The sequence below is a fragment of the Sturnus vulgaris genome, chromosome 3 (genome assembly GCF_052056855.1).
Source record: "Sturnus vulgaris isolate bStuVul1 chromosome 3, bStuVul1.hap1, whole genome shotgun sequence".
NCBI classification, from domain to species: Eukaryota; Metazoa; Chordata; class Aves; order Passeriformes; family Sturnidae; genus Sturnus; species Sturnus vulgaris.
Genome location: NC_142245.1, coordinates 16,088,364 through 16,232,542, shown reverse-complemented (window position 1 = coordinate 16,232,542; position 144,179 = coordinate 16,088,364). Strand labels below are relative to the sequence as shown.

Below are 144,179 nucleotides of genomic sequence, written 5' to 3'. Positions count from 1 at the left end.
AGCACCCTCTCCCTTCAAACACTACTTTTTGAAATTAGTTTTCTGAAGGATATAATTTCTGTATGTTTGCTGCCTAGCCTGGCCCTGGAAAGGCAATTCTTTCCTGGGGAGCAGAGACAGACTCCACTATCAGTGGACTCAGAACAGCATGGGTCATTCCATTTCACTGTTTTGGGGTTTTTCCTAATGGTATATAAAATAAAGATTGAAAAGTATTGAACATTTCTCTAAATACTGTCATTTTCAGGGAGCATTTGGACTTTTTATTTACCTGAGTGATAAAATACCAGCACAGGTAACTATCTTTTGCATCGACTACAAATAAATTGTCCTGTCCTTTGTTACTGTCACCAGCTATATATCCTCTCCTTCTTCATGTGTTGTTATTTTTTTTTTCCAAAAAGAAGAAATAGCACTTTAGGGACACTCAGTTTTCAAACCTCAGTTCTGATTTATGAGGGGTTGTACAAAACTGGTGCTGATTGCTTCAGAGAGATGCTTTATCACCAGGAGTTCAGACTAGTTACTCGTCCTTGCAGCTGATGAAGAAATTTCACTCAGGTGTAAACTGGCAAGGAGGAAGATGCAGACCATGGGTTTGTGGGTGAGTACAAAACAAGCTGCTAGAGAATTAAAATAATTGCAGGGTAAAAGCCTCCGGAGAAGAGTGTAAGAGCAACTTTTTACTACAGCTCTGCCCAAATACCCTTACCTGCTCTTTCCTCTCTCATTCATCAGCAAGTTCATGGTCCTTCTGTGCATGGGCTGGTATTGGCTGAGGAGAATGAGAAGGTCAGACTTGTAGTATGTATTTTAGGGGACTATGCACCTACAGTTGAGCTTGATATTAGCAGGATAAGACAGTTTCATAGGCTTTTCCTAAATTTTATTTAAATACGCTGGAAAATCCAGTTGACCCTGTGGGTGCCACTGAATAGATTTACTACATCTTGAAGCTAACTTTCTGGAACGTTTAAATTTGGAAAAGTGGAGACTGAGACAAATACATAGCAAGGCCTGACTATATTTAATCCTAGAGCCTCGGGAAAATGTCGAAGATGGCATTGCAGTAGGAAATCCTATTTTTCTCAAGAACTGCATGTGGCCTAGGCAGACACATTGTTTTCTTCTGGAACAGCAGATGTTGTGGAAAATGTCAATTGAGAAGACAGACCTTTCAGGCTGCTAATACAGCACTTACATAGATTCACAAGCTTGTAGAATGGATCATTACATATTGTACAAAAATCCATACCATCTTCTTGGCTTAATATAGTACTGAGAGAAATATTTCCAAGATTTCACTGGAGAAACAGATTGGAGATCATGACAAAGAATGAGCATGTAGTGTAATTTATAGCTTGCCTGAATTAGACTTCTCATGTCTGATCTGCAGTTAAAACTGGATACAGTAGACTTAAGTTGGCTTCGTCAGCTAATGAAAACTTATATCAGGAGAGTGGCTGTTCATTTAGCCTGGCTGTGTGCTGCGATCCGGTCCCTGCAGCTGTCTCCTGATCTTGTTGATGTGTTTAAAGAACACACATTTGGTGCTACATGCTTCTGGAGGTGGTGTATCTTCACACTTCCTGCGAAGACTTAGCACTATACTTTGCAGAATAGTAGAAACAAAAGCCTGGAACATAAACAATCAAAATTCCTCTGGGAGAGGGATCTTAATGGAAAGCAAAGTCTCAAAGTTCAGCCCCACAAAGGGGCTCATAGCCAGTTCTGCTGTAGCCCAAAATTAAGATCTGAAGAATGTATGCAAGTTGTTGCTCTACCTTAAGGTAGTTTATCAGGGTAAGTAATTTTGAAATACAAAATAGATAAGAATCATAGTAATAGACAAAACAATGCAATAGGTAGCATTTATATGCAAGATTTACATATGGATGTGGAATTTTATGTAGGACACCAAGACAGACACCCCCCTCCCCCACTATCATTAGTAGTACAATAAGGTATTGGACATTTGACTTGAATGGCAGATTAACACCACACATATTTATGCAAGACCTATTTATTAATTGAAATTACCCTAAAACAGAATGCTCACCTGTTTCTCCATTAGAAATAGTCTTGCTTCTTTAACTCGAGAGCCTCATGGGGCTTCCACAAGCTGCAAGCCTCTGGGAGCCCTTGAAGGATACTTTGGTTTGCAGATATCCTTATGCCCTGTGCTGATGGAGCTGAAGAGCTGTGTGTTCCTGGAGCAGCCTCCTTGGGCTGCAAATGCCCCTCTGGCTCTGAGGGCATTTAATGCTCAGAGTCAAGTGTGACAGGGATGCAAGGGACACATGAGTGTGTAGGAAACAACAGCTACAAGGAGCCAAAAAAAACCCACAAAAACCCCCAATAAAACAGAAACAGCAAAATCCAGTCTGGAAAGATGTATGAGGACATATGGAATGGCAGAGATGTAGTCTACAACAGGAGGATAGTGCAAATCCAGCCAGTGTGGTGTAGAGGCAGATGGGGGACAGAAGTGTGTGCACAGGAAGCTTGGAGAGGGATGTGACTTGGGCAGCAGCTTCTCCCATCTCAAGTGAAACTCACAGGGAAGGAGAGAGCAATGGAGTGGCACCTTGCCTAGGTTTTTTCTGAAAGGCATTGCCAACAGTACATGGGAAAACAATTATGAATTTGCAATAAAGAAAAAAGGAAGTTTGGAAGTCACTAGCTGAAGTGGCTTAAACTTGTGGGGTTAGTAAAGCTCTAACACCATTCCAAGGGTCTCGTGTATGTAAAGGAAAACTCAGCTCTGCACACGGGCTGTGTCTTTGAAGTGGTTGCAGCAGCTCTGAAATGACTGCATTTCAACACCCAGCAAGAAGAGCTGTAAGGAAGAAACAGGGCAAGCTTTCATTTTGCAGAGGATTAGATTGATTCTACCTAGCACTAACCTTCAGATTCTCAACATTCAATCAGTATTCGAAACACAATGGCATCTCTCTTGTTCCTGACAGCAGTTGCAGAAGTGGAACTTTTAAGCTCTCTAATTGTAAAAGTAATTTGCAGTTGCATCAGTACAGGGGGAGGATATGAGTAAAGAAGCTAAAGAGTTTGCTAAATTGAGACATGTCAGTTAAAAATTCTATCTTTGAAAGAGGCTTTTACAAAATTCTGTTACTATCACATTGCTGAACTTGCCTTATTGCTGACCCATTACATTGAAAGGGTAAGGCTTCTTTTCTTGTTTTGGGTGTGTGCTGCACCAGTTTTTTCTGCACTGTTAAATCCACAGCCTTCAGGTTCTCTAGAAACCCTTTGGTCTTCTGGATGCCCATGCAGAATGGTGACTCTTTCAACAATTTTTTTTGTCAACCTGCCTGCAACTTCCTTTCACAGAGCATTCAGAAATTATTTCTATATTTGTGCAATGAGGACCATGCAGAAAGTTAAGTGCAAAATGTAATGAGCACGAGGGTACAGTGGAGGCAACATCTGTGCCTGCTCTTGCCACACTGCACTTATGTGTGAGAATTATGTCAAAAAAAGATGCAAATTGAAGAGCCTGCCAGATAAAGGGATGATTTATGCCTGGTATATAATGGGAAGAAATGCAGACATGGAAATCTTATCCACCAGGACTCATCTTGCTGGGGATCTAGCCAGCAAAAATTCTTCCAATAAAAGGGCAATCTAATGGACAATCTGGACATAAGATCAATTGATATGACATGAGCAAAACAGTATTGTCAGTGCCTGGGATTGCTGGACTGCTCATCATGGAGAAGACTAAACATGGTGTAGAGCAAGGATGTCAGAAGAAACAAAAATTCTGTGAAATTTTGGTCCAAAATGGACAGCAATTAGTCTTGTTCTCCTGCAACTTAAAGATCACCAACATTGCAAATTTAATTTTTCTGACCAACAGATCCTATTTCTTACCATGCTTATTAAATCCTTTCTTCACTTGTTTCTGTGAAGAATGAAGGAAATGATTGGTGACTCTTCCATGCTGCTGGGGCATTTTCATGATACAGGAAAACATGGAAACACCTGCTAGGAAAACAAGATATTTCCACGTGAAGTTTTCTTTTACAATCTGTTTTTTTTTTTTTTTTTTAGCAAATCTGGGGTTCACAGCCTGCACCCATGAAGGGAATAAATATTTTTTGCAAGTCTTTCAAAAACCTCTGTCTAGTTGACAGTGCAGCAGCTATTGCTTTAAAAGCTGGTGGCCAAGGCAGTGCCACCCAAATGCCACAGAAATTCCCTCGGAGTAGGGTTGAGATCAGCATCTGCATTCATGTGCTGGAACTACTCTTGCAACTTTCTAGAAGGCAACATGCTTTTGTGGCCATGGCTGCCTGGGAAAATCAGCTCCTGCTAAAATAATGAACTGTCTACGCAAGGGAGGGAGCAAAAGTGCAGGGGATAGAACTGCCCTGGGAAATAAATTTGGATTTTGCCATTTATTTAAAAATATATCAAAGTGATCCCAGTTCTCATAATTTTCAAACCTCATTTGAATTAGCATTTCCTTAAAAATGCATCCTCATTCTCAGCCTTATGCATTGGTATAACTTTTTTTAAAGTGCACAAGCAGTTCCTTCCCTGCAGGTTGGGGGATTGGATTGGATTGGATTGGATTGGAGATGTGGGATTGGAGAGTCTCAGTGACTTGGCTACCTTTAGCTACTTAAAGTAGCCTAATCCTACAACTCTGAGGTGACAAAGAAGCTCTTGATACTTACATAATTTCTTGTAATCTTTATTATATGAAGACAAATTGCCTTTTCTGTGGAGCCTTGCCTTTAGATTAATAACAAATGTAAAAGAATTGGTAGAATTGTACTTCTGCAAGAGAAATTGATCTTTTAACATTTAAATTCTTTGCCATGGGCTTTAGTAAATCTTTCAGTTGAAGGTAAGATTAACTTCTTCCCTACAGTTCCAACATCTTGGCTTGCAGTGCTTTTAAAAGATGCATGAAGGATAGATATCTTTGCCTTTCAGCATTTTGATCAGATCACTTTCATTTTGCCAGATCCTATCAAGGCTGTAAATTTCAAAGCTAAAAATAGACTTGGCTTTTTTTCCCCCCTTATCTCTTAATTCTTTCAGATAATGATTCAGTGCTGCTTTGTGACCTTTCAAGTCTAGCTCACTGCATGTTAAGTGAGTACAGTGATTTGGAGAGCAGAAGTCTTGTAGCTTAAGGTTTTTACGAAAGGAGTTAGGATTTCTGATCTTTTATTTAAAGCAGTAGGTAAGAGCAGGATGATTTTATTCCCTCACTGCAGGACATACGTGTGCCAACTCTGGAGCCTAAAAGACTGATTCTGGCTTTTCACTTTGAATAATTCTATCACAAAATCTTTACTTTTTACGAGACTACTTCATAACATGTAATACTAATATTTAAAACATTAGGTCCTGCTTTCACTTGTACTACCTTGCATCCTGAGTAATTGATCAAGGCAAACTGACACCAGATTTTTGTCATCACAGAAAAGAGCAAAGTTCAATTGCCGGCTCTTGTGTGCTGTGGCTGCAAGATTTATTGCTACAAAGGGACTCAGTTATCATCTTCCTTATGCTATGACAGGAAATTGTTATGACAGGCTTTTTGGAAATAATGGACTGTAGCAGAAGATTTGCTTAAGTGTTTAAGATTAAATCCCAGTAGCATGGTGTTGGAAGATCCAGAAGGATACATAAAATAATCAAGAATTCAATCTTTGTGGAGGATGCCCGTCAGTGCCAGAGTTCCTGCTGGTTTCTTCAGCATGCCCTTGTGGATTATTTCCCAAAATTCCTTGGCAGCCCCAGTCAGCTGGTACCCCATGCACACTGATGCATCTCTACAGAAGGGGCTTTTAGGAAGCTGGGGAATTCAAGACTGTAAATCCATTTTGCTGTTTTATTTTCTGTCTATGTGCAAGAAGGAAAAAAATCATTCTAATCAAACCTGAATTTGAAAATTAGACATTGAGTAGAAAAACATATTGACATCAAACCAAGCACTGGGTAAAATCAGGGTCTGAGTGTGGGAAGGGATATAGAGGGATTCAGTTTGTGAGAGAAGGAGAGGCAACAAGGATACTGGAAAGGAACTGCACTGAAGTAAGTGCATTGAACTCTGATCTTACCTTACTCCTCTGGCAGGGTTTTGCTGTTTAAAATTTCTTCTTCTCCACTCATGGTCACAAACCAAGGAAGAATAAAAAAAAGCCAAAATCAACAGCAAAAATCTAATTTCCATCCTACAGGATGTTCGATACTTGTAGGACACCTCATCAACAGGTGTTGGATTGGAACAAACAGCTTGAGCAGATAAATTATTTATATGCCATTTGTTCCTTCTATTTTCTGTATCATCCACTTCTTTTGTTTTTAAGCTATCTATGGGAAGGAACATCTCAGCATTTGTAGTTAGCTACAGCACAGGCATGCCTCTTGCTTTGGTTTTGATGGCTCATGAATTGACCTTGCTTTTTAAATGGTAAAAGTTATAACTAAGACAAGCTATTAAAACAAGTAAGAGCGCTTGGAAATTCTATGTCAGTTCATTAATATTCACAATTCAGATAAATCAGTGAAGTCTTTCCAGCTTTGGTTTTGTTTAGCTCAATATTGGTTGGTGTGGTAAATGCAGTTCTGCTGAAACTGTTGTGTTCTCCATTTCTCAGCAGAAGTTGAGAAGCACCCCTTTCTGAGTGCATGCTGCTCTCAGCAAAGTCACAATGTGTTGTGTGTAGTAGAAACCACCTCAAAATAATGCCTAAGGAACCCAGAGATGAACTGTCTGGGCAATACCTGCAGGGGGATCAGTAACCTTTTTCTTTTAAGACTGTGACAGTCTTTTTTTACCACATCACACAGAATTTCTGTTACAAAACAAGATCATGAAGCTGTGTCAGGAAACTGTTCTCAGGAGTTCAGAAAATGCCAAATTCATAAGCAGATCTAAAAAAATAAACCAAGGACTCTATTTCTATTACCACTTGACCTGGGACTACATATACATGTTTTATTTTGTCCATAAAATGAAATTACCAGCTTCTTTGGTGTGTTGAAAACACAGTCACTACAATGTGTGTTACTGGATGAAAATTATTTATTTGCACTTGTCCTGGTTGCCTTCCTTGTATGTCTCCACCTTTCAGCTGTAGAGAGAACAATGGGACTGTTACAGGGAAAATACTCTTAATTCTATTGACTGTCAGGAACCCAGAAAATTTTCAATATTCCTTTTGACAAGGGTAGGACTCAATTGGGGGCAAAGGGAGGGAAACAGAGAAAAAATGACAGTCTGGCACGTGAACTGAGAAGGGACAGAGCACGGTGTCACCAGGGTAGGACTCTTCAAAGAGTCCTGTCATGACATGAGGACCTTTCCCCTCAACTCAACCAGGAGGCACCGTGGCATCCTCAAGGAGAGGCATCCTCAGGGATGGAGACACAGAGGCTTTGTGGCTCTGCAGCTTCCTCTGGTTCCAGTAAGTGCCTCAGAAGGATCTGCATCCACCCATCAACATTTCTATGTTTAATCTTCAGCCATGGGGTGTTCAAACAGTACTCAGGGTCAAATATCTGTCATTCAGCAGCCTGCTCATGGATGTGAGTCTGGATCCAGATTTTTATATATGGAAATCTGTTGCAGATGCCAAACTGTGTTAATTTCTCCTCTTTCCCCTCCTCTTTTTGGGAGTTTAATTTTATGATCTTTGTGTGTCTCTTCCAGCTTGAGGCATTCTAGGATTCCATGATTTCATGAACTATTTTGTTTAACATTTTAGGTGACTTGAACTTCCACCATTACCACCTGAAGTTTTCTGGAGATCTGCTGGTTCTCTTTGATTTGCCTGCTCCTCCATATGTGACAACAGTCTGTGGAACAGGTGAGATTACAGCAGTCAAAGTGAGAGCTGGGAAAGGAAGCAAACTCCACAAAAGCTTTGGGCATAGAGAATGAAAAATTATCTGAGGGCACCTTCAGCCACCACCTATTCTGCTGGTAGCTACCATTCACAAAGGAGAGGCTGGAATAAGTGAGTGAAATGGTTTGTGAGTAACATTTCCACTCTTCCAGAGCCCATGATCAGCTCCAGTGGTTGTAGCATATGGAAGCAGAGAACACAGTTTCTCAACAATCCGTGCTCTGCAGCATTGCAGCAGGTTAGTGCTGGGAAGGGTTGCACTGCCTCTCAATAGGGCCGAGCTCAATGAAGGAGGAGTTGCAAGATCTCAATAGAGAGTTGGAATATTTGATCCTAGATAGAGACATTTTCAGTGACAGGATAAGCTTCTGTAAGCCATGGACAAGAATTCTGGAAGGGCTCTAGGTAGAGCACAAGTGCTGCTTACCACTGCATTTTGAATATGGCAGCTTCATCCTGAGGCAAGGGACATCTGGAAACCCTCCTCTGGTCTGACCTCAAGTAACCTGCTCGTGGATTTGCAGGATTTGTCATCCAGCAAAACATGACATTGTAAAATAGAAGCAAATCCAAATCTTGCAGATTGTCAGAACAGTCTTCCCAGCACAAGTGATAACAGACTGAAGGAAGAATGTAATACAGGAGGGGGTTGATGCAAGCAAGCAGAGAGCAGTGAAAAAGCAGTAAGTACTTTCCTGATAAGCTCTCAGGGAACATCTATACTGCAGGCAAAAACAACAGAGCTGGCAGCAGTGCATGATGAATGTTACAGAAAATGCAGTTAACACATATCTGTACACAGGCCAGGAGCCAGTGTCAGAGCACTAAAGCTATGGGAATCCTGACAAGGAGAGCACAAGCCACAAATATAAAGACCACGAGTTATTAGAGAGGATTCAGTGTTTTTCTCTTTGCTGCAGTAGCACAAATGCACTGAAAGCCTAGCAGAACAAAAATAGTAATGAACAAACTCTTTTGTTCAGCTGATGTTTTCTGATCCCATAACTTCCAGATGGCCAGAGTGTGAGGAAGAATATGGAGCACTTTCACATCTCTCACCTTCTTATCTTCTTCCTCTCAGTCTTTTCTCCCTTTTCCTTCCAACCTTTTTAAAAAGGTAGCCTTCCTACCTTTCCAATGCCATCCCTGCCAGCTCAGCCTGCTGCATGTCAGCAGTGGCAGCAGGAATTACAGAAGTTCTGGCATTCTTGCAGATACTCCTCACACGGGTGCAGGGTGCATATCTTTCTTCCTCTGCCCTGGGGAAAGCAGCAGGACTTCACTGCACAGGAGATGAATGCCCAGGAGAGATCTGACCCAGGGTGCAAGAAACACGTCAGATTCTCCTTGCTGGCAGGAGCAGTCTGAGCTGTCCCACTGCTGAGCTCTGTCTGGATGAGGTTCAAGAAGTGCTTGTAAAACTGTCAACCTGCCATTGAGGCAGCGGGATGCATTTCCCTGTAGTCAGGCTCCAGCAGACAAGCACAATCAGCCTGAAAGCACAAGCCATGGTCCCAGAGAATAGCCAGCACTTATAAGGATCTCAGGAAGAATGAAGCTGGCAGGCTCAGGGAAACATATTGCTAAAAATACACTTGGCAGTTGGCAGGAGAGAAGCGAGGCAGAAACCAACCTGCTTCACTCAGTGCTCTTTGGCCACATACCCTTAAAACAGCAGGAGGCTCCACAGCGGGCATTCCCTGAACATCATCCTCAGTGGGGCCGTGTAGTAAATCTGTATCAGTGAGGCCACACCTCAAATCCCGTGTCCAGTTCTGGGCCTCTCACTACAAGAAAGGCATTGGGGTGCTGGAGCATGTCCAGAGAAGGGCAGTGGAGCTGGGGAAGGCTCTGAGGCACAAGTCTGATGAGGAGCAGCTGAGGGAGCTGGGGATGTCTGGCCTGGAGAAGAGGAAGCTTGGGGTGACCTTATCCTTATAACTTCCTGAAGGGAGGTTTAAGCCAGGTGAGTATTGATCTCTTCTTTCAAGTAACAAGTCACTGGAGGAGAAGAAACAGCCTCAGGTTGTGCTAGGGAAGGTTTAGATTGGATATTGAGACAGATTTATTTACCAAAAGGGTTATAAAATATTGGAACAGACTATGCATGGAAGTGGTTGAGTCAGCATCCCTGGAAGTCTATGCAGCACTTAGGACATGGTTTAGTGATGGGCTTGGCTCAGTTCATGTTGGACTCGATGATCTTACAGGTCTTTCCCAACTACACAATTCTAAGCTCCTATTGTATCTCGTCTGCCAGCAATATCCTGATCAAGGAGTGTGGAGAAGGTATCAGGCAATTAAGTAACAAGCTGCAATCACATTTTAACTGTCAAAGTTATTTCTCCAAGCTTCCTGAAAGGTGCAATATTGTCACCATAGCTTTCCGTTTCATCGTGAAGACACTGAGGCAGGTCAGTCTTTGGGTTTTATAAGGAAAGTTTAAAAAAATCCTCGTCAATAGGAAAGCTAGAAAGGAAGAGAACTCAGGGTAGGAGAGCAGATATGGAGGAGGAGATGAGGAGGAGGTGATTTTTATTTACTGTCAGAGGTGACATTGTCTCCTAGAAGAGAAAAAGTGCGCAACTCTTGCAAGGCTTCTGCTGCTCCAAGTATTTGTATCCTGCCTTTTAGTGCCTGATACGTGTCACTCACACAGTGTGGTAAAACACTTGACCTCCTCTTGACATTCTCTTCTAGGGAATACCATCAAGGGGCAAATGGAGAGTGTCTGTGAGACAGATCAGGGCTCCTTGCAAAGATTTCTAATAAATCATTGCACCTTCTTGTCAGATTTCTGCATCCTGGATGTTCTGTGAGGGCAGAGCTCCTGTACAGCTTTGGGGAAGATGAATCACTCCATCCCAGAGGCAATAATGCTTAAGGAAGAATTTTTCTTCCTTTCTAAAACATCACTCGCTGTGTTTAACTAGCTGACTTCTGACTCCTCAGGGGGTAGGCCTGGTAAAGCAGATCCAGCTTAGGGGTATCTTATTTCTCCTGGTTATTTTAAGTCCTCCACCTTTCAGGCCTCTGCCTTGGTCTGGTAACCAGAGTGGGAAGGTAAGGAAAAGCTGCTCCTGGCAGCAGAATGGGAGGAGAGCACGTGCTGTCTCTGGTTTTGCAAGTACAACAGTTTCTGGTAAGAGTGTGAGTGTCCACAAGTGATTGCTGATGATGGTCTTTGTAGGAGTTAAAAACATTTTTCAATTCATAAAAAATAGAGAAGTGCCTGGCAATGAATGAGTCCCACACAATCTTTTGGGATAAGGTTATTGTAGTTCACAAATACAAGTGGCCAGAAAAACATGTGCAGGTATGTAGCCCTCTTCATGTGACTCGGAGCTTTAAATCTGTCCTCTTGTGTAATCCAAGAGCTGTGATTGCAGCACAACACTTTGCTGGCAAAGCACAGTTATGCTAAAAGCAAGCTGCTTCCTATGGGCTGTTCCATGCAGAGAAAATATCCTTGGAGAGCTTCTTGAAAGGTTAGTAAAAGAGATCCCCTACTAACTTCTGCTTCACAATATAAACCTATGTTACCTGCTATCCAAATAATTCCTGCCAGGCGATGTTCCACTTCAGCAAAATTTAAGCAAACTGCAGGAAACTGAAATTATTAGGTTAAATTGTATCTGATAAATAAGTTCTTCTATCTGACCAATTCTTGGTAAAAAAATTTATGACTTGTCAAAGTCTAGATTTTCTGGCATTGATTCAAAAGCAATCTGTACCTTTGTGTGTGAAGAAGTTTATACAAGGTTGGATTGGTGTATGGCATCTGGAGAAGCTGCTCAATTTAGCCCATTCAGCTATTTCTTTTTGGAAGTATGCCTCATATTTTATAAAATGTTTTCATTGTAGCCATTGTGACACCACAGATATAAAAACTCAACAAGCTGGCTGGAATACTGGAATCGGACTGAGAAAACCTCAGGACTATATACTCCTTGCTGCTTTTCATCACATATGCCAAAAATGTGTAAAATCTCAGTAGTATATTAATTCCCTTTTTCTCACTGTTCAAAAACTCTGAAGAGTCTGCTTCAAAATATTCTGTGTTTTGCCTGTGATGGTTTCAAGTCCTTGCTACAGGATGCTGATGTCCCCAGTCTGAAATGAGGAGACAGTAACCCTGCAAACAGGAGTGCTGCACTTCCTTGACTGTCATAAGAACGTGTCAACACTTCATTAAACTGCCCAGAGCTTGCAAACAAATGGACTTAATTCTGCAAAAGAAGCAGGAGCAAAACCAATCATTTTTCATCCTCTGTTTTGTGGATTAATTGGACAGACATTGAACTGATTGGGGTAAGAATCTGAAAGGACAAGAAAGGCAGCAGTTTAAAATATCATATTCCTACAGCTGGAAGTCAGGTGTCTGTGAGCTATTAGGCCTTGCAAAGGCTGAGAGATTGATGTTTCCTGGCATGGGCCATGAGATAGCCACCTCCAGACACCCTGGGAAAATCAAAAGCTATCATGAGGTCCATTAGCTGCAAACTCCAGTCTGTAAGGTCAGGGCTGAGACATAATGGATACAAGAACACATCAGACATTTAAACTGGCATTGCATCTCTTTTGTAGACAAAAATCTTCATTTTCCGGTGGTATTTCTCTTGCTGAAAGCCATTCCGTATCCCTGAGTGTTCCTGATTTCTAAATGTAAACGTTTGGAGCTGCTGAATTGCAGTGGTGCATTATCTGTGGGCAGAGAGATCAAGGCACTCTATGGAAACACACTGACCTCAGAGCCAGGGTGAGAGTAAAGGCAAGAGAAATGAAGCAGCAAAAGAGTGAACATAATTTCGAAAATGTAAAGCTAAAATAATATTTTATAAAAATTAATTTATTGGAGACATTTAATATACTTTTATCAGGTTAAGAAGCAAAGGCAAATCATGTATAGGGACTAAGCTTATTTTCAATATTCAATACAGGAGGAAGAGAATCTAGCAAAGAGGATAGAATCATGGCAAAGGGCTACCAGATAATAGCATGAGTGAACATAGAGGAGAAAAAGGATAATTATCATCCTGTAGTGGAAAATGAACCTTTTACTGTGTAGGATGGCTCAAGCTTCTTTATGCTCTTCAAATGCATGAGTGACTAAACCACAACTTTTTTAAAGTCATCCTATGTTCTCAAAGGAAATCTAAAGTACTATTTCATTAAAACTTTAGGCCAGTTTTTAATTGGCTGAAAGATGACCTATTTTTCCATGTCTGTCTTATAAAACCTATTTTTTCTCCTTATCACCCTCTTAGACCAACAATTCCATACTGGTGCTTTAAAACACTAGGTGATGAAAAAACCTGAAATCATCTTCGTGAAAATACACTCAAAACTGGGGGGAAAAACGTAGCTTAACTCCGTGACAGTTTATGGGAAAACAAAGTCTTTAGGCAAAGTTAAACCAGATTTCTCTGGAAATCATACATTTAGTGCAGGAAGACAAAAACTGTTCAGAGGAAGGGTAACAAGTACAGTCTGTGACTGTCAGATCCTAAGGAGATGCAGAACTCTTTGGTCCAGCCCTGTCTCGCCTCCACCCTATGGCACACATGGGTATCCACCATCCCACTGAGAGCAGAAAGATGGATGAAGGTGCAGGATTTGCAGATCTAAGTAGTTTTGCTGTCTCATAAAAGAGTAAAATCCTTTTATTTTATGTGCTGTGGCCAAAAGGTTTTGCTCCATCTCATACTGTATTTCAAAATCTATTTTCTCCTGCTCTGCTTGCAGAAGTCACAGCTTTAACACTGAAAATATTATAAACAAAGGCTGAGGGAGCACACTCATGGCTCTAACTCCCTGCTCAGTTTTCATAACAGACCTTGCTACTTGAGAAAATGGGAGCTTTTTTCCTAGTGCCTCTGGAAATTTATTTTTCTTAAAAAAAACCCAACAAAACCTCCTGATTCTTCTTTAAAAAAAATAAAGAAATCTTTCCTGAATCTCAGGTCTACTTACAGAATGGAAAAAGACTCAGTTGGGCAAGACAAGCAAATGTAGCACCAATAGTCACAAAATTACAGCAGGCATTCATGACCATCACACAGGTTTCAGAGAGGGAAAATATTTCTACTGCTGTAAATTATCTACCAGAATATTTTAATAAGTTTTGATACTTTTGACAAGCGTGAGACTAACTCTAATAAATTACTTATGAGCACAGACCTATCAGAAAGTATGCAGCAGCTGTCTGAGAATCTGAGAAAGAATAGCAAGCTCCTGAACAACTGATTTAATCGAATGCAATTAAGGACTAAGAGGTATCAGATGCATGTAAACATATTCTCTCAATCTAGAAATTCATATCAACAACTCTCAGAAAGCATTTTCAAATTTTCTCTTTGCTGGTGCTCACGGGTTTTTTTTGTGTGTGAGATTTATTCCTAGGATACATGTCACTGTATCTAACCAGAAAATTCTGCTTTATTGTGTTGATACTTATTAAAATTCTCTTCAGGGAACACAAGCCAGGCCTAGCAAATCCAAAGAGCAAGGGATTCTTTCTGCCCAGTGGAAGCTACCTGAAAACTAAAAATACTTGCTCCAAAATTTCCTGTTAAGATAAAATTCAACCCTTAAAAAATGTGTTTGAACTCACTGTCTAAGTAATTTTCATGTGTCAACTACATTTATTTGCTTTGTCTAACATGTATATTGGTTACCCACCCTATCTCCAAATTATTTTGGCACAAGTTGTGCAGCACCCTTATAGAAAACATAGTTTGAACCATATTATCAACTAAAATGTTCGAAGACTCAACAAGTAATTCCTTCTTAGCAAATAACAAAATAGAAACAAGCATAAAATATTTACTATAGAGGAATATTAATATTTCAAAATTTATTCTATAGTAGTAAATAGAGTATTAGACCTGTTTGGCAAGTTATTAAATCAAATTACTTTTCCCACCCATAAAATTGATATTTCTTTTTTTAGGTGATGAAGAATCTACCTTGTGTTTGACATATTACCCCTTACAATTTCTTTAACCCACATCCCAGAAATAATTAAACTGAAATTACTCTGTGCAATGCAGAGTAAAATAAAGATAATAGTTTAAGAATCTGAACATCAGTTTTGGTGAAGTCAAGCTGTCAGCACTCATTAAGAGCAGGTTGGAATCTGAAAAAACTAGAGAGTCTTTCTAAATAGAAAACAATTAAAAACCACACTTTGGTGAGTGCTTCCTTGATGGGGGGACTTCGTTTGTCAGCATCACACAAAGACAAAGGAGAGTGAATATTGGGTTCCTGGAAACCTTTCATCTCTTGCTTCACTGACCATGCCAGACAGCTTGAACTCTCCACACCGGTGGGTGTGCCCAGAATACCATCCAGGCATTCCAAGTTTCCATAGGTATGTTGCAAAGGAAGGCTTGGGCTCTCTAGAATGGCATGGCTCTTCTTTTATTCTCAATGCTGTCACAGAGTGGGAAAGGACAAAGGCCATCCAGGATCCCTAAGAAACATTCCCTGTGAAGATGGGAGCATCCCATGGCTGCCAGTCTGGGGTTCCTTGAAATACTTTAGGAGCATCTGAGCTGACACAGGGGGGTGCACACAGAAGACACTACACAGTTTTTTTCAGTCCCTGCATTGTTTAAATGACTTACAGTCCTGTTAGCTCTTGGGCTGGTAGAGCTGTTCCTCTGTAGGAACTTTTAGGGAATACTGTAAATCCTTCAGTAATTTTATGGTCAAGGCAGTATAAAGCAGTTATTTTGGGCTTCAGCTCACAGTGCCATACAATTACATCAGATTCTGCATTTTCATGAAAAAGAAATGGCAAGTTTCTTGCCCTTACAGAAAGCTTTAAGCTTTAAAATATGAAATTGATGCAATGTCATCTGCCTGAGGGCCTGAAACAAGAGCTCTAGAGAGACTGATGCAATGTGATATGCTTGAGAGCCTGTAATGTACTCCAAGGAGTGTGAACTCCTGTATGCAACTTAATTTCATATTTATTCCTGAATCCATGGTCCCAGCAAAGCTAGCGACAACCATCCCTGCAAAGAGCAGTGAAAAGGTAGGAACAGATAATTGTGGCCAGCCCTGCCTACTCACCAAATCATTGTGCCCTGCAAATGAATGTAGGCATTACAAGTTACCCTGCTACTCTTCCTTCTTCTCTTAAAAAAAAAGATGAGGCTTTTATTTCCCACTGCTACTTGCACTGGTCAAGTACGACCAGGAGCAGAAGGCTCCTGGGTACAGAGTCATGGAAGGCTCGTTGGCAATACCTATGGGCTCTGAATTGTTTTTATTCCAGCCACCACACATTGGGAATGTCATTTAATAAAAGGGTGTAATGAAAAGTAATGTTGAAAGTTCATGAATGTTGCATAGCTTGGTAAACTGTTATTTTTCTGTGTAAAGAGCCCTGGAAGTACACAAGGGGATAAGGGAAAGTTGAATCTGTCAGGGAACCATGTTGAATAATTAGGCACTTAAGGCTAGCAGCAGAAAAAAGCCAGGACTCTGCAGAAAAGGAGAATTAATGAAAGCCATTCTTCCCTTTGAGGCATAACGTTATCAGCCTGCTTTACTCCTACTTTATAGAATTGGCTTGTCTCCACTTTTTAAACTCAATTATGTGATATAACCAAAAGCATCATCTGGTCTTTTGGTACTTGTTGCTATTTTCATGTGTTAAATCATTTAAGTATTTTTGTAATTAATAAAGGCTTTTAAGTGGGTTTTTAGGCAGGGAGGGCCCTCTTTGGGCAAAGCTGCTGTAATTACTCAGCTTCTAATCAGCTAACAGTAGTTGGTTTGAATATTTGTGATCTGACAGTGTAATCTCAAGGGACTGAAAATGTGCTTATTTCTGCTTTACTAGAGGAAACCACGACATTTAACTGACTGAGGTCTCTATCCCATGGTGAACTCCATATAACCTTTGGTATACTACTGGCTTGCAAAATAAAGAAAACCTTAACAGAGAGTTAAAAGGAAATAGAACTGAAGGAGGGAGTCATAGTAAAGCATCTGGAATACAAATAGAAACAGAAATATAACTATAAAATATCACTATATGTGAATGCATTTCTACTTCTCCTTACTTCTCTCTCAGTAGCCCTATTTATCTGGCTACATTTCTGAGGAAAAGAAGCTGAAATAAAGAGATGCTCAGACTTTATTTTTTTTAGGAAATAAGAAAAATAAATTGACAAATAATAGCAGCAGAAAGAATGGAGACAGCAGCGTGGGCTACAGCCAGATTTGCTGCTCTGATACCAGTTAGGTAAGAGGTTACTCTTGGAGCTCTGCTCACCACCTCCCTCTCAGTGTTACTGCCTCTCCAGGATCTGCAGGCGTCGCTGAATATGCAGATTTGAGTTTTGTTCTCTGACTTTAGGGAGTCACTGAGTGTGTAACCCTGCCAGCAGCTCCAAAGGCAGCACTGCTGCAGGGGCAAGAGCACCCACCCAAGGATCCATCCTAGGGGTGGTAGTAAACCCAAAAACTCAGCTCAGCTGCCAGGACAGCACTTCTGACCAGCTACACTGTTGTCATGCCAAATCCACCAGATTTTTACTACTGTAATAAGAGCAGAATGCGATGCATAAAAGCTCCAAACAGAACGGGAGTGAAAGTGCATCAGTTTGGAAGAATAGGAAATGAAGGAGAAAAAGTTAAGAGGAAAAAAAATTGAAATGAGGCAGAATCTGGCTCAGATGTATAAGCCATCTGTAGTGTGTATCAGTGTAGCAACAAAGATCACAGAAGCACAGAATCACAGAATATGCTGAGTTGGAAGGGACCCATCAGGATCATTGAGTCCAACTCCTGGCACTGCACAGCTTTGTCCAAATGCTTCTTGAACTTTCTCTTGAACTCTGTCTTGGTGCTGTGACCACTGCCCTGGGGAGCCTGTTCCCGTGCTCAGCCATCCTCTGGGTGAAAACCCTCTTCCTGATATCCAACCTAGACCTCCCCTTTCCAACTTCATACCTCGGGTTCTGTCACTGGTCACCACAGAGGAGAGATGTACAGCAGTGCAAGCTTCAAGGCCACGTGGAAGATGAAGAGACCACATGATGCAGTGCTGTGTTTATAACCAAGACCTGCTCCAGGGGGTCAAAAGGTTCCAGGCTTCCACAGGAGTCTTTGGCAGTGATCTGTGCAGCACATGTTGGTAGTGAGTCTCCACGTGCAACTCAGGTTTACAGAGGCTTTTTTTGACCTTTAAAGCTATAAGAAACACTACTTTCGCCAGATAAAAATTTCCTCTCTGAGATGCAGCACAATTCTGCAAAGCAATTCTGTTTCTTTTTTCTGCCTGAGTATGGATCTCAAAATTTTGCCACAATAAACCATGAAATCTCTCAGTTCACCCTGCACAGAGGAATGTGAGTAGAGGTGCTGGGGGGAGACGCTGAGAGACCACTTGAGCATGAAGTCTTCCATCCTCTGATGGAAGTGATGCTCTCAGGATACCTGTTTCAGTGGGAAAAACAACTGCTGAGTGTTCTCTCAAGAGCCAGTTGAAATGTGGGAGGGTGCTTAGCATCAAGCTTGTCCTCAGCACAGTAATCCTAAAAATCCAAATCCAAAGAGCTGTTTTTCATGACTTGAGAGCCCCCTGTGGCTGCAGATTTGGCAGCAGCATCTGACTTCATATTCCAGAAATCTCACAAAAAATCTTTATGGTGGAAAATGAGGCATATTTGATCCCTAAGCCTTTAACATGTATTTCTCATTATAAACCCTAGAGGTTTTTGTCCTTTTTTGCGGGCTTGTGGATTAGTTTTGAATGTCTTACATAAAGACTGTAGCTGAGTACTCCATATTATTGTGCCCTCAATGCATGCTTGCTTTTCTCTCCTACAGGCAGTATCACCACCCCATAGGCAGGCAAAGCATTTGACATTGTGGGTTGGCTTTTACACCAAGAGGGAAGGAGTCTTGTGCCAGCCCAGTTCCTTTCTGCTGGAGTTACTCCTTGTTATTTATTAAGAACCAGTACTTTTCAAATTGGCTTCCACAGTTACGAGCCTTTCCAGCACAACACAGCTCTGAGATGTCATTTGGACTGGGCTAGTGACTCAGAGAGAAGTGTGTCTTTGCTAATTCACAGTTTATTCTGTATTTTAAAAAGCTCCACAGAAGGGGCTGTCACTGTCTGTGAGAAGAGACTTCTGAGAAGTGACTACTCACTGTCATTTCATGACTTTCACACGCAAGTAAAAAGCGTGTTCTCACCTCTATAAAATAAAGGTAACATGAGAAAACTTTAGACTGTGCCCAGGAAACCTGTGAAGATGAGCAACTACTATTCTCCTTACTTTTCAAATCCCTTAGTCTGGTACTGATCCCACCCAGCACTGGGGTGACATCTCTATTGAGCTACTTTTAGTGCTGTAGGGATTGGCCAGCCCAGACTTGACTGAAAATGTGGAATACAAGAACAGAAGAACATCCTGGCTGGGTCCAATTGCTGGGACCATCCAGACCAAGTGCTGTGTCTCCAGCAGGGGCAAGAGGAGAGACCCTGAGAAGAAAGTACCTGAGCTGGGGCACTTTGGGCAGCACATTCCCTCAGTACTCACAACTGTTGGACTGGGGGTTGTCCTGGTTTCAGTTTGGATAGAGTTTTCTTCTCAATGACTGGTACAGGGCTCTGTTCTGGATTCAGAAGGAGAATAAGGATGATAACACAGTGATATTTTGGTTTTTGCTAAGTCATGTTTATCCTAAGTCAAGGACGAATTTTTTTTCTTCTAATTTTTTTTTCCTTTTTTTCATGCTCTGCCAGGGAAGAGGTATGGAAAAGACAAAACCTATGAGGGGGCATAGCTGGAATAGGAGACCCAGACTGGCCAAAGAGATAGTCCACACCAAGCATCATGCCCAGAATATAAACTAGGGGAGTTACACAGTAGAGGGAATGATCTAACTTCAGGAATGGGATGTGGCATCAGTCAGTAAGCAATTTTACTGTGCAGCATTTGTTTGTTTCTTTTTTTCTTCCATTTTAAAAATCATTATTATTTGCTATTTTTATTATATTTTACTTTATTTTCAATTATTCAACTGTTCTTATCTCATCCTGAAAGTTTTACTTTTGAGTCCAGACCTTGCTATGGAGAGCAGTACATCTTTCATTTCTTTTAAACCCATCCCCTGTTAGTTTCAATCAGTGTCCCTCATCCTCTACATTGCACATTGCTGAGTAACAGCTCTCTGCCCAGCCTAGAGTGACTTTGTAAACCTCAGCTACATCCCACTCCTCCTTCTCCTCTCCACACCACACAGCCCCATTTTGGTCTTTCCACCCAAGGCAGTGGCTCCATCCTTTGGAAATCTCATTGCTGTGCCCGGTGTCTCCCTGCACACGTAGAGATGCTGGGACCAGATCTGCCAGCACTCAGCACAAGCTGTGGGTTTGCCCTGCTCCTTTGTGAAGGCACCAAGGTGCCATCTGCTCTGTTTCCAGGACCTTTTCTGATGGTGTTTTGTTGTTTCTCTGGCTGTTGCTGTGTTCTGAGCCAAGGATTTCAGTGACCTGTCCATGGTGGTTGCAGGAGGTTTTTCCCAAGGGCTCTAACTGCCTGTTTGGAGCTCAATTTTATGTAAGTGACTCAGATATACAAAATGTACTTTTATCTGCACCAAAGCATATCTGCCACCTTTTTGACCTTCATCATCTGCCACTTTTTTGACCTTCACCATCAGTGCCTTGTTTGACTGCTAATCTCCATAAACTTGGGGATATCCATTCCACCAGACTCCCTAGGTTAAGGATGAAGATGTTGAATAAAGCCTGCCTCACATCCAGTTTCTGAGAACTACTTTTGACCCTCCTCTGCCCTGAAAATAAGAGTTCTGCCTTTCCTTTTTGCTTCTTTATGCTTCTTCTCATAATTCAGACTTCAAACCATAAAAGCACGTCTCCTCAAACCCATGGAAACCAAGTTTTTTTAATACCTTTTCATGAGGAGTCTTGTCAAAGGTGCTTTGAAAACCCAAGCATATAGTGTCTACTAACAATCTTTACTGTAATTCACAAAATCCTCCTTGTCCTTGTAAGCCATCAACACACGAAGTTACCACATGAGAACTAAGCCCACTTGTCATTTGGTTTCAGAATTACAAGCACCTTGAAGTAGTATACTTTTATTTCTCAATTCCACTGTGCAAGAACTAGTCCAGGTTCCCCCATGCACATGATGCACCTGCAAGCAGAAGGTGAGTAATAGAGCTTCATTTGTATATTGGCAGCTCAGAGATTTTCTAAAATGAGACCTAAAGAAGCAATATTTAAATATTCTTTATTTAAATAAAGAAGTGGAACAAATATATGGGGTTTAAGGGGTGATTATTTAAAGTCTAATCAAAAGAAAAGGCTGGGATTTCACCCTGAGTGAAAGAGAAAGTAACAATGACTTTGGGTCAAACTAAATTGTTTTTAAAACCAAATATAATTTTTTTTTTTTAGATTTTAATAAATTTTCATGTCATCTTAAATAGTTAACTTCAAGGCTAAGCATTATTTTAAAATGAAAAAATGACACACCTCATTAAAATACATTATATTAAAAAAAACTTTTTAAAATTTTACGATGTTTCTGTATTTGTTGATAAAGCTTACTGGCCAAATTCTGGTCTGGATTTACAAATAATTCCAATTGATCCAAAAGTGAATGAATTTTTCATATGAGAAATTTCAGCAAACCTTATATACAGATCTCCCCATTTGTAATCACAAACAAAATTCTGGCTACTACAATATCATGTGTTCTGACTGAATATCAAAGTACAATGCTGTAATTCATGCACAGAGAAGTCTAGTTTGAAAGTAATTCACACCTTTTCCTCTCCAAATTGTGGAAAGTCAGACCTCAAACCACTCCTCTCACACTCACTGGTATCTTGCTCGTGTTGATCCATGCTACAAAGCTGAAGTGAGTTGGTGATTTGATGCTCATAGGGCTGGAGCCCCTCTCCTGTGGACACAGACTGAGAGCTGGGCTTGTTCAGCCTGGAGAAGCTCAGGGGAGACCTTAGAGCACCCTGCAGTACCTACAGGGCAGGAGAGCTGGAGAGGGACTTTTCACAAGGGCATGGAATGACAGGAAAAGGTTTCAATCTGAAAGAGAGTAGGTTTGGATTAGATATAGGAGAAATTCTTTACTGTGAGGGTGGTGAGGCATTGGCAGAGGTTGTCCAGGGAAGTTGTGGATGTCCCATCCCTGGAAGTGCTCAGGGCCAGGTTGGATGGGGCTCTGAGCACACTGGTGGAAGGTGTCCCTGCCCAACTGGAACTGGGTGATCTTTAAGTCCCTTCCAACCCAAACCACTCTATCATTTTATGGATTTGCAGTAACTCATTTTTAGATGCCAATCCTCTTAAAAGCAGATTTGGTTTGTGCCATTAGTGTTTTCCTGTCCTTAAATCTGAAAACCCCTGGAGTGTCACCTCTGAATATACCTCATACTACATCTAAACGTTGAAAATTTTTACTTACAACATCTTAGAAATCCAAGTAACAAGAGGTTACCATTGATACTCAAATTAAAAGGTCAATCAGAAAGAGAGATTTGCACAGGGTGTAAGTGTGGTATGGAATCACAATCAACTACGTATGAATCACTCTTTCAGAAGACAAATGCAGGTACTTAGTGATCTAACCACATGCCTAAGGGAAATTTACATTCTAGTGATGTATTCTCCAGGATTTAATAATGCATATGCATCATTAATGTGCCACTTAGTCAATCCAGGGAATAGAATTTCTCAGTCAGGCAGAATTTCTCTTAGCTTCATTTTTTCCTGTTACCTTGCACTACAACTCAAAATGAACAGTCATCTAACTTTTTAACTTAATAAAATTCATTTAAAAACATTTTTAGCCTTGGTAGGAGAGCTCTTGTTTATCACACAACAATTTGGGAATATATTGAACAGTACAGATATTAACTGGCTTACCTTTTACCAAGAGCAAAAAGACTAGGGAAAGAGGGGACAAAAAGTAAAGGGTGTCAAAACGTGTAAGCAGGGGAAAAATGACAATTTCAGCGTAGAAAAACTGAAAAACATTTAGAAGAACCCACTAATGGCTGGGCTTACTGGCAGGATTTGAAAATACCACAGGAGGGATGCTCTCCCTGCAAACTTCTTTACAGTACTATGTAAACTTGGATTTTTCCTAAAAAAGATTACAAAAATGTGCAATATTACTATTTTGGTTTGAGTTCTTTTTTTTTTTTTTTTTTTTTTTTTTTTGCAACAAAGCTCTGAGAGAGGGGGAATATTGAGCAATCAGGCTAACCAGTAGTCTAAATGTGTTATATAGGAATATGAGAAAGTACCATTTATAATATCGTGTAAAGGACCTCAATATTTTTCCTAGTTTTTAATTCTTAAATGTCTTTAGAAGCCCAGCTCTTGGACACTGAAAAAAAATAAAAAGAAAGAAAAAATATTACTGAAAGATACTGTACTTACATGATCAGTTAGGGATGGTGATGGTGTGGCTCCCTCTACTGCAGCATCCTGGATGGTGTTGCTGGTCCCTGCTGGGTTCCTGGCTTGGCTATGAGAGAAAAGAAGCAGTCCTTTTAAATAAAAACAAACCGACCAAAGATAACACCGACAGATTTTTGCTCACTCAGAAATAGCTTTATGATTCTCTGGAGTTAGTCACAAAGACGTGCCTCATTTCAGGCAGCAGGGCTGGCAGGAAGACACAGACACTCCGTTTAAAAGAGATTCAGGTGCAGCTGGAGCCTTGTAGCTCCTTTTGAGGCACCGAGGTACCTTAAGGAGAGATGGGGTATGCCTCCAGAATCATGCCTTAAGACTCCTTTCCTTCCTACTCCCACTGATTTATCTTTTTTCAACTACTTTTCTTTTTCTCTCTTACGTCCTGATGCTTCATGTCTCATTTTGTGTGTGTTTAGAGGTTTTTTCCATTTATTGTACTTCCATTTATTGTTTTGGGTTTATTATGTTTGATCTTTTTGTCTCACCACTTCTTTGTATGGCAAAATGCTTGGAAAGGAGTTGTTGTTTTTTCTGACAATAGCATTGACCATTGCCACAAAATCCTTAAAGTGGAGAAAAATGCACCAGCAGCCCCAAAAGGAACTGGTTTGGTATCCTGATGCTGCACTGCAGTGCACCAACACCATAAGCATTAACCACATTCTTCCACCCACACAACCATGAAGGAAGGATGCTGGGGCAGGTCTGTGCTTCTGCATGTGCCCCATCTCAGTGTGGTGTGACATCAGCGTGACCTGATGTCACATCCCTGTCCTACACAAAGCTGAGCTGCTCTCAATCAATCAGGCGGAAGCAAGAGACTGAGGACTGGGGGCTGCATTTAGAAGTGATGTGGGAAATGGCTGAATGAAAATTGGCACTTACTTTGTGCAGACCTGCTTGAAATCAAGCAGTAAATTTAGACCTGTTTTGCAGGCACCTGGAGTGACAGTAGTGTTCGTGCAGGAGGCCACTGCTTGGTCCCTCTGCAGCAGAGTGCTGCTGTGGAAGTGCTGTTTCTCTGATCTCAGCTCCATCAGTGAACATCTGTGATTTGAGCTCCTGTCTGACCGCGGTGGGTGTAACTGGCAGTGGAGCTGATCACCTCCATCTGAAGCAGGAGCAGAAGGAAACAACCATCCAGCTGGTGGGTGGCTGTGAGCACTGAGCTCCTGTGCCCTTCCCAGCCCTCCAGGCAGGCCCATCAGAAGATGCACAGCTCAGGTTCTCCCTGCCTGCAGGTACTTTTCACAGCTCGGTGGAGAGTCAATGGAAACAGATTCCTCTTCGTCCACTCCTGGAAAGTCGATCTCCTTTTGGGAAAGAGAACTTTCTGAATTCAACACCTCGTGTCTGTGTGTAGAGACACTAACCCATACCCATGCAAGTAGATGCAGGATTCAGAAGGATGCAGGACTGTCCTGTTGTGCACTGCCAGCTGCACAGTTGCAAGTCTCAGGGTTTTTTTCCATTAAATTCACAACAGATGACACCTTCTGTGAAACCCTGGGGTTAAAATCCCCAGGATTACATAAGAATTTATTTGAAAGGAAGGCAGGTTCTTGACTTTCATTCTTCCAGGGAAATATCTGAAAATTAGACCACTCATTGCCTTGGATCGAAATTTAAAAGTTCATTATATTTTAAAAGCTTGTTATTTTTTAATGCCCAGAGTTGGCAATGTAGCATAAGTCTGCTGTCAGCTCACAGATTTTACTTAAATTAGATACTAAAGGGCTTCAGCAGTCCTTACAAAAAAAAAAATATGAGGCCATCTGTTACCAAAGAGTTTCTTCTAAAATTACAAATCTCCGTTGCAAGTGCTGCCCAGCTGTAATTGGCTATGAGGTAAGTAAGCCACCACCTGAGGGCAGAGAAAAAGAAAATGAACAGAAACTTCACCCAGAAAATGATCAGATTTTACTGTGTCTATTTAGTCATTTTTCCAACACAAAATGCTTCAAACTAATGAAATGCATTTTCCATTCGCAGAAAAAAGACATGTAAAAATATATGCATTAAAAAGTACCAATTCAATGAGCTCATTTAAGCGTGAAGCAGGATTTTCTCTGAGACCCTGTGTTAAGATTTAAGGAAGAATGTAGGAGGAGATAGGAGGAGACAGATGCTCCAAGACAAGTGAAAATTATTTAGGTGTGCTGCTATTAATACAAAATCTGCACTGTATTATTACTATGAACACAGGATGTTCAAGGCACGTGGTAACAGACAAGTCAAGCAGTGACGTAGGAGTCTTCTGGCTGAAGTTGCCTTCCTGAAACTAGGAATAAAAGAATGTGTCAAACAGAAGACCATCCAATGTGAAGCTAAAAAAATAGTAATGAAAAGGAAGTGAGTAAAATGAGGCCTTGTTTCCTGATAACCCCGTGGAAAAGTCAAATTTAGTGATAGAGATTATACCTTAAATTATGCATGGATGAATGTCACAACTATAAGCTTTAACTTCTGAAGTTCAGGCAGCACTGACAGCAGCAGACTTGCCATGCAAGCAGTGCAACCTCCCAGCCACTCTGTCAAATTTGTGAAAAGGATAAATACTGATATTTGCTGTCTGGCATAGACACATGAACTCCCATTTCTGATGAAAATCACAGTTCACAGGTTATAAACAAGATACTTATCGTTCATGGCTACAGCAGTTCTGTTCACAGAGAGATAATTATCCCACTACAATTCAGCAAAAATATCTAAAACCCTGCAATTTTTTCAGAGCTATATACTTTGTGTATTTTTGGTACCTGTGTTATACATACAATGAACAGAAGTGGTGCCCATCATTTTTTAACACCCAGCAATGTTCTGCCATAAGGGTTAGTTGGAGTCAGTTCTGCAGAGCAATGTAGGAAGCCCATAGGAACTATGGGGACTATTCCTTGGATGAGGAAGAGTGCCAGCAGGGTCATCCAGTATCTGAGGGAGAGAGCAGCCTGTGTGGGGTCTGGATGACACCAAGGGGCTGCCTGAATGTCACCCTCAAGGTGAGCATGTGTGGACTGGCTGCACGTCCTTCTCAAGGTTTCACATAGCAGGCTACCTGCTCCGTCCTGGCAAAAAGCCTTACACGTGTCTTCCAAATTCTCCACAGGAAAACAGACCAGAAAATACTGCAGTCATCCTAAAAATGAAGCTTCAAATAATGTTTTTGCTCAGTGCAGATCACCAGGGCTGCAACTGTCAGTGCAGGACTGCAGAGTTCCATGGTAATACGATTGTCACTGGATCATGACTGGATTGTTTGCTTTAGCAGGCAGTTAAAGGAAGGGGTGGAGGAGGACACCTTTTTATATCACCTTATTTTAAATATAAATCAATCTTAGGGTTTTTAAATTAAAATAGAAACTTGCTTGAGAAAGAAAATAATTTTTAGATCTGACTTATGGGAAGGATTAGTGTATTTGGCACTGTCCCTAACTTGTCCTTACCTGAAATGAATTCAGTTTTAAATTATCTGCCTCTCCAAGGTGTGGATGCCACCTGCACAAATAGATCTAACAATTCTGTACTGTAGGCAAATGATCCTTGTGTCACTCTTTGCCTCACTGCTTCCTTAGCCTGCTTAATTGCCATATCATGAAACAACTGCCATCCAGGTACGCCTCATGCATTTTTATTTTCTATTTTCCACTAAAGTAGCAGATGATGAAACTGATTGCAGGTAGTAATATAACTTACTATGTACCAAAACAATTATGCTAGCAACTGTTTTCAATAATAATTATTAGGGACTCACTAGAAGTACCAGCTTTAGTATTTGTTGCTTTGATGCTTTTCCAAATATTAAAGCAGTATTAAAAAATAATTAACTGGATTTTATATTCAAATGTGGTGGTATTTAACTGCAGGGTTTGCTGCTGTTATTGTTCAGTTATGATGGTCAAAACTTTGTGAAAAGTAGGAGGGGAATGAGGACAGATTGATAACCACCTACAGATCAACACCTTACAGCATAACATTGTCCTCATGTCTGTGAACAGCAGCTTGGAGGAGAACATAATATTAGCACTCTGCATGGCTTCCTTCTCAATGAGAAAGAAAAGAAAAACAGCCCCAAGTGGAGCTCTTGGCAGGGACTGGAGAAGCCTGTAGAGAAAAGTAAGAGTTACAGGACAAATTAAATAGTGTGAGACCTTGTACATAGGGTGTATGCAGCAAAAAAAGGAGATAACCACAGAGAGCATCGTGTCCTTGCAAGGGGTGGCAAGAATGGCATGGACAGGAGCAAGTGAAGTGACACACAGAAGGAAGGAGAACAAATTTACATCATGGGGATGAGCAGGATGAAAGCCCTGGTGATTCCATGGTGAGCTCTCACCTTCCCTGGTTTATATTCTACCACACACACCAGGGAAGGATCCCTGCTCTACCTTGGGCCAAGCACAACTTGTTTTAAGGAGAAGTCATTAGTGCCACCTCAAGAGATCTTAAGCCCTGTCTCCCTGGAAGATTTGTGCTATGTGGCTCCCAAGCCCATCTGCTGAAAGATAATGTGATAGTGAAAACCAAGCTGCATTAACATAGCAGTGTTATAAAACTGAGGCATCTCACAGAGTGAACTGCCAGGGCAGAGAAACGAGTATTGAACCAGCTCCCTAGTGCACCTACAATCACACTGGCAGTGAATTTCATGAAAACAAACTCCTATCAAGCATTTGAAATCATGTTGTGAATACCTCTGCCCTTCTGCCCTCTGTGCTGCTTTACAAGGACTAACCTGGCCACTATGGGGAAAATTTCTAGACTCCTTTCAATCAGTGAGCTCTCGACTGTCACAAGCCCAGTGCATGCATGTTTAAAAATAAAGTTACATAAATACAGAGCTGCTAACAAAACAGAAACTTCAGGAAAGAGACCTCTCAGCACATCTGCACAAAGAAGTCTGCAAAAAAAGGGCTCAGAGTAGTAGTTCTAATGAGCTATTCATTTACAGTAGGATGACTGGTTACCATGTCCTTCTAAAAGCATGCTCATTCAGAAAAGGCTCATAGTTACACTGTCTCTCTTGCTAGGAAAACCAGTTATCACCTGAGGTCTGAGCCAGAGGATGGATCTCGTGTGGACAGGGCTCACTGGGCACAACACTCCTCCAGTGTGAAACTCAGAGCATCATGTGATAACCAAACCTCTCCCCACGTCACCTCACACTTGTCCCAGCCTGCACCCACATCAGGAAAACAACTTTTGGAAGACATTTCCCCGGATTTAGTGCCAAAGTCACTTGGCAATAGATCAGCTCCACATAAGGAACAAAGTTATAGATTTAAAAAAGAAATAAAGAAGCCTCTTGTTTTTTTGCCACATTTTAATTAGTGGGAACCAATCTTCCTTTCGCTCTCCAAGCAGTATCTGGCAGGGATGCAGGACTGAAGTATTTAATGTGACCATTCTGGTTCTTCATCACCAGGCTGCCCCCCAGTTGCCTCTCTCATGCATCACCAATGCTGACAGGTGACAACTCTGAAGCAAAAGGACATTAGGAATGCAAAACCCAAATAATTTCTTTTTGCAACACCAATTTACTGATTCAGTGCTGGCAAAAAGCTTGGAACTTGCTTAACACTGTCCCTCCAGCTCAAATTTATGTCCACTGCCCTGAGAACTGCAAATATCTCATGATACTTTATTAACAGACCATTGCCATTATCAGTCTTTGCAAGCATTTAAATCAAAACTCTTTGTTTTCCACAAGAAATCATCTGATTTAAACAGGGATTGACTCAGGGAAATTCAATGCCCGGTGCTATACAGGTCAGACTGTTTGATTGCAATTGTTTTTTCCTCTGGATTTGCTAGTTACTTTTTCTTTGCAAAATGAAATTATCAAACTGTATCAGTGAAAAATTCACAAGTGTTCATACTATCAATAGAAGCACAATAAAACAGAAGGCAGGAAACAGGATAACTGTGGGTGGCTACTACACTTTCAAATAGCAGGAGCATCTTGAACCCAACAAAATCAGCAGATGAATGTTCCTGTTCTGTGGGAGCAGGATGGAATCATGGAGAAGAGTTTGATCATCTTCAGCCCTGGCCCATTTTTATTTTGATTCCTGCCTTTTTTTTTTTTTTCCTTTCTGGTTTATTTTTTTTTAAGACATTCTATTATTATGCACAGATCTATACCATATCACACGAAAAACATCCGAATTGGAGATGCAGTCTGTCTGCAGTTCTGGCTGGGAATTAATTTCACAGGTTATGTTTAGACTCTTCTCGATTTTTGAACTCCTGTTTCTGGTAGTTCAGCTGCATGCTGTTCCAGCAGCTCTCATCTCACTTCAGATCTGCACCTAAGAGAAGGCACAATATAAGCAAAGCATCCTAAAATATCATTTATTCAGAAATCTTACAGTTCCATCTCTTCTTTTTGCTGCTTTGTCACGTAAAAAAACCAACAGTTAAAAGGTTTTAGTCATACACTGACATTAATGGGACCCTAAATAAACATGCAGTTCTTGCTTCGTTTCTCACTGCTATACAAGCTCTTCTAAAACTAGTACAAGGAATCTGCCTGTCTGCAGACATGCAAAAAAGCAAGCAAAGAGGAAATTAATCATCTTCTGCTACTAAAATAAAGGTGGCTTCTCAGCCCAATTACAGGAAAACGAGTTACTGCATGAACAGTCTCTGATTTATGTATGCTGGATGCTGAGAAGTGGTAAACTTAGTGCTGGTGGAAAAGTGCCCTTTAAATACACTTTTAAAACACCCTACATTTTTCCAGGCCTATACAACAAGAGTGTATTAGAATATGTGATTTTTACCAGCCTAGCAGATTGATGATATTTAGGTCAGAATGACCTCAGTACTCATAAACATTTTGTCATGGTTGTGTTTTCCAAAACTTAACATTTTCACTGGTTGCCTTATTTGTTCACTTCATGCTTAAGTTCTCCTTTGGGGCAACTTCAAGGAAGGCCAACATTGCCTTCAGGCCTGCCTATGTCAGCACGATGGAACTGCTGCTGTGAATTGTTCCACCTCACAGTCTAAGATGGGTCTGGCAGCCTCTGCCACTGAGCTAAGGCCTGCAAAGCACTTGGGTTACCTCTGATCACCTCAGCTCTCTGGACACCAAAATCAGCCTCAGAGAAAGGACACTCATTAATCAAATGGACTCCTCTTCCCACTTCCCAGAAGCTATTTGCATGCCAGAGTTATTTCACTTTTGTATTTTTTAATAGTTACTGGGTGTTTGCAGCAGCCCTATAAAACGAGTTAAATCCTGTGATCTTTGTCCACAGTAATTTCTTGTGCCAAAAATGAAAATAAAAGATATTAAAAATTTTTGAGAAAATGTGTTTATAATAAAGGAGGAAAGTGAAAATCGTTACATTTTTTTCCAGTGGGACAACTGCAAAATATTGGGATGATAAAATCCTAACAGTTTTGTTCAAAACGAGAAAATTCTACCTATAATAGGTAGGCCTTTGGGGGCTTTTTTCACACTTTAAGAGCTTTCTGTTAGCTCTGGAAGCAAATTTGTCACTCAGCTCAGCAGAGACACAGAGAAGGTTAGTGCACATAGCTGGTGCTTCAAACACACACCAAAGTGAAATTTCCTAGACTGCTCTTGACATTAATTCTCACAGATAACACTCTCTTAGCAAATTTTGTCTGACAATCTTTCAAAAGTTTGATATCAACAATTTTTTTTTTCCTTGAGGGCCCAGCCCCTGCCTGAGTGATGCTCCCTGCAGCTGTGCCTGCCTGCAGCTCTTCCTCCTGGATTGACCCTGGATCTGATCCACGCCCTCAGCTTGTCTGGGGCTGCTGTGGGGACCAGCACCCTGCACTGCCCACACAGCTCAATGTCCAAGTGGAAACCAGGAATGAGTGGTGCCCCTCAGACTGGGACCAGTGGCATTTAATACCTTCATCAATGACATAGACAGTGACACCAAGTGCAGCACGTTTGTAGAGGACACTAAGCCAAGTGGTGCAGCTGATGTGCCTGAGGGACAGGGTGACATCCATGGGGATCTGGACAGGCTTGAGGCCCATAAGAATCACATGAAGCTCAACAAGACCAAGTGCTGCACAGAGGTCAGGGCAAACCCCAGTACCAATACAGCCTGGGGGATGAAGGGGTTGAGAGAAGCCCTGCCATGAAGGACCTGGGGATTCTGATGGATGAAAAATTGAATGCTGTCCCTTCCAGCCCAGGCCATTCTGTGATTCAGATGCTGCATCAGCTGGGTCAGCAAAGGCTCTGCCTCTGCCAGGAGCAGCCTTGCTCCTGGTGCTCCCTGAGCCTCACCAATTTGCTCTTGACTGTACCTGGCAACTCCAAGAGCAAGATCCCTCTCCTGAGGAATGATTTTTCCTTCCTGTTAAATGTATCTTCCAAAGAATATTGAGAGATAGCAAACAGTACAGAAGATAAACAATCAGGCACCTGGCCTCAAGAGCACTTTGCTTTTCTGTTGTAGTTATTAAGTATCCTTCTTGATATACATGACTTCAATTTTTTCCAGAAATACCTCAAAATTACCTTGTTAGCCTTTTCCTTATTCCAGCAACTAACAACATAGAAATTAATTACTCTAAACTCTGGATGAAAGCCTATATATAGCAGAGGGTCACTGTAGAATCTAGAAAAGCTAGGCATAGACCAAGTTGTTTCAGCTTCAAAAAAATTGAGGTATTACCTTGAAAAAAGACAAATCCTTGCCACTTTCACTGTTTCTAGAATGGAAAATTTTCAGAACCACCTCGGGAGCTAAAAATTCAGTAACAACACCTTTTGCAGCCTCCTATCAAACAACTTCAGGCTTTCATGTTCCAATTATTCTAGAACCTACTCTGTTGAGATTGGCAGAAGAAGAAGTAGAATTATGCATTTTACTAGGGAGAAGATGGAGACCCTGTCCTAAAAACCCTCTCAGCTTGAGTTAATGTGAATGGCTCTACCAGGCATTAGTGTGGATGGAGAAATTGGCACCAGGAACAAGCAGGATGAAGAGAGAGGACGTGTGTGCCAAGCAATAGCATCCGAGTGTCTGCCAAGAACTGATAAGCTCCAGAGACTTAACAGTCCTGCTGAATCCACAAGAACTGATAAACTGAGCACAGACACTCTGCCAAATTTGTCCAAATCCACTGGCATCAGCCATGGGTTGTACAATACAGGCTACATCCATGAAGGCTGCTATATGGAAAACTACAAGATTATCTGTCTATCTATCCATCTATGGGTATGATTATATAAAACACACACACACATATAAGTGATGAAGAAAAATGATCTGGAGGGACTTCCTGAACATCCTGACACATCAACACACACCTCTGCTTTTAAGGAACCAGCTGGGATTGGTCTCCCAACTCCTGCTCCACTCGTCAGTGCAGATGTTCATGAACCACATGAGGGAATAAATGAATGCAGTATGTAATAAGTCCCTTGCTATTAATAACAGCATAACAAAAGATACCTAATAAATGCTGTTGTGGTATGTTTCCCCCAGCCTGATCCCAGACAAAAGGGGTTATACAACAACCCAATATTGCAAATTTAAATTTCTACATTTTTTGTGGATACCATCTTAGCAAGGGTGTCTGATGTTGGATCCAGACTTTCTAAATTACAGACTTAGGTATGCTTCCAGTGTGGCATTTGGCTGCCACTATAAACAGAGGCATGCCCAGACACACACACGAGGACACCCTAGACCTGGAGAATTGAACCTGGAGAACTGGTATCATGGAATGGGACAAATTAAAAAGTTGCCAGGCCCCTCACCCAAGTTTCTGGACCACGTGGTCTGTAAAGTGTAAGGATCACAGTCTCTTCTTGAGACATTCACAGTGTTGCCAAATCAGTAACCTGTCCCTCTTCTAGCAGAGCCACCAGGACTGACCCATGTTCCTCCCAGCCTGAAGAAACTCCAGAGCTACCAAACTCGACCCCAACAATAAAATGACTTCCGTGCCACTCATACCATCTTGGATCAGGAGGCCACCAAATTCAGATGACCCTCCATGTTTTCCTGTTTTCCATGTTTTCATCTCCATTCCTCATATGAACAGACAAGAGTCATATCCAGGAAGAATCTATCAGGAGTTTGTTCAAAATAGTCTTTATCTTTAAAAATGGGCCTGCTTTCAGCATTCACCCAAATTTTTCCCCTTCCTGCCTCATCCCATCTCCCTGCTTCTACCTGCCAGATGGATGATCGCTGTAATTTTCCAGAAAAATTTAAATTGTGTTGCCTATTTACAGCAAAAATTTGACGAAAATGGGCTACCCAGACACTTGTGCAGTACCGGTCCTGGTGAGTGTTTTTGATAGGAGCAGCAACAACTCTGATTGTTTCTGAATGCAATAGATGACCACCTAAATGGAAGTTATGTTTTGATGCTAAAAGGAAATAATTCTTTTGGAAGGAACAGGCTTTCAAAATCCTTCCGTATCAGCTGGATTTGCAGGACCTCTTGTGGTTAAAGCCCTAACTTGCAGTTCCACGTTTTTCCTGGCAGTGGGAGTGCACCTGTGGCTTTTTCTCCGTCAGTTGTGCAGAAGGGGAGGCTTCGGCTTGAAATGTTAAGTAGAAATGTTAGTGAAAGGAAAAGCTGTGCTAACTGGCTTCTGGTGACGGCAATTTTTTTTTTTTGGTCAATGCTCTTGTATCTCAAGCATACAAGTCAAAAACAATGAAATGCAATTGTCTTACAGAGTCACAGAACCACAGAATACTCCGAGCTGGAAGAGACCCACAAGGATCATCATAGCCCAGCTCTTGGCCCTACACAGGATAGCCCCAAGACTTGCACCATGTCTTATAATGCATCAGAAAATTGCTTTTAAAGGACATAGCCTCACCAATTAATATGAAAAAAAAACCCCAAACTGTAGGAAGAGATCCTGTTTTAGCCACCACTTCTTAGCTTTGTTGTGCATCTGTCAGTGAAACCAGCAGAGAAGTGGGGCTGGCAGCTGTACAAGCTTCTCCTTCAGCCACTTACGAGATTCTCCTCTTCCCACTGCAGTGCTGCAGGGCAGGAAGGAAGTTGTCCGATGCCAGTGCCACAATTTCTCCTTCCTGAGGATGTTTTTGTGAGGGGGCTCCACCATTAACCATAACAAGCACTGTGGCTCCATGGCAGACACACAACAGGGTTTGGAGTAGCTGTTGTCCCCAAATGGGTGCCTTGACTTGGTATGCGAGAGACCAACCCATACAGAGTTGAGGTATTTGAGTTATTCAGTTTTGCACAGAAAGGGGAGCTGGGGGGCAAAGCCACAATACCAGCACGATGACTACCAAAGCCTGTCAATAATTTATACATTTTAGTAAACAAAAGCATTAATATTAATTGACTAAATGTTAGGTGGTTCTGTTACTGATTAGTATTCTGTCTTCTGCTTATTAATGATTCTCTTGCTTCTCCTGCTAATTAGTCCCATACTCAGTCTTTCTCTTCTTTTGGGTCAGTGGCTTTCTTGGGTCCATGAGTTGGTGAGATGGTGGTCACCATCTCCCCGTGCCAGAATTACCTTTTACCCAATTGGAGCTGGTTCAGCACAGTTGCTGAGTTGTCTTTATTAGTTTCTTCCTTATCTTTGGGGTCCTGCCAAATGTCCTTGTGGCCCATAAATTCTGCATTCTTTGTGTCCACTGTCAGCAGTGCATCCTTCTCCCCAGGCTTTGTTAACCTCCCCCGAGGTCGGAGATTACACAGAGCCCTAAACCTTAGCGAGGTAACTCCACCGAGTAATTTGTCATACTAACACCTGGACGTCACTCAGGGATCGCTCGTTAGCTGCTGTTTCTAAAATCTCCTTTCCCGCTGATTAGGCTGGGAGGAAGCATACGAAGATCACACATCACAGAACATCCTTTCTTTGTGAAGTCGTTTGCAGCTCCGCGTTTTGCGCCAATCGGGCCCGCGGGGACAGACGGGCTGGGCCGGTCCGGGCCCGTCCCTCAGCGTTTCCCGCCAAGGCTGAGGCGGGGCCGGCCCGGGGCGGGGCCAGGCGCGGGTTTGGCGCGCAGGGCGGCCCGCGCTCCCCGCCGCGGCCATGTCTCGGCAGAGCACTCTCCTTCGCTTCTTCTCTAAGGCCGCCCCGCCGCCGCCGTCGCCGGCCGGTGCCGAGCCCCGCGCCGAGCCCCGCCGCGCCTCGGAGGAGCGGAATGGCCTGCAGGCCGCCGGCAGCCCCCCGGGCGGGGCGGGCCGAGCGGCGGCGCGGCGCGGGGAGAAGGGCGCGGGGGGCGGCGCGGCCGCCAAGGCCCCCAGGTACCGGCGGGGACGGACGGGGGAGGCCGCGGAGCGGGGCCCGCGGGAGGGGAGGGCGGGAAGGGCAGGCGGGACGGAGCTGCAGGCGCCGGAGGTCGCAGCGGGACCCGCGGGGTGTCCGTGTCGTCGTCCCCCCGCCGCTGCCCCGGTCCCCGCCATTCCCTGGATGTGATGCCCGGCCGGGCCCGCGGGGCTGGCCCGCAGCGGCCTGTGCTCCCGGCGGGCGGGACAACGGGACACCTTCGGGGGCGGGGGCGTGCGGTGGGGTTTGCTGTTTGGAGGTAGTGTTGCACTCGTGTTTTAAATTTGCTTTCCGTGCTGTATCAGAATGACACAGTGGGTTAGGCTGGAAGGGACAGTGGAGCATCTGGCCCAACCTCCCTGTTCGAGCAGGGTCATCCCAGAGCACATGGCACAGGATTGTATTCAGACAGCTTTGAATATCTCTAGTGATGGAGACTCCGCCTCTCTGGACAGTCGGCTCCAGTCACGCACACAGTTAAAAAGTTCTTCCTTGTGGTTTTATGGGACTTTCTGCCCTTTGTCTCCTGACCGAATACTTGGTACCACCAAGGAAAGCCTGGCTCCATCTTCTTGGTAACCCCTCATTTAGATATTTATACATATTGATGCAGTCACCTCTCAGTCGTCTCTTCTCGAGGCTTAGCAGGCCCAGCTCCCTCAGCCTTTCCTCTTAAGAGAAAAGACATTCCCATAATCATCTTTGTTGCCCTCTGCTGGACCCTCTCCAGGAGCTCCATGTCTCTTTTGTGCTGAACACCATGATAGCAAGTGTCCCACATGTCAGCAAACTGAGTGTCACTGGTTGTTGGGCCACAGCCTGCAGGAGTGTCCCAGCCATCCTCTGTGGGAGTGTGGCTGGGGTGAAATCTGTGGGAAGGAGGAGAGAGCAAGTAAAAGCTTCATCACGTGATTTGCAGTGCAAGTAGAGTTTTTTATTTGTTCATTTTTTGTAGCCTGAGGGTTTTTTAAGTCTTATTCTTTTCCTTAGGTACCTGGTTGAAAATTGGTTTCTACAGGAAAAGAGCATGTAATGACAAGACAAGGGGGAATGGCTTCAAACTGAAAGAGAGTGGGTCTAATTAGATATTAGGAAGAAATTCTTCACTGTGATGTTGGTGTGACACTGCCATAGGTTGCCTAGAGAAGCTGTGGATGCCCCACCCTTAAAAGTGTTCAAGGCCAGGTTGGATGGGGCTTTGAGCAGCCTGGTCTAGTGGAAGGTGTCCCTGAGCATGGCAAGGGATGGGGACTAGGTGATCTTTAGGGTTCCTTTGAACCCAAACCATTCTGTGATAAAGCTCTGTCTCTGTGGGGATCTGGCAGAGCTTGGAGGAGTAAATCAAAAAAGTTTGAGAAGTGGTGGTGGTAGTATGGAAGAACGGTGTAATCCAGGTTACACCCCATGGGAGGCTTCCAAAGACCATAAGAGGGCAAAATGCTCAGCACCAGTGTGCAGTAACATTTATGAAGAGAGCTGTTCCAAATGTTTGTATTCCTCTAATGACACATTCGTTGTCTCTGCAGTGTCTCCTGTGAGTATTCTCCCGGGGACTTGGTGTGGGCCAAGATGGAAGGTTATCCCTGGTGGCCGTGTCTCATATACAATCACCCCACTGAAAGAACAATAGTCAGAGGAAAAGGAAAATCCACTCGAATCCACGTGCAGTTCTTTGATGACAGCCCTACCAGGGGTTGGGTCAGTGTTAAATACCTGAAGCCATATAAAGGTAAGAGATAGAAACAAAACTGTTTGAAACTGAAATATGCCACTTCTTTTGGAATTACAGGCTCGGAATATAGGTTATATTATTCTCCATCGAGAAAGACCAGCAAAACCAAGAGTAGAATTGAGCATGTTTTGTGCTTTGTAAGTGACAAGTTTTGAGGGTTACAGGTACAGTTGTGTTTATACAGTTCTTGAAATATAAAACACTAAGCTCTTTTGTTTTTTAGATTAGAACAACTAATTAAGCAAACTTAAAACTTGCTAATGTTTTAGAGATATTTCCTTTATTTCTCCCATCAGTATAAAAATTATGTAAAGGACAAATCCAATATTTCCACTTTTATCCCTGAAATCCTTAAAATGTTAGGAGTGTCAAACCCAATTTTTAAGCAGCTATTTGAGAACTACAGTATGTCCAGAAGTAAAAGGCTAGGCCCAGGATATTGGGTAAATAAAACTAATTGTGCTGCAGTGTTTCTTCTTAGCAGTGCAGCAGTTTTGTAAATAAAATATATAACTTGAGTGTTTTTGAGGACAGTGCTTGTAGTTACAGATCAGAGTTGAAGTTCGTGATACTGAAGAAATGACATGGCTAACTAGTGATAATCAAATGTAATCAAGAGTTAACATTTTGCATAATCTCACCTTTTTAATAATCATAATCTGTTTTTCTCTTTTCATAATTTTACTGTTGCTGAAAACGAAATCATTGGCTGTAAGCTGTCTTGTTGGTCAGATAGTTCCTATGTAATACAGTATTTCTGATGCCCCATAAGATTTGCTTGTGTCACTGAAAAAAACGGAATTGAAACATTTTATCCCTTTTTACAAGTCAGAGTTCCATTTGTGATCATGTAGCCATGTTTTTGTCTCCTCTATACTTCAGTGTACTGCACTTCAGCCATAGTTTTAAATTAAAAAGGTAATATTATTGCTATGAGTGTTAGTATAATTTTTTGCAAGTAAATTGGTCCATGGTTATATATGTCTTTCCTAAAAGTATTTGAAAACATTGAAAGTATTTTAAGAGCTTGCAGTTGCATTCAAAAGCAAATACAGGTAAGGCGAATTAATCTGTTTACCAAAAGAAAATTGTGAAAAAGACGTTTAAGCACAGATAGACATCTATCACAGGAAAAGTGTTGAATGCAGAACAGAATAAAATCATTTAAAATACCTGGCTTGCTTTCAATTCAAACAAAAGCATCTTTATATACAAAGGGAGAGTGTTAGATTCTTTGGGTAAGAAAATGGAGACGTTTCTTGGGTTTGTGTCATTTTTTTGTACCTGAGTAAATGCAGACAGCACAGCACCTGTAACAGGTGGGCATGGAGAAGGTGGAGGTGCATAGCAGTTGGTTAAATGAATATGCAGGTGTTGCACAGTTGAGTGTGCAGCTCAATTACATGAGAAGATTTTTCTCCTGACATTGTTCAGTCGCATTTAATATTAATGCAAAATATTTTTAGACTGCCTCATTGCAGTTGGAGAACCATAAGGAAGGTCTGGATTGTTGCCTTTGTACTGTAGAAGCAGTTACTTGTAACTCCCTGCTTTGCTACTGCAAACTCGGAGTTGATTGTGAATAAGAATTTTGTTTGAGTTGTTTCTGGGGTCTTTGGCCTCCTCCAAGTCTGCTGCCTTTGTCTGCCACTGGTTTAGAGCTGAAGCTTCTGTCAGTAGTGGTGGATGATGGGATTCACAAGAGTGGGAAAAATGACCTGAAATCAGTCTGTAGATTGGTTGGCTTTGGGTTTGTGTCCTGTGCAGGTGGTGGCAGGAGGAGCTGTGGTGCTCGGGGGCTGTGCAGGAGGATGAGGGAATGGCGCAGTTATTAATAGCAGGCTTTGTTCACTGCCCTGCAGTGTAAGGCTGAGTGGCCAGCGTGATTGGCCACCAGCTAATCTGGCTAATGGGCTGGGCTGGGTGCCTGGCTGCACTCAGAGCAGCAGTTCGGAGGCCAGCAGAGCTTTGAGGTCTGTGCCATAGGTGGCTTGTGTCTAGAAAGTGAAGATAACTGGTTAACTTATCTGTCATTGCTGAAACAGCCCTGTGGTCTCAGTCAGGACTGTGCTGTGCTGCCAGTGTGAAGCGTTAAATTCAGTACTAACTACAGTCAGTGTGAGGGTATTCAGAGCTCAGCTTAGGAGTGCTCACATGTGCTAATGAGTTACAGAAATAGAAGCAATTCTTCAAGTGTTCATGTAGGTAGGCATTTCATTTGTGAGTGTGTACACATTCCCGGGGTAGCTTATCAGCCTGAAGAAGTGATAAGTTGCTGTATTTAAGATGTGGTGGGAATGAGTGGTAGCAGCACAGAAGTTTAGTTATCTGAATATGAATGTTTGTTGCCTGAATGCATTTAAAAGTGGACTGTGAACACTGTTCATCAGTTCCTAACAAATCTGTGGTTTTTACAGGTTCATCAGATGGTGAGACAATGAAGGGAGGTATGTTTTACAGCACAAAGCCTGAAATTAAAAGAGCCATGGTGCTGGCAGACGATGCCATGAGCAAAGATAAAACCAAGAGGCTTGAACTGGCAGTATGCAATGAACCTTCAGACACAGAGGAGGAAGAGGAAGAAATGGAGGTAAAATGTTTCTTAATTGCTGTAATTCACAGAAATATTGCTAGAACTTAGAAGCTGTGACTTTGAACTAAGCATGGAGTATCCTGCAATTCTCTGGTAACTGTAATCACAGCTTATCTCGTCGTTCATCTTGCACACATATGTATCCATGTCTTTTTTTTTGTACTGCTTCTGTGTTGTCAGGTCATATGCTGGTCTCTCATCTTTTCTAGTTGGAAAGACAAGTCTCTTTGGTGTTTTGTATGGTAAGGACTGACCTGTGAATCTATTTAACTTCTCTGACTCTCTTCACTCATCACTCCATGGTGACCTACTTTTTCACTCAGAAATGCTTTTTTCTGGTGCATGGTTTTATCTTCTCTATCTGTTATTCATAGTCCAAGTTGTCCTAAATTTGATCTGAAGTTTTAGTGTGTCTTAATGTATAAAATTTTTAACTATTCATCTAAGGCATTAAATTGAATTTTTGGAGCCCACCCTCATCTTGTGGAGTAGCACTAAAATGCCAGCTCTTGAACTGTAAACACCAGTTTTGGTGGAGTAGCTAAAAAGTAGTATTTTATTGTATTGTATTCATGTTGTGTTGATTTAGCTATTATTTCAGTAGCACCATAAAAGCACATAGTCTTGGAAGATATTTCTTTGGAGAGGAATGGTATGAGGAAACTGTCAGTGGGATGGTGGTTTCCCTTAGCTCCTCATTTACTCTGCACTGTTGACAGTGTCCTGAGGGACAGGTGCTTCTCCAGGCATTCTTATGTGCAGTGACACTTTGTACTCACTCCACTGCTGGTTTTCCATTAAAGTTTGAGGCTGAAAAGGCAAATAATGGAGTTGCTTTTCTTTTTCCTACATGTGCCATATTCTTTTTTGTGTAGTTTAAATGCTTTGTTCCTCAGCATCACGTATGCACAGTAATGAGTCTCTAAAGAACATAAATAAGAGTAATTATTCCATTGGCCAGTAGTAGTTAGTTATCCAGAAAAAACCTGATTTCTCTTAAGGTAGGTGGAATTGGCTGTGGCTCTGCTTTCTCTTGCTTGAAACATCATAGGTACTACGTTATTGTACATTTTTGCACTTCTTTATGCAGCAGTATCTTTGTAGCCAGAATTATCTACAGACAAAATAATTTATTTTTCCAGGAGATGAGTGAAAACGCATCAGGCAACAGTGAAGACTACAATAGTGAGGAGGATGTGAAAAGCAATAAGCGAGTGATGAGCAGGGAAAGAGCTGTAAAAGCCAAGAGAAGGAGAGTGTTGGATTCTGACAGTGACCACGATGGCTCTGATGTGGAGTTCAAGCCTGATGGGAAAGAAGCAGCAAGCAGTGAGGAAGCCAGTAGTGGGGTGGATGAAAATGAGTCTTCTGACACAGAGACAGAGAGCATTGCAGAGAGCCCTGTAAAAGTCCCATCTAAACGAAAGAGAGGAGAGGTGAAAAAGCCTGCTAAAAGGAGTAGCTTGGGAAGTGAATGTTCTGAAACTCCCAAAAGAGCAGCAACAGTCTCTTCAGAAGCCAAGTCTAAGCTGACATCGTTTGCAGCGCCTGAAAGTTTTGAATCTCAAGCAAATGCTTGCGGTGGAAGCAATGGTGCCTTCTCAGTGTGGGAACACGAAAAGCTTGACTGGCTGCAAGAAGGGAAGAGGAAAGATGCGCACAGGAGGCGTCAGGGTGACCCTGATTACGACCCCTGTACTCTGTATGTGCCTGAGGATTATCTCAACAAGTGCACCCCTGGCGTGCGAAGGTGGTGGCAGCTCAAAAGCCAAAACTTTGATGCTGTGATTTGCTACAAGGTTGGAAAGTTCTACGAGTTGTATCACATGGATGCAGTCACTGGCGTGAATGAGTTGGGCCTGATCTTTATGAAGGGCACCTGGGCCCACTCAGGTTTCCCAGAAACCGCGTTTGGCCGATTCTCTGATGTCCTGGTGCAGAAGGGCTACAAGGTGGCGCGCGTGGAGCAGACGGAAACGCCTGAAATGATGGAAGCGCGCTGCAAGTCAGCGCGGCACTCCAGCAGGTTTGACAAGGTGGTGCGCCGGGAGATCTGCAGGATCATCACCAAGGGAACCCAGACCTACAGTGTCATGGACTGCGATCCCTCCGAGAACCACAGCAAGTTCCTGCTGTGCGTGAAGGAGAAGGAAGACTCGGCCGGGACGCGCGTGTACGGGGTCTGCTTCGTCGACACCTCCATGGGGAAGTTCCACATTGGCCAGTTCCCAGACGACCGCCACTGCTCCAGGTTTAGGACTATGGTAGCTCATTACACCCCTGTGCAGGTGCTGTTTGAGAAGGGGAATCTGTCTGTGGACACACAGAAGATACTGAAGGGCTCCCTTGTTTCTTGCATTCAGGAAGGGCTGACCTCGGGCTCCCAGTTCTGGAATGCATCTAAAACACTAAAAGTCCTTCTTGAGGAAGGATATTTCAAGGAGAAGCAGAATTCTGAAAACGGATGTTCTCTGCCCTCTGTAATCAAATCTCTGACTTCAGAGAGTGACTCCCTGGGATTAACCCCTGGTGAAAACAGTGAATTAGCTTTGTCAGCTCTTGGGGGATGTGTCTTCTATCTCAAAAAATGTCTGATCGATCAGGAGCTGTTATCACAGGCAAACTTTGAGGAGTATGTCCCTGTGGATATTGCTACTGCAAAAACGGTGAGTTCAGGTAGTTTGTTTGCCAGAACCGGCCAGCGGATGGTGCTGGATGGAGTCACCCTGATGAACTTGGAAGTCCTGCAGAATGGAACCAACGGAACCATAGAAGGTACTTTGTTGGAAAGGATTGATTCTTGTTGTACACCGTTTGGGAAACGACTCCTGAAACAGTGGCTCTGCGCTCCACTTTGTAATCCTAAATCCATCAATGATCGTTTGGATGCTGTCGAGGACCTCCTGGCAGTGCCAGATAAAATGTCTGAAGTCAGTGAGTGCCTCAAGAAACTGCCTGACCTTGAAAGGCTGCTCAGCAAAATTCACAGCATTGGGTCACCACTCAAAAGTCAGAACCATCCTGACAGCAGGGCCGTCTTCTATGAAGAACTCAAATACAGCAAAAAAAAAATCGCTGACTTTCTGTCTGCCCTGGAGGGATTCAAAGTAATGAATGAGATTGTCGATGTCATGGAGGAGGTTGCCAGTGACTTCAAATCCAGAGTCCTGAAGCAGCTGGTCACCCGCAAAGCCAAAAATCCTGACGGCCGCTTCCCAGACCTGAGTGCAGAGCTCACAAGGTGGGACACTGCCTTTGATCACAACCAGGCTCGGAAGACAGGAGTGATTACCCCAAAGGCAGGTTTTGACCCCGATTATGATGGAGCACTCCAGGATATCAAAGCTGTCGAGGAAGATCTTCAGAAGTACCTGGATAAGCAACGCAAGCTGCTTGGGTTCAAATCCGTGCAGTACTGGGGGACAGGCAAGAACCGGTACCAGATGGAAATCCCAGAAAGTGCCGTGTCTCGTAACCTGCCCGAGGAATACGAGCTGAAGTCGAGCAGGAAGGGCTACAAGCGCTACTGGACCAAGGAGATCGAGAAGATGCTGGCTGCGATGGTGAACGCCGAGGAGCGCCGCGATGCCGCCCTCAAGGACTGCATGAGGCGCCTCTTCTACAACTTCGACAAGAACAGCAAGGACTGGCAGACAGCTGTGGAGTGCATTGCTGTGCTGGGTAAGAGCTTTGCCTCCTTCTGACACAGTGAAATTAGCCCTGTGGCATGGAAGCTCGTTGCCAGCTCTTAACTTGTCGTTTGAAAGCTCTTGTTTGTGGCAATGGCTTTGATAATTAACAGTGATTCTCTGTCATTAAATAGCAGGACAGTTGCGGGCCTTGTGATGTTTGTAAACTCTTTCTTCATTTCTGTTGCGTGGTTGTAGATATGCAGCCAAGTTCAGTGTAGCTTGGTGGGCCCCACTGCTTCCCTAGCCTTGTGTGTGGATTAGTAGCTTCTTATTAAATGAAGGTAGACAAATTTAACCTGCTGGTAAGCTGCTTTCCATCTGAGCAGGAAGCTTTCTGGGTATCCTTTAAAAATAAAAGTGCTCAGTGTCAAGCTTTGAAGAAGGTAGTCTACTAAGGCTTACCCAAATCTTCCTTAAATTTCTGGGATAGAACAATCTCTTGTATTCCCTTCTTAGGACTGGCATACTTCTGTCCTGTGGATTTTCTGCTAAGATGAAGCACTCTGGGATGTCTTTGTTCCAGGGAAAAATGAAAGCACTCTCTGAATGCCACTAGAGCAGAAAAGGGAGGGCAGGCAGGGAGTGTTGGCTGGGAATGGATTTGCTGGGAGAGCTGGGAAGCAGTCTCATCAGCTACACCACAGCCTAGGGCAAGTGCTGAATTGGTTCCCAGCAGAGAGGAATTCAATGTCCAGGCTCAGCTGTAATGTGTGTACATAAAGCCTCTAAAATCATAAACAGTCTCATTGTGTAGGTGATCAGCTTTTAGAACCTCAGGGCTCAGCTGAGGGGTCTTGTGCTGCTGTTTTCTGCTGGACCAACAGTTTCAAGCAGAATTAGGATCCTTGACAAAGTAGTTCACTGTCACAGAAACTGATTTCCACCTTATTTGTTCTAAATAGAAAAAAAATGCAAGAAAATAGTATTTTATACATGTACTTTTGAAATGAAATGGTGTGGATTTTAAAGACTTTTAAACTAAAATAACTGTAGGGGAGCATGACATCTGTAGAAATCTGGAAGGAATGAGGAAAGACACTGTAAATATTCACACCTTTTACTTGTTCTGGAGTACTTCTTGGGTGTTTCCCTTACGAGGAAAATGGAATAAAATAGAAAATTGTTTCTACAAAATTGCTGTTCAATGAGTAAATTAATTCCAGTGTATGAAGAAATTTGAAAGTGTGAGTGACCAGAACTTCTCTTGATTTTCTAGATGTCTTGATGTCCCTTGCTCACTACAGTCAAGGTGGTGATGGACCCCTGTGCCGACCTGTAATCCTGCTGCCTATGGATAATGCTCCTCCCTTCCTGGAACTTAGAAATTCCCGCCATCCGTGCATCACAAAAACTTTCTTTGGAGATGATTTTATTCCCAATGACATCGTAATTGGCAGCAAGGATGACGGCAGCAGCAGTGAGGCCTCCTGTGTGTTGGTAACTGGCCCGAACATGGGTGGCAAATCTACGCTCATGAGACAGGTGATTGTCACATGTTCCAGGGTACCTCTGGGGTTTGGGTAAAGGAACTACAGGGCCTGGCTGTCATGGGTGTCACAGGAGGTCCCAGAAGTGGTCTGCAGGGTATGCAGCAATTGCACAGGCTGGTAGAAAATCCCATGTTCAGACAGATTTTCTGCTTTAGCGAGGGATGTTTCATTTGTCCTTGGAGAGGAAAAAGTGATTGAGTACTGTTTATCTTTTTCAAGTTACTTACCCAGGACTTGGCATCAGCTGGCAAAAGATGCTTCTGCAGGTTGAACAAGACAAAACTAGAGATCAGCAGGGAGGTTGCTCTATGAACACTGCTTGCTGTGATAATTTTTATTTTGAAGGCTTTCAGAGTAGTTCAGTTGTGCCAGAGTTGATGCTGCTGTAGCCTGGAGCTGTTAAAGCAGCGGGAAGCTTTATGTACTCCAGTCCGTTTTAGGGGAAACACAGCTTCGTGGCCTCACTGTGTGTGTGGAAGTGAAGCTGCAAGCAGCAGTGCAAATGTGAATGTCCCTGTTTGCTGTGCAGGCTGGTCTCCTGGTGGTCATGGCCCAGCTGGGCTGCTACGTGCCCGCGGAAGCCTGCAGGCTCACACCCATCGACCGCGTGTTCACACGGCTCGGCGCCTCCGACAGGATCATGGCCGGTGAGTGTCTGGCACTGCACAGAGGGCTCTTGGCACAACTTTCTGCTTTGAGGAGCAATTGGAAAGGGGACAGTGTTTTGCAGGGAGAGCTGGGCAGTCTTGTTCAGAGTGGAGACAGGATTGCACTTAGGCTTTATATTTTTCATGTGTGTTCCCGTTCAATTTTTGACAGACTCACGGGATCACTTCCTAATGAATTTTAATATTAAAAGCCTAACTCCCAGCTGGCTGCAAATCTGAGGAGTATCTTTTTGTAGAATTGATTATATTCTACTCTCCCTTTTTCTTAGTGTTCTGAAATAGGACAGTGATGTTGGGAAAGCGGTTGCACAGGAGTTGTTTTTGTGCCTCCTTGCAAGGATTATAGAAGCCCCTTGTTTCAATCAGAATCAATCAGAATGTTTGAAATCTGATTTCTTCTGATGAGGAAGAGAGGCAGATGTCCTCCTTGGAAGCAGTAGTTGACAGCTCTTGGAGTATTCTGTTCCTTCAGTGGAGAGGAAGACAGAAGTGGAGGATGACATGACAAGTGGAATGGTAAAGTCTGCCAGTGGTGATGGGCAAAGTGCCACTGGGCTAGAAAAATAAAATGATTGTTGTGGTAGGAGTAGTATCACTGCTCGTTTAAGAAGGGCACAGATTTTCTGTGATCTGTCTGCTGAAAAATGTGGGTCAGTGAATATGAAAGGAGTTAAGCCCACTGAACTTGTTGCACAGAAGGAATTTGGAAATGAATCATTCAGAGTTCTTAATTAAAAAAAAAATATTTACACTTCCCAAAATCAATGCTTTTCTTCGCAGCTAGAGAATATTATTAAGGCTTTCTTTGCCTAGCTTGTCTCTATTTTGTTTAATTTCAGTACAAGAAGGAATCAAAAGTGTGGAAGAATACTTCAGTGCTTATGGTAGAAATGAAAAGGGCCCTTCCTTCATGAGAGATGGTCTAGCAAAATGTAGCATTTTCAATTTTTTTTCAGTTAACTGAAAACTATACATTTGACATTTCACATTGTGAGGGTGAACACTGCACAGAAACAGCTTTGAAATCTGTTCTTGATGCATTTGTGATGCACACTGTGTAGTTAGGAAAGCACAGCAAAAGTTCCACGGCAGTCACTTTGTAATGGATATCAGTGGGACTTTTATGAGGTTAATTTTTTAAGTAATATAATTTTAGGGCTTTATTTTCTGAAGAGAATAAACGGTTATTCTTAAATATTGTTAAAAACATATTAAATCCTGGTAATTTCTTTAAATAAATGCAGAAAATCAGGTGGACACTGCTTAATAATTCATATTGGAAAACTTATGGTAGAGCAAAGCAGTTCTCATGCAGCATGAGTACAGGAAATAAATGCTTGCCTTTAATGGAATAAATTGCATTAATTTGTTGCTACTTGTGATTACTTGTAATAGTCCCCATAAAGAACAAGTAAATCCTGACTTTTTAAGTGTGGCTTTATCATGTGGAGGGGTTTGAATAACTGTGTACTTCTGCTCATAATCTGCTAAAACAAATTTCAGGTGTAAATTTCAGGCCCTGTATTATCTGGGTTGCTGAAATTCCCATGAGATGCTCGAGCCTTAGCAGCAGAATATTGCTTTTGCCATACTTCATTCGAGGACAAGTAAAGCCTTTATTAGCCAAATCGTTCCCTTGTGACATCACAACCAAACCAGTAATTCCATTCACTCTGATTTTTTTTGCTTGTTTTTTTACTGGAAAGCCACACCTTTGGCCTGTCCTGTGCATTTAGAACACGAATGGGACAAAAGTTCTCCCCATCTTGTAGTTTTTGTGCCCCTTTTCTTGTCCAGCTGTTACTTTTGACTGGTGCTATTAAAAGTTAAGCAGGTGTGTTGGCCTGAAAACTTAATTAATTGTGCTTGTGTCTGTACTTGTACTCTAAGGAACCAAAACTTGTTTTTTCTGGTGAATGGGAAGCTGCTGTTTTCACACTGGAAAAAAAGTGTCATGTTTTTTGTTGATCTTCAGTTTGCTATTGAGTTTCACTTTAGCTTAACCAAGATTCTAGTGCAGATTAAATGAGGTTTTAGTTGTGGTTCTCAGATATTTGACTACTTCATGGCTTTTTTTTTCTTTTTGTCATTTCCTTTAAAGGTGAAAGTACCTTCTTTGTTGAATTGAGCGAGACTTCCAGCATTCTGCAGCACGCAACAGAGCATTCCCTTGTTCTCGTGGATGAACTGGGTAATAAGACTGTTTTGTAATAGATGGAAGCTAAATGTGAGGGATGAAAGACTGGCTGCAAGGTTTTTTTGTCTGAAAGGCAACCAAGTACACAGGGCCAGTTTCATCATAATGCTGCTGGTGTTTAACTGGTGTCTCAGCCTCTCTAACATTAACACATCTTGGGTGCCCTGGGAACTCATCACCACCTCCCACCCGCAGTCATTATTACCCTATTTCCAGCTGTGGTTTCCTGCTTTTCCTTTGCATAATTACTTGCAGTAAACCTCAGGAGAGCAGAAACTTTTTTTTTTTCTGGAGTGCAGAGGAGGGTGATTGTTACGGGGCCAATTCTCAGGTCACTTCCCAGAGATGGCTCTCACCCCTCACTGCTGTTTGTCTTGCACACAGCGGGGAGAGGAAAAAACACTACAAATGCATTGCTGCATTTATCTGCAGGGTGTCTGTCTCTCCGGCAGCATGTGAACTGTGGACTGACTTGACCGTGCCCTTTGTGTTCCTGAGTGTGACAAAGCTGTCCCGTTGTGTCCCCAGGCAGAGGCACGGCCACTTTTGACGGAACAGCCATAGCGAGCGCGGTGGTGAAGGAGCTGGCGGAGAGGATCCGCTGCCGGACGCTCTTCTCCACTCACTACCACTCCCTGGTGGAGGACTATTCCCACTGTGGGGCCGTGCGCCTGGGCCACATGGTACGTGTGTCACGTGGATGGGATTTTCCGCTGGAATCTCTCCTACTTTTCTGTGCTCTTCTGCCCCGAGAAACTGGTGTTTAGAGAACAGGACACGATATCCCCTGCATTTCTTAGGCTGCAGGGCAATATTGCAAACTCTGACTTGTGACTTGCTCTTCCCAGGCATGCATGGTCGAAAATGAGAGTGAAGATCCAAGCCAGGAAAGAATTACGTTCCTGTACAAGTTCATTGAAGGAGCCTGCCCAAAGAGCTACGGTTTCAATGCAGCAAGACTTGCAGATATTCCAGAGGAAGTCATTCAGCAGGGGCACAAAAAAGCCAAGGAGTTTGAAAAAACAACCATGTCGCTGAGAATATTTAGGTAAGGCCCTGGGTTTCTGTATTTAAGTTGCAAATTGCTTATAGGAACCCATTTTAATATTTGGGCAGTGGCTTTTGCTCAGTCATAGCTACTTTTGTGAGGGAAGGAGGTATGGTGGTGGGAGGGCAGATATGATGAGCAGTACTTTAAGCCTTGGGTCACTGCCAGTCTGAACTTGCACAAAGAGGTACTGGGCAGGGTGCTGCTGGCAGCCTTTACATCAGGCCCTGCATCCATATCTCCTAAAGCTGTTGCAGGAATGGGAACCTTAAGCTCTGGCCCTCAGTGTCCATGTCAATACAGGTGGTTATTTCCCCCAGGTACCTGTGCCAGGTGGTGGATGGAGCAACCAGTGATGCAAATGCAGTTCGGAAACTCATGGAGATGATCAACCGGCTTTAGGAACTTGCACGGGTTTCTCAAAAACGTGGGAGCGGACAACATTATGATCTAATAAACTTTATTTTTTAAAAATGACCATTTTTCCATTGTCTTTCCTAGGAAATTAAACCCTTTAACTCATACCTACCCTCTACATAATGGTTATTGAGTACTCCACAATATATTAAGTCTAGATGTTATGGTACATGCATACACTTTCAGGCTGTTGATTACCCACTGTCACCAATACACATAAATGGAAAAAAGCTATGAAACTGTATAGGGCTGTATATATACTTGTCTCAGCTTCATTAGAGCAGGAAATTGCTGTGATTTCCAGCAGGTTATGTAAGTAATGTCCAGACTGTTCAAAAAAAACTATGAACAGAGTAAAGTACAAGACTGTTTTGAGGAGACTTTCTACTGTGTACTTTAAAACATAGTAAAATTTCTTTCACAAAACTTAGTTACATGGGTACTTTGTTTTATAGTGCATTATAGTCTAGGAAGTCTCATTAAAACACTCGCTTTCTTTCTTTTGTTAGGGTGGTTTGAGTACAGACTATTGCTGGGGCAGGGGAGGAGATTATTCTAACTTCAGAGGACACCAGAAAAATTGCTGGATATAATTTAAGATTAGTGTTTTCTCTTTCATAGAAAGAACGTACATACTGGGACATGAGTACAGTTACAGCAAGTCTAGGTGTGCTAACAAAACAGGACACATTCAAGTACAATAAGGTTTTTTGCTTGAAATTAGAAACAAACTACATGAGATTAAAGCATTAAAATCATATTTCTCAATCTGAATAAATGTTAAAAAATCAAAAGAAATGCAGAAGTGCTAGCTCACATTTTTACCATGTTACAAAAGCAATTGGTACCCATGTCCATAAAGGCAGCAACAAAGAATGCTGCTTGTCTACAGAATAGTACTACTGCAAATTGGACTGCGTTTCAATGCTACTTGTAAAAACACCAGCTCTCAGAAGTTGGTATCTGTACAAAATTGCAGCTTATTTTTCTTCACTTCTGTCCCTTCAAAGTCTTTGTTTACACAGTAATGCTAAAACGCCCAGTTCTGTTATCCTGAGTCAACATATTGCCACTTTCTTTTTTGGTAGGTTGAGCTCCATAGTGTCAACACCTCACACATCCGCTTTAATACAGTCTCTTTCTGCAGAAATGGGCAAGTGTAACTTCCTCCAAAAAAAAAGTTTTAATAGTTATGATATTAGAATGGCAGGACTTTCTTTCTGAAAAAGAATTCAGTTGTGCTGCAATGTATTAGATTCTATAGGTGGAGCAGAGTCATATAGTGTATCTGTATCGTGTGTAGGCTCTCCGGCGAGCGTACAGGGATTGGACAGTGTTCCAGCACCACAGTCACAGAAAAACCTAAAACACAGAGAGACAGCTCTTAGTGGCCATTCCCTCCTGCTCTGGGAGCAGCCCCACGCCCTGGCTGGCAACGTACCTATCATGTCTAATGAATTCTACGTCGTGTCCTTGATGGCACTTCTTGATGCAGTTCACACAGATGGCGTTACGGTCTGTGGTGTTGCAAGTGTGACATCTGGAGGGAAAAGCAGCACGTTAGGCAGGAACCAAAAGGGAAGTGCTCCAGGAGGCTGGAGGGCCTGAAATGCACTGAAGGAAAGAGGGTGCATAGGACTGTAAAGTTTGAGAATTTTACACAAACTTGGGTTTCACAGCACGCTTTTTGTTACTTGTGTCACAAACACAGTCGTGCTGTGCAACCCCTTGGGCTCAGGTTCACAGAAACAATCTGTTTTCCTCAAGCCCAAAGTCAATTCCAGAAGATGGGAACTTGTTAGATCCTCTTCTGTTGCAGCTGAGGGCGAGCACACGTTTGTGTCTTCACTGACACTCAGCAACTGTTCTAAGGGCCTTGCTGGAAAAGAAAGGGGGTTTATTAGAAAGCCTTACTGTAGGTGATGGGAAAGAACCTGTTACCTGTAGAAGTCATGCATCGGGTAGCTGGTGTAGCTTGAGATCTTATATAAACACTGGCCTCTACTGACAGCTTTCTCTATGGCGTCTTGATTGTTCATTATTTTGTTATCTGTTGGGGGAAAAACATACAGAACTAATCACATCTGGATCAATGACTTTTTTTTCCCTTAAGGCACTGAAGCAAAGGGCCCATTAGGAACAGTTCTATACCCGTATTTCAGGTCAGCATTTAAGAATATAAAATCCTCAATGCCCAGAGTGCCATGCACTCCTGAAACAAGAAACTGTTCCTCTTTGCACATGGGGCATGAAATACCTGATAGCCTCCATTTAAATGTGTTTGAAAGCCTTTCATTTACCATAAGGCCTTTTAAGCATCCCTTAAGAAAGAGGAAAAGGATGGCTCTTTCCTCAGAAAAGCTTAGGAATAAGGTACTTTCCAACACAAAGGAAGTGGAAATTAGGTCTGACCAGCTCTAGTACTTCAAAGATGTGTCCAAGGCACAGTGAATTTGATTCTCTCTGTTACTCAACCACCTGATCTTCCTTCTAGTCCCAAAGTGCACCTCAGAAAGTTTTGCCCACTCCCAGTAGCATCAGAGCACAGAGTGATGCCATCAGGAAGCCCAGGTGCTGGGAAGCAGGGAGCCATAGCTTGTGTTTTACAAGGCGCAAATCATTCATAGGAAAGGGTTTAACAGCTACAGGCAAGTAGGTAAAAATCCTGCAAACAGAACCTTTTGCTTCTTGAATAACCTCCTGAGCTGTCTGGCATTCAGACCATTACTACCATCTCAACCGAGAGGATCCTGTTTCATGCACACTTCCCCACTATACAAGGGAATTTTATATATGTAAATTGTTCATATTTTCTGGAAAAAAAAAGTGTTTGGGATTGTGAATGTTCATACTTTTAGATCCCATTTCTTTACTGGACACTTGTTTTTGGATATGTGAGAAAAATACTTTCCATTGTACCAACTCAGAACTGGACTGTGAGATGGGCCAAAGATAAGGAAACATTTCAGAAGTGATTTTGAGACAGAAGAACTAATCACAGAATTTTAATATGACAGCAAAACCTTACGTTACCTTTTAAAGGCATCTGTCTAAACATCTTAGCACAGTTTAATGTGGCTCATTACCTTCAGCTGAAACTTAGTCACAACTCTGCTTAAGGTGGCAGCAGCTGTGAGCCACAAAGGGTACGATAAACCCAGGACCCAGCACCAAACAAGTGGCCAAACACAAGCCAGGAGGACTTGGGCTCACCTTTCATTGTGACATTGACACCAGATGCTAGAAATAAACCTCCAAAGCGGTTGTTGAAAATCTGATTGCCTTCTAATGTTGCAGTCGCATGATTTGTTATTTCAATACCTTTAGTGGGTCAGGGGAACAAAGGAGAGAAAAAAGTGGTAAAGTTAAATCCCTGGTGGTTGTGCATTTGTTCCTCTTGTAATCAACGGGTTGGTTGGTTGGGTTTTTTTTTTTTTTAAGCTGTCATAAACTCAAGGAGAAGAAAGGAAAATGACATAGCTACAAAACTGCACTGTAATTTGTTTCTGAACTGAGGTTCAAATGCTGCTGTTGAGTCTTTTCAAATAGCTACTGCTGGCATGCATGGTTTCTGGGAGGAACAACACAATAGTGGTTTATCTGATAATAAAATGCTACTATGTTCATGTTTATTTTCAAACGGGATATCTTTTTGGGTGCTAAGAGCTGTCATCTTCGTGTACACTTGAAAGTTCTTGTGCACATACCTTACCATTTAAAAATATATTTTTAAAAAAGTTCTCAAGATGGGCACCTAAAATTCATTTCTTTAATTCTTAGCTTTTATCAGTAACCCGTGTCTTCCAAGTCATTTGTCCGGGACTGCTCTTGACAGCAACCTATCCTTCCCCCCCACCACACTGAAACAACACCTTTAGAGGCTCTTCACAGAAAACTTGCTTCTTCTGAAAGAAAGATGGGAGAAAACTCAAGAATTCAATTTTTGATGAAATGGAATGGAATGCAAGACGTATGAAACTGTGATGATTAAACAGTAAAATTGAAAAAAATCACTGTTAAACATTCTTCATTTCTTTTGGAGCAACAAACGCTCAGCTTTGTGGAGTGAGAAAGTTGAACCTGAGATGCAATTCAAATCGCTTTAAAATGTATATTTGCTCCATTTCCTAGATTTTAAAGCAGTGATAAGATATTCATACCAGCATCCAGCACACCAGCTATTACTAAACTTTACCAATTGCTTCTAAAATAAAATAATGAAAAGTATTTCACAAAAAAAAATAGAAGACAGAATATGTGTCATTTCCCAACATGCTGTAATTCCAAGACTGCTGTAAATACACCCTGACTACAATCCTGAATTCTCAGATGACTTTTAGGATACACTGAAGGATATCCCAGTCTCTCTTAAAACCATGGGGTAAAGAAACTAGAGTAAGCCTTGTTAAGAGCTCACTCCAAGCTTCCAAATTTGATTTAAACAGCACAAACCTGCAGCAAACCCATCGAATATTCGGTTTTTCCTTAGCACAGGGTGGCTATTGGTGCTGATAAGAACACCAGCTTGAGCATTCCTGAAGATATCATTCTCTTCCAGAAGACCTATGACAGACCAACAAATGTTACATTTGAGCTTGGGAGCATTTCCTGACCTGTAACATTTCTGTGAAGTGTTTTCAAAGGATCTTATGTATCCCAATCCTGCTAATAACTCCTTTCATTTGGAGAATATGCACCAGTAGCACTGAGTTGTTCTCAGTGTATCAGTTTGGAAGTGTATTTCTTCAGTACACAGCATGGAATTTGCGATCATAGGCACCACTGAAGAAAACTAAGTCTTTCTGCTTTCCTAAATTTTCTTTGATTTTTCTAATACCTCTCTCTTCTTGTCTTCTAAAATAAGCAGACTGCCAAAGCCAAGCATTTTTTTTTGTTATAGGAAAAGATTACTTTAAAGTGCTGAGTTAAAGCTCACTTAGAGCAAGTGATTATCTACAGAATATCGGAAGCTGATATCAGGACACACAACAGTCAGGGGATTTCAGACAGAGACCATTTCTGAATTTACAAGTATACAAAAGATTCCTTAAACATCTGAGGTTTATTTCCTCCTGAGTCTTGGACACTCTGGCAGAACCTAAACTGCTCAGGTGCATGATTTTGACTACATGATTTGAATCCAACACTGTGTTTCAGGCAAATGGCAAAGCTTACAAGAGCAAACGGGGTAAAAGCACAGTCCTAAGCAGCAATCTAACACTTATCTTGGATGAGATTAATTACCTCTCTGCCTCCCACAGATTTCAGTATTACTAATGTAATTAAGGCTAAAAAGCATTAAGGGTATGTTCGCTATAACTATTTTATCACTTCAGAAGACAAGAGCTGTGTTTCTTAAGAGCACTTTAAAAATAACACTGCTTAAACTGAAATTTAGCTCTTATCCAGAACATTCAGTGAAAAACAGTAAGCGAAAAAGTTACCTCTTCCCCCATTAAATATACAGATGCCTCCATCTCTTCCGTCATGGATTTTATTTCTTCTTAGTGTAGGATTACTGTCTGTTTTAATCCATACACCAGCCATTGCATTATCAAAAATTTCATTGTCTTCTATAAATCCAAGCCCTAAAATTGAAGGAAGGGTGGGGGAAAAAAAGTAAAATAAATGAGAAGATAACACCACAGAACACAAACAATTCTGGATAAACATGAAAAACAAACCTACCAGAATTATAGACAAGAATACCACCGTTCTGACCACCCCAGATCTTGTTGCGTCTAATTTTGGGGTTGCTTCCAGTTCTAGAGTGAAATGTAAGCAAAGAAGTAATTTATAGTCATTTACTATATCCCAAGGCCAGACATCTCAAACACCTCTAAAGAAATGCCCCATGGATCTCACTGCTTAAAAATTTTAGTAAAATATAGTTCTTTCCAAACGTGCAAACATAATTTAGCTTTACAGACTTCAAGAGCCACACATTCCAGTCAATACTCAGGCTGTATTTTGTGGTAACTTTCTTGTAGGTTAAAGCCGAGGATATTCCAACATACTGAAAAAGTTATTTTTATAAACAAAATTACAAGAACAGCTAAAAAGACACAATAGAGCACATAATAAGCTACATCTGTTTTGGCAAAAAATCAGAATAAATGTTACCTTATCTGAACCCCTGAGTACATGTGATTATAGATGTCATTGTCTTCTAACACGCCATGTCCATTGTCATAAAAATAAACTCCAACCTAACACATCAAGAATTATATTATTAGTTCCAAAGTAATGAGACATAAAACCACAAGACTTTATTTTCTGTGGCCCCCTTGTAACTATAGAGCAAAACTCACTTGTTTCCCACTGTGTATTCTGTTTCTTCTCAAGACTGGAGTGCTCCCTGTTGTCACCCAGACTCCAGCCAATGTATTGCTGTAAACTTCGTTTTCCTCAATCACACCTTGTCCTTTTTCATGCTAAATACAAGATGGTTTAAGAGTTAAGAAAACCTGCTAATCACCAATACATTTTTCTCCTGCTGTACCCATCCCTCCCACCCCCGGCTTCCTTACTGTTGCAAAGTAATTCCTTTCCATTTGAGTAAGCTTTTTCACTTTTTTTTTTTTAAATAACAGCATATCATGATTTTGAATATTTGCCATGAAACAAAGAACACCCTGCATGTAAATCATTCTGTTGCAAGGCTCTGCAGTGGTATCTGTAAATGTCTGCTGGCTGTTGGTAGGAGAGGTGCCTCCCTAGTGCTGTGCACTCACATGAAAGCCCTGGCTCAAACCTACACCCAGCTCTGTCCCCCAGATGGACAAAAAGCTGGCATGGCCCTCAAGGTCACCATCCTCACCACACATCTGGGCTAAGAGGTCAAACAACAGTTTTCTCAGTCGGGGAAGAAACTGTTCTGGTTAAATTTACTCAATGAAGAGATGAAGCTGCACACTTGTAGCATTAGCTGGACCTTAGGTAACCTCTGGCAGAAAGACAGACACATATTTCTGAACATCTGGTATTGCTTAAGGGAACCTGACAGCTCTTTCAGTTCAGTTAGCAGAGCCCTTGCACACGCTGGGAATTGTGCTTTATTTCCCACTTTTTCAATACAACAACCGCAATTTCTATCATCCTGAAGACAGTAAAAAAAAACCTTCACTGAGGTTAGTGGTAAACACATTACACTCCAAAAGAGCTGAACAGACTTTTTAAAAAAATGATGACATACTACTGTGAAAACTAAGCTTTTTCAAAAAGCTTTCAACCAAGCAATGATAAAATTCTGTAATCTATCCCATTTAAAATATTTTACTCTATAATAGGAATAATTTAGTGGCATTCAGAAAAGCCTTCATCTTTTAAATGGCACCGGCTTCAGTTGCTTACCATGAACCTGGTTTATAACCTAAGAAGCTCAAGCATTGTAAGCACAAACATTTCACAGAGGTTACTTTTCCCCAACATTTCTAAAACAGAACACAAGTCTGTGCCTGTCCTAGGCTGCACTTACTACATAAATTCCTCCATGTTGACCATCATGAATCTTGTTGTGTCGAACGATGGGACAGCTGTTTGTTCGAATCTGTATTCCTGCTAATGCATTACCTGTCAACAAAAGCATTATTTAATACAATTTACACATTCATTCCTCTTAAAATCAATATGCAGCAAGCAAATCAGCTTACCATAAATGTCATTTCCTTCAATAAGGCCTCTTCCATCACCAAAGATATAAACACCACCTTGATTCCCATTAAAAATTGCATTGCCCCTAAGAAAAAAATCAACATTATGAAGTTAGGCTAATGCACTGTACAATACTACATATATATGTAGTGACCAGGACTGTACCCCATTCAGACTTAAAATGAAGAACCTATGTTCTGTTGTTTTGAGAAAATCCTACCTCTAAGTGCACACACAAATTAAAAATACAGTTCAACTGCAGACAGAAATTTAATTTCTACATATACAGGAGTATTCACAACTCCTCATAATTAAATTAAATTGAAACGCACTTATCCCATCCCCATCAAATCTCTTCTATGTACTAAAGTAATAATGTGGAAAGCAATACCTTATTGTTGGGTCACTGTTTGAGGTAATCCAAACACCTGCAAAATTGTTTGCATAGATTTTGTTCTCTATGAATTGTCCTCTTCCTTTTTCATGCACGTAGATTCCTCCGGTCTGGCCATGATGGATTTCACACCGCACCACTGTTGGGTTGGCATATGCTTTCACTTCAAAGCCTGCTATCCTGTTTCTATGGATGTTGCAGCTTTCAAAATAACCCTTAAGACATAAAACATGCAGCTTCCTGTAAAAGTCCTTGTTAAAATTAAGGTTATTCCCTCCCCCCCTCCCCTTTAAATTCAGTCCTCATCTAAAGAGAAACAGTACCAAAACTGACAACATGTAAGTACTTACATAACTAATTAAAACAACTACTGACACTATATAATTTCATTCTTCCAAAAATAAAATACTGTTTCAGAGACACTGTGTTTGTATTGCTATTTATGACTACTCATGGAATACCAAGAAAAAATGGCAACTCTAGATATAGCACATTGAATAGAACTCAGCATCAGGTTTCCTCAGCAGCTCCTAAGGATCAGACTCCTTTTTAAAGGCCATAAAGCCCACAGGCCAAACACAGAAAGGACAGTGCTATGGAGAAGAATACCTGCTTGTTTTCAGATCAGGAGCTATACACATTTGGCAAAAACACAATTTCTTTAGGAAGAAGTGTGCTAAATATCTTTGAAACAGCTGATCATAATAAATAATATGAATGTGGGAGTTCAGTAATTTTTCCAGGGTTGGACTGGTCTGAGTGGCCAAGTGGTACAATTTGTTCCTTTTTCCCTTTTTTAAAATGGTGCACACTGAGACACTAACAGGAGCAACACACACAACTGTATTTAAACAAGAGCACTATAAACAGTACTGCTATGGGCAGGGGAAAAAAAAGGCCACTGCACAAAGCCATCCCAGGCACGCTTGCCATCCCATGCCAACCGTGGAGCAGCACCATGAAGTGGCTCACCTGAAAATTCATCTAGCAAAATAATTGTTTCCTGCCCAATGATTTCTCCAATTCTACTTCCAGGGCCTTGCTATGTAACTATGTCAGCTCTTTCATAGCATTTTCCTCAATATGGTCGTAGAATATTTTAATATTCAAATTCAACCTATTCTTAAAGTGAACTTTAATGGTATTTCATGCCCATTTTGCCCAACCAGAAGAATAGAAACTAATCTGAAAGACAAGAAGAGTCTCTTACTGGAGATGGTAGACAACCACCAAGTGATGTACTGTAATTTGTGGATGGCTTAGATACAAGCTCCTAAAAGCTCTAACAAAAGACTGTCTCCAGCAGGCACCATTTTTCCTGTAGCCACCTAAGTTAGTTATTTAGCCCTGCTCATCATGAGACTTGTTATACTTGTGCACTAAAAAAACCTCAAAACAAAAATAACAACAAAACTCCAAAAAAAAAAAAAAAAAAAAAAAAACAAACCCAAAAAACCAACCCCAAACCAAAACAAGATCCTCCCCCCACCTCCAAATTCCTGCTGCTGCTCAGAGTAACTGGATTCCATGCTCACATGATCTACTACCAGGAATGTCTCAGGCCTGGAGTTTCTACTACCTATCACGTGGAAGTTACTCAATTTACTGCCTAGGCAGTCAGCACTCTGTTTCACTGTGCTGTGAATTGCTATGGGACTCTATCAAATGCTGACTACAAAAAATTAGAAATACATCCAGTTTAAGGAGGAAATCAAAGCAGAATGCTCTTCTCCCTACTCTGAAGACTGCAGTCAGGAAAGGCAGTGCAGTGGATTAAAGATTCTCCAAAAAAGTACTATCCATGTTCACAGCTTGTCTCCTCAAGACTCTTCTGGGTAACAAAGTCAAATGGAAGACGCTTACTTTCTGTGGATATTCAAAGTGTGTTTTTTTCAATAACTTTGAAGAAATACAATCCTAAGTGAGTCAAGTTGGTTTCAGAGTTCTCAAGGAAGCTACACACTAACAGACAGGGGAATCCAAAGATCTCCTCAGAAACACAGCTTCACAGCAACAGGCAGTCTTTTGACTTTTTATCCTGAAAGGAGTCAATTTTTTCCCCCTAATTTTCACTTAAAATGAAGCCTTCAGAGAAACTTACCTAAAATGACAGTTTGGTATATAAAGACAAGCCTGATTCTCCTGATGGAATACATAATTTCAATTAAAATATTACTGAACATGGTCTGACATATTTTTAATTACTTCACACATTATTCTCCGAGTGCCAAGTATGTTTTTGACTACAGCGCCATGATGAAAGAAGAGGGGTATTTCAGGTGTGCTTCATCACCCATGAAATGGATTCCAGGTAGAAGTTGCAAACAGAGCCTTTCTCATGTAGCCAGCAGGATCTCCACAAGCTTCAGCAAGCACCAGTATTTGACTTGAAAAATGCTGGACTGCTGATTCAGAAGAAAGTGGGAATTTGCTGTAAGGCTCTGTGAAGGAAATGCTCCTCCAAGGCGTGAGAAGAAAATGAAATAAATCTGCATCTCAGATTCCTTTATAAGCCTGACTAGTGCATTGGAAAGTCAAGGCTTTCTGCTGAGTAAGATGTAACATTCAATATCCATAAAGAGAACCCTGCATTAAAGAGCCCAGTCCACCCTGATCAGTCAGCTTAAGCTGAAGGGCTGGCTTTGGGTTGATGCAGTTATTCTGCATCTGCTGAGACCAAGTCTGACCATTAGCTGTGTGCATCACTGTTAACTCGAGTCAGCTAAACCAAAAGAGCTGCTGTTCGTCAGAAACACAGGCTCTTCCACCATTCTGAGCAACCACCTCATCCCAGACTTCCTATTTCTGATGCCATTGTTTCCTATGACATTCTCTCTTGATACCAACATCTTTTTTTGGCTCCAATTCACCTCCTAGAAAGGGCTAATACTGACTTTAGGCTTTAAAATGCCCCCAGGCAATCCCTGGTATCTCTTCAGCCACCAGAGCCACACCCCTTGAAAGAGGCAATCCTGTGCCTTTGAATTACAACCTCTCTGAGAGAGGTGATGAACTTGTGGATCCCAAAAAAACACATATGGCTTCAGGCGACATTTTGTCTTTGGAAAGTTAGCGAGTATTTTTTTAAAATAAAAAACTGTGTTTCCAAGTATGGAGTTCCACGACCTATCCACAGGGTCCACCAACACGGCTAACACAAAGCTTACTGCCAGCTCCAGCTCTAACAAGTTAGCACAGACCAGACACAGCTGATCCTCTCAGAACACTCGAGCTGCCCAACCCTTATGCTCTGTCTAGCTGTTGGGCAGCTCAAGCCCAGATCCTTTAGGGAGACTCTGCCAGGCAGCTATTGAGGTCAGGAAGGTCAACACCCCTCCTCTGCACAGAGGGACTGCAAGCCTTATATTGCCTCTACCTCCTTCTAAGAATGGCTTTCAAGTGTGCTAGGTGTTTGACTTGGACTTTGTGGGGGTTTCTGGTCATGATTCAACAGCTAACAGAAGAAGAACCTGGAGGGGACAGCACCTGACAGTGCCAGGATTGCTAAGCAAAAAGAGGCCTCTATGGTTAATAAAAAGGAATAAAGGATGCGTGTGGAAAAAGTATTACAATCTTACATAAAACTACCAGGTAGCTTTCTGCTGAAAATCCTGAATATTAAAAAGCAGCTCTAAACATCAAATTTATTTACAATCCCAGGCAGAGCATTAGCTGTGGACACAAAATGACAGCTACACTGACAGCACGTGTGGACAAGAACACTGCTGCAGCCTGGTAAGATCTGAGCAGGTAAAGGAATCAGAAACAAACACTACAGCAATGATAATGCTGATATTCCCATCTGGCACACACTGTACAGAAAAAGATGTGATCACAAAGACGGGATCCTGCACAGCTAGAAAAACTTAGAAGACTTTTTACATCACGACTAACCCAGTAATTGAACTTGGATGCTTTTTTCTTTTTTCATGTTGTCTAGTCTAACAAGCATGGCTTTAGAATGCTTTAGAGTTAAAACTTTAAACTGATGAGATTTTGTTGCTGCTTTTCTTCTCAGAGGATTTCTCCCCCCATTATTTCTAAAAGGGCTTTCTTTTCTTTCTCTGTTTTGAAGATTACAATATTACAGAAACACAGAGGCATTTCATATTACTATTTGAACAACACATGTATTAATAGAAAAAAGATAGGCTTATGTAAGATTTAACATTATCCAAATATTTATTGACTCTGGTATTCCCAATAGGGTAGGAAAAAAAAACCCAAACCAAAAAAATAGACAACAGGAAACCAATATAGAAAAAGAGTAACTGCCAATGCCTATAAAAATTTGCCTTCCAAACGCTCGAAGGGTCCTTATTTGAGAGTTAGTGCATTTTATGAAAATTCAAATGCAACATAAAGAAAATCACATCCAAGATGCGAAACAAACCCTTTATTTTTATGCACAGCAAAAGGCAAATTGAATTTTTAATGTAGTATGTATAGCATCTGGCATATGCTTAATTTTTTTTTTTTTACTTTATATACACATTTCTTTAAAATGATCTGATTTGTAGTATTTAGAAGACAGAGATGTAAACTAGTCATGATCACCCAACTTAGACACATGCTGCTAACACTTTTATTTCATCAGAAAGAAACCCCCCCAAGCTTCTCATTTGGGAGCAATGAAAATGAAAACTGTTTTGCCTAGAGCTCAGATTTAAACTGTAAAATTATGCTTATTCTTACATTAAATTGGAATGTCTCCGTTGTTTGTGTAAAAGTACAAAATAGAATTTATGACAGATGCCTGGTAACCCATCCAGGCACCTGAGAGGTCAGGGTAAGGCACCCAGGGCTGTCAATGCCATGCTGCATTCTTAATGCCAGCTTGTTAGATATTTGTCACAGCACTAAGGCAAACATCAGGATATTGCCAGTTCAGAAATAAGAGGTTAAGTTTCTACAAGTATCAAAACACAAAGAACAGTCTGAGAACATGAAACTGAAAAACAAAGCACTCTTGAACCTTTTGGAGACAGCACTCCAGCACAGAAACCCACGGGAAAAGAACGTGTAGGGTAGGAATTCAGCACTGGAATGCACTTATCCCACTTCACAGTCACAAGCAATATAAAAAAAGTTACAGAAAGTAACAGAAGTGAGAAAAGCAAAAACATAAAATCCATTAATTTGTTTAGGAATATAGGATTTGTATCTGAGGGATACCATGTCACTTTGTCACTTAACGATCATATAAACACTGCCAATGATGTAATTTCATTGACTCTATCACTAGACATGATGCAAAATAGAATATGCTGCCAAAGCAGACTTTGAGACATGCGGGAACTGAATCTTTCAAAGGAGTTTATGACTATGAAATATTTCAATAATATTTGCAGCTGAGATAAATATTACTCACACATTCCCTTTAATGTGCTACTTTTTCCCTTAAACAAAAGAGAAACATTTATTTCTATTCCATTTTGCTTGTGATACTACACTGATCATAGCTCTAAAACAGGCATTTCATCGGCAAGAAAGAAGATCAAATACACTTTTATTTAAAATTAATCAAGTGAATTCAGCCTGGCTTTTACATTTTTTTTTAATACTTCAGTACTCATATATTTAATATTTATACTTCAGTACTTAAACAAGAAGCAGCTCCTACCCAGAGTTTCCAATTAACGCTCAAGCCTACACACAGACACCTCCCCTGCAGGAGCTGCTGAAGCACTTTCCTTTACCAGTTTTTCTAGAGCTGAAATCACTTCATTCTGTGTTTCCAAGCCTGTTTAAGTCTTGAAGGGATGTATGGATATATGTACTACCCACTGAAGTAGATTAGAAGTGCTTGTACAGTATGTTAACACAGCTTCATGCAGTCCAAACAATGAGATAATATAAACCAAAGACATCTGCCACCACTCTTTGCAAACCAGCCAAACATCATTCTACAGAACAGAAAATGATGTAAAGCCATCCATCAGAAGAGGGCTGCCAACAGGGCATTCTCAGCTGGTGCAATCTTGCCCAATACAAAAGAAGTATGGTCCTTAGGATGTAACTATTAGAGTGGAGAAGAGGCACCTACCAGCAGAATCCCAACATGTTTCACCTTCCACTGCAAGATTTTATGCCAGCAGTAAGAATAGCTGCATCCCTGTGACCTGTTTGCCTTCTATTGAAACCAGAAAACCACAAATCCAACAGCTACAACTAGCATTGCCTCAATTCTTTATCTCTGCCTGCCCAGCAACCTGGACAAAAAGGAGAAATGCCTCACTAGATTCTATCCACAGTGGATTTCCTGTTAATGCTATTTCTAATCTGCCAACTCTCATCAAAAACCTGAATAGGTCTGGGTTAGAACTTGCTGAAGGTGCACTTGATCCCACTGTCTGTATCACTGATGAATGGTACTGGTCCCAGTACAGACCACTGAGGGAGATGATTTAGCCACTGGCATCTGCCTTCTGGATGCAACTATCCAAACAATTCCTCATCCACTGAACAGTCTATCCATCAAATCCACATCTTTACCATTTAGGGAGAAGGATGTTGTAGGGGAATGTGTCAAGGCCTTACAGGAGTCCACATAAATGACATCCATATCCCTTCCTTTCTCCACTGATGCAGTCACTCCATCACAGAAGGTCACTGGATAGGTCAGGCAGGATTTGTCCCTGGTGAAGCCATGTTGGCTTCACCAAGTCACCTCCTTGTTCCTCTATGAGCCTTAGCACAACTTCCAGAAGGATCTGTTCCATGATCTCCCCAGGCACAGAGGTGAGGCTGACAGGTTGGTACCTGCCAGGGTCCTCCTTTCTGCCCTTTAATAAAAATGGGTGCAATGTTTCCCTTTTCCCAGTCACCAGGGATTTCACCTGACTGCCATGACTTTTGAAATGTCATGGAGAGTAGCTTGGCACCTACATCAGCCAATATGTGATCTTCTCCTATGGTGGGAGTGACTTTGCTCTCACCGTCCCTGCCCTGAGGTCCATGCAATAAAGAGGTGTGGGAAGACAGACTGCTAGCAAAAACTGAGGCAAAATGTTGTTGAGTACCTCAGCCTCCTCCTCATTTCTTGTCACCGCTGTTGCTCATGGCGGGGGGGGGCGGGGGGATGTGATGTGCTTTGTTTTTTTGCCATTCCTTTTCTGAAAGACATCCCTGTAGAAGCCTTTCCTGTCATTCCTTGCATGCCTTGCCAAGTTCAGGTCCATTCACGCCCTGGCCTTGCTGACCTCATCCCTACACAATTGGACAGTGTCTCTGAGCTCTTCCCAGGTCACCTGTCCCTGCTTCCACTGCCTGTGCATTTCCTTCTTGCCCTTTAGTCTCAACCCAAGAGGTCTCTTGCCTTTCTTTCCTGATTCCTTATACCTGGGGATTAAGAGCTTTTGCACCCTAAGGAAAGAATCCTTAGAGATCTGCCATTTTAAGAGTGACTAAAAGAAAACTGTTGTTTTGCCAGCTGGGCGTGGGGAATTGGGACTTTGTCATTCAAGCAAGAAAAACAATGATTTGGCACTCTTTGTAAGATATGCAGAATATTTTCCTAAAACAAATCAGCAAATCATCTTTTATTTCAGTGACAAAAATCTATTCTACTTCAAGGGCTACAAATATAACTTCTCACTCCTGTACACGTACTTGGAAGTGATGAGCTTCACCCCACACAGATAAACATATTTATGAAAGAAGGCATGAATTCTGATATGAAATTCTGTGTTAAAATTCCACATCTAATTCCCTGCTATAAAAGTCCTCTTCCCAGAGAAGGTGTACATACCCTGTTTCAGAGTTTTAATATTAAAATAAGGCTAAGTCTCCACAAAGCATTTAAAAAAAATTCTAAATCATCCAGCACCTTATTTTTTTCCATTTCAAAGGGAAAAGAATGAAGTATAAATGTAAGCCTACCGTTTACATCCTATTTCAAGAGGTACTTTGTCACTGCAACATAATACAATGTAACAGGCTGCCAATCAATTGCAAAAAGCTTGCTTAAACCTCTTTCAGCTAAAATAATCTTTGAAGTCTCCCACTTAAGGGCAAGAGAACAGAAGGCATATTTAAAGTATATGCTCATGAGTAAATGCACGTTTTAAAAAACACATTTCTCCAATGCCAGGCAAAATTTGAAGACTTCAGTTCTACAACATCTGTATTTCTTTCTTCAAAAGAAAACATATAGGTTACCATTCCATGGTCAAAAGTGAAAACGCCAACGTCACGTCCATGGTGAATGTGATTCCGTCTGATAATGGGATTTCCGTGGTTCTTAACCCAAATCCCTGCTAACGCATTATTGGATATCTCATTGTCCTCATATATTCCCTGTGAAATAAAAATGTACATCAAGACAGGAATCAAGAACAGTAAACAACTTTATGAAAGTAAAGAAATTAATGTGGAAAATTACCTGTGCATGGTCTGTAATATAAAGTCCAACATTTTCACAGTCGCTGATGTTACAGTGTTTAATAGTAGGACAAGCTCCCTGGCCACTAACACATACCGCAGAGCCAACTGGAAGAAAACAGTACAGTTACCATAGCTTCAAAGCACAGTGTATTTATAAATAGTCTGGCAGTGCTTTTGCAAGAAAAGTTAGTGTGAACTGATATTTAAAAAAGATTTGGTGTGCACAGAGCCAAAGCATTGCAAGCCACTGGCAGAAAAACACTAATGTCATCATTTTGCAGATGCAAAAACCATGGTAGGAGGCGCTTTAAAATCACCCTGCCAAGGTTAAACAGCTGCCAGGACAATGGTTTATATAATAAATGAAAGTTCTCACTCATTTATTTCCCTGTGTTAGGCCTACTGTATACTGACTGTTCACAGCAGAGGACAACAGAAATCTAACAAAATTCTCTGTTAATTACAGCCTTGTTTTGCTTCCCTTTAAATTTTCACAACTCAGTACTTCAAAGAGGCCAAACAATAATTTTGTTGCATACAAAGACACACTGTCCATCCAATATTCAGCAGGACACAGATGCACAATCTGGAGTACAGAATAAACATCAGAAACCAACAGGTCTTTCCCCAGCTGAATTACAAAACTTCTTTAATTATTTCAGCTACCATACCATAACCCAGAAAATAAATATTTTCCAGGAAACTAGGACACAAACTTTTCAGGACTTCAGCAGATCAGCTCAATTCCCTTAACTCCATGAGGCGTGACACCATGAAATTCTGTGACCACTAAAATCAACAATTATTTCTGAAAGGTAAGAGCTCATCTCAGGGAACCTGGCCTATGTAACACATTCCCCACAATTAAACATCACTAAATAAGCAAGCCAGTACCTGCTCTGCTAGTCAGTTTTCATATATCCTTCTAGCAAAGCACCACAAAAACTATGCTTAAATAATTCACAGACTCATTTACAGAGAGATTTTTTTTTAATTCCTAAAGAAATTATTTTGATTGTCTACTCTGACCTTATGAATAATACAGGCTATACTAATTCCCTAAATTAAGTCCTGCTTCAATTCTAGTAGCAGGAACTTCAGTACATATCTTGTAGAAACATATTTATTTATGATTTCTAGCAACTGAGAAACCAGCATAAAGCTTGTTAGCTGGCTTGAGGGCTGCTGTCCTTTTAATTTACACTTTAATTGCTCATCTGAATTCCTCCAGCTTTGGCACCCAGTTCTCTTTGTACCAGTGTCTGCCATACCCAATACATGCACATGTTCAGTGCAAGCAATTTGCTCCTTCAGCTTTCTCCTTGATAAAGTAACAAACTGCAGTCACTGTGTTGTTCACTACAACCGAAGTTTTCTGCTTTACCTTATATGACTTTTCACTGAACAGTTTCTGAATTTTCCAACATGTTGCTATGGACACCAGAAAAGAGCACTTTATTCTGAAGCAGGACTAAGCAGAGGCATTAACAGTCTCTACTTCTACTAGGTATTCCCACAGGTGTAACTAAGGATCACATCAGTTCTTTTGGCCACTCAACTACATGAGGGCTCATATTTAGCAGTTTATCCACAGTGACTCTTTAAGCTTTCCTCAGCTTTCCAGGAGAGAGGTTTAGCACTCAGAAATAGGAACAAAAGCAAGTTGCGTGTTTAACTCTGCATTTTATCAGACTAATGGGAGTGGTGTTTGACAGCCCACCTACTACCAGGAAGGTCATAGCAACCCATCCTCCTGGTTATTTTTAAGACAGTAGTTATATTACATTCCTATTGCATCTATAATACTCTGTAGTAAAGTCCTCATTGTCTACAGGTCTCATTAATGTGACCTTATTTCTTCTCTGCAAGTCAAGAAGTTATTTCATTTTTGAAATAACTACAAAAAATAAAAAGCCATCACAGCTACCCTGAAAGTTATTTTTCGCCTATTTCGTGTAGGCACTGGGTGTTCTGTAGAACTCTAATATTTTAAGGCACTACGTATTGATGTCAAACATTTTTCAAGGATCTGTGTAATTCTACTGGGACTGCTGCCTTCTTGTGATCAAAGAAAGTAATCACAAATGCCAACAGTGTAATGCAACCATTATAACTTTTTGTAAATACACACAAATTTGATTCATCATAAATTTTAAATTCTTGATTGACCAAACCCCTGCATTTATACCTCACTGTTCTACCCAGGATCAACAGGCAGTACTCTTGTCATACTTCCTTCTGTGTAGCCTCTCCCCTGCCACCTCCCCCAGAGAAAAAGACCACCTCATCGAGGCTTCAAGTTACCTTGATACACTATAGGAAGCCAGAGAATTTCTTGGCCAGTTCTTTCTAAACTCCTGCATGATTTTAGAATGTCTATTTTTACAGCTGTTTAACCTCATCCACAGTTACTATCAAGAGTGGAACGTGTTTCATTATCCCTCTAGGGGATGAGGGCATTTATCATTCCTGCCTATTCTCATTAAATATGAAACAAAAATTACACAACACTTTGCCATTCAAATTTTTCCATTCTATGATGGAGCAGCATCACTGCTACAACTCCCTTTGCTCCCCTGATTAAGACACAAGCACTGTCTCTTCTAGACAGATGTTGCATCTTGTCTTGTTTATCAAGTTCTTTGTAACAGTAAAGTGGTGTGTTTTGATTTTGGAGGGAGGTGCCCGCAGTTTCCTTCAATTCCTAATGTCCTATTTGTATGAACTGTTAATAACGTCTTTCTTGTATTTCATAATTCCTTCCATTCCCCTTCCTCTATCTCTTTTTGTGAGACTGAGGAGCTATGGATTTTTGGAACACAGTGTGATGTTCTAAAAGCATATCTCTATCACATTTTGCTTATTGAAATGAAAGTCATCTTTATTCTGACTCACTTCACTGGACTTGGACATTGATTGTGTGAAACTGGTCCTTTTGGAGTAGAAAGCCCATGCAGCACTGGTTTAAGCTTTATTTTGTTTACTCAGAATATAACGATTGCACACACTTTAGCAATATTAATTTTTTTTTTAAAAGGAACATGGCCTTCCACTACTAGTCACTGAGGCGAGGACTAACACACAGATTTCTTCCACAATGGATGCAACAGAACCTCCAGACTCAGGATCTTGCCTTTTAAACTTTATTTGAAAATATTTTAAAAAATGCTCTGGACTGGCAGCAGGAACCTCCAGCTTAATTCACTTGCACTTATATAGCTCCATCTTGACATATGCCATACATTAAGAATTTTACACGTGCCATAATGTAGAAATATGCTTTAATGCAACTTGGAGATCTCCAGTTAGTTTATCAAGCATGTGCTAGGAAAGAGGTTTTGAATGCCTATGGATCAATACTTCAGAGATGCCAATTATCTGGAAACAGCAAATGCATTTTCTGGCAGACTGCCATTCTTCCTCCCTTTTTATACAAACTCAGTACTTCCTGAGTAAGCAGTAGTAAGGCTTGGCAGGATTAAAAAGCCAGTTAAACCTGATAATCGATAAGTGATGATAGTATAGCCTACACACAGCCTCCAAAATGGACCAGAAATTTTAATTTTGGAGAAGACAAACAATTCAATGCAGCAAACATTCAGAAATCCAGAGTCTTCGAGGGAGCAAAACTTCAAAATTCTCAGAAATTGAAAGTAATAATGAAAAAAAAAAATCAAAACTTAATTTTCATAAACAACTTTCACAAAAATATCAGGATCTAGTGGCTTATAGATAAGCATGTTTCAATATGAAGTCATGCAGCTCTTCAAACTACTTTAATAATCAAGCTGAACATGGTCTTATCTCATTACTCCCACTGGTTGTCAGGGTCCCCAGTATTGGTATATGGTAAGTTCCAGAACACCTTTTCTTCGTATACTTCAATTTCCCAGTATTAGCATTAACACTGAGATAACTGGGATACTGGGAGCACCTCACTGTCCTTTGCTCCTCTTTTGTCATTTTTAACACTTCCAAGTATTCGCTGATGTGTCTCCAATAAAAGAGATGGTGATGCAAAGCACAGAGCTGCAAAGCATAGAACTGCCTAGACCAAGTGCAGTCGTTTACAGCCCAAAACCTTCCAGAAAGTGCATCTTCCTCTAGAAGGCACATACCAGGAATCCTTCCACCATTCTCATCGTGGTTCCCTGCAGTATTCTTCACAGGCAGTACCAGAAAAATGTAGGTTTTATCTTTAGCGGGAAGAACTCTTCTTTTTCCTTGCCTTTACGTTGAGCTGAGCAACCTCCATGCACAGCAGCCTGCTGCACAGATCCATTCCCTCTCCCTAGCTGACCTTGTGGAAGTTTATATGGCCATTTCCACACGAATACTCACTATCTTAATTCTCCTGAACCTCTTCTTTCTGACACTCCACTCCACTTAATCTGGCTGTGTTCAAAAATGTTCAACTTGCCGTGTCTTGTATCTAGTGATTGCAAACAGTCATGTCTTCCTGCCGGTGACTAAACTGCAATCCAGCTCTTCACTTCCAGACACTGACCCCTGCTTTCCTCAATCTAGACTACTGATTTTTCCCAAATCAGGCAGTACAAATTCCTCGTTGTCTCTGATGGTGAAATGAGTCTTTCAACACTTATGCCTTTAGAGCTACTACTCATCCTCTGAATATGTCAAATCATTCGACTTGGAAGTGAGCTCAGCTTAGCAGTTACATCTTGTGATGTTTAATGCCATCAATACCAATACTGAATATCACAACAAACCAAATGAACAAGGGTGTAACCATGTGTAACCTTTCAAATGCCCCATCCTGCCAGCTACAACTAACCACCAAATCCAGGTATGATTATATGACTGTCACTTCTCAATTTCAAACCAACTGCCCAAAGAGTCCAAACAGATTCAAACAGAAAACCAAGTACACAGAGGTTTTGGACACAAAGAGGTCACTCTAATAGTGATGCTCCAAGGCAATTAAGGCTTGCAGACCTGAATTGAATATCTGCACCTAAAAATAAAAATATGCCAGCAGTAATCATACCCAATTTGTTGTGTTTCTTCAAACAATAAAAAGCCCACTAACCTGTACAAGTACTTCGAATAATACAATGATCTATAATTGGACTGCAGTTCACGGTAATCTCTAAGCAGTGGTGCGCATTGTGGTGCTGAGCAGATTTGTCATCAGGGTTGAACTGAAAAGGAAGAAAACAGAAATGTTGTATTTAACTGCTCAGGCATTAAAATAAATTTTTTTAAAGATCTGCTTAAGGGTGAGAGTCTTACCCTGATTGTCATATATCCAACATAGGCATCTTCAGAACCTTCCATAAAAACGAAGGTGGAATCTCTAGTGTTTTCTATTATAACTTTATCTGCTACTTTTCCAGGTGCTGCAAAGAAAACAATTAGTTAGTCTCAGTTTATGCTGCTGAAAAAAAAATCCTCCAAATACTTACAGAATTCTGTTCAAAGCAACAAAGGAAAATTAACACTATTGCTGGCATATAAATAGTCTTCCTGCCAAAAGGATCTTTAGAAAGGAAGTTTCAAAGACAATGAAGAAACTAGTCTTTAACTAAGACAATCTGGCACCTATTTAGTAACATCTAGTACCGTGAGAAAAACCTCCTCAAAAAACCTTACAGAGCTAGTTTTTGACTACTACTTACAATGAACTGAGTAAACAGATCAAACATGGGTACCAGGCTAGAGGCAGTTTAACTCTGCTCCAAGTACAATTTCTTCTGGTATTCCAAACCCTTTTATTAATGCTAAAAACATACATCTCATCACTGACATGAACCGTTATTTACTAATCTATTAATGACCTACCCACACTTCTCCAATGTAGGATTCCGAGTTTTGAATTGATATCCTCATTATTCTTTATGGGAAAAAAAAAAAATCTTTCTGAATTAGATTTAACTATCCTACTGGCAGTGTGTACAGGAAGTTACAAAGTGGTACACTTGCAAAATGCCATAACTTGTCATTTGATTTCCAGTGTTACCAGCAAGGCTCTGCTCGATTATTTACCCTTAATCCAAAAGCAGGTGATGTTTATGTTGGGATGGCATGAGCCAGCAGAGGGAGCACCAGTTAACCTCAGCCACCCACTGGAATAAATTCAAAGACACTCATTCACAAGCATGATCGTTTGTCTGATTGAAACCTGCACACTAAACATGCAAGCCAGAAGCAGCCTTCCCTCAACACACCAAATATAAAGGTGGAAGGTCCACGTACTATAGCAGATAACTTATCTGATATCATTTTAAACCATTCCCAACTCAACACAAACACGAGCGGGTGTTTGTCCTAAATTTTGTATTTTATTGAAAAGCCTACGCACAGGATTCCTCATGAGCAGATCCTTTTCTGTTGTCTGTTGACATTAGTACAGACAAGCAGTATGTCCTGTTCTTTATCACTCTGGCAGAAAGATGTCAGTCAGAATGAAGCAACATTTACATTATTATCCAGCTTGTTCTCACTATCTAAAAGCCCAATCTCTGCTTTCATTACTGCAGAGCTGCAAATATTTTAAGGTAGACTGGCTCTCCTCTACACCACTATTCACTTAGTACTAGATAACAACTAAAAGAGACTTTGATGAGGAGTTGTGTCACCATACAAAACATATTTATGTCTTTTCAAGATTCACCACGACACAGTGGCATAAACAAATCTGTGTGTTTCAGCACATGAAAAGGAACAGCACCACAGTACTGCAGGTGAACCAAACTCAGGAAATAAACGGAGCACCTACGAGGATATGAGAGCCATAAATCAGTATCAAAACTTTCAGGGTGGCACAGAAAAATTGCACTTCACACTGGATGCTCAGCAACACTGTTAAACAGAGGTTTGTGGAATTGTTTGCAAAGCACTTGGATCATGTTCTCTAAGGACACCTTGCTCTCATCACACGAGTTTCTCCTACACAAGTAGTAACTTGCAAGTTGGGATGGTCCCAGAACGCCCATCATGGAACACTGCAGTTAATAAGATCACTGCACTTAGATTTCCCTGGGAAAATAGTGAAGACTTCCTTAAGCATTAGTTTTATTCCAAATGCACCAATGAAATTCTCTGCAACATTCTACTGAATCTTCACAAAATCATCATTCAGTAGAAATATCTCTATTTCAGCTTTTGGCTTAGACCATTTTAGAATAAAGAAACCAGTATTAGAATTGGAAATGGAAGAAAAGGGCCACTAAATTTGTAATCAAACAAAACACAGCTCCCAAGAAGTCAGTTTGCTGGAACCTAAGGGAGTCATGCTCCCCAGGATCAGAATTCATGATCAGCTTAAGGACCACGGATAGACCATTTAGAAATAACGGAACGGAAAGCCTACCGTAAGGGACTGTCTAAAGAAATGTAAATTAACTGGATATTGCCTCAGAATTATTTAATCCCTTATAAGGAATAAAACAATTTCACTTTTCCCTGCATTAGAAGACAAAAAATCACTACCTTCTGCAGGGACTGTGATCCTGTCCAATTGTACCAAGCAAAAACCAGATACTCCTTTAGATCTTATAGTCTACAAGATGTAAACCACAAAGGTCTAAACTGGTCCAAAATAAAGCTTTCAATTCAAAGATGCAGAATGGGTATTTGAAGAAGAACTCAAGCATGTGAAAGTACTCTTGCACTCCTAAGAAAAAATACCCTAGTATAATAGTTTTCCTACCATTTAAAATTTTCTACCCTTAAAATGACAACAACCATTCTCACTGGTTTCACTATTTTTTTCTTGCTGAAGGATCTTTTGATAATCCATTTTCACTTGCTTACACATTATTTAAGCCAAATGGAAAATAAAGGGAAAAAAATGAAAACCGTAGCTCTGAAAATACACATTCAGTGAAGATTCTCAGATCAGGACATGTCTGTACAACTGCTGAAACTCAACAACTGGGAGATTTTGTATCTTGAGTGAGATGAGCACCCCATCAAAGGCTCCTATTCCTGCAGCACACACACCCTCCTCCTTCCAACCCTGGAAAATAGAATTCTTTTTAAAACTTAAGAGGTATTTCTCTCTACTGAACCAGATGCAACAGTTTCCTTACAAAACCTCTCCTCTTGCTTCTTTCTTGGCAATTCAGGTATGCCAGAGCACTAGTAATATGTCCAAAGCCTTCCTTCTGAACCAACTCATTCCCTCCGATTCAGGGGAAGAAATGATGCCAAAATTAAACAGATCGAAAAACTCAGAACACCAGGCATTATTCTATTAGCACATTTTGCTTATGTGACAAAGTGGAAGCTTCTTGCAAATTCAAGGTATGTTAAGCTGCCTTTCTAATAATGTTGTGCTTCTTCTGAAGCCAGAAGAATAAACTAGTAAAGAAATTTGAGTAGAAATGCAGAGATTTGGTGCTGCCTTAATTCTACCATTCTGAAAAGCATGCCAGACTGAACAGAGAAGAGGTAGTTCTCCAAGGCTTAGTGGTTCACTTTAATTTGTTTTCTTTTCCAGTCAAATGAAAATTGACTCTCTCTACAATGTCACTCATCATTCAGTGGAGAAAGTCTGAGGAAGTGAAGTCAGCAGTGCCAAAAACTGAAATATAAATACATCTAGCATTGCTGGACTCCTCTTGGAGGTTTTTTTCCCCAAGACAACTATTCTGTTACAAAAACACACAATAAAGCTCTCTGGCTTTTAAAGGACTGTACTTAAGATAACTTTTTCTGAGTAACTTACATTAACTCCAGAGGAAGGGAAAGCAGATGGCTTTTCAAAACTTAAAGGAGACAGAGAACATGCAGAAGTTTACCCAGATATCCAAGATATCATTTCAAATGTCATGAAGTGACTGAGAAATTTTGTATCTTAGGACAGTGCTGATCTGGCTTCTCTGGATTTTAAACATTTCAGGAATATGACTTGCCCTATTTGTACTGTCATCCTCTCTTCTGTGAGACAGAAGCCGGCGGGTTGCCAGCAGCCATGTCTCCATTAGCAAGCACTGCAGCCCAACACAGGAGTGGTACCACAGAGGGAAGCAGTGCTGAGGATCAGCCACCTCCAGCACACACTGCAGCACAGGGAGGGGGGAGGAGACTGACTTTGCACTAGTCCTCGCCAGGTCCCTCTGACTGAATACACACTGGCTACTGAAGGGCAGTAAGAGTATTCCAGGAACATGTCTCTTAAATTAGTCTCATCCAAAAGGAATCCAGTTTGTGCTCCAAAAGCTCTCCACAACACAAACCAAAGCATTCGAAGTGGGCATGTTCAGAATGTTAGTTCTAGAAATGTAGTCACAAACTGACAAACTCACATACTAACACAGCCACATCTCGCAGATCTGTGGGGACAATTTTTCAGAATAACACTGGAACAATCTGGCTGCATTGCTCAAAACCATTCTCCCTGCCAAGGCTGCAAAACTCAGGCAAGAAGTGCCAGAACAGTCTTACTCAAGAGCAAAACAGCTGGTATGGAGAACAGATAAATATCTGAAAAGAGAGACTTTCCAAGAGGAACTTCGCAAAATGAACAACATATAGGTAGGAAACATATCCACCAAAACAAACAAACCCCCCCACCCTTACAAACAAAACAAAAAACCCCCAAACCCACCACCCTCAATAAAACCCACAACACAGTAAACCCAACCAATCCAGAGAAACAAACACAAACAGCAGGTAATTCATTTCTGGATCACCACAGGAGCAAGAGGTCTGAGACCCCTTAACCAAAAACTCTATCAGACAGTAATACAACCTGAATTCCTACCTAGTTATCATGCTACTGGGAATTAGCATGCTCCTAGTAGTGACAGGAAAAGCAAGTAGCTCCACAAGTACCATAATTTGCAGCCTGGTATATTATATTACCTTCCTAAACCCTTCCTATTCTCCAAGTCTTATTTCCTTCTGCATAAAGGTTCCTGTCCAGAGGAACAGTTGGAAGAGAACAGAAGAACTTCCAGTCTCAGAATCCTTCTGCTGGATGGTCTCATATCCTTCCTCAAGATGGAATTATGATACTGAAGAAAATGGGACAGATACTAATTTGAGCTTGTTCCCACTGCTGGTTTCTATCTGGAGATAGGTTTTATATATATGTATGAATGTAAAAATTTCAACTGCAGTCCTATATAACTGAATAAGCATTCTGACAAATTCCATTTTTTTCTCCTAACGAAATAAAAAGATAAGTTATTCCAAGAACTGGCAAGCAGACAACAGCACTTCAATATGAAGCATAAGCTACTTTTGAGTTAGTGACACTTGTACAAAAACCACTTATTTGCTAGGCAGATGAAGAAAGATGGGCATTTACACTGGGTATTTAATACATCTGAGTATCATGGTAATTAAGGCAGTAATTAACACAAGTTTGAGACAGTGATGCTCCTAGTTTACATACCTGCACCAATCATGGTGATTGGAGATTCTATATATATCCATTCATCAGTATATATACCAGAGTGAACAAAGATAAGTCCATCAAAATGAGCTTCTTGAACTCCACCAAGAGCATCCTCAATGGTATCATAATACTAGAAGAAAAGGAGCAAATTTAGAGTAATGTCCATTTCCATTTATAGATATATAAATAATTTTAAGAACTGCTTTAAAACATACCAACATGTTTTCTCTTCCTTTGTATCTTGCAGGATTACTGTAGAAGTGTTCAGCAAAACCTGGCTTTACATGTGCTCCTTTGTACTGAAAAAAAAAAAAAAAGGAAGAGAGTTTGTGATAGGTGGGACTGAATGTACTGACAGGAGATCTACTAATTCCCTAACTAACAGGCCATTTGCTGATATCAGTTTGTCCCAGGAAGTAAGGATCATATACTGACCTCCCACTCTAGGAACACAATTTGAAATGGCAACACCAAAAATGTGTGAGCCTAAGGGAGTGATCAACTAAGAGTCCAACTACTTACACAGCCATAAGCCTTGAAACTGAAAAGCTTCATACACTTGAAACATTCCACAGGAGCTGTCCTTACTTCCACCTCTTGATTCTCTAGCAGCTTGCCACAAAAAATGCATTCTTATGGTGAGGAAAAGAGAATTCCACACCTTCACTAGTGATTGAATACTAAACAAAGAAGCCAAGTCCTGCATTTGTCCTCAACACACTTCAGAAATTCATAAACCAACAACGCATGGCATTGCATGATACACTCACCTTGATGTTAGGTTTTCCTAGTATGATGCCCAGCCATTGATTCAATATCTTTGAAATTTTGGATTAGAGGTGCAATCACATTCCTTAAAGAATACTTGTTTACCTACAGTCAGGCCAGTTGTAAATCACTATTTAGACCAAGTGATATTACCAATGCAGGTTTGGTTCACCAGAGGAAGATGGACACAAATCTGATAACCAGCACACACACTGGTTTAGTAAGATACAACAGCATCTTTCACATTGTGAGTCTCAGGCCATGACAATCTCATACTCAAAATTTCAGTGATGCAAAAGCCAACACAGAAAGCCAACAGAAGCGTTGGATACTCAAGGACTTCACTTTACCATGTAGTGTCTCCCTAAAGAGCACCCCAGAACAGGAAATAACTTCTGAATTCCCCCTACTGCACGACACCAACCATAAGGACCTTAAAGTCTAAATCCAAGATAATTACTGTTGTCGGCCACATTTCAGAAGTTGGTGTTTTTACTTTTATAAATACCCATAAATTTGAAAATAAATGAATAAAACTGTTACCAGCTGCTGGAAGCTTTCTTTCCAGGGATTTGGGTGTTCATATTCTTCTGGATTAATCTGATAAAATTTACCAGGTTCAGGATGCATCATTGGACGAGTGTACTCAAATACTTCCATATATAATCTTTTCCTGAGCAGAAGAGAAAATTAATGCATTTCTGATAATCTTTCATTTTCATATAAAGCCAATAGCTAAAACAATGGCTTTTTTGAACAGAATTTTCCAATGACAGTGAATATAATCAAGATCAGTACCTACTACTTAAAACCAATTTTTTGTTGTACTGACTTTTGCGTTTTTCTGACAAATTTTTGTGTGTTTTATAATTCAAGACAAAAAGTTCTCAACGTGCAATTTTCATGACAAAACTTAAACAGTTACACTATTTGCAAATCAAACTGTGCATTAACGACAGCATTGCTTTAACACCTACAAAAACTAGTAGCACAAGTATAACAAAACTTAAGACCAAGCGTGCCACCATCTCTTCTTCACCTTGCCAAAAAAAGACTGAAAAATGCATTCACCGAGAACAAGTGATGCACTGTATTCCAAAAAGAGTTAATCAGTGAACAAATTACAGTGGTTTAAAAAGAAGAAAATGGCACACAGCAGTTGGATTCTTTTCATTAGTGCCAGAATGCAAATAATTGCAGTGTCCAAGCCTGCTGATATTAAGCCCAGACTTACAGGATGCCACTGAATCACAGAAGTTGTAATTCCTCTGACAAGGCATCCCCAAAGCTGTCATTAGGACAGAAAAAAAGGGGTAGTTCTATGATGTTATTTTATTATTTTTCTTTTAGTCTTAATCTTTACTTCTAAAGAAAAGCAGCTTAAGAGATACGTTGGTTTTTTTCCCATATAAAAAACTGAATAAATGGGAACTAAATTTGTAAACTCTCAATAACCTAGGGGTAGAGCAGACTCGTGAGGGAAAAAAGCTCAAGTGTCCAACCATTAAACAAAACAAAACTCCAAAAAATACCAAAAAAACCCCCATTTAAGTAATACTAGACAAAGCCTGCATGTAAGTTGAAGAAATGTTTTTTTTTCCTTCTGTGTGAAGTAACATAATCCCCATAGTAGCCTAAAAGATGTTCAAGAGGGAAAGAATGAAATGGCAACTGAAGGAACAGATTTTTTAAAACCAAGCACTGTTCAACTAGTATCTCCATTACTAGAGAACTAAGTTTTACTGTTTAATACATATAATCAGATATTCATAAGTAACAAATAACGCTTAACTAAACCAGACATAATAAAATACAACTGGTTTTCCTTCAACTAATTGTAACCAGCGTTTCAATTTTTCTATTGTACTGGCATCTTGAGCAGCACATCTAGTATTTCTCAAGATAATGAGGAATAGCTTTTCACTTACCACAAAATTGGATCATTAGCCAGCTCACTGAAGCGTTTACACACACAAGCTGCTCTACAGAGATCCTGCTCCAGCAGGTAGGAGAAGATCTTTAGAACGACTTCATCTGGCAACTTCTCCTGAAGATATTGTTCTGCAGGTGCTGCTATTAAACAGTAATCAATACAATGTTATTGACATATTTAGCGAGCTCAAATTTTGACTGCAGATTACCAACTTATCACTTGAAAGATTCCCATTTAAAATGCCAATTATCTCAAGGCAGCCTTTTTTAAAAGCTTGTTCCTTCAAAAACCGAAGGCAAAAAATCCAATAGAAGGTACAGACTTCAAGTCCTCTTTCCAAACTTCTTATTTCTGCAAACAAGTGCAGATGTTAAGCAGGCTACTGTGCATGTTCCAGAAATGCTGGCTTCTCACTTCTATTAGTCTCATTGTGGTTCAATTAACCCACATTATCCATACAATAATAATAACGCAGTCCCAAAGCCAAAGTGTCTGCAAATGTTTTCAAACACAAAATAATTTAATCAGAAATAGTCACTGTCTAGAAAAACTACTAGGAAGACTTCCTTGTTCTCCCATATTAAACACATTAGGGAAAGAGGACATCTGGGATGTAGGAAACCAAGAGCCATCAATAATTCCTAAGTCCCCTCCTTCCACTTACTCCCATTTATGTTCTTCCTCTTAAAATGAAAAATCTAAACCAGAAGAAGTATTAATCTTGCCAGATTCATTTCTTCAGAGAGGCTGGAGAAAGTTGTATTCTCATGACAGGAGTGCACTTTGTTAAACTCCTGCTCATAGACACTCCACATACAACAGCTCCTTTGGGAAAGCCCTGCCTGCAGTTTGTGTTCTCAGCAGACCCTCCTAGGACAGGAATCCTCAAAGCAGGAAAGTTCTGCTGGCAAAGATCATTTGTTTGGCTAATGCCTCCAGAATCCTTTCTATGATCCTCAAGGCACAGCCACACAGAGCAGCTTCCAAAGTTTGAATGCCTTGCATGCAAATCCTCTAAAGTTGGTGAAGCCCACTGAAGTGACCTTAAGAAAGATGACCTACTAAATACGAGGGAATAATAGTATTATGAAAAATAGTATCCGTGCAAGTTTTCACAGACAAACGAAACAAACAAACTGCCCCAGGATTCCCCTGGGCAAGGCAGCACAAAGAAATGTGTTATTTCCAGCTGTAAGATGGAGAAGACAGGAACTGCAGGCACTCAACTGTGGCTTTTTTACTCCCCCTCCAACTGGGGTCTGCAGACCACATCACCGGAACCTATGTATTCTGACAGAAGTGATTAGAGTTGTTTTTCCAGAGCGTCATGCTTACATCTCTGATCAGACCAGGTAGTAGAAATTCTGAAATATTCCTGAGACTGCAGCACCTTCCCTGAACGTGTTCCTTATTGTGCCATCATATGATTGTCCCCTTAGTGATTCCAAAATACCAATTTCATCTCAGATGCCAGAGGGGTATTTATGCAGCTGACAGCTGCTCACAGCAGTATCACAGTTTACAGCCATAAACTATAGGTATATGCCACTTCAACCAACAAAAATCTATGCTGTGCCAAAGTGGTTAAGGGCCATCATTCCACACATCCACAGCTATTTGTTCCCAGAGTAGTCTATCCTCCTCCTGAATTTTTTATGATCAGCTTCTTGCTGTAGTCCATCTCAAGCTACAGAATTGCTAGCATGAGACACAAGAAAAGAAACAGGAATGAATGCCCAGAAGTTGGCCAAGACAGTTCTCTTCTGCAACAGCATTATTAATGGCAGATTACAAAATTATTTTTAATCAAGGAAAAACAAAACAAAACAAAACAAAGCCTTATAAGCCAGGCTGAAGCCAGTAAGTTGGTAAAACTTATGAAATACAAGTAGTCTGGAAAGGACTTCTGCTCAAGAGACATTTGGGAAGGCTGAAGTCTGAAGAGCTTAACAGCAGCCTGTAAGGGGAACATGGTTGGGCATACCAAAAAATGTTACATGCCCTATCAATGCTGGTTTTTAGAAAGGTCTTTTTCCACTGAAGATATAAAGGGTCCTCCTTGTGTCAAACAGGCAGGAGCAGTTTATTCTACAGTCCTAATTACTCTTGAAATGCATCACACAATAACTGGACATTGCTTCTGAATTAATCTTTTTCTGGTAGCTTTCCAGTTAGATGTAGTTTTCTACTGTCTTACTGAAAGCTGAAATGTTATATTGCAGATATGAAACAGTAAATCTTCCCAAGTTTTCCATGACCTGTCTTCTTTTAACACACAAATCCCTGAGGCATATAATTTAAGCAGTTACTCCATAAACAACCTGAAGGTCTTTTTCTTCCTTTATCTATATTAAGACTTTGAATAATTTTTTACTGAATGGGGAAGCTCACTAACATAGAACCTTCCCAGTGCTCCCAAGTTCATACTCCTGTTTTCCTCCCTAGGCTCAATTTCAAAACTGAAACTGAAATCCAGATGTGTTTCCTTACTGCAGGGGACAAGGACCAACTTTAAGAAAGTGACAAAATACTTGGAAAAAAAACTATAAAAATTTACAAGCCTCAATTAACCTTCTTGCCCCTGCAATTTTTCAAGTTGCATTTACTTGGAAATTTAGGCAGTGCTTTCAAAATGAAGATGATGATTTTACAGGTGTTTGCTATCCTCACTCAGCTTTATTGAAAATCCTGTAGAAGTGAGCCATTTAAATTGCCCTTCTGCTCAATTAAGCAGGGGTTGATTTAAGATTTCTCCACTCAAATCACTGATACAGTGATTACCAGGTGAAATTCTCCAGTATAATTTTTCTCCAGAAAAAGCTGATTTGCTTCTTAATGTGACAACTTCTCTGTATCCAAGAGAGACCTACATGACTTTGCTCTATTAATCCACACTTCACATCTTGGATATCTTTTTAGTAATGTGTCAAAGCAAGGATGTAATCCATGTGTTCTTACCCTCTGTTTACAAAAATGAGCCAAAACAGTTTTTAAAGGCTTGTCTGGCCACCAAATCAGAAGCATTTATATGCTCCTACTCCTGACAGTTTCATGCCTATTGATGAAGTGAAGGTAATGTACAAAATGCATGCTCATTAAAAGAAATCCAACCAGTTTTCCAAATAAGTGTCAAAACCAGACAAGAATAAAAATAAAAAACGAAGTGTGAGAGGTCATTACCAATCTTTATCTTTGCCCTAATGTAAGTTGACAGTTGAACTATTTATGATTCAGCAAGCATTAATATACTGCACATCTGAAAGTTAGAAACACAGCTAGTTATGTCATTCCATTTCCACAGGATATGCACAAAGCTAATTCAGTTTCAGTTTTGATCGTTTAGCTGATAGGGACTAGCAAAGTAATACCAAGACAAAGAACAGGGAAAGCTGTCTGAAAGTGAATTCCCTTCTATGTACAAAGACCAAGAATGCCATCCCAAGAATCCAAAATTGTAAATTATGTCTTATATGGTTGCTTTTTTTGTCCATTTTAGTTGAGAAGATCAAGACAAATAGCTTTTTCTCCATATGGACATATTTAGTAAAAATCTTTTCTTGTTAAGAAGCAAAAATATGTCAGAAACATAGCATGTATTGTTCTTGGGAAAGTATCTTAGGAAATCAATAGGAAAACAAAAAAAAAATCAATTTAAAAAGTAAGCTCTATAAACTTATTCATGTTCCTAGTGTACAGAACAATCAGTGAGTGAGCCAGTAACCTCAAGTCTCAGTATGTACTGCAAATCCATAGTTCAGTGAAAACAGAAATTTAAAATAGCAACACTCCCAGCAGAACTAACTCTGAAATCTGTATTAAAATACACATTTTTCCAACTCCTGGCTCCACTCCAGATGGAAATTCTACTGGACTGGCATTTCTCCTTTCAACTTCACTGAATTTTCCTCCACTCAGAGTCTGTTCAACAAGGAACAGTTTTCCATCAAGAAATTTTCCTGTATTTCTAGTCCCTCACCTTCATTTTATCTACAGCTCTAAACGCTTGTACAGCCCAGATGACAACACACAATTGCCATTCATGACAATCCAAAAAGTCTCACAACTCAGTGGCAACAGCTATCATTACCTATGCCAACAAAAACCACGAGGTAGACTGTGCGTTAAAATAAATGTCACCAGAATCAATATTCGTGCAAATTTAGAGGAATCTCTTAGAAACTCAACAGGGAGGATAAAAAATAACCATCACCCATACTGGGAAAGAGATTAATAGAAAATGGTTTGAGTTTGAGGACACTCCTTTCTCACCTTGCAACTGGCTTGAACACAGTCCTAAAAGTAAAATTGTAAAATCACTGTTTACAATTTCTCTGTTAATTCTATGCTAGAGAGAAGCCTCCACAATCCCCATTCTTTCCCCTCATGAGCTCAAGAATCTAACAAATGGAATGCACAGTAGAAGTGTGGAGAATTCCTCTTGAAATCAGTGTCATTCATGTTGGAAAGTTACACACTTTCACTAAAGAAAGGAGGAGAGTAAAAGCACAATGACCAACACAGCAAAAAAGTGAACGAAATGGAAGAAAAACTAAGAACTGTCAAGAGAAACGGTGTCTGTGACAAGACAACTGTGCACAAGGCTACAGAGAGCCAATCAGGACAATCAGCCAATGCAAAATGACACAGGTTTATGTCCCATTGGTTCTGGCTATTTCAAGAATATAAATCTGAAGTTAAATGGTTCTTGAACAGCTGCTAAAATGAAGAGTTGATCAGAGAGGGGGAGAATAAAACAAAGGCGGGAAAAGAGAGCTCAAAAGACAAAAAACTATACAGTGGAGAAAACGAGAAGCCAGAAATAGCAGACCTCAACAGAAGGAATGAAAACAGACCCCAAACCCTGTGCCAACTGCTCAGTTTTAATTCACAATATTAAGGGAGACGTGGACTAATAAAAACAGAAGCAAAAAAAGCAGGAGAAACCACATCAATGGGAGTTGGCAAGCATTAGTGTTGATTTTCCAGGCAAAAGTGACAGCAGATCTCCTGGAACTGAAGAGTGTACCAGGAGACAAAAAACAAATAGAAGCAGAGACATTGAAGAACTATAAGGAAAACAGAACAAGCAGGGGATAGGGGATGTGTGCCTGTATATACCTACAAAGTGTGTCCACACAAATAAAATACACGATACAGTTATATACACATGTACTGAATGTGTTTTTATTATACAATGTATATTTACTGCAGATGTGTGCAAAAATCTACGTATGTTATGTACGCAGGTACATCTGTTGTTTCATTTACAAATACACCAAGTCTTTGCCTCTCTCCACAATGAAGTGCTATTATGACATATCCAAACTACTCCTAAAAACGCAATGGAACAATGCCATCAATATCAGAAATTAGGCATTAATTAGGTAATTAAGCATTGCAGTATTATTGCTCCTAACAGTAGCTTAGATACAAGTACACAGCACTATGAGAATAAAAAACAACCAAAACATGCCTGCAGTGAAGCAGACAGAACAAAGGATCAGATTACAAAAATTCCAATTGAAATTATGCTACCAAATTTGAAGTTCAGAACAATCTTGTAGTTTTGTTTTGGTAGTTTTTCCCCACTGCTGTTTCTTACTTGGAGAACACACAGAAAAATAGTTTGGGGACAGTATGTGCAGGAGAATGCATTATGTTAAAATGTCTCCACTCCTTCTCCCTCGCCCCCTTTTTAGTACAAAAGTTATTACCTGATAAATCCTGGGATTTCCCAGATACTCTAGCACGTTTTGCTCGGTGACCAAAGTTTTCAGTAGCTGAAGTAGAGGCACCCTTTAATGAAAAATAAGAAAATTTAAGAAAAATACTAACTAGTTTCATATTCTTGAAACAGTAAAATTTCCTTTACAATTAAAACCAAAGAAGTTACCTCCATACTGCTCTTTGTAGGACAAGCTGTTCTTTTAGGTAGAAGAGTTTTTCTGCGAAGTTGGTATGGGCTGTTTTGTGCACCAGGACCTGATTCTTCTGCAACCATATCTGCAGGTACATCATCATCTGCAAACAAAATGAGAAATTCGATAATTGGAATTGTAGTTTTGCTTCATACCAGGAAAATGCTACAGGAATTTTCAGGTAAGTACATAATCAGATGGGTGTTAGAGAACACAGAACTTCCAGTAAAAAAAAAAAAAAAAAGTCAGAATATCACAGCATACAAATTTAAGTTCCTTCATGTGTAGTTTCTCCATACATACACAGCAGCTACACCAAAAGCAGCTTAAGAAAAAATAAACAACCAAAAACCTAGGCTTTTGGTTTCCCTGCAAGCATTTAATTCACTACACTAATTCAATCACCTCATTACTTCAAATGTTTTACCTAACACTATCAGCAGAATGAGGAACACTGAAGTATCAATTATTAACTAAATGTTATCAAGAAATCGTTTAGTAAACATAGCACTTAGTACAAAATTCAAGACTGAGTTTTCCCCAAACATCTTGGGAACAGCTCAGGCCAGCACACAAAACCTTCCGTAAAATGGAGGTAGCTTTAAATACATACATTCTCTTTACCTAAATCACACTTCAAAAAATAAGAGCATATTTTCTCCCTGCCCTTTAAAAAAGAAGTGCAGAAAGTATCAGGAGCATAAATTTAAAGGTTTTGATTCATTAGTTTCAATTTTGTCTGAACATATATTTATGGAACATACTTGAAACAAGCAAGAAATAATTACTCATCAGTGCATGCCCTGTAACTAACATTACATTATAAAGTTGCAAGAATTTTTAAAAGGCCAGAACAAAAAGCATCTAGAAAATAAATTAAGACCATATTCTACTTAAGTAAAAGGTATACTTTCTGCAGATGCTTAACTGTGAGAAAACAATTTTCCTTTTCATTTTAATTGCCTTTTTCTACTTAAACTGGGCAAAATGTGATGTGAAAATAATAGCCATAAAAGCAGTGCCACAGAGACAGCAGTTTTCCTGAATATATTAGGTTGAAGAGACTAACATAAAATCCACAAGAAAGAACCCAATATGCCACCAATAAAACTCCCCTACTCTTCCAATACTACAGAAGTAAAACACAAAGCAATGCAATTCTGAAGTGACTCACTTGCATTTCAAAATCTTGATCTCATGATTTTCCTAAAGGTTTCTGGTTGGGGGTTTTTTGACATAAATTACAAAACATTGTACTTATATCGGATTATACACACCATGCAGCCTGAGCTGCTACAGCAGTGCAAAAAAAAAAAAACCAAAAAAAAAAAAAAAAAAAAACCCCAAAACCCCAAACTACTTTTCCCCTTCCTTAGCCGGTATTTATAAACGGAAATCTTGCCATGTACCATTAGAGATCACAATACCCAAACAGAGGACAGAAACTGGTGCAAAGATGAAGTTCACTGGTGATATGTACACCACACAGGCTCCTCAGAGCTAACAGAGGAAAGCTTCATCGCCTCATTAATCCACCTGACAATTAACCTGCATGTACCTCCATGATCAGCCTTCAGCCGGCCCAGCAGCTGGTCCAGCTCAGCACAGCCACAAGATCACATGATTGGGAAGAATCACCAACTGCACAGGTTTTTAAGGACAGAAGTGAGCTTTGAAATTTCTATCAAGACACCACTTTTTAAAAGAGAGCCACCTCCAAAACTTCAGCTAGAAGCTGGCTCACACTCCCTGTCTGCTGCTTCCCAGGCACACCTCACCTCTGACTAATTCACTACCTAGGATGGATAAGTATTTATGAATTATGCAAAAAGCCTAGAGGACACTGATAGATGAACTGTAGTCAATTTTCCTGTGAAGGCATTTCTGGCTCAGCATGGGGATGATCACTGCCTGTGTGAGGTCACTGACCTCTGAGAAGATTCCATGCATACTCATGGTTCAGTCATTGGGCTTTACCTGTTTCTTTGCATATCTGATCAAAAATACCCTCTCAATTTAACAAGGTAGGCAGAAGACAGAAGCTGCTAGAAGAGAGCTCCCAGCCTTCCCTGGCACACCGAAGCAGAAAAGCAGCCGTGGGTGTGAAGCAGGCCCTGCCAGGAGGAATTCAGGCACCACCACCAGCCCCTGAGGCTCCACACAGCAAAACACCCAATGTACTCAGACATTGCAGCATGGGTCAATTTGCAGGCGTTGTTTCTATTTTAGATTTGATACGGTAACTACTGTATCAAACGGTGTTTACTGTTCCTAATATCCCACAGAAGCTACCAGGGGACTTGGAGCATCCCTCCTTCCCTATTTTGCATTGAAGACACAAGATGACTGCCAGAACAGCTGGGTTTTCCCTCCTGTTCTGGATGGTCAGTACAACAGTTCAAAATTGCCACGTGAAACACAGCAACAGCATCATAAGCAAAGGTAACAGGGGAAAAAACAGAAAGCAAAGCAGAGAATTTCGATCGCTCACTAGGTGATGGAAAGGGCAGAGATAAACCCCAATCAGGTCTTCAGAAGAACACCCAGGAGGCCACAAAGGACAGAATGTATTACTGATGCAAAGATACAGCAGAAGCCTGTGGGCTAAAATGGAAGAAAAGGTCAGTTTGGCTGAAACACTGAAGGACTGGCTAAGCAGAAGAGAAATATATTCATTTTCTTGCAGTGTGTTTAGGAAAATGGCAGGAGTCCCACTAAAAGATCTCTTTTCTAGCACAGATGTCATTAACAGATACACACACACTCACAGCAGGTATCAGAATGAAAATTTTCCTTTTTCCATCTGAACACCAAGGAAGATGAGGGAAGGGTACCATGATGTCTCTCACCAGCAGTTTTTGCCACACTTCTAAGGGGCTTCCGCACAGATTTCTGACACTTCAGGAATAACAATTGATTCCATTTTTCCAGATGCAGCCTGTGTAGCTACTGCCAAGTGAAAAAGTACCAGGAAACCTGAAGGTCTCGAGTGATCCCTAAGAGCAGTAGCCTTGGTGCCTGGTTTTAGCCTTCCAGATGCTCCCTGTAAGCCCTGAACAGACTAAAGCAGCTACACTGGGAGCCTTCAGAGAGATGCTGCTCACAAAGTAACACTTCAACACTGCACACTGCCCTTCCCTGAGCAAGGAAACTCTTAAACCAGACTCCAAGAGCTCTGTATTGAAAATCCTTCCCTAAAAAACACTTCAACGTACACCTGCTTTAGAGCAAAAATATGTTTTAAAATACAGAAACTCAGCGCCTCCAAAATATTTTGAAGAAACCTATTTTAAACTGTAACAGTATCAGGCAGTAACATACATAAAAAGCATTATAATCACATTTGTTGATGATAGAAACATAAAAGTCAATAAACAAATTTGGAAGAGTGTGTGTGTGTAATATTAATATCATCATACAAACACCTGCTGAAATGACTGCCAGATGCTGTCACGATTTTAACCAAGTCAATATGTTTGCAGTTTTTAAGAGATTAAATTAAGCTGAGTCTGCTCTCAATTAAAAATATTTACCTGAATATTTTAGACCAATTATATTGTATAGTAAGATAAAATAATTTCAAATAAAATCATGTTTACTGAACCTCATGACTCTACAGGTCAAAACCTAAATTTAAATTAAGAATTATCTCACCTAATAATTCAAAATGACTCATGAATCTGAACTGTAACACTATAAACTTTAAGACGCACAAAAGACCATAAAGGACAAATACTTCCAGGAGGAAAAGAAGAAAAAAAATCTGCCATTCTGGCAACTACTGTCAAAAGTGCTTTGCATTTCCAAAGATGCTGTGGAAGTGAGTACATTAAAATAAAGAAAAAAAAAAAATATATATAATTGACTTTTGTTTATCAAGACGTAAGTTACAGTAGTGACAGTGTTGTCAAGAGCTAATTATTAAAAAATATACATACCTAGGTCACTTCTAAAGAAAATTTATCATGTCCACAATGTCTTTTCCAAAACATGTGCACGTGGTTTAATTTCTACCTTATATGCATTCAGATTGTATTTCCAAAAAGCATCATAAATATAAATGACAACTCTAAGGTTGTTAAATTCTTTAAAACGTAAAGAAAAAAGCCTTAAATTCCCCCAGCACTCATCATAAAAATTAAAAACAGGGGAAAGGACCCCAAGGAAGGCAGCTCATACACTAATCTGTAGTGTTTGATCACTTAAGTTTTCACTCTGCAACATCTTATTTTTGTGCTGGTTTTCTGTACCTTCCTCAAATGGGGCAGGAGGAGCAAAATCAACCAAACAAAAAGATCTGTAGTTAAGAGAAGCAGAGTCTTGGGGGTGGCAGGTATTTCCAAAAAGACACAGCACTGAAATTGTTCCTGCAGACTGGGGGAAAAAAGTGGTGGGAAACCTAATCAACCAGTTTTAAGACAGGAAAATCCATATTGAATTGAGAGTGATCTAAAATAGCAGCTCTGAAAAATAAAGTTACCTATTTGAATAAGCCATAATTCATCCTGCTTATTAAACAAATTTTAACAGGAGGAGTTCACTAAACAGTGTTTTTAGTGTTTAGTTTTTTAGAACCAGCAGAACTTTAGAATGAAATAATAAACTACTATAACAAAAAAATTCCAACACTGTCCATCTTCATAACTAAAAGACAACATAAATGAAGCAACTAAAATGTTAACTGATACAGTTCATTTGCTCTGGATTGAGCTTATCTTGCCATAAATCTGGCAAAACCCATATCAAGCATCCTGCCAGCCTGTGAGATGACAGCCCCAACTACTTGATTAGATCCAGTTCTGGATTAGCTCAAAATTCCAAAAGAGAGGAGAGGATGACAAATATTTAAGGGAGTAGAGAGGAAGGTACCCCCAACAGAGCTAACAATGAAGGCAAGTAACTTACCGAACAGAAAAGCAAGGCAGTTCTGTATTTGCACTTACAGCAACATCTCTGCAGCAAACTGCCGACCCAAAAACCAAGCAGAACACACCCACTCACTACTTTTCTTTAAGGAGCAAGTCTCCGGGAGTGAGCTGTTAAATAAATGCATGTATCAGTAGTGTGACTGACACTCATCCTGTGTCCTTGAAAACATTCCTAACAAGTGGCTGACACCTGAAAGCAGATACAGTACCAACACATGAAAGATACTGAATATAGAACTTGCACATACTCTCTATCTCAGAGCAAAAGTTTCTCACACCAGTAGAGGCTTACTCATTGATTCCAGGCAGCATTTAAGGATTAGTTTAAATTATAGATGGCTTAAGGTTGCTTTTGAAATGGAGACCATTTTCTTTTGAGAGCTGAAGAGAAAAAAAAACACTTGCTAGGAATACCACAACCAAAAAAGCCTCCAGAAGCCCCCCACCCAAAGCAAGCAAAACCCCAACAAAACTGAGAAAGATAACATGAAAAGTTCACAGAGCTCAGATCCAACACGTCCTAAAGGCAGGAGCATTAGCTGGTCCTTCACAGTCAAATTCCACTTCTCTACAGCAGACTTGGGGAAAAAAAAAAAGGTCCATAAGGAACAGGAGGTATGTGTACAGCTACTCCATTTTACGTTGAATGTTAAAAACATGGTTTTAAAATAATTAGCTGCAAACTAATTTGCTACTAACAAAAACATTAAGAAATACTGTGATATATTTTTATATTATTATAGAAAGAAACGCTGCAGTATTTTTCAAGCATTATCCAGAGCAGCACAGCTCACAGAAAGGTAAAATCTAAAAGGTACTAATTTTGTGTAAGGTTCTGATGGCACTGGTCAATGAGAAGGATAAACCTCTGACTGGAGACAAAGCTGTTTGTCTGGAAGAGACCCTGCAAGAAAAAGATTTTGAGTCAGAACTGCTACTCAGAGTAACAGGCTCAGTTTGGAAAGGGGACAGATCTAACATTAAAAATGTATGCTTTTGTAAAGACTACAGAAAGATCAGACTTCCTGAATGCCATATGGAATAAAGAGATTCTGCCTTCTGGGAAGCAACAACCAGACACAATAACCATTACTGACTACTAGAATATTTTAAATATACATACAATTTCTTACTGACAATAAACCAGAGATATACAACAATACGCAAAGCACACTGTAGCTTGTAACAATTTATCAAATAAACAAAAATTGTGTGGATTACTTAAAATTTTCCTGTATGAAATTTATTTCTCAATTGAAAGAGGGGGGGAAATTATGCTTAAACTATAAATCACAGTACTTGTATAGAGCAAAATTTAAGAAACACACACATACGACACCACCTTCCACCCAAAGAATCAAACAGCACCTTTTTTGCATTACATTTTAAGCTTTTAAACATCAATACCCAAATAAGATATTTTATTACTCTCTCTGGAAATAGGTCGTGCAGTCATGACGGCCTAAAAAGAGTAAGAATAGATCAGACGTTCAAACTCAATCTATATTTATCCAGAAGCTCATGTTAATTTTACAACATATTTGGAAGTATTTTTTTCAAGAAGAAAAGCAACTACTTCTAGCTACACAGAAAGTTTCTTATAGCTGAGATTATTTCTTAAGTGTTACTCTTAGATAAAAGTTAATTTCTATGAGATCCTGATGTTTTCTCCTCCTCTGCTAGTTCAGCTAGCACTCCCAAAATGCTCCATAGGAAAACATGGTTTGCCCAGCGAGGCAAAAACTTAAATTCTTAGACCTGGCACAAAACAGACTAATAGAAAAGGAGACAATTGGGAAAGATACACTGGCTGTAAGTCCAAAACTTGTCCTCATCTATATTTCTTTTAAAATTATCAACAGCTACAAGCAGCTATTCACATCTTTACACTTAATTCCCTAGGAAGCTCACAGTCCAAAACCACCTAGCACAAAAAAACATGTGTTAATACCAGTTTAAAAACACTGCAGCTACTATGAAGATTATATTCCTTTTCAGATGCCAGGATTAAAAAGTGATAACGGGTATTTGATGAAAAATTCTGGTTTCTTTCTACAACCATGCCCTCAAAAGAGATATTTAACATCAGGTTAAAGACTGTATTTCTAAAAAAACCAAACATTAACATGCACATTTTTATTACACACAGAATAACTGTGCAAGTACCTGCATACTTGAGCTATTTGTTAAGTAACTCATTTTAGAGAAGGAAGAAAAAACCTTTTTCTTAGAACAAGCAGCTCTAATGATCAGCACTAGTATGTAGAACTGATAAACTAGAATTTCTAAGACAGATGTTATTTTCTGTTTTTTTTTTTTTTTAATGACATTGTTTTCCCAAGCTGATGATACCTGTATTATAGTACCATCTAATAACATTTAGCAAAGTAATAACTCTCCAGGTGGCTGCTGTGCAAGTATTAAGGGAACTTCCCTCCCTGCTTAATAGGCAGCTTGACTTCTGCTCTGACAAGCTTTCATTGAGAAGGGACAAGGAACCCTTTTTGGGTGCATTCTTCATTAAGAAAGCAATACTTTCAAAGCTGTGGCATTGCTGCATAGCTCCTTGATGCTACAGTGAAAATCTACCAAGTAGATTTTAAGGTTCAGAAATACAGTGCAAACAGCCTTTCATTGTTACATTTCTGAACAACACTAAATAAAACAGAGTATTATTACAAGCTGATTTTTTTTTCTTGTCCATTGTGACAACTGTACTCAAGATTCCAAGTAGGACCAATTAAAATTTCTACCTGGCCAAATTGCTTCATTTGTTAGGGCAGTCATATTACCAGTCTCAAAGGTCATCTCCCTCTCTGGCTGAAATAGAGCAACTTTCATCTCACTAGAAAAGCACAGCCAGTGAGAATAGTAGAAAACACTGAAATAGGTTCCAGCATCACCACTTTATTCTGACCAGAAAGATATTTCTGATCAATCCTCATACTCCAAGTTCAGGCAGCACTTCAAGGTCCCTGAACAAAGAGGTGAGAATGGAACCCTGTGACCACACCCTCCGAGCCTACAAAAAAATTCCAAAATCCCATTTTAGAAGGAGGTAAAGTGTCTCTCAGACAAGAAGGAATTATAAATTCTCCAACAGCAACACCGAAGTCACCAGAACACATAAACAGAGGAAGAGTGGAACCAGTCACTGGTACTTAAAAACAAAAACGCCCAAACAAAACCCCCAAAACAACAACAACAAAACAACAACAAAAAAAAAAACCCATGCAAACACAACCCCCACGAAAACAACCAACCAATTAAATAAACCATAAAAAAATATATTAAACCCAGAGAACTTGCTTCCATGAACAATGATGTCAGTCAAATGGCTGGACATTGCCAGGATGACAATCAGCCGCCAAAACTCAGGAGAAAAATGTTCTAACTAGCGTATGTAAAATTAATAAGAGATACTTATTTGTGAGGACAGCTTATTTCTAATAAGCAGAGAGTAGCTGAACTATGAAGCAGAAACCTTACCTTCTTTAATTAGACTAAGTCTGGATATTCTTGATACCAATAACTCCAGAAAAATAATTAGAAGTTTGTGATTTCCTCTTTGTATTAACTTCTGACAGCAATTATTTTCAGTCTCACCTCCTTTAGCACTGCTGAACTGAAGAAGGAACATGACACTATTCATTTCTTCTCTAGTTGAGTTTCTGGTATCTTTGAAAAAATGTGGGGCAAACCCACAGTCTAGGAATGAGTAAATTCAATGAAAATGCAGAGATTTCACTTAACACATCCACAACTTACATTTCAAGTTTTCTACAGTCCCTAACTGATCCATTTACAGAAATTTTCTGTGATCCATGGGAAACCAAGAGAAACATGGCTACTCTTGAAAGAGCAATAAAACAATTTACAGGTCTCATTACGAATTAACACTATTGCAGCTATTCAAGCATAACCCCTGTAAAACACCATCTCAGGGCACAATCATTTCACCCAATTTTCAGGAAATGAAAGCCTCCCACAGATTTCGCTGTCATGAGCCACATCTGCAGAACACTACCGTAGCACAGGCAGAAAAAAATACGTATCTCCTGCTACTAAGTGTAGTAAGCAGATTTGGAGATACTTGCCATGCAAAGCCATCTGCCTTCTGTGGACTCTCCATCAGAAGTGACTGACGTCTATCAATACATTGTCCCAGCTGAAATCTCATTATGCCAAAGAGCAGTTTTGATTAACCTTAGGAAATTCCTGGTTTTTAGTGCTTCAGAATTAAAAGAGCTTCTGAAATGCTTGGCATGACAGGGAAAGGCAGTCATGGATCTATCTTCCAGTGGCAAAAAGGCTAAGGAAAAAACCAAGCAAGATGAAAGGCCAGGCAATTCTTCTTGTGTGCTGGGTTCCAAAGGGTATAGTCAGTATTATTTCCTCTAAGAAATAAGCAAGAGGAGGAAAACTGTATAAATAATACTTTACAGCTTACTAGATTTGGCTGTCTTTTTTCCCTACTGTACCAAGCAAGGTTTCCAAGTCGACTATTGGTCTATGAAGAAGCAGAGAAACACCAAACAGTCCAGAAGAAAAAATGTGGACTTTGTAACCTTGACAGATAGCTGGGAGGAAAACACACCTTGTGCTAACACTCCTCACAGTTTTGGATGTTCAAGAGCATGTCTCTAGAAAAAGATAACTATGCAAACTGCAAAAGGAAAAAAATATTAATTCTGTTACCCTTTTTGGTTATTTCTCTTTAGTATTACATTGATATTCTCCTGCTGCCCTAGTACTACAATCAACACTTACACAGAATTTCAAATGTTACAGCTGAAATGAAAAAACTAAACAAAACCCAAAGAAACTTCAGCACGTACACCCCCCCAAAGAAACTGTGAAATATGACTATAAGAATACCTATTAGAATAACTAACAACAGTATCCTGAAAACATAAATACCTTAGACTGGAGAGGAAAAAAAATTTAAAATCCATTAGTTCCTGCTAAATTATTGCTCTTTTATTCACCAAAGAGACCTCTTGTTATAAGACATAATTATTTTTAACCTTTCAAGAAAGGCTATTTAATGAAAATAATATATATATGTGTGCCATTATGCCAGAAACATATACACATAAAAAAAGGAAAGCAAGCATTTCTTATCCTTGAATTAGTCAAAAATATGTTGTATCTAACGTATGTCCTAGTAAAGCTGAATTTTACAAGCCTAACTGTTGCAAGGTTCACATCTAGTCACTTATCTGATCCTTACTCTGAAAATTTCTCAATGACTGTTTGTTCCTATTATTCTATTCCTTAAATTACCAACTCCAAGGTGCCTGTCAAGAGCAGGAAGGCGGGGTTCTGTTTAGCTTCAAGGAAATAACTGAGAAAATAACGTGTGGAACCATATCAAGTGCCAAGTATCATCGGGGTGCAGGAGGGAAATACTTATTTGCCAGCATATATGTTATTAAGACAGGTTAAGAAATCTGTCATCAAACTATAAAACACCACTGCAGTAGTCAACATCTGATTCAAAACTAAATTTGTTAAGAGCTACAATAAAAATAAAAAACTGCTGACAGCACCAAATACTTAGTCCTACGACTAAGGGCCTACCTAAACCCAAGCTGCTTTGAGAAAAAGTACCACACAGAGAACAACTATCATTATTCAAAACTTCTACTCTGGGAGATAAAGGCTAAATAGCTTATCTACCAGGTTTTACAGTATTAATACATGATTTAAATACAAATTGGCAGAACAGGATCATCTGTTTTCCACTGCCAACATGTGTTGCAAAACAAACATGAGGAAAGCTGGAAAGAAGGTTTTGTATTATATGTTCAAGGAAATTGCAGCACAAGGAGAACACTCTGTTCTTCCTTGCCCTGTAGACTAAGGATCTTCTAAACACCCCAATCCAGAAGTTACTGCTCTTGGATATCTGGAGAGGAAAAAATATTACATCCTGATTTTATTAGAAAACAAAATGGCAAATTTTTGATACATTAATCAAGTTTTTATCTTTTTTTTGTTTTCTCTGCCTTTATATAGAACTTTTTAAAAAATAAGGTTTATATTTACAGATACACACTTCTTTTTTCAAACCTAAACATTTTGAGAATTCTACACACATTAAGTTATCCAGCCCATTCCACAGCACTGCATAACCAACCACCCCACAACACTCAGCTGGTTTTAACTTTGCTGTTTTCAACTGCAAGGAAAGGAGGCTGTCAGATGCTGACTGATGATGTATCTTTGCCATTAAAAGCAGAATCATGCATGAAATGCTGCATCAATGAACTAAAATCTTTTTAAGTAGCTATTAAATTTCCATTAGTATTTTCTATTAACACTGTCATTTCACATCATGAGGAGTTGTTATATATGTATGTATACATAAACCCATGTGGGTATATATATATCTCTAACAGCTGTATATAGGCACATTCAAACTTCAGAAACGTTTTTAATGAATAACATAACTGGTTTTGATATAGAAACTCTGATTTTGGTAAAACTTTAGAGATTAAAACACCACCAACTGTCAAGGTATGTGGGTGGCGGTGGAGGGCAAAAATCTGTGTATTTGGCTGTTAATTATGTCTTTTGGTAATTAATTACAATAACTGCAGATACATTTTTCCTGATAAATTCTGAAGTTAAATGTAATGGCTTATAATTTAAGAGTTTCCAGCATGAGACTTTTTGTAGTGAACACTCAAGTTTAAAACCACAGATGATGTCCTGTATCTGCTGAACTATTTTCAACTACTGACAATTTAATTTAAAAATAAATCTAGCTTCTTTTCTTAGTATCTCTCAACTGTTTTTCTTATGGTCCCAATTTGACTAAAGCTCTGTTACACTAAACATGATGGAAATGCCCATCTAAAAAAAACTCAAGGCCTTATAGATTCCTCCTTGACAGAAGAAGTTGATGCTTATTATTTCCATTTCAAATTTAATCTTAACAACATTAAGAGGAAATAAAGTTCAAGCACGCAGAGTAAGCTTGGTTATCTGAGAGCAAGTCACAAAATGGAAAGAAACTACTAATTTTTTTGTTTTTGTCAAAATTGTCCAAAATACTGGAAGTTTTCAATAGGGTTGTCTTTCTTCCTCCATAGTCTTTTAGTACACCTACAGCAGAATCCTGAACTTCTCATTTCTTAAACAGGCCCTCCTTCTAATACACCTGAACTCCTATTTTTCGTTTCCCAAATTTTGGATATTCACTCATTTTAAGACCAGACAGAAGGGGATTTTGCCATTTATTCTGTCTCTGTTTTGAAGGTCTGAGACACCATACCTCCTATAAATTTGTCATGCCTTAGTATGGCAAATTTCTACTCAAAAAAGCATTTTTAAATCCTGTGCATTAACTGTAAAAGCTGTTTGAACACATGCAGCAAAAAGCAATAGGGAAACAGTTGGTTGACGAAGAGCCCAGTAACAGCCCCTTCCATCCAGACTCTCAAAGACCATCAAAAAATAAATCCTACGCTAAAAGCCCACAAGGACATAAAGACAAATGTTCCTTCTCACTATGCCAAAAAAAATCAAAGATAACCTAGAAGTCACACATTAAAATGGTCAGTTTTCTCCTCTCACGTCTGTACAGTTCCATCACTATCCACTGAACTCAAATGTTTTCTCTCAGATATCAACACCAACCAGTGTATTTACAGACCAGGGCACTTTGGAGAGTCTGGATGAAACACATGCAGAAAAAGAGGGAATCAATGAACTCCTTCTCTGGGTATTTTACCTACATTCCCTGGTTTTTTTTTTTTTTCCAAAGAAAGGTTTTTAAAAATTTATTAGAAAGCTTTCACAGATGTCAAGATGTGGCATGACAGCTGCCCCATGGTGAGGCTCCCCTTCATGCCTTGACTAGTGCTGACTACCTCTTTATGCCCACATTCCCAATGAGCCTACACAGTTTGACCTTGTCCCTTTGAATAATTTTTAGTGTTGATGAAAAGTTGAATATGTACAAAATAGAAGTGTGTGTGCTATGCAGAGCTGTCAAGTATTCTTCTTGAGACAAATTTGATATATACACAAAAACACACTGTGAGAGAAGATTCACAGGTGTGCAGACCTGAAACAGTTCCGAACACGCTGATCCACCAGAACAGATAAACACCCCTTGTTTAGTCAAACTAATTTTACTTAGTGCATCAACAGACTAGGTGAGTCAGAACACCTTGGTTGAAGAGGGCTGCCATTTCACACTACTAATTTATTGTGGTTTTTAGGTCATCTGACTATATCCTTAAAAAGTTGCAGGAATAGAGTATTAACGTTAAGAAGAAACATCACACTACAAACAAGACAGATTGCTGAAAAACCTTGATATAAGTTCTGTATGACAAATAATCTTACAGATAATTATCTCTTCTGCAGGACAGACTGCTCAAATATTGAAACTAAAAACAAAGACTTCTTTGGCCAAAGCACTGCAGAAGTTCACTGAGTATACAGCTGTACATAAATAAGGAGAGAAAGCATTTTAAGCACTGGAAAGACATCAGAAAAAGATTTCCATAAGCAGACTTTTTTTTTTTTTTTTTTTTACTGTGAGAGTGCATACGCAGCAGCACAGGTTGCCTGGAGTTTGTGGAATTTCCAAACTATGTAAGCCCTATCCAAGATGGCCATGGCTTTGTTAATTAGGCAAAGGCAGAAGGCACTACAGGAGAACAACTCAAGAACAATGCTGCTTGACTCCAGCATTCTCATCAGGTAAATGCTCTCCCACTTCTGCTTAACATACCAAGGCCTGAAGTATTTACCCTCCAGATTTCTATTACAAGGCCTTACCATTGACAATCACTGAAGCGCCAGTCCAACGGTTTTGCTATAGAATGTAAGTTTGTAGAACTTCAGCATCTCAAAAACCTCCGCCCATTTTAACTCTGCTGAGTACTCCACACTTCTGAATACCCCAGGCATTAGGACAGGAAGACAGAGGGCAGTATTTTCAACCATACACAAGTAAAACTACACTGCTACATGAACGTGGATATTCTCCACACCAGTGTTATTATGTTAAGTTGTCAAATAATCTGTATCAAAACATATTTTTGTCAGCAAAAATCTATTATGAAGAAAGACTATTTTAAGTCAAAGCATCCTCAGCACAGCAATTTAAAGATTTCACTAGAAGTACTAAAATATAACTTAAGTAACAGAAACTCTCTCCTTCTCTTAGACTTCCATAATACATACATTACATCATTCCTACCCAACTGTCATACTCAGTTTCATTTCATCATCTTCCTGGTCCAGAGGTCTGAGAGGAGAAAAACACCACTGCTGCACATCTTGACCCAGAGTTTGGCTGTAAAACATCCCAGGGCCTTCTACACACTTGACCAGGCAAGCGGAACATCACTGAGTCTTTATCTGTTTGTTTTTAAATAAACAGTGTTTTTGTAAATGGAGAGCAACTGATAGGGTATTTGTAACAAAAAGCTGTTTAAGAGAAGCAGAAACGTTTCTAGAAAATTGAATGCTGATGAGTAACTGATAGAAACATAATTCCTTTTCAATTTCTTTAATTACATCTACAGAAAAAAAATCCAAAGAGGTCAATCTCAAAGCCAACGTACAGAAATTTTAAACAGGAGGACTCAAGCTGCTTCACTCCTCACCTTTCCACATTAAAGACCAAAAGGCAATGAGGTATTAGCGTTTACCTGGAAGAGCAGCACGAAGAAGTAAACAAACCACTGCCTGACTGTGTGATCTTGTTTACACTGCTCAAACGTGGTTATAACTGAAATAAAAGCTTTGATTACAGGGCTACAAGAGAAGATTAATTCCTTACTGCTAGAGCTGAGAAAGAAGGGAAGACAAACTCCAAGACATCCATCAGACCTTTGTTTAAGAGAATTAAGATTTAAAAACCTGCACTGCCAGGGTGGCAGCAGAGCAGGGTTAATCTCCACCTCTGTTCAGAAGCGAAGCCTCCCAAACACAGTGAGCTGAGCAGAGGCCATGGTCCGGCCAGGCAGGACCCTCTGGGCTGTGCCTGCTGAGCTCTCCCGAGGCGCAGAAAGGACTCTGTGGTATCTTGCAGCAAGCTACACTCCCTTCCCACTCCTCTCCCCTCCTCATGCTCTTCCAGTCATTTTTGCTTGCGCCAGGATGAATGACATACAAGTACCACCTACTTAAGGGTGATCTCCCCCACCCCCACGTCTTTCACCTGAAATGAGGTAGCACTTACACTATTACTGTTCACCATTCTTGCACAAACCTGTGAATGTCCTGCCGGTACAGAAAGAGATAAACCCTTCTTTCTCTATATTATTAAGCTCTCAGTAGTTACAAAAATAAAATTTAAAAAAAAACCCAAGAAGTGCTACTGTGCCAATTCATGGTTTCAAGGATCTTTGCAGCTGTAAATTGAAGTATGCTGAAACATATGCTGGCTGAACACGCTGAAAAACTCACCTGCTAGACAAGATCACACCAGCCAGAAAGTCAGAATATTAATATATTCTACCTCCTACACCTTTACTCTAAATTACAGTCAATTTGCTAAAAGCAAAGCCACACACAATCACTCTCCCTTACAAAGTATGTTCCCAAACTAATGAATCTACAGGCTGCACTAAGATGGTTATATAACATGAGCATATTGAATTTATTTTCCAGGCCCTATTTTCTGTCAGTCTTTGTAATCATCCCCTCAGTTTCAGCTTCCTTCATCAAGTCATCCTGTCACAGTTTCACCTGTTCTGAATTTACCAATCTGACACACCTGCAAACTACTCAGTTGTTCCACTGCTATTAATGTACAGGAGCACCTAGAGACACAGCCAAGTAAGTCACTTCAAACACTTACAATAAGGGGAAAAAACCCACAGTTACCCTGAAGAGCTCATGGACACAGTTGCAAGCAAGGCTAGAACGGAAGAAGGCAAGACAACACACAAGCACAGTGAGTTTGTTTTCACAGGGCTTAGACTGGAGTGTTGACTGTGCAGTGCTTTGGGGTTATATGAACAATGTTCACAGCTCTGTCCCTGCTGGTTTGCTTACAGACATTCCTTCTCCTAATTGATAATCTGGGATGAGATGATGGCACATTGTTTAAGAACTCTACACTCAAACTTGCTTGAAACCACTGGAGCCAAACCAACTAGCTGCTGCCATCTTGGCATACTCCACCCAATTCACGAGTTAAAGGATTAACATATTTCACAAGTAGGTGGGGAGGGTTCAAAAGACATTGCTGCTTTTATTCTTTCACCTGCTGCTTCTTTCAGACATCACTACCATAAAGCAAGGCTAGAAAAAGTATTTTCATTTGAATTTAAACTCTACTGAAAATTACTGGTGAAAATAAAGGAGAATCTAGTGAACCACAGTTTACAATGTTTGATCTGAATTACTGTACCTTGTGTTAGCACTCAGGAGGAGATAATTCAGTACCAAAAGTCTTTTAATTTCATTAACCACACTTATCCCACATTTTTCTTTGCTGAACTGGACAACTATACAGTCACACTTGTTTCATACAGCAGCCACCTCCTCCCTCCAACCCAAAGCTACCAAAACCATCTCAATGCCACTCCTGTGCTTCTGAAACACCACCTCCAAAAGGGTTTTGGGCAGCAGTTAAACTGGAAAGAAAGCACACAGCCCATGGTTTCTACACTCCCAGTTAAGGGTGGGACAAGTGGGCATTACCCAAACCCTGTGAATCCAAAAGCTTGCAGCCAACGCAGCTAGAAGGCAAGCAACAGAGAAATACAGCTTGACGAACCCTGTCACTGTACAGGAACTGCTTGACAATATTTTTTTCCTTACATGTCAGAGCATATACCACCACTGATGACTAACAAATAAGGAACACAAAGAAATTTTGGCGCATCAGTCAAATCATGGCTGAAAAACTATGAAGCCTGACATCAAATCAAGCTGCTATCTTTGAAATGTAGTACTTAACAGTCAGTGAATTATTTCATGTCAGTGCTGTGTGCATGTCTGATACTGGCACAAGATGAGAAACAGGCCAGTGACTGAACTATGCTCGTATTAATTTTTACTTGTATATGATAGACAATAGACACTCACAGCAGATGGATGCACTGCACTATCTACAACGATTCTGGGAAAATATTATGGTAGTTGGAACGCCCAGTTATAACCAGAAATCAACAAGTAAACAAAGCTGAGACATCACCATAGAGAATAACTTCCCTTAACAGATGCTTCTCATTTGCCACATGTAGAAAAATATCTCCAGAAAAAGATATTCTACTTCATATCTCAGACTCTCAAAGGACTTACAGGAGGTCCTGCCTTTGGTGGAGGAAAGTTCAAGACTCTCATCACATAGCAAGAGCTACGCTTGTGTGCATACATATACTAGCTAACTAAAAACAAAATAAGAACCAACCTTAAATAGAAGAATAAGAGTCAGAACCACTTCATTCTGCTCCTGTCTTCTCATGTTTCCTGTGTAATTTAATCCTGGAGAACTGCAGTGCTCCAGGGAACATAGGTCAATGCCAACAATTCAGCACCAATCTAGTACTAACCATCACTTCTAAACACAAGAGGTTTTTTATTGACTATCTAGCATCTTTACCTTGAAGGGAGCCTCTGAAGTGTCTAAGTGTTCCTAGAGGAAAACCTTGCATGCAAAGCATCTACAGACTGATGATCCTGTCTTTACACAGTCACTCCACATCCACCTTCTCCACAGGCCAACACCTGCTATGGGATAGCAAGACCATAGATGCAAACTCAGAACAATGAATCACAGCGAGTTTCAAATTCTACACACATAGAATGTGCAAGACACTGTCCATTTGGAAGCATAAAAAGCTCCCCATTATACAACTACATTTATGTAGTCTGTCAGATTAAGTGCCAGCACAGAAACGAGCAGATTCAGTATCACTAGCGACTCAAAAGAAAAGAATCCTTCATGACTTGCTCTTAAATCACGAGCATTCAAAACATTTCTAGCAAGTGAAATATATTTTGTGCACTCAACTTCAAGTATGCCACAAGGGTCACGAACACAGTTAAATCCAGCCTACTAAAAAAAATGTGTGTTTTCCCCCACTGAACTAAAATATACAATACTTGTCAACTATTAATTATACTGCATCAAGTACAGAATTCTTACCTCTCTGTTCACTGTTTTTCTAGAGGCAAAACTGGGATATTCTACACTTTCTAATATGTATCAATGACAGTTTACAATTGCATTGTGCTTTGCCATATTCCCCCTATATTTTTTTTGAGCACATGGAGTATTATTCATCTTTGTTACATTCATGCTCAACATTGCTAAAAATTGTCTTAAGATGTATTCTAAGCAACTGTCACATTGAATTCTTGACATGCTTATTCTCAAACTGTCTAATTGAAAAAACAAACCGTTCATATTCTATAGGTTGAACAAAAAAAATAATACAAAAAATGCTAGCGTATTGATTGGAATAATTTGTTCACATGTAATTTCGTGACTGTTTTACACAGAATACATATTTTAAGAATAATTCCTTAAAATACTGCATTATGTCTCACGGTTCTGAATTTAATCAAGACGTTACCTACAGCAACCTTTACTCATTCTCCTTCACGTATACTAACGTCCATCCCACATCCAGATGTTGTAAATATGGTGGCTTGGGTGCACCTTCTGAAGTTTGGCTTATTTCTGAGGCTTTGTTCACAACTTCACAAACTAGTATTTTGGTAGGAACAAGTGCTGCTTCCAAGAACTTTTACCTTAATGCACACGGGCAACCTAGCAAACCGTACTCCTCAAAAAACATAGGCACTTTTCAGAAGGAACAGTCCACAGGCAACTCCACGCCTCCAGGCAGGAGGCTTGTGGCTCCTATAAGCAACATACACCTCATCCTTTTAATTAAACATACAGAGAAGTAAGTCATGCAGGACCAGACTGAGCCTGGCAGAAACACAGTGTACAGAAATAACAAATTAGATACTTTCTGATCAAGCGCACAAGTCAAATGCAGCTATCAGAATGAAAAAAATTTAAACAATTATAACAACCCAGACTGAGAGAGTAAAAGTCATATTTAGAGCTCAGACTAGATTTGTTGCCAGGCAGTAAACTGCTGAATACACATAATTAAGCACACAAAACCAGTATTATGCTAACAAGACTTTAAGACCAGCACTTAGGTAAAAGACTAAAACCATCTTTTACAGCAGCAGAGTCTTGTGTATTCCAAGGGCAAGAACCATTTATGCTATACTTAGTGCCATCTATTAGTCAGAAAATGTCATCGTTTCTGGGAACAAAGTGAAGAGCTATGAAACAACAGGTTTTGAAAAGTTTGTTAATAACATTTCACACTTGAGAACCAGAGGCTTCAAACTTAAGAAGAAAAATAAAAGAAGTCATGTGCATATCAAAATCTAGTTTGGCTATTTAAGCTTAGATTTTAAGACAAAAGAAAACCCTTATTAAAATATTTTATGTTCTTTAGGAAACAAATGGAAAAGGAGAGAAGTTTTCCCTTAATGAAAAGTAATGGTGGCTAAAGACCTGAAAATCTTCAGCTACTGCAGTGTAAGGAAGAAAATCTTACAAAGTAAAAACTTCTAGAACAAACACAGCAATAAAACTGTCAATCACACAAGCGGCAAAAAGATCTGTTTTGTGCCCTTAGTAGGCAAATACAGAGGTGCAGTCATCTTCATTACAGAGCAGTTCAAAATTAATTCTCATCTTTTATAAAGCCAAACCTTAACTGTCAACTTGCTCACTGTAAACATGGAAGACTTCTGATTTCCCAGCAAAGAACACAGTCCCACCACTACATTCCTTCCCATTCGATCACAAAAGACACTGGAGACTGGAAGCACGTATATATTAACACACAAGGTAAAAACACTAAAAAAATACTAGTATCAGGAGTCCCTCCTGCAAAGGGACAGTCTCAGACAGGAGTTGCCTACATAAAGTTGTCTCTGATATGTACCTACTGGGGAGCAGGGTACCCGAGTAAAGATCAAAAGCAAGTCATAGACTTGAACTTCTCAAAATACAGATAATGTCAGGCAAGTTCTTCATCAGAAATAATTACACAAAGTAATTTTGAAAGAGATACTGAACTTCATTTTGACAGTACAAACGAGTACAATATTTTGTCAGTGCCCTTTCTGGACATTTGTAACATTTTATTCCAAGTTATTACAACTTTATTTTTTAAATCAACTTTGAAAAGTATAGAGAATATAATTTCCTGCAAATCTGAAGCAATTATTAAAGTCAAATGTTTCCACCACATCTACAAGCAAAAAAAAAAAAATTGCCATCAGAAATTTGCTTTCCCCTAGGAGACAACATAATTTAGTAGGACAGTCTAAAGAAAAATTTAATTCCAGATTGTGTTCTCAGATACATGCAGCAATGAGGTGATGTCTCAGACATGTTCTATTGCATGTTCACGAAACTCCAACCTTAACAGCTTGGAAGCCCCACCACTTGCTCCTAGACATGACTGTGAAAGGCACAATCAACACTGTGACAGATTCTGAGACCAAACTATGGACTCATACCAGAGCAAAGTCAATAAATGCATGTTGCACATATTCCCTTTATCAATTTCTGGTCTAATGGATGGAGAAGTGGACAGAAGTGGATAAAGCACCCATATGCCAGGTATGATCTTTATAAACGTCCTTTTAGAGAAGCCAGTAGCAGGTTCAAGCTAGAGCAGAACATCATCTGCCCCATTACCATCATGTCCAGATTACCACTGAGTACTAGGAATCCATTATTTAAATGATGTTGCTTCCAAGCCTCTCCCCTCAGCACATCAGCTGGCTGTATGAAATGACCAAGTTATAGCAGTTAGACTTATGCCACAGCCAGTGTAAATGCTAGACTCACTAAGAGTTTCCAGAACCACTAAACTATTAACTCATGCCTAGTCTTGAAAAAACAAAAGAGCCAATGACCAAACAAAAAGAGAGGGAGCAGTACTTCCCCTTCTGATAAAAATATTCAAAGCATTTCAAACTAAAAGCCATATACTGCCTGACTGCCAACTGCAGTGTTTTGTCCAACTACTTATTTTCCCAACAATTACCTTTTATAAACTCACCCAATCTTCCTCAGATAAAATGTTACAAATGTTTTTTTCTATTTCTGTACACTGCAATGTGCCAATATGATCCATTAGGAGTTCCCACATCCCTACTCAGAAGCCTATGATAAAGTTTCTAAAGAACCAGAGAAAAATCTCAGTGTTTAAGTCTTCCACATGAGCTGTAGGTCGTCTCTCAGTGCGCTTCCTTTGGTGTTCGTGCTTTCACAATGTCACACCGCATTTTAGTACGAATGTGTCATTTTCTTGTGCTATACGTATGGTTGAGTGCACCTACAGGCACACCTATGGCTTCACAACTGTCATGATGTTGTACCTCCAAAAGCACAAAGAAAATTCTATAAGGGCATAGAATGCAAGTTATAAGAACATTATTGATTCTCACAGAAATGCCCACTGTTCCTCTTGGGATTTTTTGAAGTTAATTGTGCAAACAGTTAAAACAACCCTTACTCTCTGCCTTACCCAAATAAGGGTTTTGACTGACACACACTGGCAAATAAAAGAAAAAGAAAAAAAAAGGCTGCCAGGCAAAGCAAGCCTCAATCCTGCCAGCTGCCCCTTAGAATCTAAGTTGTTGCCCCAATGACAGATGGCCACAGAGCTCACGTGGCACTGCAAGAGCAGCTACAGTTTTCGGCCCAATATAATTAAGCCAACCAATTCTCCTTTACCTGCATATGCTGCCCTGAAAGATTAAAGCACCACCACAGCCATATTCTGAGCCATTCAGTGATCCTTGTCTTGAACAAGGATCAGCTGGGAGCACAGGACAATGGGCAACTGAGAGCAACAACTCCCAGTACACCTATTCAGATTTTAGCCTGGGACAAGTTGAGCACTAATGAAAGTCCTGAAAGAAAACAGGTATTGTACTAAAAGAAACCGTGTGGCACACAACTAGAGTACCAACCACAGGAGCCCAAGGAAATAATGTTTAATTCTGTGCTTTGCCACAGATGTGGTTCCATGATAAAGATAAAAAAATTTAATAGTATAATACTGCCAGAAAGGAGGGTGCAGACCTTTTCCCACCAGCTCCCACACACAATACCCAGTGACTGTACAGGTACACAGTCATTAAAATAAAGGAAGGAAGAAGCAAACCACTGCGAAAATCCCTTTTGGTGGCCATTTGCAATCACACTGCTTAAAATATCAGTGAAACTGTGCCTACAGACTTCCCTGGTGACTTTGGGCAAGTTATGCCATTTCTTCACGCTTTCATTTCCCACTGCTGATGTCAGAACACTGGTACATCAGTACATCCCAGGTGTGCAATGACAGCTACAGACATGACTGAAGGCCTGCAAGACACATGAGCTCTGCAATACAAGCATCCAAATTAGCAAAACAAAGGGCACCCTTTACCAGTATCTGAAATTACTCTGGACAATCACAGTGGCTCAGTAACAGATATTTCCCCACTGCAACTCCAATACAAGACCTTCAGGCAGAAGGGAAGGATTAAAGTTGAGTGCACTGATTAGTATTCTTTATACATCACTGAATGCTTGAACAGCTCTTTCCCAAGTAAACTCTTACAAGAGTAAGGATTTCTGTGAAAAGATCAGTAAGTCAGGAACCTTCTGGACTAGAAACTGCTCATTAGTTCTTACTCCACCCACTGCAGTGCTCTTACTAGAAATACTAAAAGAGGAAACAAAGAACCACTGAGTTGTTCCTCTCACTTTAAAAATTAAATATGCACACATATAAACAATCTACTCTTAAAAGAAAAAGAAATCTTATTTAATTTAAACTCTTAAGTTCACTAAGTCTTCTACAGTGACTGTCTCTAAGAGAAATTTTATCTAGATGGAGAGATTTTTGCCAGCTAGGTTTGCAGAAAGGGATACTTAAAAATTGCCTCCATATATACAGTGAAAAATACCTGACAGAGGGGAGGAAGAGGCAAGCTTTTGGAAGAAATATATCACTTATTCTGTTTCAAAAAAACAAAGGAGCAGGGTATTTCTTTTTTTAACTGAGAAAAAAACACAAGCAAGATATCACATTCTTAAACCTTGCTCTTCTAATCCCTTTGCCCTTTCTCACCATATACTGATTTCAAAAGCTAGATGAATTAAAATTCATTTTCTGTAATATATTTGGTCATTTCTGGAGTACTAATGAATTTGGGGAAAAGACAAAATAAGTCCCAGAAATCTTAAGAAAACCTTAACCAGGCTCAAGCAGTTTCCCTAGTCACCATAACAGCATTTATAACAGCATTTATATTACTGCAAAACATAATCTTTCTGCCAATAGGACCCTACATACGTTACAAGAAATAAATCTTAGTTAATGTTTAATACTCAGTATATATACGTAATTTTAGTGACTACATCTGCACCAAAACATCACAGAGATAATAAGAAAAAGAAATGGTCTGTTTTACTATTTAAAACATGCTCATTATAAAAGTCGTAATTATTCCCACCATGCAAACGACAAAGAGTTGAAAATTTCTGCCTTTCACTGCCATTACAGCACCACTTCACCAGATTACCTGTTTGCTAATCCTGGTAGTCCAGAGGAATGCTCAGAGCCAACACTGCTGATAAGGAAGAAACATTGGGATAACAACTAAAGTGTATTTAGTCTGAAAAAATCACTGTGCCCAGCTCACTGTGATTGAGGTAATGTTCTTGGTTCCACACAATTGTGCAACATTTCTAGATCTTACACACACACACAAAAATATACTGGCAGCTTGCAGCACTCTTTGTGATACAGGTCATTGAGTCAACTGCAATTAATGAAAAATTATGCACTCATTCTGCTGGGATTTACACCCAAGAACATGGCAATGAATCCACTCTCAGCACCAGTGGATAACAGGTATTGTTTGGCAGGCCTTTGAAAGAGAGGAGTTAAAAATCATGCTTTTTCCACACACTACCTACTTTTAACTTCCATTATATTAATCAGCATATGAGCAACCCACAGCAGAGAGAAAATTCAAAGCTTCAGTTTCTCAAAAAAGTTACCCAAAAAAACATAGGCTGAAAAATTAATGAAGTGAATATGAAAACTGATGTTGAACTGGAACACCACATACTATTAAGACTGAAATGTTAAAATAAAAATTTGTTTGAAATTAATTTTCTGTTCCTCTCTTTTTCCCACATTTTTACAAATTTACAGATTTCAACATTAGTATGACCAATACATTTTCCTTTAAACTTATATATTAGATTGGTTATAACTGAAAAATCAGAATAATTTCACCTCCTCTTCTGGCATTTGAAAAACAGTTTTAGAGGAGATGGGGCTGTTAGTAAACATTATTTCTTGTTTAGACTTTTAAAGTTAACAAGCTCAGGTGTTCAAGCATTATTTAGACAAAATGGGAGATCCAACATCACATTGACAAGTACTGTGACGAACTGATCTTCAGAACAGAGCTTCATTAGACAGACACTGTGTGGGATAGTCCTTTTTCAGCTACTTAAGGTAAAATTTGACAATTTGACAAATTAAGGTAAAATTTGACACTGACAAACAACCATACTGATACTGTCAAATGTATCAGCAGACTATCGATCACAAGCTGCTCATCTATGAGAAGAAATTTGGCAAGATATGAAAGGTTCTAAACTTGTTATCAAAGGTCACTTGAAGTTGCTCAGATATCACCCATTATCACAATCACACCCATTTTTCTAGTCATCCTGACAGCAACAGTAGCCCAAAGCACTAATCCTCTCTCCTCCCACTGATGCTTAGCTGGCCAAACAACTCGTGTTGAAGGAGGTTCTCTCAACAGCAATCGGAGGCACATACCTTAGAAGCTCAATTATTTTAGAGCTTTGTGGAGACTTAAAAATGGAACTAGAGGAAGCTCCAAATGGATCTCAATACAAGAGGGGTGAAATTAGATTATTTTTAAGGTCTCTTCCAACCTAAACCAGTCTGTAATTCCATGAAAAGTGGTTTCTTCTGTGATGGAAAAACGACTGTGCATTTTTCTACACTGCAATCGCCCTGGACCTTTGGTCTCCCAAGGTCATAATAGACAGAGCTCAGCTATCTCTTGTCCCTACCCATGGTCTCAACTTGGACTTGCAGCCAACACAGGTCTTAACAGAGCAAATGAAACTTCAGAGTAAACTCTGGTTTATTTTGAATAACTGCTCTTCAAAGACTGTGGATGAACGTCCAAGAAAATGGTCAGAGATTTTACAATTTTCAGAGAGAGGTGCGGCATCACCTCTTGACTACAATTAATGTAACAACCACCTAAGCACTGTAGTCCTTCTTTCATCAAGACAGCAACAATTGAAGGAAATAGTAAACACAAATTTTGAGCAGCTACTACACACAATTTACATTGATGACCCAATAGCATTTGAGTCACCTTTCTGACCTCTTGCTTTCCCAATCATCAGGAAAGGCTTATTTAGCCGAAAAAACATTCCATTTTGTTCTCAGCTCCTAGAAAAAAAATGACTAAAATTTGAAGTTTTCCCATGCTTCTGCAACATAATGCTCTTTCTAAAGGTACACCGACAAACTAAACTTTTTAAAGGTATGTGGATAAACTTTCCAACTACTTATTTCTCACAGGACTACAGCAAATCTGCAGCAAGACCTATGTCTCAAATTCCATTTAAAGAAGAAATTTACACATTTCCTCTCACTTTTCCAAGTACAAGGAGCTTGGGAACTGTAAATTTTACCCAGTTATCTCAGAAAAAAAAATCAACAAACATTTATTGACAAAATAAGAATGCAAAAATAGGGAGGATACTTTATATAAACACAAGATCAGTAATGCAGTAATTAAGTAAGGAGATTAATCTGTGTAAGAAGAGGAAATGGAATAGATTCAAGAGACGGTTCTGAATTTCTCTTCTCAGTAAGGCAGCAAGACAGGATGGCTGTATCACAATACTGAAAAATATTCTCCTATAAGCATTTAAGTAGTATTTTAGATTTTTAGCAATTATTGGTGAATCAGACTGGACTGGATTTTCTGTTGCAAATCAAATTTCAAATAAGGACTAAGCACTGAAAAGAAAATCAACTGTTTTACCTTTCATGTCATTTCAGATCAAAGTGCCATTTGTAGTAAATGGGAATCCTTCAGTTAGCCAGCAGTTAGGATTTCAGCGGGCTTTGAATGAGAATATCAAAAGTTGTTACTGCAGTGTTAGAATTATTTCAATTACCAAGCACTGCCTGAAAGAAATCAAGGTAAAACGTACTTCTTCAAAAACAAGAAAGAACTATACCAAGACAACGTGAAATAAACAACTTGTTCCACGTGCTTTTAAATGCACTAATAAAGTTTTGTATGCTCAGCTAAAGAAAAACACACCTGGCAATTATAACATCTGACTGGTTTTCAGGATAACATCTTTGTAGCATTTATTTCTTCAGCAAGGTATGGTCTCAAAACTGCAACAACACAGGGCATTGGTGAAGTCCTCATCCTGCTGCTGTAGAGATGCAACCAAACTAGCTGAGAGACAGAAACGGAATTATTGTTTTAGCCAAGGCTCTTCGGCAGGTCTAACAATCCACATGGAGAAGGGAGTGCCTTGCAAAAGCATAATGAAAGAGGGTCAAGCTAACTCAAATTACCTTCCATTTGCTACAGGCTAAGAGCATACACATGAACAATTACTGTGAATCAGACACCACGTATCAGCTGACATATGGTAACCTGTCATCGTACAATAACCTGTCCAAATACAAAGACAGCTTGAAATTTAGACCTGCTGTAAAGCAACAACTCTCCCCTATTCAGAAAGCAAGACACTAACCCTGGAACCTTTACTTCTGGATGTGTAAGCTGAAAACAAGCAACAGAAGAGAATCCACAAATGAGAGCCCTTAAGGTAAATAGGCTGTTTCCAAATACTACAAACTGGGATTACCAAAAGGAAATAGTTACTGTAACGTGACCTATTCATGCTAACCAGTCCTTCAGTATAAAAGCATGCACACAGCACGATGACCAAGAGACTGCAAATTCAGCTCTTCTGCTGGTGTGGACATGGTTATTTAAAATAAGTATAGGAATTCCAAGTACAGTTGTTGATTTGGCCTTGTTGCCATGTAGTGGCATTTCAAAATAGGACAAAACCCAAAGCTTTTGTTTCCCAACCTCATTCCCAGGAGTGCTTATTTCTCTATGTTGTGTGTACCTACCAAGCTCAGTGCAGTCAACCAGCACTGAAAAAGTGAGGAAAAGCTTTATATGCTCTACCAGCACTAGACTGGCACTCACGTGGTACAGCTGAATCAGTTTTTTGGAACACAGAACTGGCTGCGCAAGAAGATAAACACTACTAATATTTTGATACTGGAATACCAGTGATATCCAGCCTATACGGGAAACATATCTATACAGGCTTCTGTGGAATAACCTACATTGAATCAAGGTACAGCTGCTCAACAGAAACAAACCTTGGAGGCTGAGTGACAAGGTTTCCAGGCAGAGCTCAACTATGCAGCAGTCTGAGCTCCCAGAACAAAGCAGTGCCTGAACTCTCACACAGAAGACATCTGAGGGACCTGACAAACCTGGCAACGGAATGGAAACTGCAGGTTTCTGTTACAACGAACAGTAGGTTTCATTGTGTGTCCCACAGAACAGAGCAGAGCACAGAGCCCCAGCAGCATTGCAACAGCTCCTCTCAAATACACAGGACTGGCACCAGGCACTGGGGAAGGCTCCGATCCCACATGACAGCCAAGCTGATCTAAGGGTGACCTGCGAGGGCAAGGGCCAGTCCCACCGATCACCGATTCTCTTACGCACTCACCCAACCCGGCAGTTAGATAGCTCCAACAGCTAAACCAGCAGGTTACTACTCAGACTGTTTTGGAGGCTTGGTTTCTGTGGTGATATGGTACAGGGAGCTAAGGGTATCAAAGCAAGGCAAAGGCTGAGCATGGAGTTAGAAGCAAGAGAATAAGGACAACCCCTTTCTCTAAAAAATAGGCTCCACAATTACTTAGTTCTGTTGGAAAAATGCAACTAAAGGAAGTATCTCAGAGCAGAGCAAAAAAATAGTCCCCAAAAGCCTACTGAAAGAACTCAAGGTTTTATAAATATTCACTGCTTGTTTATCCCAGCTTTTACCCACAAATGAATAATAATTTTAAGAACAGGGAGCAATATAATCAGGAAAACTGTTATTGAGAAGAACCACAGTAACCACTATTCAAGTTATCTTTTAAGAAGGACTCCAGATTCATACTTTAATACATCAAGAAAAGTTCATTAAACTTTCTAACAGGAAGTACAATGCACATAATACAAGATGCCTCTAGAGCATCTTCTTTACTTAGGAAGCTACATCTAGAACTTAATCTTTTCTTCTACAAGAATTTAAAAGCAATAATATACTACACAAGCAAAATTTTGATGTTCTGTAATTTCACTGCATGTTTTAATTTGCTTTCTTTCCCTCCCCCCTCCTTGGCCCCCATTTTACAAGAACTGAAGGACTCAGACTAAAAGCCTAGATTATATTCAGATACTACAGCTTAGTACCACGAGCAAGAATCACCAAGCTTCGTTCCCCTTCCAATCCAAGTGCTGAATATAGAAATATCATACAAATAAGAAACAAAAAGAAATACTTAATAATCTGAAAACATGAAAATATTAGGTAATGATGAACTCAACTGAACAAACCTTTCATTTTCTCAATTCCTATTAGTTCAGTCAGTTCACCTCTGATCTTGTTATCCGTATGTTGCACAGCTCTGGTTTAATTTTCCTATTGCATCTGTTGTAACGTATGAGACTAAATATATTTAATAATTAATTTATACAACTTAGAAACCTTACAGAAGCACACTACCTCCTCCTAGCAGACCAAGCAGTTTACAGGCACAGCATGCAAGAGGACGTTTAAGTGTTGCCACCGGTGACGAAGGTTAACAAAGCACCTAGTGCATCCTCCTTCCATTACCCCAGGGACCCAGAGGAGAGTGTGGGCTAGAGTTGTCCTGGCTGCACTGGCAGCCCCTGAGATGCCACCCCTGTGTGCGTGTGCTCACTGTGCTGAGCACACACATGGCACAGCAGCAGCTCTGCACAGGCGCTGCACATTCAGCACTGGCGAGGCGCACCAGGCTCACCACGCTGCTGAGGGAGCTGCTAGCCATGGAAAACACGCTGCCAGCCTGACCTTCCCAGGCAGCTGCTGGGCTGACAGAGCACTCCTAGTGCTCCAGTTTTGTACATATACATCAAAGCTTCATACCCAATGCACAGAATGTTTATTTATGCTCAACAAGTGAGATGCTTCATGCCTGCACACCTGCAGGAACAGCTTGACATACATTGCACACCTTTGGTCTACTCTGTAACTGTGATTGTCCCAGGAAGCACCAAAGCAAAGAGCACAGAGGATAACCTTCTCCCAAAGCATAAAGATATAAAACAGACCTGTTTTATGGAGGAGGCTTCATTATCTCTTAAATCACTAGGCTCCAAGTTTTTGTAACACAGAAAGTTAAAAAAGATTTGGCACTTCTTGGAAACTAGAACTGATGTTAATAGTCTTATGATTGACTAAAATATATCAAAACTATAGGCAATGAACACTACCATGTATGCCAAGAACAAATACACTTGATTTTTATCTTTCCAAATGAAACAGAAAACCTTTAGCATAGGTTTAGGCACTTGTCCTACATGCAGGACAACAAAGGTACACAGATACTCCTTTGTACTTGTCATGCAGAATGAAGCTTTGGGAAACAGAAGTTGTATTTGAAGAACCAAGTTTATAGACTCTAAACTTTTATCTCTAAGGTAGACTTTGAAACTTTTCATTGCAAAAACAAGAACTATATTTCCATATGTGAATATATCTTTTCCCAGCCCATGACTCACTTTCAAGGAAGAGAGAAAAGCTTTAACCATTTTTCTTTCTATGTGGAGCAACCGATGCCCGATTTGACTTCTCAACCTAAGGGATGATCCTACAAAACTGAAACCCATTTAGGTGCTTTGATGCAAGTCTGTGCATTTGCTTCAGAATAAGAGTAATCTAATTCAGTTACTATTACTGCCCTGCACTCACCAAATAAGCCTTTTGGTGCACATACTAAAAAAAAAATTATATATAATCATGCATATGCTTACACACATACACTTCAAACTGAGCCAAATAAAGACTCCTTACCTTTCCTAAGATATTTATCTTAACATTACAAAATTCAAACGTTGTGAGCAAGGACTGTACTGGAGCTTAGTTTCTACATGTTTGTTGTACAGAGCCTAACCTACTCTTTTCCCCAGTACGTCAAGCCCTCGTGTCCCCTAAACAGACAAATGACTAATTCAATTACCTTGTGTGCTGACAGGCCAGCTGGTTGCTCCTTCTTGGCATGGCTAGAGAGAGTGAGTTATAAATGTCTTTCCCTCATTGTCTTTGTCCTCTGCCCAGCCAATAGTTTCCACAAAACTTAACTTCACATCCCTTTGTCAGCTTTGGTTGAAACGAGCTAACAAGTTCAGAAGTTGTAGAATGACACACAGACTGTATGGTGTATGTATCTCGTTTTCACTGCAAAATAGATTGGCGCTAGGAGGGGAAGCAAAGTTGCAAGGTAGGTTTACAGGCTGCATGTATTAAACTTGCCTCAGCTCCAAAAGTATTGACCCAGCTTAACCCAATCTAAATTGGAGCTGCCACAGTCCCACCACACCCACAGGCGTTCAGTGTTATCCCTTCCCTTGTAGCAGCACTCGTGCCAAAAATCAACCTGGGAAAAAAAAAAAGCAGTTAGCGTTTGGCGCAGGCAGCTCCGGAGCCAGCTCCCTGCCTTGTCACATGGTCACCGCCACCACGTAACAGCAGCGCGCAGCTCTGTGGCAGATGCAGCTGGGCACTTAGCACACGGGAGCCGACCCCAAGAGCACTTAATTCTAGGCATGCAGCTCAGAACCTCATTAGTACTACATCCAGTGATGTGCTGGTTTTACGGAGGCACATACGCACTAATGGAGTTATTGAGAAGAACAGAAACAAGAAAAAAATAATCATATGATAGCTCTGAGGTTGACAATTTCAGCTGCATTCTGGACAAGATCTTCTGGTCTTTTAAAATAAATGTCTAACCTTGTCTTCTTCCTAAAACTAACCAAACCTATATGCTCAAGGAAGAAAAAGCAGCACTATAAGCAAACATGGGAATATTTAATCATAAACATTACCAAGTCCAGATTTCCATTTGGGTAGACCTTTGTCCTAGAGAAAATAAAAGGACACATCTATTCTATATCTTTCATGCAGAACTGCAAAACCACTGAATAAACCACTGGTAACCCCACTGGTGATTAGGGAGAGATCAGAAGAGAGAAGGTAAAACAGAAGTGGCATAGGGTAGCCAGAGTGGCTAATTTAGATGGAGGGAGGTGTGAACAGCAGAGCATAAGGCAAAACATCTTGGAAGTGTATCCTGGTGGCATTTTATCTTGGCTGTATAACGCAGTGAGTCTGGGGCACAAAATATTTTTATCTGCCATCATTTATGATCTCCCTTCTCCACTAACCAGAACACAGGTACACAGGTATTGTTCATCTATGTATAATACAGACAGCATGGTTATATATTCATTAGATTTGTTTTTTCATTAACATAAAATGAGAATCACTTCAGTATAAAACACAGCTTTGTAGGATTTTTAAATTCTTATAAGGAACCTTTGAGGAAGGATTTTTATAAAAGCATTTTTCCCAGTGATCTATTTATTAACAATAGGCATCATAACTTGATTTTTACCCAGTAGTGAACATGTAACAGCTGTTACTCAGTTGTAAAACACTGTCTACTTACGCAGCATTAAATAATAAATAAAGCTCAAGACCTAGTACATGTTTTACTAAGCAATCTAATGATATGAAACAAGAAGTTCCAAAGATTAACTGAGCTGTATTATCAACTCTGTCCCATGATATCTGTGGTTATAAGTACAGAGCTGTAATATGAAGGAGGAAAGAAATTAACAGTAACAAAAAATAATTTCTGTTCCGTCACAGCTGCACTCACAGTATCCAGTAAGAGGGTTTTTTAAACAAATTTAAATCTGAGTTCAATAGAAACCCTTTCTTAATAACTTATACTAATTCCTTTCTACAGCCTTTTCTAGGATGACCTACATTGCTCGGGAATAAAGGTGAAAGAAGTCAACACTGATTTGCATGGTATAGTCTAACCCCAGTATATTGGCTTTTAATTTAGTAGCATTATTCATCAGCCTTTACTGCAATAGCCCTGCACAAAGCGATCAAAGTCACAGGTAAAACTGAAATTACTTTCCAAATACAGTGGATCAGACCTTGCAAATCCTGAGACAGAAGACAAGCTGCACTAGAGAAACCCCAAATGTAGATGGAACATTACTGACAAAAAAAACCTTAATGCTGTTGATACATTTTTGGGCAAGTGAGATCTAGCACTACTGACCTTCAAAAATGCAAGGAAAAAGGTAGCAGTGATGCACATGGAACAGTAATTTCCACAAACCGTGGAATTTGATTTTGTTATAATTTCATCACCACTAAGTGGTCAACAGCACAGAACAATGTAAAAAAGAAAAAAAAAATTAGGTGAATCCACAGTTCCAGAAATGTCAGAGTAATACAAACACACTGCAGCCTCACATTTTTAATAGAGGAAGTTTCTGCCTGTATCTTCAGCAAATTAGTAACATATGAACAGTGGCAGTCTAATGTAAAACTGAATAATCACTGCATTTAATCCATAAGCACATCATTCTGGATACCTTTTATAAATTGTATTTTCATCTGTTTAAAATGCAAAGTAAGCCATGGGGTTGAAAAAATCCCCTATATTCTGCATATGGAACATCGATGATGAAAACCCTCAGTGCATGTCTTTGAGAGGAAGAAGTTCTTTTTTTGTTGTTGTTTTTCTTTATTTTCTGTGTTGTTTTTCTTTTAAATGTCAGTATACCAGAGAAGTAATTTTAATCATATAATTACTGAAGATTTTGGAAGGTTTACACAAGACCCATAATTGGGCATAAGACATCACATCCTCTGGTTATATACACAGCAATCTGGTCTGGGTAACATTCTTTGCTCTGACCAATGTGTGCGAGGGGGGGCGGGGGAAGGAAGGGGAGGGAGGGGAGGGAGAGGAATGGAGAATTAAAAATACTTCCTCAGATTAAATTTTCTTTACTTCATCTACTTAAAATGTTCTGATTGCATAAAATGCACTAAAGTATTTATCGCGACGCATCTCCGTAGTTAAAATACCTTGTTCTCAATGTGATATCCTAGATATTCAAACAAAAGACATTCAGCTGACAATGAAGCCTTCTTTTTTTTTTTTTTTTTTAATTTTAAAAAGGCATTTGTACACCTAAGACCGCACCGCGGATCAGTCTCCTTTATCACGCCGGAGTTGTGACAGGTAATGCATAAAAAATTAAAATCCAATCCACCAGATAAGACATGCAAAATGTCTCCTCCAATCCCACCCCCATCTCGCCTTCAAAAAAAAAAAAAAGCACAGCCACCACCAGCCCTGAACAGTCGGAGCACACGCACAGTGGCACCCCCAGAGCCACCGCTGGGGCGACAGCGACAGGCCCGAGGGGCCGCCACCCCCGAGCCCCCTGCACCCCGCTCTGGGCTCCATGAGGGGCGAATCCCACCTCGCCGCTTCCTCATGCCCTCACACAATGGTGCTTTCCCCCATTAGCTCCGAATTGTCAACATTTTCACGCTAGGCCCCGGCCGGGCAGGGCTGAGGCGCAGGCGGCCCGAGCCCCCGCTCCGCTCCGGGGCCGCGGGGGCGGTGTGGCCGGGGGGGATCAATGGCTGATGGGCCGCGGCCCCCCCGCCGGCGCTGGAGCCGGAGCCCAAACTGCGCAGCAGGCGCGGCGCGGCGGGCCCGGCCCCGCGGAGCCTCGGCCAGACCTGGAGCCGCCGCCCCCGGACACCATTTCGGGGAAGGTGCCACCGCAAGCCGCCCGCCACCACCGCCTCCCCCCACCCCGCAGCCCCCCGGGCGCTCTCCCCCCGCGCCCCTCAGGGGCCCGGCCCGCCGCTCCCCGCGGGGAGGCACCAGTGTTCCCGGGGGGCGAGGGCGCCTCGCCCGCTCGCCGTCCCCAGGGACGGGGCGGGGGTTCGGGGGGGTGTCTCGTCCCGAGGGGCCGCGGGCGATCGGCTCCCCCCTCCCCGGCCGGGGAAGGGGCCGAGCCCCCGCCTCCCCCCGAGCCGGGGCAGAGCCCGAGCCAAACAAAGCGCGGCCTGAGCGGGAGCCAAGGGTGAAGCAGCCTGGGCTTTTCCTGCCGGTCCCCGCGCAGGGCGGGCCCCGAGCCCGGCTTACCCCGATCCCCGGCGGCGGCGGCGGCGTTGTTCCTCTCCTGCTGCTGCTGCTGCACCGGGCGCGGCCTGGACACTCGCCTGGGTCTCCTGTTGGCGGCTCGGACCGAGTTCATTTGCCGGCTCGTGTGGGCGGCGGGAGGGGAGGGGGGGGAATCCTCCGGCAACCGGTGCCTCGGCGGGGACGAGGGCGCTTGGAGGGAGCCCCGGGGCGGCCGCCTCGCAGGCGCGGGCAGCAGGGAAGGGCGGGGGGGAAATCTCCGGGCGCGAGTCCCGCCGCCGCCGCTGCCGGCTCGCTCGAAGGCAGAGGAGCCGCCGGCTCTCCCAGCGCTGCTGTGGGGGACGATGGCGCCGCGCCCCCCCGTCCCGGCCCCGGCGATCCCGCGGTCCTGCCCGGCTCAGGCCCGTCGCTGCTCCGTGGCAGGAGGAGCCATTGACACCGCCAGGGACGCGCTCGCGAGCGGGCGGCCGTTGGGCGGCCGCGCTCCGCCAATCGCCGCGCCCCACACAAACGGCTGGCCCCGGTGCGGCCAATCCGCGCTGCCGTACTATCGGTGCGCAGGCTGGGGAGGGGCGGGCGGGCGGCGCGGCGCGGGGTGGGGCGGCGCGGTGCCGATAAAAGGCCGGGGCCGCGCGTGCGAGGCGGCAATGGCGGCGCCCGGGCCTGGCTGTGGCGGCGGTGTCCGTGAGGAGCCGGGCTCGGGGCAGCCCGGAAGCTGCTGGGCTCGCTGGCGGCAGACGGGCAGCGGAGGGGCCCGGCAGGCTCCGCTCAGGCCGTGTGTGATGAGGGAGAGAGGGCGGGCGTCTGGCGACGGTGCCTTGTTGTGGTGCCGTGCGCCTTGGTAACCCTGCCTAGGCTGGGATTAGCCGTGCTGTGGGTGCCGGCTCGTTTCGGTTTCCTGACTGGTTGGTAACCATTTTTTCCCTCTGGATTTGTGTATATTCCTTGGCCTTGGCTCTCGTCTTTGTGCTACCTTTTCTTAATACAACGAGAATGCTCTTTTTTGGGGGGGCTTTAGACAAGTGTATGAGGCTTTCCCTCCTTTATTGTATGTGTTGTGTTGGTGCTCAGCTGATGGCCTCAGAGCGGGGGAAAAAATTAAACGAAGCTACTGTGGTCTTTTTCCTTTTCAGGAGTCACTTAATAAAATGGATGGCACAATACAAGCAGTAAGGAAGAGATCTTCTCTTTGTAGGGTTGCTCAGGAATCTGCTTCTAATGCTGTGAAGGTGGGTTTGTGTGGAGTCCTACTTAAACTAAGCTCTGGGAGCTTCTGGAACCAGGGCCCTTGTCTATGCCTGAAAAGCAAAAGAGTGTTGTCTGGTATAGAATATGAATAAATGATGGTAATTAAAAACACATTAGGTAGGAGCTTGTTTCAAGCTGACAAATGAAGGTATAATATAGTTAAAGGAAATGACAGCTTTTAAAAAGAAAAAAGCTTCAAAAACATTTATACTTGTGATTCTAAAGGAAATGAGAGTGAAATTCTAACTGTCATTTCATATTAGAGCAAATATAAATATGTGAGAGATCTCAGTAGTTGTTAAGGAGCACTTTTTAGACTTACCATTTTGTTGCCTTTAAGAATGACTGGAGAAACAGTGGAGGATGTTTTTCATGTCCAAGGGAAGTAATCCTTGCCAACTTCTCTTATATTAGGGCTCGAAATCATTAAGTTAAACTCCTGTGAGAAGAACTTTGTAGGGAAAAATAATATAAACATCAGTCTGTTGGGGGCCAGTTTCTGTCATAACAATTACCAGGCTACTGTACTGAACGTTCTGTAGAGTTACATAATTACATGTAAATATCATTAAATATCTTTATTTTTGGTAGTAGCACTGTAAAACTGCTTTAAGTCTTGAATTGGAAAAATAACCCTACTCGAGTATTGTGCTGAATTTACTGTGTCATGGTTAAGGATTTTTTTCCCCCTCATTGGAAACCTCTCATCTTTTAACTGGAGTATTTAGATTGTTTGAATCTATTCCTGTTCTAGTTCTGCTCTTCACCAAGCAAATTCTTGGTGTCACAAGATTAGCTGAAATTGTGCCATGTAAGTATACTCCAAATTTTTCATATTCTAAGTCTTTGAAAGCTTGTTCAAGGATGGATAGCAAGCTACTTTTCACATAGAGTCTTTAAGAATCTAAAGGTTCTGATACTAAAATAAAACTTTATTTAATCGAAGCAAACTCTAAACTTCCTTAAGAAGTCTTGAACTAGTTTGAAACTGAATGGTCTCTTGGCCTACAAAAACGCTTGCTGTAATTAGCTCCTTGAGGTCCAAGATGTGTTCTCACTGACAACCAAAATACATCGAGGGCAATCTATAGAAGTTACGCAGAAGTTCGGGATAAATGCTCCGAGTTGAAAAAATGAGAACCTCATGCTGAATAATACAGACTTGATTCAGTTACTCGATAAATTACTGGTGCAAAAAAAAGTGATTCCTGTAAGTACTCAGTGTTTGCTTACAAGGCATGGAGTAACGAAATACTTGTAGTGCTCGTCTGACATTCTTGGCTGTGCTTTAGAAAGCCAGACAGTAGAAAGCCTGAAAACTCATCAAAACATTATCAACTAAATATCTGTATCTCTTCTCATAGCTGTTAAATGTATCCTGTCTGGGACTTGATCATAATGTCAGGTTTGTTTGTCAGTCTTTAAAATGTTCTACAGCCATCCTGTGTCTCTATTGCTGCTGTAAAGCCTCTGAGAAGGAAAACACTATTCTGTGATGGAAATAGCACTGAAATTATTCATTTGGGCTTCATTGTATTGACCACTGTGGAGGTGCTTTAAGCCATCCTGTATGGAGTGCTAATAAGCCATTCCTGAATGTGGGTGTGATTTATACTGGCAAGATAATTTTGCCTTTGTTGAGACAGCTTTTTCTTTATTTAAATTGGGAAGAGAGGGAATGGGAAGTGGGGCTAAACTGTACAGTGATCTTTTTGCATAATTGTCTACAATAGAAATGCTTGCTGGGCTGGTTATGTTGGCCACAAATCACCTTTTGGTGACCCTTGAACAGCCTCACATTATGAACAGAAGGGTGTAAGACCAGGGTGAAGAGCTTGCTTGGAGAATTTATAGCATAAGCAATTTGGACAGAATTGTCTAGTGCTAGCTCATCATATTCAGACCATCTACTAAGCTGCACTGAACTTCAAATGTGTGTATTTAAATGTTAATGATAACCGGTTCTCTGTTTCTTCTTGAAGAGTTGGCTGCCGCTTTGAAGAGAGCACCTCCTGCATGGAGGAAGAGATGCCATAGTGCTTAGTGATAACAGTAACTTGTTAATTATGTGTTAACATAGAATAGTTAGAGATGAGGCAGCTTCATAGAGAAGTATAGTGCAAGTTGTCATGAAGGGGATTCCTATTTGTGAGGGTGATGTGCAGAGACAGAAGAGCAACTTTGAGTCAGCTGACTTTCTTTAAAGTGAAGACAATAAATATCAAGATAGTGAATCAGTGTTTCTTTTCTGGAATCTCAGAGTATTGCTGAGAGATTAGAGGTGGTGGGGTCACAGAATAAACAGGATTGGGAAATTACTATGGGACAGTGTAAAATATTAAGTCAGCAAGGCTGATTGAGGCCAGGGTCATCTGCAGGGAATCACCATTATTTTATTCTATTTAATGTATATGTCAGCTAGCAAACTGAAGAGCCTTGCTTCAGAGCCTGTTAGAAATGCTTTGAATGGGGAACAGATTAATTTAAGTTTTCATGATCCATCCTTACCCTGAAGATATGGGTGTTGCTTTAACAGTTGATCAAAGCAAGTCTAGGATAACAACAGATTTCAATGAATCTGTGAATTACTTCTAAAAAGTTCACAAAATATAAGGACAGAGTTCAACTTGTATGTGATGGCCTAAAACAGTCTTTAAAAATGTTCAGAAACAATAATTTTGAAAATTGGAAAGAAAAACCAACGAAACAACCACCCCCCACACTGAATTGCTAGCTTTTAATTAAGTGGCAATTGCAAAGTATTCTCCCTAGCTTTAGCTTCCTAATATTTGTGAGAGAACAAGAAATATTTTGAGAACACGGTTATAGTTTATTATACAAAGCCCACCACAGAGCCTTTAGCTACAGCTTGTAGATTTGAAAAGAAATACAAGGAGTCATTTTTTTTTATTGTGCTTTTGAATTGATTCAAGTGGTTTTGCAAAGGAACCATGTCTCTTCCTCTCTGTATGGATGAAAGTGAAGCAGAAAGGACTGAAAAATGACTTGTCCAAGAGCATTTCCAGGCTATTAACGGGGCTATGAACAAAATCCAGGGTACAGGAGTCCTTACCTAAGGCTTTCTCCACGGTGTCATGTTACTGCTTTCAGAAATAGAAGAATTTTGCCTATTATTTTGGACCATCTCATATGCTGCTAATATGTCCCTGGGCTAAAAATACTGCATTGGAGATTTGGGACTGACCCAGTGTGAATTTCTGACTTTTAGTGTGGAGGCAGAAAGCCCCAGAGCAGAATGATGTTTTGCTCTCCCCGGGAGGAATGCTCCTAGTCACTCCCTCGTTGTCATGGCTACTGTAAATTTGGTCCCGACATGCCTTTCTGTTCTATGTTAATCAATTGTGTCCCGTTGGCCCTTCCCGTCTTGTACCGCCCCTGAGCCCTCAGATGATTCGCTGTTGCTCTACCCCGCCCACCCCCAAGCTTTCCTATATCCACCCTGCTCACTGAAACCCTTGTTCCTGGATGCCTTCGTGGAGAGAAGAATAAGAATCTTTGCCTTGGATCACCAGATGCGGCTCCTGTCTCTCCCTCCTGCGCTGGCCGAAGCGGGGTTTTCCAGGGAGAGCTGAAATCACTCCTCTCCCTGAGCGGGCAAGGAGGGTGTGCCTGTGCCTCGAGGATGTCCTCCACAGAAGGTCACTCCACCACCGCCCCTGGGCCCGCCGCGACATTGTAGCTCTTTAAAATTAAGGGGTTGTTTCTCCTAAGATTGGAGAATGTGGGCCTTTCAGAAATAGCTTATGATGCCCATAACTGCTTGAACATGCTTGCTGTGCAGCTCAGAAATTCCAATGTCATTTTGTTGCAATGTCCCTGACCCTCAGTTCCTCTTAATTGTGTTTTACAACCCATCTCGTGCAGCTAGAATCTTCCCACTCTTGCAGAAAAAGACTCTTAAATCTCTCCTCCTTTTACCTAGAATCCACATCTCCTGCAATCCAGCTTGATGTTAGCTGACCTTCCTAGGTTGCCTTCTGGGTGAAAGTCTGTGGCTGGGATGTTTTCTGTTGCTATACCAACCTGGTTTTTGTGCTAAAAATAAAGACCTCAGGGTGGGGAATGTGTGTTGTTTCCTATAAGCTCACATGACTGTTACAACATATTTATCTAACATGTTAATTCTAATTCTGCCCTAACAAAAGTTCTCTGGAAGCATGAGTGGTACTTGAGTAATCATTAACTTTTTTAAATAAAAATAACTTCTAAAAAAAGTCTTGGCAGGATTGTGTCTGAGTTTTAAAGCATTATTAGCTGTCTTGGTCGAAATTTCATAGCTAGATAAATATCTACACCACTGCCTTCTGGATTTTTTTGGGAGTATGGAACTGTTTCAAGTATCCATTCTATATTTTCAGTCCATTTTTCCTGATGGTACCCAATGAAGTCTCCAAACTTGGTCCTCTCAACTGTACTGAATTTTTATGTTTTGGATAGTCTGATCTGATGCAAAGCTTCATTTTTAAAATTAATTAGAATAGATTGGGTATTAATCACAATTTTACAGATGATGAGATATTATTTTGATTTGGTGGTTCTCATTCACTCAAGGTTTGCTTCTTGCTGTTCGTTTTCAGACGTGCATGTACCGAGATCAAGTATGGGTTTCACTCAGCTTTTATCCTTGGAGCCTACTTTTGCATATTGCATCAGCAGTATGTGCACATAATGAGTCCTGTCTTTAGAGCTGGGGTTTTCTGCCCCCCAAATAAGGCTGATGTGGGTGTTATTTATACTGCCTTGGAGAGGATACAGCCTGAAGAGATCTTTCAACATAATGAATTGAGTTAGGTCCCAAATGAGAAATGTTTACAAGAAGTACATCCAATACTCCCAACTGGGAAAATCAATCGTTTAATACCAGGAGGCTGGAGTTACATGAGGGTCCAGCTCCAGATTTAGACCTTCCAAAGGAAAAGAATAGCTTCTTTATGAAATTTTTTGCTGACTGGGGGGTTGTTCTTCCCTAAAAGCATCTCAGTGGGATTCTCAGCTCCTCATTTTTACAAAGTACTTACGTTCCCTAAAACTGGTCTATCACAGACCTAGAGGGGCAGGAGCAGTTAGGGACACTTTGCTTCATCTTTGTTGTGAACAGGTAAATGCGAAGTGAGTGTGAGGAATCCCAGTCTTCATTTTCAATGTGTCAAACAGTTGGCAGCATTGTAGAGCATCCAAAGGTGGTGGTTGTTTAAATGGGATTTGGGATCCCCATACAGAGAGGGGTCAGCAGTGAGAAGTGATGCTACTTTCAATCCTGAAGGCAGGAAGACAAAAGTAGTCTCACCATCAGCACATGAATACAACTGCCTTCACCTCAAATCTGGAGAGCAGGTGGCTGTGGGTTTTATCGGTAATGACAGTTTTAGCCCTAATAACAACTGTTTTTATTAACTGGTGGGAACAAATTCTTCATTGTAAAAAGAGATTACAGTTTTTCACTTTGTTGTGTGGGACACAGATGCCATTTTAAGTGTCCTGCTCCAAAGCTGTAGTATCCTTTTCTGCCATAAGAGTTCTCTCAGTATAGAAAGACTGAACCTGCCCAGGAAAAAAAAAAGTGTAGCATATGGTGTCTTGCCAGGGCCTTCTCTAGTTTGAGCAGGTAGAAGAGAGGAATTTAGGTCCTTTTTCTCCATCTTGCTGTCTCAGGTGGGCCTCTTGGTTGTGCCCTATGTGATAAGTGGCGGTGAGGTCTAATTATTCTTACAATCAAGAAATATTTCATCAGAAAGCATTTTTGGATGCCCTGAAGAGTGTTTTGCAGTTAGGCTCCGAATTGCTGTTGCCTCTAAGAAGCAATCCTGCTCTTCACAGTCACATTTTTGCTGCCCTTCTGCTGTACCCTGTTCTGTCAACCAGCATTTCTGCAGCAGCACAGGCAGATCAAGAAAGTAAAATGACTGCAAAGTAATCCAGCTGAAGGCACAGCTGTTTTTCAGACATGTGCAATGGTAGTGCAGAAAAGTGGTGGGAAAGGATGGTCCTTCCATGAAGGAAGCTTGAGACAGATTGGCTCACTGTGATCCTGGAAGCATTCCTTTAGTATTTCCCTGGGCCTGTGGGTGAAAGTCATTCCTAATTAGATCTGTTTTGTTGGAATGCTCTCAGCCATAGTTGTGCTGCTGTAGGAGCTGTCTGGGCTCCTGCTGAAGCCCCACGTTCTGCTCTGTGGCTGAGCTGTGCATCCAGGCAGGTGGCAGCACGTACTTCAGACATGACCAACTAGGGAGCACGCAGCAAGCAGAGACCTCAAGCTACGCAAGGACTTCAAGCAGTTAATTTCTCTCTGTTGCCACGTGGTGGTGGTGTTGGTTGTTGCCATCAAGGAGCTTCAGACTTCTGCTGAGGGCACCTGACAGATAAGTTGGTAAGAAATGTCATACAGGCCAGTACCTATAGGTGACTTTCTCCAGTGCTGCATGGTTTGTCCAGTTAACCACATGTTTGCTTCAAATGGTGATATATTTGCTTCTCTTTAGCCTCCATTTTCCATGTACACATTCCTACACCTCAGCAGGGTCAGCTAATCAGCAACAGGAGGTGTTTTCCTAGGAATAACTGACAAAACAGAATAGATTTTAAGGGTAGCATGCTGCAGGTATCCCCTTTTGAGTCTACTCGGTTGTCATCCTAGGTCATTCTAGATCTAGAAAGTTTTCCTATTCCATCTTTATCACATCAAAGGCTTGGTTGTGATCTTTTTGATTCCCTAATAACCCACCTTCCATGGTGAATCCCTAATGTGTCAGGTTCTTATCATTATCTTATTTTATGCTGATAAGCAGACATGGAGGATAGATCATCCATTCAGAAGAATGTGTGTATAAATGAGATCAATGACACTGTAAAATCTTCTCCACAAACTCTCGGTGATGAGCATGAGTGTGATCTAGGCCTTAACAAAATTTATATAGTATATGTAAATGCACATTCACTGTCAGGATGGCTTACAGAACAACTGATTTAAATATGTTAAATAAAATCTGGTTTTCTTCCACTTGGCTGTGTCCAGTATACTACAAACTCAGATTTACTGAGTCACTGAGTTCCTGAGTCTTAAATCTTCTTGTTGCTTAAGTTTTTATGGCTTTTTCACAGCAAATCAGAAAAGAAAAATGTGAAATCAAGATTATCGTTTATTTTCAAGTCTCAGCTAAGATGAGAAAGAAAGCTTGAGTAAGACTAGTGTAATACTCTAGAGAATTTTCCTTTTAGGAATTGGATAAAGGGAAGTGATGTCTCTATGCTGTTTTATGGAAACAGGTTACTGACTCACTGTAAGTTCATGTTCAACGTCAGTAGAGAAGCTGTTCCTCTAGAAGTTTATAAATGTTCAACCTTTATTGTTTGTTTTGTAATCTTTGTTTCTTAACAGCTGATCCTTGTCTTTGTTTTTTTATCAAACTGGTCATCTTATTACTGTGTGATTAAATGGATGACTTTGTCCTATAAGCTGCTTGGCAAAACCAGGCATATTTTGATGCAAGTCGGGTTTTTTCAGATTCACATCTGTGTAGATGGCATTTCTTCTGTGAACCACTTTGGTTATGGACTAATTAATAGCTGTTCACAACAAAAAATGCCGTCAGGCATTTTACTTTTTTTTTTTTTTAAGTGAGGCAGAAAACAACTGAGAAGAAAGAAAAGCATCAAATCTGATTTTCTCACTGTGCTCTGTTCCAGCATGGCATTAGGTGCAGTAGTCAGTGTTGGGCAGTACTGGGCTGTGGCTGCTTGGTCCTGGAATTTTGCATAACTCTGAACATGTTTGGGTGGAAAGAGGAGGTGCAGCTCTCACAGTCACAGAGTTTCCACAGCCTGTGTGAGTATCTTGACAGGTCACTAGTTCTGTTGCACCACACTCTGCTGGGCTGTGTGTGTGCAGGGTTTCCATACTTGGCCTGTGAGGTGTGGAAAAAGGTGGCAGTCCAATTTATGAGTCAATTTTTGGAGGTGTGGAAGAGTAGTCAGTAAAGGAACATAAAAAGGTGAAGATTGGGGAATGGAATGTTTGGCGTTGGTTTTAATTAGAAACATCCTGTTCATCACTTATATGTGAGATAGAAAGGGAAGAATATCCATTACTACAGTACACTGAAAGAGGAAATATCTGTATTATAGTGAGAAATTCTAACTGAGCTGCCAAGTATAATGAATTAGAATACGTACCCTAGTCCAACAATATTTCCCTTATTGTAGTCTGTGAGTGAGAGTCAACTGGCATTCTATTTATTCCTAATATTTCTGCAACTGATGACTTTTGTCTAAAATCCAAAGTACTTCACTACTAACTCATGTTAAACTTAGCAATTACCTCTGTCAGCTAAAAGATGAATAAAGCTCAAGCAACAAACCTGTCTTTGATAAATCCAAGGCTTCTTGTACCTGTCCCCTCAAAAAGGTACAAAGATGGCACTCGTACTGTGACCTAGAAGGGTGACTGTGTAAATCAGAGGAGGAAGCTGATACTTGCAAGGCTCAGAGCTAAAGGTTCTTTTGGTGGTTTTTTTTTTTTTTTTTGGGGGGGGGGGGGGGTTTGTTCTTGCCAAGGAGGAACCAGCCAGTGAACTCCTCTGCTCACGTTCTCCTAGGTGTGGTGCTGTGACTGACGAGAGAGGTATGTGCTGCCCGTGACTGAAGCTAATCACCTAAAGTGACCTCTCCTCTCCCTTCCAGCACTGCAAACCAGCTGCACTGAGACTGTTACTTCAATTTTACTGGAAATTGGATTAAAATCTGCTGCTCCTGGATTTGGTTAATTAGCTGGCAGTACCTTTAAAACACTTTTTAGAGCATTTGGATGGTGATGTGAAACATGCATCATTTTCAAAGCTTAAAGCATACTAAATTAAGTGAAACTATCTGAGATCCTTCCACATGTCAAAGGGAAAAGTTTAAGAGGTTTAAATTCAGAGTGTTCTACATTACAGAACTTAACAAATATCAATATAAATGGGTCCAAGTAGTCCTTCCAACTGCCAGTTGATACAAAAGACTTTCCTCACATTCTAAGAATGTCTCTATGTAGACTGAGACTTCCTCTGAACCGAATTTTTTTGGTTTCTGATTAAAAAACGTGAAGAAATGTTGCAAAGTAGCTACTTTGAATTATTATAAAGCTGTCAAGTGTCATACCTAAAAATATTAGTAGAGAAAACTCTTAATTTCTAAAATTTTTCTAAAATACACAGAGACATTTTTTACATTATTCCATTCAGGTCATAAAATGTTGCAAGCTATTGTACTACAATGTAAGACATAAATTTTAAAAGAAAGTAAAGTGCAGGAAGTTTGAATGATGCATGACCATAAATTTGCTCATCTTTTATATAATGCCTTCTTGAGGTGCTTACAGTTTCAGTACATTAATTGTTCATAATGAATACTTCTGCATAAAACATTCAAAGGTAATTTTCTGAGGCCAAAGAATGACTAAATAGTTATTCACTAAAGAACAATCAATCTGTATCCAAAAGAACACTTGTGGGATGTGAACTAAACTGATGTAACAGGTAGAGAAGTTTGCATATAAAGAAGAATCTGCCCTTTTTATAGGTTTGATGCCCTAAAACAGAAGCCATAGAATGAGTATGGACTGGTGTAGGGGCAAAATCATTATTTTCTAATCATGTTTCATTGAAGGCAACGAAAAAAACCGGCTTTGGGCAAAATATCCATATCTCTTGTGGCAAAGATCCAGGAGGCAGCCACTTCTGCTGCAGGTAATATATGATCACTTTTGTGCTGTATCCTTCAGGATGGATAATGATAATCAGTGAAAATATCTTTAAAGAATATACTAAAATATCAGGAAAATAAATTAATTGATCTATCACACTTCTTCCAGGCAATAGATTTTAAACAACTTATCAAATATTTCTTGGCTGTTATACCCTCGCATAAGAGCTTTCCCTGGTTCATAAAGAAAATTAATGTGAAATCAATAATGGTATTTAAAAATTCACCAAACACTTCCCATCCAGTGAAAGTCTCACTTTCAGAGTGCTACTAATGCAACAGGCAGAGTGGGAAAACCACACAGACTTGACCTTAGTGGTTAAATCAGAAGCCTGTGCAGATGGAAAGTGCAGTGAAGAGATGCTTTCCAAAGCAACCAGGAGGACCGGCCTGCTTCCCCACAAGAACAAACCTCTAAAGAGCGCATCAGCTTGGAAAAGTCTTATTTGAAGATGCAGTTGAGATGCTATGCTGACTTCCTGCTAGAAGATACAAACTCGCCCGAACAGCAAGCAAAAGAAAAAAAAAAAAGGAAAAAAATCTCAAGGGTGAAAACCACAACAGAAGAACAGTAAAATAAGCTTCCTATAGCATCATACAACCCTGTGAGCTGCCAGATTTCAGACAATGAAGGGGGAACTTTTGATACTTCAGGTTGCTTTGTTCTACTCTTGCAGAAAACCTGGGATTGTTGTGGAAATGGGAAGAAACAAGCCATGAATTGGATTTGTATGTCAGTTTGTATTTTTAATAAAAGCACAAAGATGAGTAATACAGTACATGGTGATTTTGTGGCTGTATCTGCATTTAGGTGATTTTTCTGGTGAAGGAGATAGATTGTAGTTATCATTTATGTAAATAATACAATTGTACCCACAATTGCCACGTTTGATCTGTGAAAATAAATAGGATTTGTCAGTATCCCCTCTTTTCCCCCTTCCCCCCCAAGTGATTCAGAACTGTTTTCCAGCCTCTTGCACAGGGTTGTTCAGCAGGGGCAGAAGGTGAAGTGCAAGCCTGCAGAGGTGGTTTCTCCTGAAAGGCTGATGTACTGAGCTGCTGCCTCCAAGAGCAAATTTCAGAGTCTGCTCAGTATTGTCATCTCCACGCACCCATGCCCACGCTCTCTTGGTGGTATTCACAAAAATTTAAAAATATTTTATTACTGCTTCATTACTCACCGTAGTATCTAGTTTGGGGGGTTCATGTCTCACACCTCCCCAAGCCTTTTCATCTGACAGGCTTAAAAATTCTTTTTTCTTTTTAGGTTAGAATTCAGATTCACGTGGAAGCACTTGACTCCCAAAGCTGTGTCTTCAACCAGCAGATAGGCGATGCGTGATAGAATTGGCAGAATTGCACTGCTCTGAGCACTTTTGGAGACATATGCTGCTTTTCCCACTCCTGGAAGTAGTCCCACAGATGTCTCATGATTATTCGCTTGAGTCATGGCTGCAGAGTTGACTTTTTGGTAGTTTGGATTCCCAGATTCCTACACTGCATGTTTAATAGCAGAGCAAATTCTGACTGAAGACCTGTCCGGTTGAACACAGGGAGGATGCGTTTAACCAAAACCCAATATTTTGAACGTACGCTAAATCGCCTCCTGGCTTAGAACGCTGTTTGGTGAAAATGAGACCTCTCCAAGGAGAAGGAGACGCCGAACGAGGCGAACAATCGGCGCTCGGCTGCGAGCCGAGGCTGGGAGCGCTCGTTGCGCTGTGCTCCGGGGGGACCTTTCCCGGCGCTGGGCACCAGGTGGCGCTGGCCCGCGCGCCGCCGCATTCCCGCTTGGCCGGCGTTTGTTTGGGAAAGGAAGCCCGGGAGCCGCAGAGCTGGACTGCGACATCTCCGGCCCGCTCGGGGCCGGAGCGAATTTTTAGAGCTAAATCGCTCTGGGAAGTCTGGGTGTTATTTTCTTGGCTGGGGTTGCTGGAGCAACAATCGCCCATGTGCCGTTGCTGGTGGGCTCTTCTCTCGGGTTCGTGTGCTCCGTGAGAAACGTGGGAGCACCGAGCCTGTGCCTTGCTCTGTGCTGCCAGGCTTTCATGTCTAGTGTATCAACAGAACAGTGGCTTTTTACACCCCCAAACCCCAAGGCGTGCTCTTGCTGTTAAATGAATTATTACATGCTGCACAAATGTGAACAAATGTTAGGCAACCCGAGAAAACTTTAATTTGCTTTGTCTTTTAAAAAATTACATCAGTTTGGTTCATCGGGGTTGGTTTTTTTGTTTGGGTTTTTTTATGGAAAAGGAGAACAAATTCTGTCCACAACTGTCCTTTACAAAGTTCAGAATATTTCATATACCCTGCATAGGGAGATTTAAAGATTCATTGGATATTAGAGATGGCCTGAAAATGACAAACGTTTGTCAGTGTTTTCTCTAAATTTTCCACAAAGCTTCTGGAACATTTGAATCAATTGACTCTTCACTCAGTTCAGTTTTCAGACAAGGAAAGTTGTTCTCTTTTTCCTTGCTGATAGTATTTTTACAAGAAGTGAGGACAAGATCAGGCAGATGGAAGGAAAAAAAGTATGAAGGAATTGTAGCATCAAAATCTTTAAAACTGCATTATTGGTTTGAAAAAATGAAGACATTAGTTGTGTAGATTCTGCATCTAAATTACAGAATGTTTTTAAAATGCCTTTTAAAACTTAAATGCATTTTAGTTTTAAAAATTGCTGCATTTATGCAGAGGCAGCTGAGAATGAAAAGTATTGATAAGCTCTACTAAGCATTTTCATATGGAATCTATTTTCAGCCACATACCAGAGAATGTCTTTGTTATTTTTGTGAATGAGACCCTAATCTCGGAATGACTTTTCATTTATCAGAGCCTTTTAAGTCTGCTATTGTGTTTCCAGTCAGATCCTTTCCACTCACTTTTTTTTTCCTGTGTCAGCCTCTTACAAACTTCCATAGGGCAAAGTTCGCAGTTATTTTCCACAGGCACAAGGATTGCCCCTCTCAAGGGTGCACTTGGGCTTTATGCAGTGGAAGCCAAGCACAAATTAATGCCAGCTCTAATAGTTTGTGATTAAGTTTCTTGTGGTATATCATACTTAATAGCAAACCGTAAAATTTGTGATTTAACTTGTTAGCAATTCAAAAATTCGATTTGTTTCTTATGCTGTTTACTCAGATGAAATGGCTTAGTGGTTTTTTGCATCACCAGCATTGGTATTTGTGTCTTTATTGGTGTTCTTATTTAACATTGTGTTGGTTCCCACTTCAACTATAATTTAGTAATGTTCAAATACCATGTTATAGAAAAAAAAGTAAGTTTTGGCATCTGCAGTTGAGAAGTTGGAAAACGTGAGTGCAGTATGCCAAAAAAATCCCCAAAGAAATATAACTGACTCCTCTTAAAATTTCATTATTTTTCTGGGGTTTTTTTTCGGGGGAGGGGGAGGGTGAAGGGGAGGGGTAGATTACAAATGTTGTAGCACTTCAATTCCCTGAAATATATTTACTTTAACTTTTTCCAGGGTGTTCAAGTTTACTTCTGTGTATTTTATGGGCAAGAAACAGCTGAAATTCTCTCAAGGGGTTAAAAAAAGCACAAAACCTGTTTGTTCTCTCCTAATTCACTGTTACAGATTTTATGACTCCTGGTATCAAGAAGGATTTGTGTTCCTACCCTTGATAGAAACTTCCACCTCCACATCCTTCTGCAGTGAGGATGTGCCAGCTGTCAGCCTGGCTGCCATCTCCCACCCTCCTGCAGCTGAGCAGAGCTTTTAATCAGTCTTGGAAAGTGCTTTGCTGGCCCCTCCCTTCCGACAGAGGCTCATGTTCAGGCTGTAGCTCCTCTATGGAACGTGCTTTTTTATCCTTGCTGGGCATTCGCTGCCTTCAGCTGGAGCTGGGACCAGGAGTTGTTTGCCTGTGTCAGTGACCAGCTAAAAACAGGAGAGAGCAGAGGCTGCATGGATCAGAGAAAGAGCCAAAGTTGGCCTGGTTAGTGGCCCAGATTGCTCAGTAATGGTTTATCAAGTGAAAAAATGAAAAAATAATCAATCAGGTTGTTCAAGTAACATAACTTTTCTGTTAGGGACAAAGAAACATCTGCATCACAAAATGCAAGTAATGGGCAAGAAATCTGGGGATTTGTGCAAGTTCTGTTTTGGAAGAGCCAGCCTGGTCAGAGTCAGCTCTCTGGGAAAGTGGCACCAAGGAATCAATGCAGATCAGCCAGGGCTCCAGAGGCTTGCAGCCAGCAGAGCCTGGCTTTGCTTGTCCTCCTGACACTGAGAGGTGACCTTTGGCTGACTCCCTTCCCGTCTTTCCACGCTCTGGTCTCCTCCTGCCATTTGATTGCTTTGTGCTATTGAAGCTGAGCTCCTGGGCAGGGGGAGGCTGCAAGTTCCATTTATTGGGTGTGCTTGAAGCCCTCAGCACCACAGGGCTGAGCCCGGTGAGCATCTCCAGGGCGCTGCACCACCAGCAGCTGTTACCAGTAACAGCAAAAACAACGAGTTGTAATAGAGTGTGGAAAGGGGAATAGCTTGCCATTACCCATGTCAGGTTTAGAGAGTAAGAACTGCATTTGTCTTATTACTGATCAGCCTCTAGAGAACTGTAAGCATCTCCCTGGACAGGGATCCAGTTTCTGCCCTTACCCTGTATAACCTCATCCGTTTCAAAACAAGATTTAATGTCATTAGAGCAAATTGGCATTAAGGGAAGGGATTTTGTCCAAAGAATTCAGGTTGTCTTTACTTATTTTTCTAAGCACATGGCATCAGAAGGATCATTGAGAAATTTAACCAAACCAACCTTTCTTCCCAGCTGTCTCAGGTCCAGCTTGTGTCACCGACCTTTTTGCTTATGCTGCTTTCCATTCTACTAAGTGGTAAACACCCTCTGAAACATCTCAACATCCTTCAGGATATTTTATACTCCCTTAGCTCGATCTCATCCAGGAACAAAGGACAGTTGTGTGGTCTGATTGTCAACTGGGAACTTGGTCAGCTCTCCTCGTATTTTCAAGATTGGTTATAGATTAATAATTCTTTGTGGTACTACTGTGAGTAAATTATAACTCAACAATGGACAAGTGTATACGGCTAGCATTTAGTTTTATGCATTTCCCTTCCTTTTCTGCAACATTTTTCTGTTCTGCAGTTTAGTATGGGTACCGACTTCCATGATAGATTGTGTCTGGAATTCCTGAAGGAGTGATTTAGGCTATCTTACTATCGTTGTCTTTCTTTGCACTTTAGTCCTTTGAAATTTCTGCATTTCAAGAAAAGGAAGAAAATTCCCTCCAGTATGGAACTGCTTAGATTTCATTGGTAGTCTTTTAGTGTTTCAGTCAGTGCTTTGTCTCCTGGTAGGTACAACTCCTCTCTGAATGTCTCTCTAAAGTCCTTCAGGATACCTTCTAAAAGAATGTGGAGTTAATATGACTTGCAAATTGTTTTAAGTGATTTGTTTATTGGGTAGCCCTGGCTCAGTTCATTCTCCTTGACAAAATGCAATCAGTTGCTTTGCATCATTCCTCATAAGCTACAGTTAGAGTCTTCTTTTGTTTTTCCAGAGAAGGATCTGAACCCTGACCCCAGCAGCGCTTTGAAGTCTTCCCTGACAGACAAAGATGAAGCCTGAGGTATCAAAATGTCCTGGGAGGGACGTGACCCTTCAGTGAACAGGGACCTGATGGAGTGGGCTTGTTGCACAGGGCTAGAGATGAGGAGGAGGATGACTCTGCATGGAAGTGTGGCTGCTCTGGAGCCCCTGTAATTGCAAATTGTAGCTGAAAGCAGGGGAGAAGCCAGGAGGATGTGAGGGCCAGTGTATAATTTCCTGGTGTCATTGCAGAAGACTAAGAAATATGCTTTAATGGGGAAAGAGGTTTTATCTTTGGATAAATACACACAGATATGCACTGTGTTTCTTGGATCTAAAAGAAAACGAGTTCAAGATTTCTACTATAGTATTTTGATTCCAAGAGAGACAGTGGCCTTGAAAAGCAGTAAAGAAACAAGGCTTACTGTGATTCTTTCTTCCTGCAAAACTTTCAGCAGAAGAAATAGAAAGTATGGAAAGGCAAATAAGAGGTTGTGATACAGGAGAAGATTAATTCAGCTCTCATAGCAGATAAAGGTGTTCCCAAAGTTCAGGATATTCTTTTAGGAATGTCCCCACATAAAAACGAAGCGTCAGATGCCTTAACCAAACTAAATCAATCTTCACGACATGACATGTCTGTGAGCATTTAACATCCTTGGTGTAGCACCTTTGTAACTGTATTTTCCTATTGCATATATGTGTCCCAGGCATAAAAAGTTGAAGAGATAAACATTTCATCTTTATTGAAGTATAGGCTGTATGAAAGATGTTAAAAAAGGACCCTGGGACTTTTTTTTTCCAGGGAGCTAGAATACATGAGATAATGTCAGATATTAAAAAAAAAAAAAAGTCTTATATTTGCAGTGAGAATATTTCAAGTGAAATGTTTCCATCTGAACCCAGGAAAAAAGACAGAGGAATGATAACAGCAGATTTCTTGTCAGAGATCAGCTGTCAGAATGAACAGATAATTCTTACTTAATGGCACCCAAAATAGAAATTCTCCAGATCAATCTGCACAGTCCCTATAAAAATAACAAAAACAGGAAAAAATGACTACTTAAATAATTGAGAGGTTTACAGTGACAAAATGCAAGATGAAATTAGGGTCTGAGAGATTAACTAACAGAGAACAGTTATTTTGCCTTTTCTCTCATTATTTTCCTTCCACTCTTCTGCTGTTTTTTGAATTTTTTTTTTTTAAGGCATATGCTAAGAATGCTTCCAGTGAGTCATTTCAGACAGGTTGAGCAGATATCTAAGGGAGCAGCCTTTGGTAAATCAAGTGGAATCATTGAGGTAGAGCTGGAATTCAGTGGCCTAGGCTGAGCATCCCTTTGTAACCTAAAGGCTTTGCTTGTTCAGCCCCACAGATGCAGCATGGCAACAGGGATGTGACATACTGCTTATTTAGGGGCATGTGCCAGAAATTGTGAAGGGGAGATCAAACCTTCTGAAAGAAAATCAGACCAATTAGAATCTTGTCTCATGTTTAATTAACTTGAAACTCAGTCTCCTTTCTAGAAATAAGAGTGCTTGTGGGAATGGAGGTACTTGGATACCAAATCATCTTCCAAACCATTTGTAATTCACTCTGGTAAGAGTGGTTTTTGACAGAGTTTTATTTCCAGTTAAATTCTAATGCAAGGTGCCAAGCAATACCAGCCTGTACAAACTGAAAAGAAAGAAGAAAATCCTACTGGTTTCTGATAGCTGTATATTGAGCCAGTCAGTCCAGCTACTACAATATCTGAACATCTCAGTCTTTCATGTGTGTCACTTCAAAATTTCTGTATAACTAAAATTTTCTTTAAAGGTCAAAATCAACTTCTTAGAAGCAACTTAGAATGTGAGAACCCATTTCTAAGAAGAGTTTGCACGCATATAACAGGCAAAGATATATTGCAATATATTAGCTTTTTTCTGATTTTTTTAGTTTATAAATTGTATTTTTCCCAGACTTACAACCAGCACAAAATCAAATGTAAAATTCAGCTAATAAACTGATAAAAAGCAGAAAGTGACATCATCCACGACACTTCAGTCTGCCAGTTCTTATATTTTTCACCCACTTACACTGTTCTCTTTTTGTACATCTTTTTGCCTAGGGAAAAACACAAGATTTATAATATATCAGGAAGGAAAAAATCTAACTCTTACCACACTAAGGTGAAAGCTCTAAGTAAAACAATCATCTCCCAACATATCCATGTTTATTTTAGTCTAATCTACTCAGATTTTGTATCTTTTTAGAGCATCTTCATCATCGTAGTATTTGATCATTACCTCCTACAGACCACATATGGAAAGAAATAGCCTGGTATATGGCTGTTAGATATTCAGGAACAAATGGGAGTCCAAGAGGAATAAACCTGGATGGCTAACGACATCTTTAATACCCGCAAGCATTTTCTTGAAATGCAGCAAGTTCTGATCTTGCTTTGGGAAGATCCACACCTGAAGCCTGAGTGCTGCTGAGCAATAAATGAGGAGCAGAATGCACCCACATATTTTAGTTCCCCTAAAGCTATAGTGGAAACTCGTAGCTGATCTGTGCTGCCGTGGAATGACTGGGTGGGGCAGAGCCAGAGAGGTAGATGGGTAGCTCAGGTGATACAAATCCCCTTTGCTTGTGTATTTAATAAAGGGAGCACAGGGAGCAGCTGTGCCTTGGCTGTGGGAGCCTGTGAAGCAGCTCTGAGGGGGCTCAGTCCCACTCACAGGATGAACTGCATGGAGAAGTTGTGCCCCATGGATGGGATAGGGGGAGAAAGTTGCTGTGCAAATCCATAGGAACATCATGGAATAATTTTAGACCTTGCATGTTTTTGGCATGCAGCTACTGAGTGAATGTATCCTGCCTTTTTAATAGGCTGCACGGGCTGGGAAAGAAAGAGTTCTATCTAGTCATTTCTTTAATAAAACCTGAAAAAAAGATGAAGCTGGACTGTGTAATGCCATGCTGGCAAGTGATATAATATTCTTATTCATCTTTTAATCCTGTTCCTTCAGGTGTCTAATTTGGTGCTTCCCCTATTAACTTTCTTATTTCTTCTTGTGCAGTACATCAGAGGTCACTGTGCCTCTTGTCATAATATTTCCAGTTTATAAGAGGGCAGAGGGAGCAGAAAGTAACTACAAGGTAATTCTGAATCTTTCATCTTCATTTCTAAATCCTGTAATTCTTTAAAGTACATACTCTCCTTCTCTCTTACCACTAGAAACAAGAACTTATTTGAATGTCAAACAGGGCTTTAATGAACCTCATAAGAGAATCCTAACAGCAGCTGTCCGAGTTAGTTTCTTTTAAAAATTCTGTATGATTTCACTTATGTTTTTAAGTGCTAACAGGAGAGTTTGCGTTTTTCTTCCTCTCATACATCCCTTTGAAAACAAGGATGTTAATTTGCTAGTTAATGCCTTTTAAGTGGTTTTTCACCTAAGATACTGAACACAGCTCCTCAAACATGCCAGCTGAAATGGAGCACGTACTGTTGAGGAGAGAGGCACTCGAGTAGCTGATATTTCAGTCATGACATTATTGATATAAATATTTAGAAATGTTTTGAAATAACGTTAGTTACTGTTTAGGAAAGGTTGGCACTCCTAGAATCGTGATTACTAAATATTTTTATGGTTTAACTTGGTTCAACAAGGCCTAAAGAGTTTATTTACCCTCCTCTGAGGAAGCATTGCTCAATGCAGGGTTTTTCCTGAACTCTACTCTTTAAAAGTCTCTCCTATGAAGAAGGGCAGTTGAAGTTTTGTTGACTTTTTTTCTAACATCTGGGTGTCTTGTGCATCGCTAGCAGATGCTTATGCCTTCCTTTGGGCATAGAAGATGTCTGAGGGTGTTCTAAATTTGAATCACTTAACTCACACATACATCCCAGTCCGAAACTGAGGATGTGCAGCCAACATGTAAGGCAGTTCCTTCATGTAGGAGTCCTAGCCCAGCATCTCTGTCTAGTTCCCAAGTGACAACTCTTAACACCAGAATTCCTGTAACGAGAAGCAAGGCAGACAGCCAGTTTCCAGGCTGTTCACATTGCCTCCTCTTCTCCTGAGCCTGCCAAGGTACAAAGTCCTTGCATAACCCAAACACTGAGCAGCAAGATAGCAGGTCTCTCTTAGAGATGGAAACCTGCTTGCACACTGTAAAGGTAACATTAGAAGACTTTGTTGTGATGCTTCCCATGAAAATGTGCCAGCTTATCTGTTAACAAAAAATGTAATTGCAGAGCTTTAGCACTTCATTTCTGGTCAGCATTTCTGCAGTTGAGCTCTTATCAATGATGAAAATCAACGATTATCATTCCCAGTATGATCAGTTACACAAATGGGGACAGTTTACTTCATGGGGACATTTTCTGCTTCATTTTGCTTCCATCAGTCACTGAGACTTCATCCTGATGTCTTGCAAGGCAAGGCATCTCTCAAGAGTTCTGTGTTTTACACATGCTTTTATGAGGAGAAAAGAAGAATTTAGGTTTTTTTCTAGTATCTCAGACCTGGCTGTCTCTAGTCCTACTTCACCTTTTCCCTTCAATTGTTTCAGATTTGCAAGTAAGATGCAACTAGTAGCATAGGAAGGCTGCAGTCACTTCCAGCCTGTTCTCAGCACTGCCTACAGACTGATGCAAATTGGCACATTTAAAGCCCAGGCAGACAGCAACTGTGTAATCCAGTGGCATTTCCTTCTAAAATTTTCTGCACAGAAGAGGAGCTTGAAAGGAAGTAACAGTTTGGGGAGAAATCCAATTCCAGCCCCAGAGGCAATGCTACACTAAGCAGTAAATCTTCTTGTCTGTGTCTACAGAAAGAATAAGGAACTCCTGGCTTGCTGGCTCTGTCTCTGCAGCCAGGGAGGAGCCTGCAGACTTGCTGCCCCACTCTTCTATATCAAACCTATTTGACCGTGCTGCAATTCCCTGCCAGTGCCTGCTCCAGGTTTTCTTTTCCACAGAAACCGGGATGCTGCCAATGAAGGAGGATGGGAGAGATGCTGTGTACTTTATTTCAACCTGACATGGCTTTAGGACATGAGCAGAAAAAAATATCAGAGCCAGGCACAGCTCTTTTTTTTTTTTTTTTTCCCAGCTTGTTAGGTATCCAGCAATCAAGCAAACTGTCTGATGTGAAAAACAAGCTCAGAAAATCTGGAAGCATCTAACTCATGCAGCAAAGTACCTACTAAACTGTGGAGAAATAGAGACTTAAAAGCTAGTCAGTGCTGTAAAGTCACAGACACTTACACAGCTTCAAGGTAGCCATGCCTCCCATCTAATTCCAGCACAATCTGTCACTCGGCTTTGGAAAAGGCAGCGTGAGCAACAGTCATTCAGCAGCAGAAAATACCAGCATCTAGTGCCTGCACATCAGTATTGGAAGGATGATTTCTGCATGATTTTATTCCTGAGATCCCACTGGGGTTTTTTGCTATTCCTTTTTAGAATAGATCCTCTTCTAAACTTCCCATTAGAACCATGGTTTTGATCAAAAAGGCAATTTCTGCCACATGAGCAACTCTAATGCGCTAACAACTCTTTCGTCAGGTGATGTAAACAAAAGTCTTGTGTTTAGGGTTGCCCAGCCTGAGCTTATTGTCCTTCAGCCTGTTGAGCTAGAAGGTTGAAGGCTGAATTTCTCCCCTGCCATCCTCCAGTCTCCCCATCCCAATGACTGCTCCAACAGTAAAACATGCTTTTCTGGCTCGGCTGAGTCAAGGAGATTGCTGTAGGTGGTGCGTGGCAGTGACATTTTGGGAGAAGGAGTCCAACGTAGGAGGCCAGACCAGAGAGGACACACAGAAACCCAGGATGCAGCTCTCAGGAGATGTGGTTTCCCTGTGCAGCAAGATAGAATTTAACTTTGAGCTGACTCAAAATAAAAGACTGAAGGATTTTTCTCTCCCACCTCCCTTTTACATCATATGGGTATTTTTCTCTTTACCAGTATCTTCAGGCTTTCAGTTCCTCTACACAGCTACAGCCTGTTCTGCTTCTGGGAAAATTTGGGGAAAGGAACTGCAAATAGAAAATACGTCTCCTTGTTTCTATCCACCTCTTCACTCACATGCTTTGGTAAAAGAAAAAAGTGTAGATCTTATCTCTCTCTCTCTCTTTTTTTTTATTTTAAAGTTCAGATTGCTTCCCTTAATGCTTTCTCTAGTGGTTTCAGCTATACCTTTTTCTTCAAGAAGAAATAAACCACTTCACATTTAAAAGTCACAAATTGTGGCTTCCATTTTGTCAAAAAGGCTGGGCTCCTTCCAGGTTTAGAAATACTCTTAAATCTGCCAGGTTTTGTCAAACATTACCTTCCTTTAACAAGAAATATTCATACTTTTTGTATTAAAGAGAAAGAGGAGAAGCAGCCATTCAAGTGCCTTTTATAAGAGGGAACGTTCTGTATTTTCTTGGGTGCAGACATGGGGGAGGAGGAACATGGAAAGAAAAAAAAAAAGAAAAGAGCAGACAGAAATACCCAGCTGAGGGCCAATCTGAGTTTATAATTGGTATCAGATTTTGCCAGTCTTACACATGAAGTGCAATTCCTATTGATTTCTGGAGGTTCCTCACAGGGTAAACTAATGTTGAACATAAATAAGGGTTACTGAATCTTGTCCTTAAGGAGTCAGGAAGCTCTTATCAATTGAACTGCTCTATTCCTGACTGGAAAGACTGCTCAATTCAGGGTTAATTAATTGATTTCTTAAAGTGGAAGTGTTGTGGAGGAGCATGATCATTAGCATTTATATTCATTCTAATATGATGTATTCCAATTCCCTCCCCATCAAGTCTTACTGAGAGTGAAGGAGAATGAAAAGTCTTTGTAAAATGATCTTTAATTCTGCCATATACTCTTAGTTTAAGTTGTCTGGCAGTGCAAGATCAGATAAAGTGTGAAAGGTAATAATGCACACATTTTTTATTCCAGACTATTTTTTAAGTTTGCATGATACAAACCCCCATCATTGCTGCTTGTCATTTTTTACATCAGCCTTTGCTACCTATCCCACTCCAATGTGCAGGAAAGAAACTTTGATTTTAATTTTACCGAGAGGCCATGCATCTTAATAACGTTCTGGAGTGATTGGCGTGGAGTCTGGATTCCAGGGCTGGATGCAGGAATGCTGCCAGGAGGCAATGTTACAGACAGGGGCTACAGCTGTGGTCTCAGAAGAGATCTGGCCACTCTGTCCATGTATCCTTTCCCTGTGTCTTGCAGTGCTTGAAGGTACTAATTTGTTCACATTTTCCTCTGGTCATTAATGCATTATGGCCTAAAAAATTCATTTTTTAAAGATAATAATGAGTATTGTCTAATTGAAAGATTAATCAGAAGAAGATGCTTGAAGTGGGAAGACTTTTCCAGAGAGGTTCTACATGTTGTCAGCTAGTCACTCTTAATGCCAATTTCCAGTAGGTCCCCTAGCTTTTGGAAGTGACATCCCCTAGCTTTTGGAAGTGACATACAGCCTGTCATGTACCAGCCACACAGTCTACCAAACCCTGCAAAGTGCAAATATTAACATAAATGCATATTAAGTTGCTGTGCGTTAGCTCTTAACTGAAATAGAGAGTGAGGGTTCCAGCAGAGACAAACAAATAGCATTGATTTACACTGGCTTGAGCATTTGGCCCATCACCATCTCCTTATACCCTTCTTGGAGGAGCTGCAAACTAGATAAAGGCTTTTCCTGGAACATGACAAGTAACTGCGTGTTTAGACTGACTAGTAGTAAATTATGTAGTCCAGTATTATGCTGGATAGCTTATTCCTCAGGTAAGAGCTATTTATTTAGTTAAATCCTCCATTCTAGTCCTGCCTCTCAGGTATATCTTCCTTCTCAGCTACCCCTTTGAAATCAAAGTGGATTTTGAAGAGCAGCTCTGATGATGCAGGATATCTGTGTGCCTGATCATTCTGTCTTTTGGAGGAGGTCCTGGACCAGCTGCACCCTCACTGTGCTGAGCAGAGCTGGGCCCCTGGCAGCACTTCACTCCCAGCCTGCCTCTATGGAGAAGGGGCAAAAGCCACTCCAACAGTTTCTGAATAGCTCTAATGTTACTGCACAAGTGCAAAACAAAGCAAAGCATGTGAAATAACAGGGATGCTTACAGAAAATGTCAGCCTTCCTGCTCCAAGGCAGTGTACCTGCTCTGTGCCCACGGTGTGCTGGGCTAAGGGCCACGTGCTGAGCACCCAGCAGCTCCCAAGTGTCTCCTGAAGTACTGCTGGTGGTTTTATTTGCTTAAAAAGCTGATTTTGTTTGTAGCATAATTTGATGACAGTT

The 144,179-nt window shown here is 40.7% G+C and overlaps 2 protein-coding genes and 2 long non-coding RNA genes across 6 annotated transcripts; 2 read left to right on the top strand and 2 right to left on the bottom strand.

Moving 5' to 3' along the window:
- Positions 1 to 21,340: 21,340 nt before the first annotated feature.
- On the bottom strand, positions 21,341 to 25,257 carry LOC148224192 (uncharacterized). The gene is made up of 3 exons (XR_015802159.1): positions 24,283 to 25,257; positions 23,359 to 23,446; positions 21,341 to 21,999 (listed from the first exon to the last, which is right to left on the bottom strand). It is a non-coding gene; the product is annotated as an uncharacterized LOC148224192 (long non-coding RNA).
- Positions 25,258 to 35,437: 10,180 nt separating this feature from the next.
- On the top strand, positions 35,438 to 49,571 carry MSH6 (mutS homolog 6). The gene is made up of 10 exons (XM_014877415.2): positions 35,438 to 35,652; positions 37,201 to 37,403; positions 39,824 to 39,996; positions 41,142 to 43,680; positions 44,908 to 45,173; positions 45,711 to 45,828; positions 47,951 to 48,040; positions 48,575 to 48,729; positions 48,895 to 49,094; positions 49,415 to 49,571. The coding sequence occupies exons 1-10, from the start codon at positions 35,438 to 35,440 to the stop codon at positions 49,494 to 49,496; spliced, it is 4,041 nt and encodes a 1,346-aa protein (XP_014732901.2). The 3' UTR covers positions 49,497 to 49,571.
- On the bottom strand, positions 49,538 to 119,722 carry FBXO11 (F-box protein 11). 2 transcript variants are annotated; one of them, XM_088161044.1, is made up of 23 exons: positions 119,295 to 119,722; positions 84,907 to 85,034; positions 84,728 to 84,809; positions 79,009 to 79,150; positions 77,624 to 77,753; positions 76,528 to 76,611; positions 76,310 to 76,442; positions 71,197 to 71,303; positions 70,994 to 71,105; positions 65,942 to 66,048; positions 65,719 to 65,856; positions 57,556 to 57,773; positions 57,164 to 57,249; positions 56,989 to 57,083; positions 55,823 to 55,945; positions 55,635 to 55,720; positions 55,200 to 55,276; positions 54,956 to 55,099; positions 53,964 to 54,074; positions 52,725 to 52,832; positions 51,453 to 51,561; positions 50,953 to 51,051; positions 49,538 to 50,873 (listed from the first exon to the last, which is right to left on the bottom strand). In XM_088161044.1, exons 1-23 carry the CDS (start codon positions 119,404 to 119,406, stop codon positions 50,744 to 50,746), a joined length of 2,661 nt encoding a protein of 886 aa, XP_088017170.1. In that variant the 5' UTR covers positions 119,407 to 119,722; the 3' UTR covers positions 49,538 to 50,743. The 2 variants fall into 2 exon arrangements, with proteins under 2 accessions (XP_088017170.1, XP_088017169.1); XM_088161043.1 differs by having other exon boundaries at positions 79,009 to 79,153; positions 119,295 to 119,698.
- Positions 119,723 to 119,948: 226 nt separating this feature from the next.
- On the top strand, positions 119,949 to 133,665 carry LOC106853943 (uncharacterized). Of its 2 annotated transcripts, XR_015802158.1 has the most exons (4): positions 119,949 to 120,196; positions 120,425 to 128,385; positions 129,155 to 130,285; positions 131,569 to 133,665. It is a non-coding gene; the product is annotated as an uncharacterized LOC106853943 (long non-coding RNA). The 2 variants fall into 2 exon arrangements; XR_015802157.1 differs by lacking the exon at positions 131,569 to 133,665 and having other exon boundaries at positions 129,155 to 131,077.
- Positions 133,666 to 144,179: the final 10,514 nt, after the last annotated feature.

Excerpts from the sequence above, each read along its gene's own strand:
- MSH6 (XM_014877415.2), top strand. The coding sequence starts at position 35,438 with ATGTCTCGGCAGAGCACTCTCCTTCGCTTCTTCTCTAAGGCCGCCCCG. Across the intron at positions 43,681-44,907 it reads GGAGTGCATTGCTGTGCTGG|ATGTCTTGATGTCCCTTGCT; the intron begins GTAAGAGCTTTG and ends TTGATTTTCTAG. Across the intron at positions 49,095-49,414 it reads ATGTCGCTGAGAATATTTAG|GTACCTGTGCCAGGTGGTGG; the intron begins GTAAGGCCCTGG and ends TATTTCCCCCAG.
- FBXO11 (XM_088161043.1), bottom strand. The coding sequence starts at position 119,406 with ATGAACTCGGTCCGAGCCGCCAACAGGAGACCCAGGCGAGTGTCCAGG. Across the intron at positions 76,443-76,527 it reads AAGGAAGAGAAAACATGTTG|TATTATGATACCATTGAGGA; the intron begins GTATGTTTTAAA and ends CTTTTCTTCTAG. Across the intron at positions 57,084-57,163 it reads TGAAGGAAATGACATTTATG|GTAATGCATTAGCAGGAATA; the intron begins GTAAGCTGATTT and ends TTTTGTTGACAG.